This window comes from Miniopterus schreibersii (assembly GCF_964146895.1).
Source record: "Miniopterus schreibersii genome assembly, chromosome: 21".
Taxonomy (NCBI): Eukaryota; Metazoa; Chordata; class Mammalia; order Chiroptera; family Miniopteridae; genus Miniopterus; species Miniopterus schreibersii.
This window is the reverse complement of record NC_138123.1, coordinates 2,438,147-2,579,842: the sequence shown is the minus strand read 5'-3', so window position 1 is coordinate 2,579,842 and position 141,696 is coordinate 2,438,147. Positions and strand designations below refer to the sequence as shown.

General features: G+C 46.0%; 5 protein-coding genes across 9 annotated transcripts; 2 read left to right on the top strand and 3 right to left on the bottom strand.

The window, feature by feature from the left end:
• Positions 1–41,372: 41,372 nt before the first annotated feature.
• Positions 41,373–50,812, bottom strand: UCHL5 (ubiquitin C-terminal hydrolase L5). 4 transcript variants are annotated; one of them, XM_081124301.1, is made up of 11 exons: positions 50,499–50,812; positions 48,118–48,181; positions 46,466–46,571; positions 46,010–46,135; positions 45,866–45,927; positions 45,657–45,787; positions 45,120–45,183; positions 44,677–44,779; positions 43,750–43,857; positions 42,817–42,915; positions 41,373–42,030 (listed from the first exon to the last, which is right to left on the bottom strand). In XM_081124301.1, the coding sequence occupies exons 1-11, from the start codon at positions 50,572–50,574 to the stop codon at positions 41,986–41,988; spliced, it is 984 nt and encodes a 327-aa protein (XP_080980427.1). In that variant the 5' UTR covers positions 50,575–50,812; the 3' UTR covers positions 41,373–41,985. The 4 variants fall into 4 exon arrangements, with proteins under 4 accessions (XP_080980427.1, XP_080980426.1, XP_080980428.1 ...); XM_081124300.1 differs by having other exon boundaries at positions 43,750–43,860; positions 50,499–50,779; XM_081124302.1 differs by having other exon boundaries at positions 43,750–43,860; positions 46,466–46,540; positions 50,499–50,684.
• Positions 50,813–50,867: 55 nt separating this feature from the next.
• RO60 (Ro60, Y RNA binding protein) lies at positions 50,868–60,404 on the top strand. The gene is made up of 9 exons (XM_081124299.1): positions 50,868–51,015; positions 53,379–53,978; positions 55,172–55,392; positions 55,715–55,861; positions 56,092–56,229; positions 56,907–57,023; positions 57,750–57,863; positions 58,142–58,288; positions 59,099–60,404. Exons 2-9 carry the CDS (start codon positions 53,399–53,401, stop codon positions 59,249–59,251), a joined length of 1,617 nt encoding a protein of 538 aa, XP_080980425.1. The 5' UTR covers positions 50,868–51,015; positions 53,379–53,398; the 3' UTR covers positions 59,252–60,404.
• A 5,259-nt stretch (positions 60,405–65,663) lies between these two features.
• GLRX2 (glutaredoxin 2) lies at positions 65,664–69,012 on the bottom strand. Of its 2 annotated transcripts, none has more exons than XM_081124304.1 (4): positions 68,808–69,012; positions 67,396–67,459; positions 66,689–66,865; positions 65,664–65,880 (listed from the first exon to the last, which is right to left on the bottom strand). In XM_081124304.1, exons 1-4 carry the CDS (start codon positions 68,894–68,896, stop codon positions 65,740–65,742), a joined length of 471 nt encoding a protein of 156 aa, XP_080980430.1. In that variant the 5' UTR covers positions 68,897–69,012; the 3' UTR covers positions 65,664–65,739. The 2 variants fall into 2 exon arrangements, with proteins under 2 accessions (XP_080980430.1, XP_080980431.1); XM_081124305.1 differs by having other exon boundaries at positions 66,689–66,826; positions 68,808–68,990.
• Positions 69,013–74,565: 5,553 nt separating this feature from the next.
• CDC73 (cell division cycle 73) lies at positions 74,566–120,505 on the top strand. Its single transcript, XM_081123927.1, has 17 exons — positions 74,566–74,767; positions 77,339–77,444; positions 79,776–79,845; positions 82,191–82,253; positions 82,334–82,386; positions 83,577–83,665; positions 84,765–84,981; positions 87,978–88,076; positions 89,399–89,477; positions 91,023–91,087; positions 106,899–106,956; positions 108,076–108,111; positions 108,383–108,470; positions 111,141–111,302; positions 112,011–112,111; positions 116,385–116,526; positions 117,397–120,505. Exons 1-17 carry the CDS (start codon positions 74,637–74,639, stop codon positions 117,431–117,433), a joined length of 1,596 nt encoding a protein of 531 aa, XP_080980053.1. The 5' UTR covers positions 74,566–74,636; the 3' UTR covers positions 117,434–120,505.
• Positions 94,686–97,266, bottom strand: B3GALT2 (beta-1,3-galactosyltransferase 2). The gene has a single exon (XM_081123928.1). The coding sequence runs from the start codon at positions 97,171–97,173 to the stop codon at positions 95,923–95,925; it is 1,251 nt and encodes a 416-aa protein (XP_080980054.1). The 5' UTR covers positions 97,174–97,266; the 3' UTR covers positions 94,686–95,922.
• Positions 120,506–141,696: the final 21,191 nt, after the last annotated feature.

Genomic DNA, 141,696 nt, shown 5'->3' with positions numbered 1-141,696 from the left:
TGGTCCTTCTGCAGACGCCCCACTCATCCCATCAGGAGCACAGCTGAGATTCCAACGGGGACACCAGGCCGGACTGCACTCGGGCACCAGCTAAACGGGAGATTAAACAAGCTACAGGCTGCCTCCAGGAGGAAAAGCAGCCAAATTGCTATGGGATGACTCACAGGCATGGCTCCTAAGACTCCCACGCCTCCATCCTTAGCTCCTCCCAGTCACCTACTAATTGACTATTTAAAATGGTCCCAAAGAGGAAAATCTTGTTTGAAAGCAGGCCTCCCTGTGATTCATAAGTGATGAAGGTGCCTTTGGGCTTCCTGTCCTCCCCAGAGGCAGCTCGGAGCTGGTTTAAAATAAGGTCTTAAGCCCTAGCCAGTTTGTATCTAGTGGCTAGAGGATCAGCCTAGGGACTGAAGGGTCCCAAGTTCGATTCCTGCCAAGGGCACGCACCCAGTTGCAGGCTCGATCCCCGGCCCCATTGGGGCACATGAGGGAGGCAACCAGTCGATGTCTCTCTCTCTCTTCTTTCCACTCTCCCTGAAAAGCAATGCAAAAAAAAAAAAAAATACATATATATATAGGATTAAAAAAATAAATTTGGTTTCTATAGGAGTCTGGGCTCCATCAAAGAAATTTTGATTGGAATGGGTAAACCTAGGGGATTTGACTGAGCAAACCTAGGGGAAGCGTCAGAGACAGAGTGTAAACAATCCCTTTAAGATTTTAGTTGTAAAAACCAGAAAAAAGGGGGGTGGTGACTGCAGGGAGATGCAGGGACTTAAGGAAGGGGCTACTAAAAGGAGAGGTGCCCCGGCGTGCTTCTTGGCGGGAGTCTAATACAGAGGATGTTGAGATAAGGGATGGACTGCAGGAGCCAGGTCCTTTACAACGTGGGAGGCGTGGGCCGCAGTGGACAATTCAAGATGATGATTGTTTTAGATAAGAGCCCCGGGCGTGGCTCCTCCTCATATGAATTGATCAAACACACGGCCGGGAGCAGGCAGGATCAAGCCTCACTGAGCACTCAGAGTGTACCTGGCTACCTGGCACGGTTTTAATCACTTGCCATATGCTGACTAAACAACCTTTGAAAACTACTTTCAGTTGCTGAGCAGGGTCCCTCCCAAACCTGGAGAGGTATTTTCCCAGAGCAAAAGATGCCCATAACCTGGCTCATCCTCAGAGGGGCATCCTGCCTGCACCTCCCTCCTGACAGGATCGCAGCTCAGATATCTTAGCAAAGGACAGCAAGAAGGTAGCTTTTCTTATTGTAAAAAAAATATGGAGGTGGAAGGGAATCCACCTTCCCCTTAGCCGTTCCATGTGATTCATTCAAATCCTAACTAACAATTCTGGGCTTTCAATTCATACGGGCAACAGCTGCTCCTATCAAGTTTGGAAACTGTTCCAAACAACTCTTTTCCCAAAGGGCCAGTTATTAAAACGCCTTTTGTGCCTCCCTCACCCCCCCTCCATCTCACCCTCTCCTCTCCTTGACTGGTCCTCAGAGGTTTTGCCAAGACAACATCAAAGCTTTTCTCTTTCCCTCCTTTACTAATCAAGAAGTAAATCCCTGCCCGGGCCAGTTTGGCTCAGTGGTTAGAGTGTCAGCCCGAGGACTGAAGGGTCCCGGGTTTGATTCCGGCTAACAGCACGTCCCTCGGTTGCAGGCCTGAAGCCCTGGCGAGAGGCAACCAATGGATGTGTGTGTGTCTCTCTCTCCCTTCCACTCTCTCTGAAAAGCAATGGAAAAAATATCCTCAGCTGAGGATTAAAAAATAAAGAAGCAGCATTCCTCCCGTCACAATTTTCAGGTAAAGTCCTGCGTCCTGCAAGACAATATTTGACATACACTGTGTTCTGTTTTCCAAAATGACTTCTATCCCAGTCACACCAAAAAAAAAAAAAAAAAAAAAAGCCTTAAATTATAAAAAGTCAAACTGCTCAACCTAATTATGAAAATCCATGTAAAAATCCCGAGGATTTCAGGAGCGGCGTTACTGTTATTCTAAATCACACACAGCCCTCACCGTCAGCACTCCAGCTTATTCTAGGCTATTATCTTTCACCTTTCATTCTGCTCAGTCAGTTCCACCCACTCCTCATCACGCTGCTCAGTAATCCTGTCAAAACAAAAAAATCAATTTGCTGCTTACGGGCCGCTAGGAGAGTGGCGGATCCGGCAATTCTTCCCTTTTATGGGAGAGAAATGAGGGTGGAAACAAGCTCTCCTCTGTGCAGCTCTGCATGGGCCGGGTGGATTTCTAATACAGGTGCCGTGTCATTTCAGACAATTTACAGAGATGGCCGAGTTTTACTCAAACCTCATTAAAATGGAAATGTTTGTTACAATTGGAGAGCACTTGCTCGATGGTGCATTAGTTTGCTCACCAAACGCATTTACTTTTCAGGTAATACGACCAAAATAAATGCTACTGAAGAAGAGGACTTACATGTGCCCAGAACTAGACCAGGGACAAAGACAATGGAAATCAAAAAAGATTTTAGGCCCATAGGTAGCTTTTGGTCTTAGATGTTAAAGCAGCTTAACGGAAGGCTAGGGCTGCTGGTACCTGGGCCACGTGGGGGAAGGAAGGGTTAGAGATACTGTCAGGGTTTGGGCATATGGAATATAGTCAATAATATTGGAATAATTATGGATGATGCCAGGTGGGTACTGGAAATATCAGGGGAAACATTTTGTAAAGTATGTGGCTGTCTAACCACCATGCCGTACACCTGAAACTAATCCAAAATAACACTGAATGTAAACTGTAATGGAAAAATGTATACAAAGATTTTGTCAAGACTTGGAAATTATACCCCAAAACTTGGAATTAAGGACTGCCCTCTGAAAAAAGTGGAAACTGTGAAATTAAGAGGTGAATGTCGTTCCTAAAGATAGAGCCTGAATGGACCACCAAGGTTCTTAGTTCTTCCATTCTCGTAACAGTTCTCTCCGTGGTAAATTATTAAGTTGGCATTCTGGTGTCTACCTAAGTCTTGTTTGGATTTTAGTTGTCGCTACACGGTCTCCCCGGACCTGCTTAAACTCGAACACCAAGTGGAATGTGCCTTTGGCCTTCCTAGTAGAGGACAAGCGGCCTAGCAGTCGGTGGAGGCCCTGCCTGGCCTTCTCTGTCCCAGCCAGACATTCATTAGGCCACACTGGCACCACGCCTGTCCCCAGATAAGCAAGGGTAGTTTAAGAAGAGTAAACACAAAGCAAGAGTCAATACAAAGAGGATGTTTACGGAGGGGCAAGGCAGGTAGAAATGTTGACATGAACGAACGCTGATGACTTGCTACCCAAGCAATCAACCCGAGGGGGCAAAAAAGTTAGGGAAGAAAATAATCGAAGTGACCAGAAGGCTCTGACGGAAAGGTGGGGGAAGAGGTAACCTAAGGGAAGGTCGCGATGAATGGCAAACGATCGGAGCAAGTCCGACGCCCCGGCTTCTTCTTGAGATAGGTGATATCTACATGGTTTAGGATTCAATGCTGGTTTTTAGTTGTTTTTCTAACAGTTCAGTTTAGGGTCAAGAGGCCCTGAGCTTAACCGGGATCTCCAATGTCTCAATAGCTTTTTACAGGTCTCTTGTCACTTAGTAGTTAACCTATTTATATTGCGTTTTTGAGAAGTATAAATGAGCACAACTGCAATTAAATCTACAACTTACTATGTAACGTCAAATAAACATGATTTTCTAAAATCATGCAACATGGAGACCTTGGAACTTCATAATCACACGGTCCTTTATTGCTGATGAGATAAAAGAGAGATTATGAATGTATGGAGCTAGGAGCTGGGATATTAAATATTGATTTCATATGTCGTTTGACCTTAAGACCGTATTATGAACGTCTAATTTATAGATTCCTGAATGACTACTCACTCGGGTGTCTATACACATTTTGGAATTATGGTTGCTACAAAAATTCAGAGTTGTCATTTACGGTGTAGAGACAGCCAAAAAAAAAAAGAGAACAATAAAAAATCAAGTTAAAGTAACAAGTTTTGTTGTTTGTAAGAAACGACAAGCGCCTGCGCCCACTAAAATCCCAGCGCGAAGGGACTAACTCGACTCTTCCAGAAAAGCAACAAGGCCTCGCCTGGAAGAAATCGCTTGTTGAGGGTGACAAGGGCCCCAGGGGCACCCCTGGGGGAAACGGGGGACAGTTCCCATCGCCGGCCCTCCCCGGGTCTGCACATCCAATTCCACCCCCCGGGGGTGGGGCGGGGAGGGGCCGTAAAGAAGGGCCGGGCCTGGGCCACCCTCTGGGAGACCTCACCCTGCGCCCTGGGGTGCGCCGGCCTCGGGGCCTTTACAGCCTTAGAGTCACTCACTGTCCTGCGCGGGGCTGCACAGCGACGTCCTGCTCAACCGCAGGCGGCACGGAGCGGGGGCAGGGGGGTCCCGCGACGTTAAAAAGGCGCCCACAAATTCCTGGGGTGCCCTGGCGTCGGCGTGACGTAGTTGCGGACGGCGTGACGTAGTTGCGGCCGACGTTACGTTGACGTCGTCGCAGCCGCCCTGACGTCGTCGCAGCCGCCCCGACGTCGTCGCAGCCGCGCTGACGTCATCGCAGCCGACCTGACGTCGTCGCAGCCGCCCTGACGTCACAGCCGCCCGGCCTGGCCCGACGTCGGCGGCGCAGCTGTGAGGTGAGCCGCCTGGTTTGCGGGGGCGCAGGTGCGCGCGAGCCACAGCTGGGTGCGGACCCTAACTGCTGGTCCTGGCGCCCAGGGGCGGCGCTGCGGGTCGCGTTCGAGGACTGCGGAGCGTGCGCTGGCTGCTGGAGCGCAGGGCAGGGCCGTGGAGAGGCCGCCGAGCTGGGCGGCCCTGCGCCGAGCCTCTTCAGTGCATTTATTGTTCCTCTCGGGCTCGGTCTAGTCGCCTGTCGGTTGGTGAATGTCGCGTCGCCCAGGGTCACAGTTGTGGCCTGTCCTGCGCCTTCTTCACATCCACGACTCGCCCAAAGCTCCTTCCAGCCCAGCAGGCCACGGGCCTGGCCCGTGCCCTAACGGGTGCACCGTTTTTTATCTTTTACGCCGAGGGAGCTGCACCCTTTCTAGGTGTAAATATGTGTAAATACACAGATGCCGCCCCGTCACGGTCCCCGCGTGCTCGGCGCTAGGCTGTACCTGGCGGCCCCGGTGAGCGGGAGGCTGGTTCGTCTCGGTGACGTTCGCGTGACGTCACCTGGCCACGCGTTTCTCAGAGCATCTCCCGGTGGGTGAGAGGTGCGTGACTGAGGAGAGCTTAAGGGTGTGACGGGAATTCAGATTAAACAAGTGGTCAGCTTAGGCTAGTTTATAAAAGAAAGTTGGTCGACAAGATTGTTGAAGGAACTCAACTATGTTGAATAGCCAAAAAAAAAGTCTAAGCACTGAGAAATTTCTGGTTTTAGCTTTTTTTTCCTGAACTGTTTTCTATTTTCCTGCTGTAGACATTAGAAAAATAGATCATTAGTTATTTTCTAAGTCATTTTTTTCTGAATAGCTTGTCAATAAAGAGAGTGAACCAGAATACAACATTTATCGACAGCCCGAGTGACCTTTAAACATGTTCAATGTTGCCTTGCATATCGAGTGATAAAATAACCGAGGGAGCTGTAAACGCTGAACTATGCAATTTTACATCATAATTCCCCCGGGGGCCGATACTAAATGCGTTTAGGCCTCTAAACAATGTAACCCAAATTTGACAAATAGTATCCACTTAATATTTTTTTAATACATCAGTGAATAAAACAAAAATACTTATAAAATCCAAATTGTCACATGAATTTTAAGACAGAATTACAGTATCCATTAAACATGTTCCAAGTCGCTAGTATATCAAATATATGACCCTAGAAATGATAGACAGCTTCCTTATATAAAACACATAGAATACAGAAATGATTAGAGTAAGACAATAACCAAATTATTCCTTGGCTACCAATGGTTAATTATATAATTAACTTTTATCACACGCCTTTGGTAATTAAAAAATGAGACATCCTTCTGGTACATATTGTAACAGACTTTTTTTTTTTTTTTAAGTGCTATCTCTCCGTTGGGTTATTACTGAGGTGGAGAGCAGGGATCAGGAACTGATTAGTAATCCATTAGGTGAGTGGGAGCCATACGTCCAGAGGATGAGGTGCTTGCTAGAAATAAGGAACATCTGCTGTTCTAGACGTGAAGCCGAGAAGCAGGGCTGCTTGTGTAATACGATGGGATTAACAAAGCACTTCCCTTCTGTAGAATTTATGTCGAGTTCCCCAGTCAGCAAGGTGAAACAAGTCACCGATACACCCTATCTGCTGCTGAAAGTAGCCATTGTGCCAAAACAAAGTTTTCTTTTTAATCTTTTCCTTTTACTCATTAATCACATATTTTTGAAGCTCTTCCGTACATATAGGGACAGACTAGATAAAGAACTGTCGGTGAGCACACAGTGCCACGGTCCACTCGGCTCAGAAGCGGGGCTTGGTGTTGAGCTGGGCGTTTAGGATCAAGAATGAGAGATTAGAGGGAAATTATGGGAAAGAAATCATACCACGTACACTAGGCTAAAAATCTATCAAAATAGAGTTTAGTTCACTGTAAGACACACGGCAGTGCTGGTAGTGACCCCTAGCTAAATGCTTTGAGACTTTTCCTCCATAATTCCTCCGAGAATTTCCTTAACGCCCCACTTCCCAATGTGCTCCATCGTCCAAGTTTGGTGTGTTTCGAGTCTCAGCATCGCTGCGAAGCTCCTGGGTGAAAAGGGCCCAAAAAGTCAAGTCTCCGCATTCGTAGAGCCCACCATGCCAGCCAGCTGCTGCCAGAGCCCTTTCTTAACTTCCCTGCAATGATCCCAGATTAGGCAGAGGACCTGGGTGTCCCCACCCTCCAAACCCCCTGCACCCCTCACTTCTCCCGCCCCCCCAGTCCCCAGAAGCATAAAGACAGAAGGTGGAGTTCCCCGTTGCTACTCTGCAGCTGAGGCCCACGAACCAAGAAGCCACATGGGGTAGGAGACAGAACCGCTGGCTTTTAGAAGAACCTTTGACTCTCCTTTGCTCTGCATGTCATCTTCTCTCTGTTTCTCTTCTTCCCTGTCGCCCCAGCCCCCAACCACACACACACACACACAACTGCATCATCCTGCCAAGGTGTTGATGGGATTAAATAAGATAACACAGGTAGGCACTTTACATAGTGCTCAATAAACGGTGGTAGTGAGTTATCTTAACTATTTAAACCTGTGTTAACCTGGGTAAACATGGTGGTGGAGAGAAAAGGGAAAGGACCCTAAACATCCAAAACCCTAAAGATAGGCCTGTCCAAAGAGCTCTGATTTTGATTCATCTCCACTCAAACGAGGGCGACATATGTTTTCTGCCGGCATCCCGGCACATGCCCGACACATAACTGTTGAGTTGGTTCACTTGGAAACCATTGGTCTAATGGAAAAAAATAGTCTAAGGTGAAATCGAGGTCCCGTCATCTGTCTGACTCTGATATTTGGGCAAGTTATTGAACTAGGTCTTGCCTTCATTTACTTGCTAGTCGAGATGTATGATGATTTTGTAATGCTCGCCTCTGCTTAGCCGGGAGAACAGTCGTGGAGGAAAGCAAGATACAGGCGTGCCTCCTGCAGCACAGATGGAAACGAAGACATTCTCATGGCAATACAGTGTGTTTTCGGGCTAATGATACCCACCTCTCCTGGGGTTACTTTGAGAATCAGAAATAATACAGGTACAATCCTTGCACAGTGACTGACATAAACTAAGAGACCGATAAATTACAGCTATTATTTTGATGACGACGATTATTGAGGGACTTTAAAGCAATTCCTGCCTCTTGTGTAAAGGGCTGTGTCAGAACAGCTGTACAAACAGTGGTCGAGTTCCTTGGAATTAATAGAAAATGTTCACGTCTCCGCTTTCGGGAGCCCACACCGTGTCCTCGTTTGCTAAATGAGAACACCATGTGCGATGGAAATGAGTCAGTTCTGCCCAGCCTTCCTTCACATGTCACAGAATGCAGCATAGTATTAATTAGCTGCCACCATGGCTCTTCAAGACGCATGCTTATGTGTTTCCTCAGAATCGCCTTGCAGAATAAACGGGACGTTTATTTTTACCACCACACCTTGAGCGTCATCCATGGTGTATAAAGTCCAACAGCCACTAAGAAACTCCCAAAGAAAACAATATGACCGTCTCTTTACAGGGTTATCACTTGGTCAGTCTGATCGGGGATGGTTTTGTGAAGTTTCTCCAGCTTTGTTTTATGCGTGAAGTATGTTATTCTCAGCTGACATGTTTTCATCATGTTATTAGCTTATTTAATCTTTACACTGCCCCATGAGAGATGTAAGTAGGTGTCATGATCTCTGTTTTACAGCTTGAAAAACTGACGTGCCATTTGGCTAAGTCACTGTGATTAAGACAGAACTATACTCCAAGTCCCTGGGTCTAGCTTCCTTCCATTGCATTCTGTGATTTCTACTTTTCTCTGGTGCTCCAAGAAAATAAAATGTCTAAAAAGTCCACCTTTTTTTTTTAAATGATCACAAATAATACATTCAGATGGATAGAATACACATTACTCTAGGGAGTTGGTCTAGTGTTGCTATTAGTAATATATAAGATGGAGGTAACTCGACATTTCAGAAGAAAAACCTCCGTCATCAGCAAAGATAAGACCTTATGTGTCAGGCAGCTGAAGCTGTTGAGCTTCAGGTCAAAAGTCTGGGTTCCAGGCTAATTCTGACTCTCATTCTTGGTGTGACTGGGATAAACACCTTATCTCTCTGGGATTCCGGTTTTATCACCTGTGGAGTAAGGGGGTGGGCCGAAACATACTGGCAGATGTTGAAGTGACCATAATTACAAGTCAACAGTTGACTACGTGGAGCTAATCACCTCTTTAGCAATAATTTACTAGCATAAAAAATGCTGATAAGCGCCCCGGCCCATGTGGCTCCGTTGGCTGGGCATCCCCTGCACCCGGGGGTTGCTGGTTCAGCTCCTGGTCAGGGCCTGTGTCAGGTCGCAAGCGTGGTCCCAGGTGGGGATGCGCAGGAGGCAGGCTATCGGTGTTTCTTTCTCTCTCTTCCTTTCTCCGTCTCTAAAAAACCCTGATAAACATAAAGATCAGAGAGCTAATAAGTGAAATAAGCCAGTCAGAGAAAGACAGGTACCGTGTGATTTCACTCAGACATGGAATCAAATGAACAAAATAAACTAACAGACAAAATGAAAGCAGACTCATGGGTACAGAGAACAGACTGACAGCCGTCAGAGGGGAGGGGGATTGTGGGGCTGGGTGAAAAAGGTGACGGGATTAAGCAAAAAAAGAAAATGTTATATATATAGACATATATATGTACACATATATGGACACAGACAACTGAATGGTGATTACCCGATTGAAAGGGGGGCTTTGAAGAGGGTATAGGGAGGGTAAGTGGTGGTGGAAGGAGACTTGGCTTGGGGTGGTGAACACGTATTATGATATAGAGATGATGTATTATGGAGTTGTACACCTGAAACCTATATAATTTTACCACCTGTCACCCCAGTAAATTCAGTGAAAAAGAGAAAAAGAGAGCTAAGACTAATAACATGTATAGTAGTTTTCTATACAATAATATACATGGACTGTCCTCGTGAATAAGTTGCACCAAGAGCCTCAGCCTGTCGGAGTCAGCGTTAGAGACGGTACTCGTTCCTAGGGCTGTGACGTGTCCTTGTCTCTGCAGCTTTCTAACTCTGAGAGTCACACATTTCTCCTTCTTTGTCTCAGTTCATCCCGCGGTCGGGGCAGCGAGGAGAAGGAGCCTCGCTCAGACCATCGCCCGCCTCGAGAGATCCCCCCGGACAGGGGAAAGCCAGACACTCCGACCGCTCGCTTTAGGACGAGCGTCCCTGGGACAGAGGTGAGGCTGTTTGTCCGCGCTTCCCACGCAAGTCCTCAAAATTTATTTTTTTTATGATTAGTTTTTACTCTTAAAATCTTTCCTGAAATTTATTCAAGCCTGGTTTTCACCTGTCCCATACACTGTCTCTTTTTTCCATTATTACTGTTGCCATTTAAAGTGATCAGAATTCCTTAGGGACAATATTCCCACTGTCTGTAGCTTTATTAACATGGAGCAAATGTATCTGTTTATCTTGCATTTTGATGAAGGTCCTTCTTAACGTTTTGCTCATCTTGAGAGAAATGAATTACCCTTTTCCTCGGAGGTTCCTTGAGAAAGGTCATTAAATGAATAATAGTAGATCCTTAATGTTTCTCTAGAGAAAGAAAGATGGTTTCAGGTGGCTGGACAGTAACTTCCTGACAGATCTAGAGAAGGGATCGTTTTGGATATAATGTTTCCTAATGTTTCTTTGGATAGAAACTTTGCAATAGTGTAAAAAAAAAAAAATACTATATTTAGCTATATACTTATTTCCTTTACAGAATTCAAGGCTTGATACTTGATTTAGTTTATTAGTCATATCACAGCTATAAAGGAATAAAATTAAGTAAATAACCCTGATTCACACACTTCCTGGCTTTTACACTCAGTAGCTTTGTTTGTTTTCTTGTTTTCAACTTTTCTTAAAGTCATGATTGCTGCAGATGAAATTGCGTCAGACCATTTCCTAAACGACGTTACGTAACGCCTCCCCTTTGATATTTTTAAAAAATTATTATTTCTTTTCAAAGTTGAGTAAGAAAAAATGTAGCGCAGGAAATCGCTCCACATTGGTCCTAGTCTAGCTTCCATCCAGAGATAAAATTTTAAATATCTGTTAGGCCATCTGGTCCTTACTCAAACAAAGTTATTTTTAAGAGGTTGGAGGTATTAACTTCTAAATCTCTGTCCCTTGTTTTATTTAAACAAAGTCTTTGAGACAGAGAATTGCCGTACTCACTCCTGGCGACCCACCTGCAGCAGCCTGTATCCTGTTGCATATCAGACTAATCAAAATGACACCATTTAGGGTCCTAGTAACTGTTGCCACCATCCGATAACTAATCCTTAATGAGATGTTAAAGGTCGTTAATGATTTGATATAATCGACTTTGCTTGGAATTCTCGGACGTTCTCACACTCGCGGTCCCTCACTTGCTGAGTTACCTGACCCCCCATTTCAACAATATTGTTTTCTAAGTACTAGGGATACAGAAACAGTACTTGAGAAAGACCTGGTCAGTGCTTGCAGGTAGTTTGCCAACAGTGGATGAAACATAAAAAGATAATTTCAAGTCCTGGAGGGATGGCTCAGTTGGCTGGAGTGTCGTCCCTTACATCGAAAGGTTGTGGGTTCGATTCCTGGTGAGGGCACACGCCTGGGTCGCGGTTCCTTCCCCGGGCGGGGCGTGTTCGGGAGGCAGCCGATCCATGTTTCTCTCTCACCGCGATGTTTCTCTCTCGCTCGCTCATCAATAAACATATCCTCGGGCCAGGGTGAAAAAAGATAACTTCAGTACAGTGTGTATGTCAGGGCACATTCTGCAGGGAGAGAGTGGAAAGCTAGTTGGCTTTTAGGATTTTTTTTCCCTTTTCTCGAAAACGTTAAGCTTTAGTAAACACCTCTCAGGAAAGACATGTTCCCCTCTCACTGGAACTGGGACATCTTCTTACCTTCTCTCATTAAACCTTATTTGTCCTAGTTTGACGAGAACATGGGGAGCGATTAGAAAGCAAATGCACACTGACAGCCTTAGGGAGTTTGCTGCTGATTTCGGAGAGATGTGCAGGCCCCGTGTTAATATTGGGGGGGGTGAGAAGATCGGCTCCAGCCGTTGAAAACAGGAGGGAGCACCTGGTCCCTCTCTCACATTTACAGGTGAGGAGATGGAGGCGGAGAGGCCACGGGGCTTGTCCAAGGCCGCACAGCCAGCTGGTGGCAGAGAGGCCCTCAAGGCCTGGTCTCCTGTCTCACTCACTCGCTCGTTCGTTCCCATAACGGACACATACAGAGCACCTACTGCATACAGATTGTGCAAAGCCCGGCGGAGGATTCCGGCTCTCTGCTCTGGCTCCTTCAGTTAATGCACCATCCCCTGCATCTTGTGGCAGCTGAAGAGTTAGTTACTCGGGAGAGACCACGTTTCTTGGAAGAGATGAAATGAACAAGATTAAGAGGCCTTGAATTAATGTGAAGTCGACGAGGTGACGTGGGTCCCGGGGGTGATACAGGGAATGAATCATCACATACTGACTGGCAGGAACTAATGAATAATCGGCCTGGGATCAGAAGAGCAGCTCGGTGGAGTGAGGATAAGTGACCAGAACTGTGCCTTTGATCTTAATCTTAGGGACAAAGAGAGAACAGCAGCAGAAGGGAAGCAGCTCTTCCTAAAAAATGAAGGAAGGGGCCAAGATAGAAAAGTTGTTGCTGTCCATTGACCCCAAAAAGGGGGTGCGACATGCATCTTGTGGACCCTCTGTTTCCAAGTCTCACCCCTACAGAACCTGACTGCGGTGGAACTGTGCTGGAATTCCTATCGAAACCCCTTTAGGTTAAAAAAAAATGTGTGTCTGTGTATATATGTGTGTGTGTGTGTATATATATATATATATATATATGTTTCTTTATAAAAAAAGTATATAAAATATATATTTTATATACTTTTTATATAATTTTTTTTTTAAATAAGTCAGGTTGTTGTCAGGCATCCAAGCTGCAACCAAAGTCATCTACAGTTGTAGGGATCTTTTTGGAAAGTCCGTGCCCACAAACAGGCTTTCGGAAGCAGGGTGTCTAGTTCCATGGAGCCTACAGACAGATCAAGTGCTGTCCCAGGAGGTGCACCCAATGCAATGAGCATCTTTGGGCTCTAAATCCTGTTATCCACAGAGGCTATGGCAAAATTTCCATGTTATCTCCACCCCAAAACTGCTGAAAACGAGAACTGGACTAGCGCACATTCTTTGTTTGTTGGGGGGGAGGGTGGAGGATTTTTGTTATTTCCATTTCTGTTTGGACTGGTGGCTCTGGGAACTTCTTAGGAGTTCAGCTCTGTCAAGCTTTGGGCCAGAACACGCTGAATCAGGCCCTTTCCCCCAGTTTGTTTAGTTCCTCAGACGAGGTACACTCTGTGCATGTAAACACCGAGCCGCATGAGAAAAGGGCTCCGGCGGTTGACCACAGCCGATTGGGCAAGTGGCTGTAACGCAAGGCTCCCCGCGGACTGTTCAGAGGCAACTGACGCCTCCTGTCTCCTCCAGACGACCCTCCCGCTACCTTCTGAAAGGGCACTGGGGAGAATTCAGGCTCAGCCCGGCCGGCGTGGCTCAGCGGCTGAGCGTCGATCTAGGATCCGGGAGATCACCGTCTGATTCTGGGTCGGGGCACAGGCCTGGGTTGCGGGCTCGATCCCCAGTCGGGGGCTGCAGGAGGCAGCCGATCGATGACTCTCTCATCATTGATGTTTCTCTCTCTCTCTCTCTCCCTGCCTCTCTCTGAAATCGATTAAAAAAAAACTATTAAAAAAAAAAGTAGCCTACAACAGGCATGGCCAGGCAAACCTCAGTGCCTTCTGTAATGCCCTGAGCAGTTCCAGTGGGTCGGTGCGGCAGGAGCCCCCCTGGCCCCACAGCCCGCCGCGGGTACGCTCCCTGGTTCGACCACCTGCGGGAAGGCTGCGTGAGACGCTCCTGTTAGCTTCATTTTTAAAATTCAGCTCGGAACGTGGGCTTCATATAATGCAGGTCGGCTGGATTCGAACTCTGGATTCGGTCTCTCTCTCTTAGCTGTGTGGCTTCAGGCAAAGTACTTGACCTCTCAGACCTCCATAGTCAGCTGCAGTGCTGTCCAACTCAGTAAATATTTAGGAAACACCACAGACTGTGCCAGGCACAGGGGAGACAGACAGACAATCAACGTTGCACCAGCCCTGGCAGGTCAGGTCGGAGGAGCCTGCAGAGTTCTCATGCACCAGGAACCAAACGAGACCGCCCAGGAGGAACCTCGTTGGGAGCTCTTGCTAAATCTGGAAAAACTGAGACCCGGATTCCTCCCCTGGAAACCACAAGGCTTTCCCTTTTGAGTAGGAGAAAGAAGAAAAGGGACCTGAGAGAGGGGGAACTTGGCAAGTACGCGGGGGATCCGCGGCACGGTCTTCCCTTTTGGGGGCTGAGGCGGGAAGTCCGGGAAGTCCTCCCGGAGAGAGAAGTGGGGAGGACGGCAGGTTCTCCTGGCCGGCGAGGGCCCCGGGGCAGCCTCTGCCCCTGGCCCACTGTGGACGCTGAGTCACCGCCCTCCTGTTGGCGCGGACAGAGGGTTGGGCCAGACACTGCTCACGTTCCAGAAAATCTTGACATGCCCCAAACTGTGCCACGGCCCCGCCTCCATCCACTCGCAGCTAAGGATGGTCCCACCACACGTTCCTCCCCAGAGATACCGAGATGGCCGTGTGTACAGGTCTGCAGGGGAGAAGACCACCGTCAGCAAAATCACCAGTCCTGCCACATGTGACGCCCGCTACACCCCCAAACGAGGAAACCCGGTGCTCTCCGGCTGTGTCTTCGCAAACATGCCTCTCTTTGTGGGTAGACCCGCCCCCAGCAGCTCTAGGAAAGGACCTTGTGGCTGGGTCGGCTCTAGGAGGGTGGACCTGAAGAGCTCATTAAATATTTGTTGGGTCAACAAATAAATGATTGAGCCAGAAATTACCCTGCACCTCCTCAGGCCGGCTCAGGTGGAACAGGCCGTGGCCGGGAGGCAGACAAGGCCTCTGGGAGGAAACAGTATATAAAGTGTGACCTGGAAAATGAGACGTTAGACAAACAAAAAGCACAAAACAAGGGCTGGGGTGAAATGAATTCAGTCAAAAGAGAAGAGACTACCTCAGGCCAAAGGAGCAGGGCAGAGATTGTAAACCTGCAGCCGATGACCTGGATTTCATCAGCAGAGGTGTTTTATTTGGCCACAGAGTTGGCTCACATTTAAAAATGAGCATCTCTATTAAAACCTGTAATTTCAGTGTCTCTTTAAATATTTGAAAGGAGCCTAAATAAGGCGGATGGCTGAGAGGGCCTCAGGCGCATCCGAGACATTGAAAGTGTAGCAGGGACAGTGGAGACGGGAAACGTCCAAAGCTCAAAGGCCTTTGGGTGTCATCTTAAGGAGTTTGAACTCGATCCTGAGAGCAGCAAGGAGCCCCCCAAAGTGCCTCAGGCAAGTGAGCTGAGTCGCCCCTGTTTGTGGTCAAGACCCTCCTGGTGGAAGTTCGAGGAGTTCGCTGGGGTTGTGCAAGACCAGAGGCTAAGTGACCAGTTTCGAGATAATCACCGACATCCAGACAAGACAGGATGCTGGCCTAGATGAGCCAGGCGCGGCCACGGGAAAGGGGGGATTCCAGAGGCATCAGGCCTCCCTGCCTTGTTCCTGGTCACCCACACTCGTCTGGGTGGCAGGGAGCCCAGTGAGACATTTCCCCGGCTTCCTTTTCAGGCCCTTTCAGTTTCCCAGAACCAGTCCTGGACTGTCTTCCTGTACGTGGTTAGGTCAGAAAAATAAGTAGGCGCTCTCCCTCCGGGGAGCACGCCCGTGCCGTTCCCTCCCCCTGTCGTCCCCCCACGGGCAGGCATCTCCTAACCTCTGAGGGGCCCCACAAGACTGGCACCCAGGGGAGCCATGGGCAGTGCAGGCCGTCCCGGGCTCACCCCCTGAACCTGTCTCCAAGGCCCCCTTTTCCCTGACTCCCCCGTGAGCCAAAGCAGCCGGCCTGGGCTCTCCTGGAGCTTCTTCTGTGTCCTTCCTTGTTTCACTGTCCTGAGTGTGTTTTTGCCGCAGTCAGTAAATTCTTGCTTGATTTTCTAAAAGACAAAAATAAAGGGAAATCTATTTCTTCTCCATGTGCATTCAATTCAGTGCATCTACCAGGAGATAGAATTAACAGAATTTAGGTGACGCAGGACAGGCGCTTACCTTGTAGAGTGTTGTACAGCGGATTTAGTATGTAAAATACCTCACACCGTCCAAAGTAGAGGGAGGAGCCAGTGTGACTTGTACACGTTCCTCCCCCCCGTCCCCGATTAGGCGAGGGCATCCTTGCATCAGAAACCTCAAGCTCAGGCCTTCCTTTCACATTTACTTAGAAACTAGCATATGAAAAGCACCTCAGCCTTGGTGCACAGCAGCATCCCCTGCTCGCCGTGGCCGACCCTCGGGAATTTAGATCCGCGTTGAGACGTTACCTGCGCGTCGGGAAAGCAGGCGTCGGCAGATGTGCTCGGGCCCACACAGAAACTCCAAGTGGGGTCAGCCCGGCGGAGCTGGAAGGCCGTCCGGCAGGAGACTTTCCATTCCGCTCTCTTCAGCCCTTCTGGCAGTTTAATCGGCGCGACCCGTAGTCGTGGTGAAAGCAGAAGTAGACTTTATTTTGAAGACTTTGTTCGGATCCGATAATGCTTTGGGTGCTGCCTGACGTCTGAGGAGAGACCACACGTAGAAAGCAAACGTAAGAAAAGCAGCGAGAAAGAGCCAAGCAGTCAACGGCTCCCCTCTCTTCCAAGGTGCTGGTTTTACGTAAAGGGGGGGGGTCAGGGGCCTTCGTTCTGACCCCCGTGGTGTCTGCTGCGAGCCACGTGAAGCTGAAGCGGGAATCGGGTAAAGGGCGGCTGTCGATTCGACCCCCACTCTCTCGGGAAGACGGGGCAGGAGGAGGCCCCACGGGCGGGCACTGCCGCGAGACGGGCTCACTGTCACGTGACTCACTTACCCCGCTGCTCAGTTTCCTGCGGTGGCGAGTGTTTTATAATCAGGGAGAGCAGGTGCTTGTCAGAAAGTTTCTTTATACAGCATCCCTGTGAGTTGACGAGAGAGTTGTTCATGGGGCTCTGACGGGTGCTGGCCAGTTGTCAGGGGGCTCCTGTCATTGCGACATCCGTCTCCTCCTCGCGGGTACAGAGAAGGGGGGACATCGGACGTGGGGGCGGGGGAGCTAATGCAGGCAGGGGGCAGAACAGGCCCACGGACCGGAGGCACCCAGCCGGATTAACTTTGGAAATTCATGTCAATAAACCAACGAGCGCTTTCGGTGGGAGCGTGTACAATTGCCCTGATAAACGGAAACCCCTTGCACGTGGTAGAGCAGCCACACTGCGAGCGGGCGGGCAGGGCCTGCCTGTGTCTCGCCACCCGAAGGCGCGAAACGGCCTTTGAAGCTCTCCCGTGACGGGAGGAACTGGACTCTGACTCCTTTGCAGCTAATTAACTATATTTCCCCGAGAAAGGCATAGTAACTGAAAAAAATAACCTCTAGAAAGAAATGTGATCTTCTAAGTATATCTGGGAAACTGTATTTTACTCTTTTTTTTTTTTTTTGTCATCGGGCACCAAGATTTAACAATTTATCATTCTCTGAAGAGTAAGACTGTCCCTCCAGTGGGAAGAAACTCAATAAATATTAATTGGTGAGCGAACTACCGGGCCAAGGGGGAAGAGCTGAGGCCATTTCATTTCCGCGGGTAATAGAACCGGAATGAGAGAACGGACGTCGGGTTAAGAGCCCTGAGGGGAAAACAAATTAAGTTGGTTGGGTTGGTCTGACATTTCTCAGAAGTTTGCTTTTGACCTCAAAAAAAACCACCCACGGCCGTGCTGGACGAGCGAGCTAAGACAGCGAAGGGCCGTGTGCGCGGCCGCGAGGCCATGTCCTGGCGGAGCTGACAGCCGGGCGCCGGGGCCAGGGCGGCTGTGGGCTGTGGAGGCAGAGGCGGGCCGAGGGAGGAGGGCAGGTGAAAGGAGGCGCAGGGAGGAGCACCGCAAACTGCCCCAGACCCGTCGGGCTTGACCTCCAGGGCGTCAGAGAGAAGGCCCCTGGGGGGCAAATGACAGCTGAAGAGAAACGGGGGCGCGGGGACGCCGCACGTCCTCGGGTGACTCTCGGGGTGGCTCCCGGACGGGCTTTGTCTGCGCGGGCCTGTGCGACCGCTGGGCTCCCCCTCTCCGCTCGGCAGAAGGGGAGGAAGCCTCGTCTCCAGCTCGACCGGGCTTCCTTTTCGGCAACGGTACCGTGGGTTTCTACGTGCAAGAAGGGGGGAGTCTTAAGAGTAAGGACAAACAGGCCGCGTAGGCGAAGGGTCAAGAAAGGTACGTCGGGCCCTGGACGGCGCCGTCCGGCCGGCCGGCGTGTCATCCTGTGCCCGAGGCGTCTCGGGTTCAGTTCCCATCGGGGCACCTCCCTGGGTCGGTCCTGGGTGGGGGCCGCCAGCCGATGTCTCCCTCTCTCTGTCTCTCCCTCTCCCCCTGCTTTTCTCTCTCAAATCAGCATTTATCACACTCTAAACCCTGGCGGGGAAGCCACCCCGGGCACCCTCCGCGTGGTTTCCCAGGCGTCCGTGACCTGCGGCCTGCCCTGTCCCCGGTGTCGCTCACGGTCGCCCCTCCCACCCCTGCTGCTCAGCAGCACTGGGCCGCCTGCGTCCGAGGACCGCACAGCACGTAGGGCCCCGGTGCTCACCCACAATGCCCGTCCCGGAGCGCCCTTTGCGTCCAGCGTTTCACTCGCGCCTTTCAAGGTGCAGTTCAGGCGACACCTCTTTGTAAAACTCTGTTGGGACCTAAGTCCCTGGCTTCACCGGGATGCCTCCCTAGGTACCGAATGTCATGAGGTGCTCGCCGGTTCCCTGTCGGCGCTTCCCAGCAGGCCGCTAGCCCTGGCAGCGGTCATTGTTTCAGCCCCTCTGCCTCCAGCGCCTAACCGTCCACGGCAGTGACCACACGTAGGAAAGGAAAACCCAGGAGTGGGCCCAGGGGGAGGTGGTCCGGGCAGGAAAACCGAGAGGCCGTTCAACTAGAGGTCTCACTTGTTCAGACCGCGCCGTCCGCGTTTTCGTTGGCCACGCAGGTTCCTGACCCCGGGACTGTTTTTGCTGCAGGCGCTCAGGGAATGGCCTCCTTTCAGCTGCGTCTGGCGCGGCACCCAGCCCGGCCGGAGGACCCCGCCCTGCCAGCGCTCGGGCAGGCTTTCCCCTCACCCTCCGCTTACAGGTTGCAGAGCTGGAAGGATTACGCCCAATAAACTGAAACCTGCCGTAACATCTGCTCTGGCCAGAAGAATTCATTATAAAACAAACAAACAGGAAAGGCCCAAAACAAAACTACTGAGCCGCTCTCATTACTTTCTGAAGCATCTTTAAACACAGCTGGTCTAAAAATACATCTTTTTTTCAAGCAAGTGGTTATCGGTTTTAAATAGAACACAGCGTTGACTACTCCATAATCTTGAGCACAAATGAAGGGCCCATTAATCGTACAAACTTTAATTTAGCAAAACCTCACCGTGGCAACCCGCTCAGCATCCTGGATACAAAAAAAACACCCCGTACCTGTCGTAACTGCAGGATGAAAAGCTTCAAAATGGGCTATTTCCACAACCACATAAAAATCTACATGAGCGGAAGGCTTCTTGGGGTTAATGGAAATGCAAAACCAATAAGTGAAATCCTTGAATAAGAAGGTTGAGTGTTAAGAATTAAAAGCGCTGCCCACTCGGCCGGCGTGGCTCAGCGGCTGAGCATCGACCTACGAACCAGGAGGTCGGGGTTCGATTCCCGTCAGGGCACAGGCCCGGGTTGGGGGCTCGATCCCCCCAGCAGGGGGCGAGCAGGAGGCAGCCGATCCATGACTCTCATCATTGATGTTTCTCTCTCTCTCCCTCTCCCTTCCTCTCTCTGAAATCAATAAATAAAAATTTTAAAAAAGAATTAAAAGCGCTTACGGTGTCTGATCTGTTTGGGGGACGTGTTACCAGTCAAGAAATTCTGATACATTTTAGTACTTTGGGGAACTGCTGTTTGGATATTATAGACCCGGCGGTGCCCATGGTGGCACCTGTTCCCACGTGGCGATTTGCGAAGCCGGGCGAGTGCTCTGCCTTTAGACGGGTGGCCTCTCCTTCGCCCGGGTCCCCCCCTCCTCCCCGGTTCTTATTCCAGCTGGCTTCTCTCAGTTCTATTTCTTGCCTGGTCACTGTGACATCTGAGTTTGCAATAGAGTTTCAGAGCTTGAGCTTGACAGTCTTCTTTCCACACTTGAAAAAAACAGAAAAGATTCGAAGGCATTTAACAGATGAAAACGCCTGAAGAAAACTGATGCGAGAGCAGACACATCCCTTGGCCCAGCCTCTCGTCCCCCGCAGAACAAGGGAAGGAAAGATAATGCCCCGTCATCCAGCTTTCCCGTCTCTGGTGGAGAACCACCTCAGAACAGCCTTAACCAGCGTGTCCCTCCTTATAAATGAAGTTAAGCAAATTTGAGTTTATTTCAAAAGTAAGTCATTCCCAAGCCCAGAACAAACGTTAGGAATACAGTCAACTCCGGACGACCTGGGACCGTGGGTGGAGGTGGGCGTTTCTGAGAAGACCGGCGTGTGGGGCGCGGACGAGCGTCTGCCTGTCTCACCCCCCTCCGCACGCCTTGGCCTTCCAGTCCTCCGGGACTCGGTTTCAGGGCCGCCTCCTCAGAGAGGCCTTTCCCGGCCGCCCACCCGGGAGAAATCAGCCAACAGAGACTCCCTCGCGTGCACAGCCCCGTTTTAACGTTTCCTGTATTGCATTTATCACATTCCAACGTTTTTCTTTCCTTTTTTGCTGGCGTATTTCCTGCCTCTCTCCTCTGCTCGACTATGCTATCTGGACACGCAGGGTTCATAGTTTTCCACTTACAGCTTCTAGATTTAATGTAGCACCAGAAAAAAAAAAGAAAAAAAGGAAGTTTGGTTCCACTGTTTATTATCTACTTAAACTGAGGGAACAAGGACATCGTCTGTCTTGGTCACCACGCTGTCCCCAGAAGTGGACGGTCTCTGCCATGCTGTGGGAACGCGGACGGTGGACGTGGAATCGACGCTGAGGCCTCCTGCCGTGCCCGGTCCCCACGGCCACGCGCCCGGGTCCAAACGGAGGAAGCGGGCGATGCCCCAGCCGGTCCCACGGGCCTGCCCTTCCTCTCTGGGATGTCCTAGCACTTTCCCTGCGTTCCGGTGTTCCCCCCCCCCCCCCCCCCCCCGTCTCTACAATCGATAAAAAAAACACATCCTCAGGTGAAGATTAAAGAAAAAAAAAAAAAGAAAAAGCTAGTAGCGATCTCTAGATAGCAGAATAACGCATTCCTTTTATTCTGTTCTTTATACGTTTTTGCAATTTAAAACATCCCCACAGTGAACGTGGACTGTTTGAAGATTAAAAGCCTGTTTTTAAAGCTTTCGAATACTTCAGCGAGGGCTCGCGCGTCCTGTGAGCCTGCCCCCCCCTCCTCGCACAAACGAAAAGCTGCTCGGGCAGGAGAGGCGGTGACTTCACCCAAAGTTTGATGACTCTGCACGGACCCCGTTTGCCAGCCTTTCAGTGAGTCCCCCTGCCAGCCCCACGCGGACACGCCCGAGACGGAAACTCGGGACTGGAAAGGCCGCTGAAGGCGATGGAGGCGTGGGGGGCCCGCGTTTTATTCGTGGCGCTGGCAGATCGTAGCTGGGCGGGTGACGTGGGTGATCCCTGCCCCTCCGGCCCTTGGGGAAGACCAGGCGTGTGAAGCAGGGGCCGTCCTCGGATCAGAACGATCCCTGGAGGCTGGTTTTGGTGATAAAGGCTCCAACCGCGTGTCCTAACGTTAAAAGAGAGCAGAAGGAACCCGCGTCACTGGCCGGGCGCTTACGGACACCAGCGCCGTGATTCACGGTTCCGGCCGGCGCGTGAGAGATGGTGATGTTTTATTTAGGGGTTTTGTACAGCGCAGCAGCCCACAGAGGCCACGTGCCCCAGGGGCACGGCACGTAGGGTTTTGCAGATGTGCCCGAATCAGTAACGAACGAGTTCCTGAATGTAAGCCTGTCTTTTTTTAAAAAAAAAAAACCCTTGCGTTTGGCGGCTCTGTTTCACGTAGGAGCCCTAACTGGAACAAGATGGACCTGAGCATGTTTATGAAGCTGATTCCCCTCTCCCACTAAGTGCAGGGCATTGCTCAACGCAAAGAGCAATTCCTAAAGGAGATTATGAAATCCTTCGCTACTGTATTTCACATGGGTTGGGAGGAATATGCGATAGCTGCTGGCTTTGAAGAAAAAGTCTTTTTCCTTTTTTTCCACGCTCCTTTCTCTTTCTCTGAGAGGAAAAAAAAAAAAGTAGCTCTCCTAAGAATAAACACATAATGACATTGCAGCTTCGATCACCATGAAGTTTGGTAACTATGTTGCCCTGTTCTGACTAGAACTTTCTGTATCACATTTTTATAAGAGTGTGGGGGGTGCGTGTGTGTGTGTGTGTGTGTGTGTGTGTGTGTGTGCAAACTGTGATGTCCATTTGATATGATCTTAATTTTTTCACATTGCTACCATAATACCGAGAAGAAAAAAAGCAAAAAAAAAAAAACATTGGAGCGGGGTGGAGGAAATTTCACCCTCAACAGGGGCGTGGGGTAATCCTACGTGCTCAAGCCCTGGAACAGCCGGGCCCAGGAGCGCCATTGGAAAGGCCGGGTGAGTGATGGGGAAACAAGCGCCGCCCCGGCCTGGGGTCGCACTCCCGGTGAGCTTTCGCGGGACCACGCAGTTTCCAGGTCTCAGCTGGCTGCGTGTTTCCCGCCACCCCACCCCTGCCTTCTAGGCCGTAGGGCTGATTCTAGCCGCTAATAACGCTCAATGCACCCAACAAGGCCCGCATCAGAAAGTCACGGCGGATCCGGGAACACCTTCCCGCCGCCCGCCCACCGGCAGCCTCGGAAGCCCCCGGCCGTCCGCAGGCTCGGACTCGCTGGAAGGCTTAGCCGCAGGCCAGTCGTCCTGCAGAGCGACCTGTTGCAAAACTGAGTTAACGTTCGTCCCCCGGGGCCAGCTGGTGTTTGAAATAATATAAAGTATTTTATTTCAAAATAAGACCGTGTCCGCAGGACTCTCCCTGCTCCTATTTTAAGACCCGAATCTAATAAACAGAACAGGCCGCTGTGCCATCCGTTGGTTGCTTACCCCCTTGTTACCGCTTGTTTGTATCTATTTTCCTGGGTTGCTATTTTTGGCCGTGCTTTTAGCCGCAGGATTGAGTCTCAGAACAGGCTGATAGGGACTCCGGGAAAGACAGATGACGGTTTTAAATTTACTCTCCTAGGATGAACAGTAACACAGCCCTCTCCGGTTCAGAGAGCACTCAACGCTGATGAGCTTAATTGGCAACTATAAGCCACCTAAAAAAAAAATTTAAAAAAATGACATGTTGAAAGGATTCTCGTCATGAGGCTCAGAGAATAAACTCTCAGTCGGATGGTCATAAATCCCTACGTTTCAGAGCAGCGTCGCCGTGGAGCTGGGCGGTCAGCGGGGAGCACGCGGGGCTTGGGTGTTAAAGGGCCTGAGCCGCGGTCCTGCCTCTGCCGCCCCCCTGGGCAGTTTAGCAGATACTTTCCTATGTGAAGAGTGAAGGGCCCGCGTGGGTTCCAGAGAGAACCTTCTAGTACTGAAAGTCTTCGAATGTAAAACCTGTTCGCGTTAGGCCCTCACATCGTAGCTGCACAGAAAGCAAACTCGAAGGAGCCTTTGCTATTTTTATTTTTAAATTTACCTCTATTGTCGGAAGCATTACAGATGTCCCCCAGTTTATCTCCCATGGGCCCCCTCCGCCTTGCCCCCGCCCCTCCCACACACCAGCCTTCTCTTTTGTTTTAAATCGAGTGTGTGTGTGCGCTGAAGAGATCGAAATCCTAGGCATGCACACCCTGTGCCCTGGATCTATGTCTGTGTGAATTTCTGCATCTTTCTGTCCTTAGAATTTCTGTTCCTAGAGCAGAAGGAACCACAGAGACTGCCCAGTGGCACTCTGCTCAGTTTTTACACTAAAACGTATGAGACCCCACCTCCCGCAGGCGCCCGGTGCTGAGGGACATCGCGGGCCCCGGGGCTTCCGGCAGCCTGAGCAGTGCTGAGCTTGTAGCAACTTTCAAACCAGCTGGTGTTTCTCAGATATTCTCAGTAATGAATAACTTACAAAAGAAAAGCTAGTGATTAAATGGCATTTGTTGGTTTGTTTCTAATTAAATATCATTTCTGGGAGCCACTGACAGCTCCGTGGAATGACATTATTGCGGCATTGTTTTAATTTTACTGTGGAAATAAGGGTCATGCCACTTCCTTTGCCTCAAAGCCTCGGAAGGAGGGGAAAATCCCGCTTGTGGGAGTACGTATTTGTTGGATAGTTTTAAAATAAAATTGCACTTTTAAATACCGCTGGTCTTGCATCAAGAACCGTTCGGTAGGCGTGTGGTTCTGAGATGCAGATGCGCTTTGACAGGTTTCGTTCAGCGACAAAAGAAATCCTGTAACGAAACAGTGGGAGTCCAGCCTTCGTGATTACGTTGCTTGGCTCTCTGTATAACTCGTGTCAGAATGTCACTGCCCTGCCTTGGCCTGTGTGGCCTAGTTGGCGGAGTGTCCTCTCCTGCACCCGGGGGTCGCCGGTTCCGCTCCTTTTGGGCTCAGTCCCTAGTAGGGGGTATACAGGAGGCAGCTGATCAGTGTTTCTCTCTCTCTCTCCCCCCCTTCCTCTCTCTAAAAATCAGTAAAAACATTTTATTTTTAATGTCGTTGCCCTGGAAATAAACGTAAAATAGAGTCTTCATAAAACACGTATGGAAGGCTGTCCACGTAAAGATGCGTTTCAGGAAAAATACACTCGTATAAATGAAAACAGTCATGACTAATTAAAAAGCAGGTTACCGAATATTTGCACCCAGTGGTCCTCATTTTGTAAGTCTGTGCCTACAAAAATTCTAAAAATGGGCCACACTGGAAATTTCAAGTCGATTTTGAGCAAAGTGTCCTGTTGAAAAAGAATGTTAACGTGATACTGTTTTATTTTGTTCTGTCATCTGGAAAAACTCATTCCCCTCCCTCTTCCTCCGCATCGCACGCCCACCCCGCTCTGCAAAAGCCGCGCTCCCTTTGTCTTTCTCAGAACCGATGCAGGTTTGAAACCGTCTCATTCCGTTTCCTTCTGCCCCTAACTTGAAAAGCCTCGTGGTTCAGTGACAGTGAGGAAACCTGGGAGCCTCAGCAGATCCGTCATGGTCTGTGTTTCCATTTAATGAAGAAGTTGGCCACCTGATCCTACAAAAGCGATTCAGTATGAATCAATTTTTAAAAAAAAAAAACAAAAAAAAAACACCCCATAAATCGTAGATATTGCCATCTGCGGGCCAACGTTACCTCCTGTGTAAGAGGAGGCCCTTCCACACGCCTGACCCCTGGGGCTGTGTGAGCTGAAGGACCGTAACTGCCTCACTTGGTCTGCCGAGAGGGTGCCAGGACACCCTGCCCTGCCCAGGACAGCCACTGGCCTGTGGCAAGGAAAAGAAACGTCAGAGCTCTGGCCTGTTCCTGCTGGCGATGCCTCCTTCCTGGCTCCGGCGCCGGTGGCCCAGGGCGGTGGGACTGGATGAAAAGCGACCCGAGCTGCATGACTGTGTAAGGCCTGTGCCGGTGCCACAGGAGACGCTGCGGGGCGCTGGCCCGGCTCTGCACAGACCTGGCCCACTGGCGTACGCACCCCTTCGCCGGCCGCTAGGAGCGTTGGCTGCTGGCCGCTCACACCTGCCGTCCTGCAGCTGCTGCTCTGACCAGGGCCGTGCCAAGAGCTTAGTCCCTCCCGTCCTCCCACCAGAACCACAGCCCCCGTCAGACACGGCCTACAAAACCCTGGCCCCCTGACCCCAAGGAAGGACCCCTCAGCAGTGTGATTTCACGTTCCGGGGCCCTGCCCCAGCTCCCCACTGCACCCCCGGGGTGGGGCCAGGGCCAGGCTTCCCCTTAGCTCACATCCTTCCCGGGCCCACCCCCCTTCTACCCCACTGCCCTCAGTCCCTGAGGTTCCTTCTGCAGAGCTGACCCTCAGCAGATCCCAGGAGCCCCAACCCCGGCTCACCCCCTGCCTCGGGGAGTCCGATATTTTGACTCGAGGAAATGATTCTATTTCCTGGGCAAGTGTCTGGGTTGCACTGCGTCTGAGAAGTGATGTCCGTCCTTGGGTCCGTGTGTCTGCGCACCTGTGCCCACGGGGGGCTTTGAGTGTGGCCCGCTGGGTCGCTGCTGATGCTGACGACAGATTGTCCTTGTGTCTTGCACCCTCGAAGGGAAATGCTCAAGGCCGGGCCGGAGGGCCCAGCAGGACCCGGCATCACAGTAGCGGACTGCGTGCGCTGAATGACCCGTCCCTGTGTCCCTGCCGGGCACCTGCAGCAGGAAGCGCTCCCAGGACAAGACTAACCCTGCGGGAGGGGCTGGGCGTTCTTACAGGAAAGGGGACGGAGGGTCTGCGCTGTGGAATATTCCTCAGATGCCACTAGCAATCCCAGCTCCGCCCTTTTGTTCAGCCGCTCTCCCTCCCTGAAGAGCACTTCCTCCTCACGGCCCCTCTAACCCCTACACAACCGTCAGGGCCCTGCTGTGCACGCCCCACGCGCCAGGTCACCCCAGCCCTCCTGGCCGGGGAGCTCTCTCCTCTCTCCGGCTCACGGCTGCCCACACCGGGCTCGCGTATGCGTGTTGTGTCTGCGCCTCTTCGCTCCGGCTCATGTGAAAAGCCCTTGGGGGTAAGAACTGTGCCTCACGCAGAATCTCCCTGAATATCACGCGCATTACGGATACCAAGTAAATATTTATTAGCGATGTTGACGTGTCTGCGCATCGCTGAGCTTGCAGAAGGAGATGTCTTCCTGTAAATAACAGGATTTTGTGAGGTCAGCTAATTAAGATCTTGTCCTGCCCTGGGAGATTACCAGATGATCGCGGGGATTAGAGAAGAGTTGGTGTTTTGTTGACAACCCAGAGATTGAAGTTCAAAGAGAGCTCGGTTCATACAGAGAAGGGCCCTGCTGTGTCCTGGGTGGGAGAGAGAACCATCTGGTTTGACAGGTTTTACCCAAAAGAACTTCAAGAGCCAACTCTGTGCTCCTGAAAACAGGGCGAGGGAGGAGGGATGTTGTGTTTATAAGCCTTTCGGAGACCCTTTCAAATGATTTCTGCACCAAAAAACTGTGGTCTCGGTTCAAGAGAAGAGACTTGCTTTTGAAGTTTTGGGGTAACTCAGAGATGGTGACAATGGCACGGAGTCTCCCAGCTGGCTGTCCTCTAAGCCACCAGAATGGGCGATCCGCCCCGTGACATGGGGGCAGGTGTCCCCGAGAGGTACACCAGGTGCACCTTGCCCGCACCCTCAGGCTCCAGCGTGAGGACCACAGAGAACAGAGTGGGCCGCAGCTGGTCAGCAGGGTCCCATCTGCTTCAGGGGAAACTACCAACTGGAGGTCGGCCAAGGCGATGGGAGACGCCACCATCACCGGGAGAGCTCCTTGGAACTGAGCCCCTTACGGGCATATAAAGCGGCATCCCCCTCCCCCTGCCCAGTCCAAGCAGGCCAGGCTCCTCTGTGCCGGGGTATAAGGAGCGGGGTCGTTTTATAATTTAGCATAATCCTGTGACTTTCCTGAAGCGCAGGTTGCCCGGAGGACCTCATGGACGGTTTCTGCAGCTGTGCAGCCGGCTAAGGCCCAGTCTCATCCCTCTTATATGGGAATATAATGTTTACCCATCCAGGAGGTGTTGGGCTGGGGCCCAGACGTGCTAGTACTGGCCAGAGAAGGGCCTTAAAAGGGCAAGAATGAAGAAGCCCCGGAGTTGGAAGAAATCAAAATTATAACCGATGAAATGTTTTAGTCATGTCCAGGGACACCCAAGGGAAGGCAGGATGGTTCTGTAGATATGTGTGTGATGCACTTTGTAATATGAAAAAAACCTGAGCATAGGACCAAGTGCAGAGCGTCCTTCTATATGTTTTATATCCTATAGGTCAATTGCAAATAAGTACATTTTTCTACCTCTACATTGTAAGAATATGTTGCTACACATATGATAGTAACACAGACGTCCCCCCTCACGAGGTACCTATGACTTAATGTACTTCTGGGCTCCCTACAGCACTGAACACGGCACGTGGCCCATGCAACATGCTTCATACATGTAAGAAATCAGTAAACTGAAGTGAATCTTCTTTCACAGATTTGCTGCTTAAAGGGACGCAAAGGAGCAGCACCGGGCCCTCGGGTTTCCACGCAGGCTGCACCCACCTGCACAGGTGTGATAGAGCCGTGGGAGTCGGGGGACCCCGAACGGCAAGGCCGTCGCCACACTGCCTGTGGGCGGGGGCCTGAAGCGAGAGCACCCGCCTTCCTCGCCTCAAGCACCGTTTATCATTTGGGACTTTTTACTCCAAAGACCGCGACAGGCGTGTCGTCGCTCACCCAGTGCGACCGGGGGGACAGCAGAGAGCAAAGGCACAGAGCAGGGAACGCGGCCGTGGTGAGGAGCGTGGGAAAGCCGCCTGCCCTGGCGTCTCGGCCTTGGATCCCCCCTTACAAAGCATGAGGAGGGGCCCGGGGGAGACAGAGAGCAATAGACCAGGTAACCAGGGACCGCGTCGGCCCAACTGAAGTTAACCGCCAAGTCTGTGGTCACGAATTTAAAGTATGTTTGTGTGTTTTTTCCAGCCGTGCGGATAGACACCGGGGTGGGCAAAAGCAGGTTTATAGTTGTGGGTACGCGGAACGGGGAGTTGGCTCCTGTCCTGCCGTTCCTCACTGCCTCGCCCGGCCACGCCCTGTGCCCGTCAGTCCTCAGGCCTCCTCTCACTGCTTCTCCCGAGTCAGATCCCAGAGCTCCGGGGACACAGGCCTTCTCTGCTGTTGGTAAGCCTTTACCAGCACTGTTCCAGACGTGGAAAATAACTCTGTGGTGCCCTTAGACCTCGTGGAAATCCGCCCATTCCTCAAAATCTAGGCCAGATGCGGTTACCCTCCAACGGCCCACCAGTCAGCATGCGTGTGGTTCAAATCAGTCTTTCTGCAGTTACGTGTCTCTGCTTTATTCCAAGTGAATACATGATCCGTTTCCTCAAATAGATACAAAACTTCTTTACGGCAGAAATGAAGTTACTTCTGTAAAATGATTCCAGGCGCCACATTTTTTCATACGAGTCTCTCTCCTACGGCCCTGGTGCGTCGCCTCTCAGGTAACAGGTGCTCCGTACAGTTTGCAAAATTGGTCATGCAATGAGATGAAAGGCTTGAGGTAAAGGGCCCCCGAGACCCTTTCTGACTCGGAGGGGAGGTGCTGAGGTCCAAAGTGAAGTGAAACCGTGGATCTTGGGGAGACACAGAAGTTTGGGCCTTGAAAAGGCAGGAAAGGAAAACAGGAAAGCCGTTGCGGGTGGGTGGCGGCCAGATAAAATTATCTTGAGCGTTTTTGTTTTCTTTTAGATTATTGTTTTCAAAACTATACTTTTATTTCTGGAAATCTTTACTGGGGATATTTACTTTTCGATGACTCTTTGGGATCGCTCTTTGCAAGTGCAGAAAGTCCCCTCCTCGGGGGGGAATGTGCTGAAAATGGAATCTCGCGTCGGGTGTGGATCGTAAACCTTTCACGGGGCTGCCAATACTTTTGGTTTTTGTGTAGAGATATCCACCCTCGTTTTAGACTTCACACACCCCTGACGTGTTGGGTTTGGCGGGTGATTTATTTGGTTTGCTTAAGGGAAACACTCCAGCGGGCTATTTTTGAACTTGCTCTGACATTTAGACTTGGAAATACCCTATTTCCAAGATACTTACCCATGAGATTGGGAGGCCGACCTAAAAGTGCATCCAGTCAAAATTTACCCATCCGCTCACGTGGTTGTTGGTGGAGGATTTCCCTGTGCGGACCTCTCCCTGTGCGGAGGAAGCGGGGGCACCCTGGTTGCACGGGGTGGGGAAAAGCATGCAGGGCTCCAGGGCTCGGCCTCACCCCCGATTATTTCCCTTACGGGGAAGACACAGGTGCCCAGCTCCCAGGGACCGTGCGTTGTGTTTCAGCGTAACGCCGACCAGATCTCTGCCTGCGTTTCCACCAGGCCCTCAATTAGCCCTGTTGACTCACACGAGAGATGGCGGCGAGTGCACATTAGCTACTTGGGAGGTTCCTTTGAACGTCGGGGATGGAGGTGGGTGTGGAGGAGACGTCAGGAGGAGCAGAGCCAGGGCGGCTGTGGGAGGGCGAATTGCACGAGGGGATTTTTCTCTGCCTTCCTGGCGCTGGCCGGGAAGTCCCGTCGCCTTACCAGCCCGTCTTGGGCATTTGGAAGGTAGGTCCCTCCCGGTTGTATGCCTGTCACCAGGCACCTAATGCTCACTGCACAGATTTAGACAAACTCCCCAATCGATTTATTATTCTCGCGCCTTCCTCCATAACACGATGTCAGAGCTCTCCGTCCCTCGGCCGAGGCAGTGTTTTGGCGAAGGCAACCATTGTGTCCTACGTCAGGGGCCTGTCATCTGGGCGCCGGATGAGCCCCCATAATCACACGTTGCCACGCTGTCTTTCAGTTAGCAGGCGGTGATGATGTTTTGTGAAACCACATCTTTCATTTCTCGGCCGCTGTTTTCTGCTCCGCGCCCGAGAGGACATTAAACACAAAAACAATGAGTCACTGGGCAGCCGCCGCTTCCCTCTGGTTCCCCGGCCCCTTCTCCTCCGGAGGCTGCCGGCCAAGGTCACGGCCGGGCTCCTGAGCGTCTCTGACCGTCAGGCTCAGATAGAAGGCACCTGGGGGATGTTTGTCCTTCGTTCAGCTAATAGGTATTCCAGGCACTGTGCGGAGAATGAAAAGGCCCAGGCGAGACGCAGCTGTGCCGGCCGCCTGCGGGGCCTGACGACCTGAGGGGGCATTTACTGGCATGGGGAGTGTTCCCGGCAAAGGGAAAAGGCGCATCTGTTGGCACAGGACTGGCGGGGAACTTCCCCTCCCCATTCACTTGTCCTTCGCAGGATCCTTCTCAGCGTCGCTCTCGCCTCGGTCCTGTAGTCATCAGCTCTCCTGTGGGCATCTGTCCCGACTTGGCCTCTGGGGTGGTGGCGTTGGAGGTCCTCTGCGTGTGTCCCTGCAGGGCCCCCAGGCCTGCAGGCCCCAGGAAGTGTGTTTACCTACGTTTCTGTCCCACGAAGAGCGATAAAGGACCTTAGGCCCCACCGTCCTGAGCCCCGATTTACAGGCCATGGCGCCCCGTTAGTGGCTTTAATTTCAAGCCCATCAAGCAGGCGTGTTTTGGGAGGATGTCCCTGAGCTAAACATCAAGTTAGGTCTCACGTGAACTTACTGCCATGTGAGTGGAAATATCCTTTGCATAGTTCACTTTCCCCCTGTGCTAGAGCATAATCGAGATCAGGTCCCCCTTCCTCCAGCGCGGGGCAGGGCATGTTCGAGTCGAGACGAGGGGAGTAGAAATTAGAAGGGCCGATGGGGAGGCAGGTCGGAGAGTCAACACAGATCCTCAGCTCAGACGGCACCTTTCAGGGGGCCAGCGCCTGCGCTTTGTAAAACCCAGTATATTTATTTACTTCCTCAGAATAAAAGGAAAAGATAAAGTTCAGCGCTGCGCATGCAGGGTTTAGAAATGTACGTTATTTTTGCCAGGTAAGATATGTTGAGTGCATGCCGCTATTGTATTCTTCTCAGTGATTATTTTTAACACACAAATAACAAAGTTTCACCCTCAATGGTTTTTAAAAGTCCATGAGTATTTTTTAGCAAAACACGTCAGTCTCCCTTTATTTCAGGGCTGCCCACTCCCCCACCGAACGTAACTCCGAGAAGAGCTCTGCGCACCCTTCCTCTCTGGAGGGTCTTGAAGCAGCCAACAATGAAGCCAGTTTCTCAGCAAATTCAGCACGTGTGGCGGAAAGATACATAAGTTAAGCAGCGAGGCCCACGGTGAAAAAATACACCAGTATCACCGCTCCCTAAGTCAGGGTTACTAGTAACTGCCGTTCAGGGAATACTATGTAGCAGGCATTGTGCCAAAAACTTTACATACGTTTATATACATAAATGCAGACCTAGGTAATCTTGTTTATTGTTTATGACTCCGTAAGGTAGGGGCTTTCAGCGTCCCCAGGTTACGGGTAAGGAAAGAGACTCGCTGGAAGACTCCTCAGCTTGACTTTCCAGTTCTTTTATCCGGTTCTTTAATAGGATTTTTAACTTCCAAGAGCTCTCTTTTGTTCTCTGAACGGCCTTGCTCGTGGCATCTTTACCCCTCCTGTGAGGATACTTATTAGAATTTATTAGTGTTTCTCTTTTGTTCCGCGCACTCCGTTTCCTCCGGGACATTCTGTTTGCCTGTTTATTTTCCACTGGCGCTGGAGTGTTACCTCGGGAGCGGCGTGACCCCTGTCCTCTGTTCACTCCTGAGCCCAGGCACCCATACGCCGGCCGGAGGTTTCGTGAGTATGGATGAAGCCTTGCCAGCGGGCGCCGTTCGCTTTAAGGTCATAACTGAGGGAACAGGCCATTGTGCTGGCGTCCCGAAATGACACCATCCCGAGGTCGTTTGTGGGGGTGGCAGGGACGCCGTCCCGTTTATTTAGAGAAGAGATTTCTGATGTCCTAACTCAGGCTTACAGGAGGCTGTGCCACCATCGTGGGCATGGTAGTGTTGTAGGCGGCCGGAAGGGCACCGGGTTAGGCCCGTGGGGCCAGACCAAACGTGGGCTCAGCAACCTCGGGACTTGGGTTCTGGCTGGGAAAGAATGCAGAGCCGAGACCCGAACTGCAAGAGGACATTTATTTGGTAAAATCACAGAGGTGGAAGAAGCAATTCCGAGAAGAAATGAGCTTAGGAAACAGGTTACAGAGGCAATGGGAGGGCCCTTGGAGCTTGGGCGTGAGGCAGCTGATGCTCATGTCTCCACTGATTGATCGGCCGAGCCGGGCCGGGCCAGCATTCAGTGCAGCTGGTCCTGAGGTCAGCTGCACTGACGAGCTCCCGGTCTTCCTGTGGCTCCTGCCTGGTTCCCTCTCGTAAATCGTATGAGTTTATTCTTTGTTATTTTATCTCAGGGTTGAAGGAGAGGTGATAAATGCTGGCTCCAGAGACAGAAGTCTCATTCCCATCCCTGGTTACATTCGGGGGCCCGGCCTGCCTTTCGGGTTTCCCAGTTATACCTGAGCCAATAGGTCCTGCTTTATTTGTCTAGTGGGAGTTGGGTTTCTTCATACTGGGCCTCTTCACACTCACAGTCACCCCCCTGAAGGCTCAATTCCCAGCACCTTTTTTTTTTTTTTTTTTTTCTAAAAACAAAGGCGTGGTCCACACTCCACGAGAGGCTCTCCGACCTTTCCTTCCGTCCCGCTCCGGCCACCTTCCTGACCATCTTAGTCGGCCCTGCACTACGATTTCACAGCGAAGAGTCCCCCACTTTCTGACACACCCCAGCTTCCATTCGAGAGCCGCGAGTCCTGGTTTACTACATTTTCTGTGACTTAACAGCCTGTGCGCTGAAGATGAGCTCCTGGGCCGTGAAGCTGAAGCCAGAGCGCCGTGACTTCCCCGATGGCCATTTCCTCACATCCGGACACGTGGCTGAGAAGACAGCCTCCTCGGTGCCAGATTCGCAAATCTAAATTTGTTCAGGCAGCAGATAGCAGGCGCCTCATTAAAACAGCGAAGGGAAGTCAGTCCTAGGACAATTGACTATGAAAATCTGACATTCAGCTGCCTGGTGAGTGCAGCTTAGAGACTCCGCAGGGCCGGCTTTTATAAGCCTTCCAGGGATCCGGGGACAGGATCAGCTCACGAACAAATTATTTTTGCATTTCTGCAGTAAAATTAGCGTGCAAGGGAAGAGCCCACAACCCTGACGACAGAGCCAGTGGGCGCTGGTGCTCCACCCCCGTTAACAGCTGAGGCTTTCGCAGGTGCGCCCAGGGCGTGGGCGCCGTGGCTGAAGGAGAACCACAGCAGGACAGGCGCAGGGTGTCCCCTCGCAGCCCCCAGGGGAGCTTCGTAGCTGGAAGGAAAGCGTGATCTGAACCCATTTGCATAAGCAGTTCTCGGCTGCAGATCCGCAGGGTGTTAGAACCTGGAAGCACACACAGGTCGCCTATGGCATTCCTTGAAATTGAGGCCCAAACGGTTCACAGACCTCACGGCGGGTGAATGACGCTCCAGGAGGAGATCCCGGGCCCCTGCAGACGGTCAGGAGCCACCGACTGCTGCTCTGCCCTAAACTCCCCGTCACCGTAGCCCGTGGGTTCACTCCCACCTCGAGCTGTGGTCAGCTGTCCAAAGCGCTAGGTCTAGGGTTCGAGGACCTAGACTTAAGTCCTGGCCTCTTTCTAGATTTGGGATCCTGGTCAAATCGCAGAGCCCTTCTGAACTCCCATTTTCCACATCTCCCTCTTCTCCTCTATCTCACGGGGCTGCTGTTAGAATTAAATGAGGCCCTGGACGGGTATCTCAGGTGGTTAGAGCATCGTTCCGATACGCCAAGGTTGCGGGTTCGATCCCTGTCACGGCACATACAAGGATCAGCCAATGAATTCACCAGTAAATGGAGCAACAAATCACAACATCCCTCTCTCTCTCCCTCTCCCTCCCTCCCTTCCACCCTCTGAAAAAGCAACGGAAAAATCCTCCAGTGAGGCTTAAAAAAAATTTAAACCGAATGGGGTTCCCTTGGTTAATGACATTATATAAATTTCACGTGTACAACTGTATAATTCGACACCCATACATTTTACTGCGTGCCCAGCACCCAAAGCCCACACTCCGTGTTCGCTACCCTCTTCGAGGAAGATTCTTAAATGCCCAGGAAATTCAATCGTCGCCATCCTTTCGACTCAAGTGGTATTGGATCGAGGGGGAATTCAATATACTTTTTTTCCATCCAGTGCGTTGAAGACGGCTGCTTTCCATCTCCTCTCTGAACAACTCTGCGCTCAGGCGCCCACGGGACCCGAAGAGCCGGGCGTGCCTGCCCCTGCGTCACCTTGCCCAGGGCTCTGTCTTACGGCTGGTCACCCTGCACCTCAGCTGGGCAGTCCTGTTCCAGCTCACCCGTCCTCACCCCCCACTCGAATGACCCTCAGGGACCAATGATGTCACTTTCCCCGTCACGTCAGGAAACCAGAGAGGTGGCTGCGTAAATGTCAAGACCATTCGGCCTCCATAAATGCATGGACACCGGACAGACGTCCCCGCGCCTATTTTGGGCTGGTGAAAACTCCTAACCGCGTTGGGCGGTGTAAACGGTCACGTGCCGGCAAGCTCCACGCAGACACCAGCAGTAGCTTTGACTCGTTTCTATGGTTTCAAGTGACTGCAGGTGACACCGGGATGCAGCCCGACAGTGACGCCTCCCCCCGCAGCCCCGGCGACGACACCCGGCTTCCCCGGCTCCCTTTGAGAAATCCTATCACAAAACGGGCAGTCCTGGTTTCCAGCTTTGTTTTGTTTTCGTTACTACTTTTTAAAAAACAGAATCTCTTTTCGGCGCTCGATTCTGGCCTGGACAGAAAGAGAATCTGGGCTGGGTGGATGAACCGTCGTCCAGGGGCCAGAGAGGAGAAATGTGAGTTTTGAGTTTCGAGAATAAAGCTGTAGGGCTGGTCTTCCTGACTCGGTACCTGCACGGGGACGGGCCTGCTGCTAACCTCAGCAGACCAGTGAAGGCCAGGGAAGGTCCATCCTAACTCCTGAAGGGTAAGGTGGACCCGCCGACGAGGCAGGTGGCCGAGAGCGCCGAGTGTTGGCGGTGACTCATCCCCGAGGCGAACTAGCTCCGCGGGAAGCCAGCCGCGGCGCGTGGGGGGGCCCCGGGGAACCCGGATGACTGCCTCCTTCAAGTTTTGGTGTCTCCTCACCAGTAAGGGAACGGGTAAGTCAGGAGGAAAGGTGTGAGCTGACCTGGGGCCTCGGTTAAGGCTTTGAGATGACGGAAGAATATGCTTTTTATTTTATTTTTCGATTACAGCTGACACTCAGCGTTCTGTTCCTCTCTGTATTAGTTTCAGGGGTACGGCGCAGTGGGCAGACAGTCACATACTTTACAGAGTGGTCCCCCCTCTGTTTCAGCTACCCACCTGGCACCAAGCACAGTGATTGTCACAATACTATCACAGCATTACTGTCTCTACCCCCTACGCCGTGCTTTACATCCCCAGGACTGTCTTTTCATTACCAATCTGGGCTTCTCAGCCCCTTGGCCTTTTCACCCAGCCAGCCCCCAGCCCCTCCGCTCCGGCAGCCATCCGTCCGTTCTCTGTGCCCGTGAGTCTGTTTCTGTTTTGTTTGCTCATGTATCTTGTTTTTTAGATCCCACATATACGTGGAATCGTATGGCATTTGTCTTTCTCTGTCTGACTCGGAAGAATATTCAGAGGGAGAAGTTCAGGAGGTGGTTGGACAGGACCCCGGGAGAGAAAGGAGCCCTTGGGAGCCCTGTTTACAGGCATCTGCGCGGACCCGGGAGAGTGGAGGAGCCTGACCAAGAAAGCACGACCCCAGGGGAACAGAAGCAGCGTCACTGTCCTCAGCGGCCTTACAGCCTTTTCTGTTCCCTCTCACGCCAACAGAATCGAAGCCTTGCTGCCTGCTTATTAAGTGTGTGGGAGAGAACTGAGCGCAGGTTATAATTCAGGGAAGACGTGACTGGGGGCTGGGGGCTGGGGGCGGGCGTCTCGGGTCCCATCTTCCCGGCAGCTTGTGCAGGAGCCTGGGTCCTTCCTGGACACAAATACGGGCATCCCGCTGGACCCGGACGTTTGCTCTGGGACTGGATGGGAAATGGGTGGACCTGCTCCTGGAAGCGGCTCCCCCGTGCGGGGGCAGATGTGAGAGGGTAACAGGGAGCCGTCCCGAGGACTCCGTGGGAAGAGCGTGTAGCCGGGCGCCGTGACTCAGAAGACAACTAAGCCATAACTCAGCCGTGATAGACACAGGCCACCAAGAAGATACAGATGAAGACACAGAGGCGCAGAGTCACCCCAGCTGGGGACGAGCCCGGGGCGGAGGGAGAACGTCAGGGAAATGCTGCCCCTTTGGCAACAGTGGAAAAGTGGTGAAATCCGTGGAAATGAGGGCTCCAGTACCCGGAGCTCAGTAGATACGCAATAAATAATTATTAAAGATCACTAGCCCTAAGCCATCTACATCAACATTTCTCCTTATTACTGATGGAGTAACCTGATGGTGGAGAAATGACATTTCAGCTTCCCTCAAAAACCAACATTTCTTTTGAATATGTTTTTATTGACTTAGAGAGGAAGGGAGAGGGGGAGAGAGAGAGAAACATCAATGATGAGAGAGTCTTTGATCGGCTGCCTCCTGCACGCCCCCTACTAATGATCGAGCCCACAACCCGGGAATCGAACCAGAGACCTCTTGGTGATGGGTTAACACTCAACCACTGAGCATACTGGCCAGGCAATTTTCTTAAAATAATTAAGAACTACTAATAGAAACCCCCCCCAAAAAAATTTAAAAAAAACCAAAAACACAAGAACTCCTAGCAAACCCTGACAATTTTTACATGCAGGAAAGCCCCGAAGGAGCTTCCGTTGTCTAGTAATGTCATCCTGGTGGTTGACTCAATCTCTTGCCTACAACAATTAAAAAAAAAAAAAGTAACTGGGGGAAATGAACCAAGTACCAGCAAGGTAGGGAGGAAAAATAGCTCGAGAGAGAAGAGCCCTTGAAAGCTGCTTTTTAAAACTTTTTTCTTAAAATCATGTGCTTTTTGTACCAAAAATAAAAAATAGAAGAAGAGAAGCTTATACGCCTGATTCTTACGTTTAGACTCAACCGCGAAGGAGAGCAGGCGCCGGCGGGAAGCGTGCGTGGCTGATACAGTGAAGCTCTAACAGGGCAGTGTTTGTTTTAAGGGTTAGCCGTATAAACAGACGGGAAAGCCATCGGTTTGCTCTGTAAGTGCCACTTGGAACCTACAACAAAGGACAGGCTGCCTTTCAGGAGATAATAGAATACAGTCCGACAGGACTCAGTAGGTAGCAGCCAAGCAGGACGAGACTCCCAGGCCTCCTGCGCCCACGTCCGGCAGCCTGCCCTCCAGCGTTCGGCACGATGGGGTTCCAGTGTGACCAAAAAATAATAGGCAGAAAGTTTTGTGTCTTAACTGTGACGTCGTGTTGACCAAATTGAAGAAAGAAGGCAAGAATGCACCCTTTCTCGTAGATACAGACAGCATTTTGACGGTTGCCGGATGGGAGCGGGGTAGGGAGGCTGGGAAAGAAAGGGGAGGGGGTGCATAAGTACCAGTTGGCAGATACAGAACAGTCCTGGGAAATAAAGCACAGCCTGGGGAGCAGAGTCAGTAACATTGTAATAACCGCGCCCCTGCTGCCAGGCGGATACTAGACTTATCGGAGGGACCACTTCATAAGTTACATAGATGTCTATGCTGCGCACCTGAAACTAATGTGATACTAAATGTCGACTTAATTGAGAAATCAAAAAAAAAAAGTTTTAAATTATGTACAGTTTTTAGAAGAGTGGTAGAGGCTACCAAGTAACCAAGTTACTAGTGGAAGATACAACAAGGCTACTCACATGGACACACCTTTTTTTATTTTATTACAAATGTTAATTCAAGTAAATTTTGGGTTAAAATGTAACGACACTTTAGGAAGTGTAACTAAGGTGTTCCCTGTATTATCGATACAACTACTCCAGTAACGATCACGTGAAAAGAGAAAACGATCCACGTCATAATGAGGAAACAGGGCATCGCGAATGAGTAAATTGGAGACAGACTATGCCAGGCAGTATCCTTGGCATTATTAGAAGAGAGATGGTGATTTCTCATACATAGGTGCCCCTTAGGTTATAGGAAAGACTCCCTTTATCTGGAGACAGTTTAAAAAATTAAGGAGCCTATCTACCCAAACCTCATTGAGAAGACAGATTATACTAAAATCAAAATCCAATAAATGTAAACGTAAGACAGTGTATTTGAAAACATTCGCTGAAATGAGAAAGGGAGTCAGAAAACAACCCAAAAAGTGGTCGTTACGCTGTTTGAAATTTTGTCGTCTCTACTCGTATGTACAGGGAGGCAGTTAACCTTTTGACCAAGGTGTGTCGTGTGCCAGGCAGACTGGGTCAGTGCCTAATATGGCAAAACAGGTCACAGGCTGTCTGTCACAGCCAATATCTCTAAAGAAAACAATTTCCTTTGGACCGGTTCTAGAGTCAACCAACCTTCTGGTCTTAATTAGCTTGCCTTGGTAAGTTAATCTACCAGGGAGAGAACGCACTGATAGGCTGATAGGAATGTCTGGCCTGCTTGGCAGTCGAAATTGTAAAGTAAATTAATAAATTGCCTTTCAGGAGTTCATTAGTCCCCTGCAGGTTTTATTAAGTCGTCTCGGTGATCCAGTGCCCTTATGGCCCTCATTGAGTGGACTCTCAGTGCTTCCCATCATAAGCTGAAAGGTCAGATGTTGGGCCTTGGTAACCTCACTGGGAGACAGCCTGGGAGGCCCAGCCTGAGGGCTTGTTAGCTTCTCATCATGATCCTTATAATGACCAGCCCTGGGAGCTCCTGAGCGCCTGGTTACCAGCTCACCTGTGCATTCCTTAATAACTCAGTGAAGGTCACCCACGTCTCCTACAGAGCTCTAATAACCCCAGAGCTCGTGTTCTCACGCGACCGCCTCCGCCGTAGGATCCTGTCCACGGTGCAGCTTGCACCTCTGAGAACGGGAAGGGGGCGAGGGGCCAGAGAGGAGCAAGGGAGGGAGGGCAGGAGCCAGTTAGCTTGACTTTGAATCCCAGGTCTGCTACTAGCTGTGTGATTTGAGCTAGTTACTTACTTAGTGCTTTACTGTCCTCATCTGGAAAATGGGATAATAGGGTCTACTTCCCACCTTGTGAGGATAGCGTGAGATTTGAAAGTCAAAGGTAGGACAGAGACCATCCGCCTGTTGCTTTAGCTGCTCCGAGCGGCACGCTGAGCCTCAGTTTCAATTCTCCCGCCTTCCAGCGTGGTCTGCAGGTGCCCACGGGGAGCCCCGGCAGGTTCCTGTAGCGTGGCTCCCTTTGGGAGTCATTTTTGGATACTCAGACCTGAGCTCGCTCCGCCAAACCTGCCAGTGCTTTCACGGGAAGTAAGTAGTTTCACAATTCCCAACATTAATCCCATTTCCTCTTAAAAATTGCTAGAGTGGCTTTGTTTCCTGTAAGTCGTCGATGATGCAGAAAATGATAAATTGTGTCATGTCCTCTTGAAATGTGTGCTGCATACATCTATTTCAGAATGGGCGGGGGGCACTCGAGACTGACCCACGTGTGTAAACCCGTGGGGGAGGGCCACTGGGGACACTGAAATGCTGATGTGGCCGGTCTTCCCGGTGGTGCAACGAAGGGCAACTTGCACTTTTTCACTTCTCTTTCTTTAATGTTTTTTATAAAAGGGAAAACCTTAAAAGCCGTTTTTTCCCCCGAACAAAAGAAACAAAACCGTCTCACAGGGGAAAAAAAAGTAACTTCTGGACGTATCTTGATAAGGCAACCAAGAGGATTCACTGCAGGTGTTAGTCTGAGTGTGTTACACCCCACACACACAAGGATGTATCGTGGTCTGAAGTGGGGGGCGCGTCCCCAGAGTTCACGACCCCAGGACGAATATGTCTGTGCTCAAGGCTCTGCCCAGCTGCTCGCTGGGGAAGGGCACCTGTCTGGGGAGCTAAACAGATGAGGGGAGAGGAGCCCGCGCCCTGCTGTTGGCGACTGTTGTTTGTTTATAGTAACGGAGTATATCCCTGGGAATCAGCTCCTTTAAAAGGCACGAAACAGAATGGAACAGCCTTCTTTTCAGGGCACGTGCCCGGTTGTGGGCTCGATCCCCAGGGGGTCATGCAGGAGGCAGCCGATCTGTGACGCTCTCTCATCCATGTTTCTCTCTCTCCCCCTCTCCCTTCCTCTCTAAAATCAGTAAGAACATATTAAAAATTCATGTGTGTAAAGCTAGAAGACAGGCACACACTTTCCCTATATGCGTTTAAACTTTTCCATAATAAAATGTTAGAAAGTCGTGTATCAATTTCAGAAATGTGCCCCAAAAAGTAGATCACAGAAGTTTTATAAAATTCTCTTTTAAGTTTAACTTGGAAAAGATCAGGAGCACGAATACAGTTATTTTTATAAAATGAAAACAAAGCAACTCCCAAACAATGGGGGTAGGGTAATTTTCATTGTGGGCAAACCATACATGGCTCTTGGGAACTACTGGGCTGGACTGGTTTTGTTCAAGTTGGCACATAAGGATCCTTCACCATCACCATCACCCCTTTGTTTAAAACCGCGGATACCCTTCGTTGTCAAACCTCCAGTATTTTACAAAATTACAGCTTAACAGCTTGAAAAAAATGTTGCCCAGCTGAGTGTGCCACCACAAGTCTCTAAAATTTACACTTTGTTCCTCACCTGAAATTTTGCTTTGAAAACAGGACACCTTCCCGAAACAGTTTTACACACACAAATAAAAAACCCCACACACTTAAAGAGAGTTTGCGAAAATAAAATTGGGATGTTTATTACTTTTTTCTACTGGCAGCAATGAAATCACTAGAAACTGTCCTATTGCCCTTTTCAGATAATCTGCATTAAAATCATACTTTTCCAAATAATTGATATAGAAGATAAAATTCAGTTTTAAAATCCTCAAAATATTTAGATATCAAAGACAGAAATACTGATTTTTTTTTTCCATTAATGATGAGAACAAGAGATCCAGTTTAATCAAGGTCTGACATTTATAAATTTTAAGCATTTAACTGAGCTACAACAAAGGATTAGTGACAATTACAGGTACAGGATATCCTCTGTGCGTTTTCTAGGTTCATTACAGTAGCTGTATGTGCAGGAATCACAGGTCTCAGATCCAATGTCAAATAATGGGATATGGGCGAGTGCTCTTGACATCACCTTTATTTAACAGGCACTACATGCACACGATGCAGGTAGGGAGCGTTTATGAATCCATGCAGTAAAGACAAGACAGACGGGGCTCCTGCCCGATGTGCACTGAGGCAGTCAGGGTGCTGCTCCACGCTCCTCGGACTCAGTGGTTTCCATGGAAACAAGCGCAGAAGCAGAAGTGCGCACACCACAGCACCCTCTTCATTTGGTCTCCTGTGCTTTCTTGGCATTCTGTTTTTCTTTTGCCTAGAAATTAAAGATAGTATATTACAAAATCTTAAAAGCTCTGTTTTAGAGCACATTAAAATAAAATGTGCCTAAGAGGGGACTCTTAAGCTAAAAGGCCTGTAATGTATCGTCTGTGAGATTTCTAGAGCATTATCTTTCATAACTGGAGACTTGCAACTACTCCTGGACAATTAGAGTTTGCCTGCTCCGTCCACACGCGTTCACAGACTGCCACCCTGTGTCCACAGGGGGAGCTGCGGAATTGCTGTTCCGGTGCAAGATCTGAAAAGCTATGGTTCTCTAACTATGCTTTTAAAAACAAAACAAAACAACAAACCTCTGGAATTATACTGTCAGTAAAACCAAACCAGACTTGTCGTCTTCCTAATGTGCACAAAAGTATTTATTCACAGAACAATTTAGAATCGAAACACACACATTTAAAATTTTCCTAACATTTGTCTGCTCCTTAATATGTATCTACACAAAAATCTGATGTGGCACATACCCCCTGGTACAGCACGACAGTCTACATTGTTTCAGTTATTTTTAATGGGGAGTGTTCTCAGTTTCATACAGAGGACACACAGCCGGATGCTCTGTTAACTGAGCAACTTTGAGAATCACGAGACCCCAACTGTGAATCTAAAACTTTAAAAATCAGTTTCCTGCCTTGGACTTTCGTAACTTGAAAACACTGAGATACATGAATAGAAAAATGTGTATCACAGAGAGGGTTTAGCATTCGTCTGCGGTAATTTTTACATTTAATGCTCAGTTGAAGCCCAGCAGTAAAAGCCTTACCTTTTCGACCAGCGGTATTAACTGCTGATGTTCTGCTAGCGTCTTCAACAATTCCATAATGAAGGGCAGGTAGTTATGCTTCCTCCTGATATTTTCAATCTGGTAATAAAACAAACATCAAACCTCATGCATTTCCGGTAAGTTTCTGACATTTCAATTTTGCATACAACTTGAAACAGAAATGGGGAAAACCCTCCATTCTCAAAAGAAAAATATCAGAGATAACGAGATTCTGTTCCCGCTGAGAGTGTCTTGGAGCGTTTCACTAAACGTGCTAGCTTCCCGTCAGTGAAGGGAATGCCAGCTTCGGGACAAGAAAACCTACTTCCTAGTCTTGGCTACATCTCCCACCCCACCCCACCCCACCCGTCAATGGCCATTCTAGTTCTAAATTCTGTGATAATTCAAATTTTTGCTGAATTAAATAATAAAAATCATTCTTTCAATGATTTACATTAAAATCTGGGTTTTTAAAGAAAGGAAAATGTTTTACATTTCATTCTAATATAGCACAACCTGAGCTGTGACCCTGTGGACTCTGGAAGGGAGAGGGCAGGAGTAACATCAACATGAGTGTGAAACATAATCGGCTGCCTCCTGCACACCCCACACCGGGATCCACCCGAACACCTGCCTCCTGCACGCCCCACACCGGGATCCACCCGAACACCTGTCCTCCAGGACAGAAGCTACCAGGCTGGGGAGCCAGGTCAGGACTCAGGAGACAGCTTGCAGTGGCTCCTACTGGCCAAAAGGGGGATAACCTGAGCATCAGCACTAACTGCAGGCAAGTGAAACACCAAATAGGTTAAAGATCTGTCCATAATAACACTTAAAAATAAGGGCGGAAAAGGGCCAAGCGTCCCACGTGCCTTCCTGTTGGAACCTACTGCTCTGCCCTGAAACAGTAAAGGAACAAACTCTGAGAAGCACCTTGTATCGTTTTAATTTCTGTACTTCCTCTTCAATGAGCATCTGGTTCTTGGCGACCTCTGACTGAATGGCACTCAGCATACCACCCTGGTCGGTATCCATGGGCTCCTCCTTGGGAAAAGACGACACGTAACACCCTAAAAACTGAGGCTTAGGTCAAGATGTTCTCAAGTGATAAACAGGGTACAATGCCTTTCAAATTTTACCCTTAATACGGGAACAGGACACGAGCCCAATGAAGGCACCCGTAAAGGAGAAAGCCGAGGGGAACCTTCCGTCTCTAGTCTACACTCCTACCAACGTTCACCTAAAAACAGCCTACGCTGTTAACATGTCGCTGCTACCCCCTTCCAGCCAGCTGCCAATTCACCTAAATATACTCTTAAGAAAATGTGCCCAAAGGAATGTGAAAGGTCTTTGTGCCTGTTACTAATGTTCCTGTCCAACCCTACTTACCACAGGATAATCCATCGTAAAGACTAGTGAAGGTTATATGTGAATCTGGATCTACCCAACTGATCCTGGCTCGCAGTCTGACTTCTTAATTAGAGGACAGTAAGCAACTAATTGCTAACACTTATTTAGCACATACTGCTTGTCAGTCACTGTTTAAAGTGGTTTACACATATTATTTCAGTTAATCTTCACAACAACCTTATAAGGTAAATACTATTTTACTTAAGAAACCGAGGCACAAAGAAATGCACTCAAATTCACGCATCCACCAGGCAGGAAAGCCAGGAGCTGGAGCCAGGCAGCCTGAGTCCCGAGCGTGTTCTAACCACCGCTCAGGACACTGGGTTCAGTCTAAGTTTGAAAGAAGAAAGGAAAGGAGAGGAAGGAAAGACAGAAGAGGGAGGGAAAAGTAAACAGTTTCTGAGAAGATAACTAAATTAGAACTTTGTACGTTAAAACACGGCCGCGAACCTCAGCAAGCTGCCTCTGCAACTCTGCTATCTTCTGCTCATATATCATTTTTCTGTCGGACACGATGGCCATTAAGTTAAATCGAATTTCACCTTCACTGTACCTAAAAAAATGAAAGTTTATAATGCAATAAGGAAACTGTAACACTATTACAATTAAGATAATCTGCGATTACCCCATAATTCTCTAGGAAGTCAAAGTTTAATTAAAACACAGATGCTCAAAACAAAACTCTACAAAATACCTCACTTAACAGAAATCTGAGCTTAACTCCTATGTAGACGGCAGAATCTAGAGACTTCCCAGAGTAGATTCCCTGAACACACTCACGTAATCAAAGGTAGACAGATACTCGGTAATTTTGCTAAAATAAAAACGTAATGAAAGTTTTGAAAGCAGCTGAGGCCACCCGACCCCGCGCGCGAGGCGAGCGGAGGGCTTACTTGTGCATCCTCTTCTCGATGACCGGCCTCACGGCGCTCACCCAGTCGTCCTGACCGCACACGCCTAGGGAAACGAAAACGCACTTCCACCAGGGAGAACCAGCACCGGCGCACCTCCAAACTCTGGCCCAAAGCCATCTCTTTTCATAAATAATTTAGGAAATTCAGAATACTGAAAATCCTCTTGGCTTAACCATGTTCAGCTTCAGTTCTTACTTTTTACTTGAATTTATTGGGGCTGCCTTTGGTTAACAAAATTACACAGGTTTCAGGGGTACAATTCTATAACATCATCTGCACAATGTATTGTGTTCACCGCCCCACGTTCCGTTCTTATTTCCCTGGTGACGCAGAGGCGGTCGACGCGTCCTTCCTGTCTGTTAACTGAATGAAGCGCTGAAGGGCTTAGGGCCGTCCCGAGACTGCCCGCGTCGTCCCCTTCCCCTCCAGCCTCTGCAGCACGGAGGCTGAAGCAGAGGTGCCTCCCCGGCGTCTTCCCTGGTCAAGAGTGAAGCAGCAGGAAGGGGCACCAGTTACCTAAGTCAATGGGTCCTTCTCGTAATCCATCCAGTTCGTAGAGTCTCCCGTTCACGGGGACATAACTGACAAAGTGAAACGCATCTTCTTCTTTGGCCGACGTCTTCGCATCAAATTCAAACATCTGCTGTCTGCGGTGAAGGAGACACGGTGAGAGACAAGCAAGCAGAGAAAGCAGCAGGCGGGGTCCCTCAGCACAGGTCCCTCACCTGGCGAAGCTGTTGTGCACCTGTCGGATCACGTCCGAGTTGCTCAGCGCCAGACCTTTCATCTGAAAATATTTTTAGAAGTCACCCATTAAAGTAAGAACTGTCACAGAAAGGGCGTTTTAGGAATAAGAAGACTGTACTCACGGCCGCATCAAAGCTTTGTGAAAATTCTTTAAACTCTGACAACGTCTCTCCTAAGTGGACGTCCTGGTGGGTACAGTTCAACAGCACACTCACGATGGCCTGGGTCGCACACGCATTATTAATCACCTGTAAGACGGGGCGGAGATGTCATCAAGGTGTTAGAGGAAAAAAGCAGCTTTCAACTGGAAACAGTGCCCCCCAAAACACAAAGTTAGTAGTTTCCCAATGTTATTTCCTATAGTCTTAGCATGAACATAATAGAGCATTTAATTGTCATCATAAACGTTTCAGGTACGCTCTGCAGTTCTGGGATTGAAGATTCCAGTAAACCACATTAATTACATGGACTCGTGACATTGCCGACACCCACCCAGTTAGGGTAACCACACAGCGGGAACAGAGTCCTGTTTGTAAGAGAGATGGCTCTCAAGGCTCTTGAGTACCCAGGGGCCATACCTGCTTGGCAAAAAAGATCGTGTCGAGTCTGGAGTCCTGAACCACAGAGCCTGCCGGTTCCTCCCCTGGCTGCCACTTGAAAAGAAAAATCAACCCGTGAACTGGCCTATGGGATAAAATGCAGATCAGTGACAGCGCGCCCTGCCCTTCCTGTACCACGGCCAGCACACTAACTCTACCCGCCCGTGTAACAAACAGTGCAAATAACGTACGTGCAATTTTTTTTTAAATTGTTTATCAATTTCAGAGAGAGGAAGGGAGAGAGATAGAAACATCAATGATGAGAGAGTCATTGATCGGCTGCCTCCTGCACGCCCCCTACTGGGGATCGAGCCCAAAGCCCGGGCAGGTGCCCTGACGGCATCGAACCTCGATCTCCTGGATCCGAGGTCGGTGCTCAACCGCTGAGCCACGCCGGCTGGGCTAGAATTTTCTTTTTAAAGATTGTACTGCTATTCAGTTGCTAGAATGTTACCGAAGACAGGCTAATAAAACTTAAAAATTACATCACTTAAGATAGAATTATGATGAAAGGCTTATTCTCAAATCTGCGGATTACTCATTTCTACCTTACATCACTTCACTTAGAGAAGAAAGAACAAAGCGAAACTAGAAGCTGCTGCTGAGGGAGACTGAATTCCAACACACAGGACCCAGCTCACTGGGGGAGTCTGCAGATGAAGGTTGGCAGCGTGTGCATCACAAAATACAGGGAGTCGCTTTGTACAATCCTCAGATGCGCAAACAGCCTCGCACCACAGTGCGAATGGAAGCTGCCGTCTCCTAGGCGAGGAGGCCGCCACTTTCCCGAAGGAACTGCTGTTGCCCAGGAAACGTCAACTCGACCCCCTACGATCCTCTCCAGTCTCTTCCACAACTGCCTTCCATGAAACAAAAATCTCTCCCATCCTCTAAAGACAGTTCCAAGTCCCATCTTTAATAAACCATCCCTGACCACTCAGCCAAAACAGGTCTCTTATTCCACCTAAAGTGACTGCGGATGGGGGGAGCACACCATCCCCTTCTATGAAAACAGGAGCCATATCCAACGGTCCCCACTGTCCCTGTGAAGAGCCAACCGGCCTCCATCCCAAGAACTCTACCACCAGTGAGAACTCCCCTGGCCCTCCCTTTGCAACACAGGGTCAGCGCTTGGGGACATGGAGGGGGTGGTGGGGAGGGCTCGGGTGGTTCTACTCGGAAGGACAAGGGAAGAGGAAGGTACTTCCTGGCACCTACACTTGGAATCTGGACGCAGCCACCCCAGAAGCAATGGGATGATGTATAGACAAGTCTGAGTTAGTGGTAATATACATTATTAAATATGTTTTTGTGGACAGACCCCTGACTCATGTCTTATATGCTAAAACGTGTCCCATGTTCTAATCCATGATCTAAGACTGAATGATGTAAACAATAAACCAATCAATTACTTTATTGACATGGAATTGCAGGGGCTTACTTTCAAATCCCTTGCAAGCTACTTACCTGGAAGGCTTAGGTTCTTGGTTATAAAATAACAACTCCTCTCTCTCAGGATTGAGAGAAAACTTGGAGACCATGGATTCAGCCCAGAGTTGTCCAAGTAAAATAAATGGATGGGAGTCTGCTTAAATGTAGACAATTTTTAACACAACTAAAACTATACTCACTTTAATTTTTCAAAATTCTCAGGCTCTAAACTCCATATTTCTTCCACTTGGGCTCCTCGGCAACCTGAAATGAGAAATTACTTCTTCAGAAAGCAAAATACACAACTCTTTTTTCTCCTTCACCATTAAATATTAACTAAAAAAGAAAGCACATTTGGGACAATAAGATATGAGAAATTAAAATAGTAAAATTGATCAAGTTCACAGTAAAATCCTATCACATCCTTTCCTGTTTTCTGATTATTAACAATGGGAGTATAATGCCTTTACAACTTAAGTTTCAGGAGTTTACTTTCACTGACATGCGGCTCCACCTCTGCTCTGAATTCCTAGGATAAACCCTACTCAGTCAGGATATGTTGCCCATTTAATATAGTATTGGATTGGGTTTGCTAAATTTTTACAATTTTTGCATCTATACTGATAATGGATATAGGTCTCATAGTTTCCTTATCTCGTAATGTCGTCCGGTTTGGGTGTTAGGATAGTGCTGGCCCTCTCAGAGTAAGTTAGGAAGTATTCCTTGCTCTCCAATTTCTTGGGGAATGTTTGTATAGAACTGGCATGGCTTATTCCTTAAATATTTGATAGAATTTACCAGTGAAACTATTTTGGCTGGAGTTGTCTCTGTGAAAAGATTTAAAATTATCATTTTAATTTCTTTAGTAAATATAAGGTTATACTGATTATTTTTCTTGACTGAGCTTTGGTAACGTGTGTCTTGAAAGGAATTTGTATATTTCATTTGTCAAATTTGTTGATATTGTAAAGATGTTTACAATATCCCCTTACTTCCCCCCTTTTAATATCTGTAGAGTCTGTAGTATCATCTCTTCTTTCTGATCTGGGTCATTCCCCGCAGACGTCTCAACTCAGTGTGTGTCCAACACTGAGCCCATTTCCTGCTCCGTCAAGCCTGTTCTCTTGTACTCCTGCAGCCACCCGGGCTAGAAACCATGGAGTCCATTTCACCTTTCTCCCTACATCCAGTCTGCAGTCCTGTGGCTTCAGATACGGCAAAATTGATTACTGTACCTCCTCCTCTCTAACCCATACTTTACGTCGTGCCGGTCACCTCAGGCTTTGACCATTTTAAAAGATTTCTAGTTTCTCAATCTACCCTGCATACTACACACAGTAAGTAAACTTTTCTTAGTTATAAAAATGTCATTTCAGCATTCAAGGACCTTTGACAGTGAAGTCCCCAGAGACTACAGGGCAATACAAACGACAGAACAGAGCATACAACCTGACCTGTTTACTTTTCAGCTGGGGACGCCAGGACTCCTCCAGCCGTTACATTGTTTCAGTCACTTTGCTCGCTGTTCCCTAAGCCACTCACTGTAACATCACTGCTGTTTCATTTTCCCTCTGCCTGTGTTGCTACATTTTGTCCATACTTTAAGGCAGCAATCAATACACCCCATTATGGTTTGTCAGTTCTTCACACAGCAGTCACGGTTTATGCGCATTAAAAAAAACCCCAACCCTACCAGTGTGCCTGACATATGGTAGGGGACCTATATACACCGGATCAGTGACACTCCAAATGCCCAGCTATGCACAACAGCCAGTATCTGCACCAACGTTTCACGTTTACCCCGAGTACAAGCTTTAACATAACAGCTACAATTAAATGTAAAGGATAACAATAAACTTACTGCCCCTCCACCCCCCCAAAAAAGAGGCTGGGAACAAGAGGGACAGGAAAAGGGTAAGAAGTGAAATGTGTTGGTTATTTAAGGCGGAAGGCGAGGAGCAGAGCCGGGGGGAAACCACGAGGCAACCGGGGGGCCCCCAGCCGCGAGCCCGGCTCGAGGAAACGCGCCTCCCCGGGAGCCGGGCGGGCGGGGCAGCGGCGGCCCGAGGGGCCCGTGCGGCGCCCGCAGAGCTGCCCGCACCCCCGGCGTCCTGCTCAGGGTGACTGGCGCCTCGGGTTCCCCCCGCGCGGCTGCGGCCTCGGGCACCCCACCCCCGGGAAGGCACCCCGGCTTCTCCTGCGGGACGCGCGGCCTGAGACGGGCACCTGGGCGCACCTGCCCGGGGTGGGAGCGCGCGGCGGGGCGGGGAAAGGCTGGGGCTGGGGGCTGGGGGGCGGGGGAGGGGGGCGCCCGCTGCAATCCCGCGGGGAGCGGGGGCCGGACCCCGAGGCGGCGGCGGCGCCGGCGCGCACGGCCCCTGCCCTCGTGCAGCGGCTCAAAGTCGCTGCGGAAACCCGGCTGCACCGGGCGGGGCGCGGCGTCTCCCCTCCCCGGGTCCCTCCGGGTCCCCGCAGCCGCCTGCTTTTCCACGCGGGGCGGCGGTGGCCGCAGGGAACCCCCCGTGCCCAGCTCGGGCCTCCTCCGTGACCTCCCGGGCCCAGGACGGTCCCTGGCTCTCACCGAATCCTTTAATGAGCTCGGTGAAGACCCCGGGGTCGCTCTCCATGAGGCACCACTCCCCGGCATTGCCCGTCATGGCCCCGGCCACGCGCCGCCGCCACCGGCACCCACTGCCGCCGCTGCTGCCGCCGCCACCGACCCCGGCCAACCCGCCGCGGAGCTCGTCCACCCCACGTCACCCCGCCTACTTCCCGACAGCCCCCGGGCGCCGCGCCCGCAGCGCCTCGGAGCGCGGGAGGACGCTCTAGCCACCCAGGAGCCGGCGACGCTCCTCCGGGGCCGCGCCGGAACCGGAAGAGGCGGTGCTTCCGGGCGCCGGAGGAGGCCACATCCGGGACTCTCGCCAATCCGGAGCGAGGGCGGGCAGGCGAGGGGGCGGGGCCACTCTGGGAGCCGGAGCTGGAGGCCCCGGCGGCGGCGTGCAGTCGAGCAGCCTTCGTCCGAGCGGCCGCCGCGTCTCCTCGCTCCCCGCGCCGCGCAGCGCTCTCCCGGTCGGAGCGCCGGCCGCCCAGCCCAGGTGAGGAGCCGGCGGGAGGCTGGCGGGGCCCTTTGTGCGGTCCGAGCGGCCGCGGGGCGAGCGGCTCCGGCCGGCCCTCCAGGGCCCCTCCCGCAGCCGCGGCCCAGGCCGAGCCGTCGTCGTCCGCGCCCCGCCCAGGCCCCGGGCGGACGCGGCCCCGCGGTGGGCCCTCCTCGCTCGGCCGGGCCGGGCCGGGGGCGGGCCTTGCGAGCCTGGCGGCCCCCGCCGAGGGCCCGCCTTCCGCCCCCGCCCCCCGCTCCCCGCGGCCTCTGCCGGGAGGCCTCTTCCGGACCCGGGTTCGGGAAGGAGGGTCTTTGTGGGGAGCGGGGGCCCAGAGGAGGGGCGCCTCCGAGGAAAGCGGGGCGCAGAGACGCGCGGTGCTCGTCTAACAGCACCTGTAACGGCCCCACGGCTCGGCCATCAGTTACCCCCAAGGGGCCATTTTCACGAGGTCGCTCTCGCTCCACGGGCCCCGCGGGGTGTTCGTCTCAAGGGCTTGTTTTATCCGTGCAGCTGTGTGTGGTTCTGGGGGGCCCTGGGTAAAGTGCGTGACTGTATAATACCCGACCGTACAAAAGAACACTGAATGTCGGCTGGGGTTGGAGAAAAGTTTTTAACTATCTTTGTGCATCATTTCTTAAACCTCCTGAGTTCCAAGAAGGGCCTTTAGCTTCCAGGGAAAAGAAAAAACAAACAAAAAAATACGTTTTAGTGCATAAAAGTCCGATCCCTCGCTAATCAAACAGGTGACCTGTGCCCTGGAGTGACAGGGAGCGAAGTAATCGCGGTAAATTTCACCGAGAGAAGCAACAGAACAGCTTTCATATGAAAACAAGCACGGGTATAATGTGGAACAGAAGCCAAAATGTGTATCAAGTGTTAGATTTTTTTTTTAAAAAAAATTTTCGGAACTCTGTTGAGGTTTGTCACTAGGAGCCTGCCCTGCGAATGGGACTCCAGTGGGGAATGTGTAAGGCACAGGGTCCACCGTTACAGCCTTAGGGAGGGATGAGTGTCATCAGAGCCCAAGCTGTGGGCAGTCGTTTGTGGGGTTTTAATTGGTAATACTGCTGTGAACTTGAAAGTGTTTTCTGTGCTAAATAAGTGCATCAAAACTAACATGTATTTGAAACCCAACTTAACATGGTGCCTATTGAGGAAACACCAGACTGGAAAGTTAGACCTTGACGCAACCTAGAAATAACCAGAAAGGGGGGTTAAATTTTCTTTAATTTTGTTGTTAACATTTGATTCTAAGAGTTTGTATAAAAATCCAGGTTCCTGGGTCTTGGAGGAAAAATGAGAGGATCAGTCTGGCAATACTAGGCCTACACCACAGCCCGCCAGTCGGATGGCATGCTCGGCGCAGTCCGCTCATGCCTTTGGCCATCTGAGTGATGCAGTCCTCTGAGTGTGTGGCCCCAGGTTTTGCAGTATTATTTCTGCTAAGCTGTGGTTTTCATGGACGAGAGTCAGCTCTGACCTTATCTGAAAGGGATAAGCTGCAGACTTGTTTGACCTCCGGGGTGAAAGGTGGCGTTTTCAGCTAACAGGTGGTGAGAGATGGGGAAGAATTCATGTTTAAGGGAAACGTAGGCATCGGTAGGAATAACGTGTTACCGGTATTGTTAGAAGATGCCATGACTACGTCTGTGTTGTCCTAGTTCTAGTGGCTGGGGAGCAGAAGTGTGGTTGCATATTGTGTGTTACTCGCATTCACTGCCTGCGCATTCAAAATTAAGCAATTAAGAAAGAGTAGGCAGTGTTAAAATATCCACAACTAGTTTTTAAGTTGTGGCCATGTTTTTAATATTGAGATTTGTTTAATTTCTTCCAAAAATTTTACCTTAGAGAAGTTTTTTACACCTTCAGCTGTGTGAAATTCTTTGGGGTGGCGTGCTTTAAGAGTACTGGAGAGGTCAGCCAACCCACAGAAGAATTAACGTTTTTTTTAATCTGGATTTACAACACTCGATTATTCGGGGGTGAGAGTGGGGGAGGAATGGATGTGGGTTAAGCAACCAAAAATGTCTACCAAGTTATTCAGGGAATAAAGGTCCTAAGATCTCCTTAGGGTCAGCTGATGTAACTGCCCTTCCTGTACCCACCTGATTCTCAGTCTGGGAACTTCAGACCCCATGCTGAGCTGCCTACAAATTCTCTGAGGCAACAAACTATAACTGAAAAAAGTGACTTCTTAGTTGTGGCTTCTGATTATCACAGCATCACTCACTGAGCTTAAAAAATACTTCTATATCAAAAAAGATTTCATGGAAGATTTCAATAAGCATAGATTAGTAAATGTTTACCTTTTTATAATTTTACTGTGTCAATGTGGCAAGTAACATTTTGCTTTTTGATAGGTTTCCTAAAAGATAGAAAAATGGAGGACTCACTAAACCAACTGCAACCCCTGAATGAGAAGCAGGTAGTGAATTCTGAAGATGGATATGTATGGCAAGTCACGGATATGAATCGCCTACACCGGTTCTTGTGTTTTGGTTCTGAGGGTGGGACTTACTATATCAAAGAGCAGAAGTTGGGCCTTGAAAATGCCGAAGCTTTGATTAGATTGATTGAAGATGGCAGAGGATGTGAGGTGATACAGGAAATCAAAGCATTTAGTCAAGAAGGCAGAACCGCCAGGCAGGAGCCTATACTCTTTGCGCTGGCCATTTGTTCCCAGTGCTCCGACATAAGCACAAAGCAAGCGGCATTTAAAGCTGTGGCTGAAGTTTGTCGCATTCCTACACATCTGTTCACTTTTATACAGTTTAAGAAAGATCTGAAGGAAAGCATGAAATGTGGCATATGGGGCCGCGCCCTCCGGAAGGCTATAGCAGACTGGTACAATGGAAAGGGCGGCATGGCCCTTGCTCTGGCAGTTACAAAGTACAAACAAAGGAATGGCTGGTCTCACAAAGATCTGTTAAGATTGTCACATCTCAAACCCTCCAGCGAAGGTAAGCATAACATCTTGGGCGGGTGCACAGATATCCAATAAATAACAAATGTATTTGATAACACAGTTGTGTAATATTTTCTAGAAAGATCCTTCCATTCTCGAAACAATTCAAATACGTTTAATGCCAGCTGGAATTAAACACCTACCATAGGCAATCCAGACATTAATAACCAAGGATCAAATAACAGATTTACAGCTTAAAATGTCACCATGCTAACTGGAATGCTCATCCAAGTGGTTATGGTCTATGAAAAGAAGCCTGGATGTGTTTAAGTTGTAGTGATCCAAACAGCTCCTAGCCAGTAGGTGGCAGCCCAGCTCTGTGGCCCCTTCTCATTTTTTCCCCTCCCTGCCTTCTTAGGACATACATTCCATGGAACCCTAAGGCTACCTGACACAGTCCTCTGAACTTAACAGTTCGAGATAGTCTCCAAGCAGTCAGCCAGGGGACGTAACTTGGGCCAACTTTTCTATGTCGATGCGAAGAGACTTTTGAGAAGTTAGTTGGATCTACAATAATTACTTAGTCCTTAGAAGGAAATAAAAACTTTTGGTCAAGAATAATTTAAAATGCAAACTTCCACAAAAATGGACATGCCCCAAAATTTGACATTTTTTTACACCAGAAGTGAAAGTTGAAGACAGCCACTCAGATGGGTGCAGCTTTCAGTTCTGCCCATTACTTTGTAGTAGGGAACATTATTCCTTATTTTAGTATTTGGCCTCTAATACTTTCTCAGCTATTAAAAAATTATAAAGTACCTACCTGCCTGCCAATTCCACTTATCTGTACTATTCATACACCCATAATCATCAGCTAAAAGGGACAATTGAGTGTGAAATTAATTGAGATAGATCAGTACATTTGAGAAGTGTTCTGAGGTTATGGACCTAAGTCTAGGCCTGTCTGCCGAAGTTTCTAATGCTGGTGTTTCCAGAAATACAGCTCTATAATGAAATGAAAACAGGAGTTTTATCCTCCAAAGTTTCATATTATAGCAACTATGGAATAAGCTAGATTAATTGACTCTTTAAATGTGTGTGACATCACGGAAAACAGCATCGTGATTCAAGCAGTTTGCTCCTGGGTATCTACTTTTTTATGCCTTTCACCTGATGCTTTCACAGAAACACGTGCTGTCTTTTACTTACTAACCCTACCTGCCTTTTCAATTCTTTATTTTGTTAAAGGACTCACTATTGTCACCAAATATATTACAAAGGGCTGGAAAGAGGTCCAGGAATTGTATAAGGAAAAAGCACTTTCTGCGGAGACAGAAAAGTTGTTAAAGTACCTGGAGGCTGTGGAAAAGGTGAAGCGCACAAAGGATGAGCTGGAAGTGACTCACCTGATAGAAGAGCACAGGTTGGTTAGGGAACAGCTTCTGACAAATCACTTAAAGTCTAGAGAGGTAAGTAAAGTGTAATATGTTACAGCATGTGGGTAAACAGTGATTTATGGTATGTATTAAAAAGATAAACTATGGGTCCCTGTACTCATTAATTCTTTGTAAGAAAAACACCTAGCGCGATGCCCCGGTGTTGCATTCAGAATGTGTTAAGAACAAGTTAGTCTATTTGGTAAACCTTTGGCCAGTATGCACAAATTTTTATTTAGAAGGTGCTCTGAACCCCCACAGAAAGCCTTAGAGGATATGTTGTTAATGTTACTGTTGGCCCAAGTGTGTTACACTGATCCACGCCTTCCTGTTTCTGCCCATGTTGTGGCCATAGGTGTGGAAGGCTTTGCTACGGGAAATGCCTCTGGCCGCATTGCTAAGGAACCTGGGGAAGATGACAGCCAACTCAGTGCTTGAACCAGGAAATTCAGAAGTGTCTTTGGTGTGTGAAAAACTACGGAATGACAAACTGTTAAAAAAGGTAAGCATCCCTTTGTTAGCTACTGCTAGTTGAAAAGGCTGGCTCCTAGATTTTGGAAATGCCGTCGTCATGTATTTCAGGGACCTTGAGACTTGTCAGACCAAGTTGCATTTTGACTCTGAATCTAAAATTTACGTGCCATCACTTTCCTCTTTGCTCTGTGAAATACGTTATCAGAGGCACATCGCAGTTTCCATTTGAATTGTAAGCTTACTCTGTCTTGTTTCTAGGCTCGCATACACCCGTTCCATGTTTTGATCGCGTTAGAGACTTACAGAGCAGGTCACGGGCTCCGAGGAAAGCTGAAGTGGCGTCCTGATGAGGAAATTTTGAAAGCTTTGGATGCCGCTTTTTACAAAACATTTAAGGTGATGGTTTGATTTTGTATTAAACAAATGACCCAATTAGGGTAGGACTTGGTATCTTGTGTAAAAACACATTTTAAAGATATTAATAGTTTAACTGGGGCTGGGGATTAAGCCTGCAACTGAGGTACATGCCCTTGACTGGGAATTGAGCCCGTGACCTTTCACTCCTTGGGCCGACGCTCTAGCACTGAGCCACACCAGCCAGGGCTCAATAAAGGTTTCTTGATAGAAATACCTAGTTTACTTCATGAGGAAAACTTGTTAAAAACAGAGAGATGGTAACTTTAAATAAAATTAAATAGGCTATCTTATTTCCTTAGTTTTACTTCTAGTAGAAGCTAAGCATTTTTTAATTAATATTTCAATTATAGTTTTACATTCAATTTTTTTTTTTTAATTCAATATTAGTTTTTGTTAATTCCAGATGTACAGCATAGTGGTTAGAAAATTATATACTTTACAAAGTGTGCCTCCCAATATTTCAAGTATCCACCTGGCACCGTACATAGTTAAATCAAAGCTAAGCGTTTTTAATTAATTTTCAATTGGTAAATCAAAAATGAGGCCTTTTATCTGAGAGAATTTTTCAAATGAAGGGGATAAGTTAGTATGATTTGTTAGAAACTTAATGTACTAAAAATTTCTGTGATTGATTTTAATGATTGTTTTCTCTTTAGACAGTTGAGCCAACCCGAAAGCGTTTTGTGCTGGCTGTGGATGTCAGTGCTTCTATGGACCAACGAGTTTTGGGCAGTGTCCTCAATGCCAGCACAGTCGCCGCAGCAATGTGCATGGTGAGAGCACCTGAGGCAGTTTACCTCTGCCACCCTAAGGAAATGTTTACTGTGGGCAAAACTATAGACTTAGATGGGATCAGGAATTAGGTTTCCACTTGTTTTTGTAAATTTGGCCTATTAAGTATTGTTCCATATCAAAAATAATTAAAAGTAAGCAAAGTTTTAAGTAAATTATATGTATATGTACTCAAGAGTACGTATAATTACATATACTTTATGCTTAGGTATAGACTGTGTTATAGGTGTATTGAAAAAGCACATCTAAAGAACATTCGATAGAAATTTTAATTTTACAACTAAAAGTCAAATGCTTTGAGGACATAGACAATGTTTAGAGAAATTACTGATGAACATGGAAATTCAAAGGTCAGGAACGACAGCAGTAGTCAGGAGACTAGTTTCAGCCTGCCTGTCCTGGGCAGCTGTGAAGTGCCTCGTAGACGAACTGCTTAAGTTCTCCTCTGGCTTTATTCCTATTTAATGAAATGAGAAGAAAACACACTAATTGCTTCACAGGATTGTTGTGAAAAGCAGCTTTTTTGTAAGCGTTTGTGAAAGTACTTGGAAAACTATCCTGCTGCTGCTGTGTGGTTCCAAAACACTAAGTTTAGAAGTAAAATAGGTATCACAGTGTGTTTCTTTTAAAGATGAAGTTTAGTGGACTTCAGGTACTATATTTATTTCTCCCAAATCTGCTGAAAATTACTACCATTGAATTTTCAGGTTGTCGCACGAACAGAAAAAGATTCTCACATAGTTGCGTTTTCTGATGAAATGGTACGATGTCCAGTAACTAGAGATATGACTTTACAACAGGTTTTAATGGCTATGAATCAGGTAAAAAACTATTTTATTAAGTCTATTTAATGTATATTGTGTAAAAATTGTGTTATTTATGTCATGCCTGACATTAATAAATCTCTGAGAACAAGTTGTTTTATCTCAATTTTCTCATGAGCGTAAAATAAAATATCTCTACAGGCTTTGGGAAGGCCTAAGGATTGGCTCTAAACACAATGATAATATAAAAAATAGTACTTTAAACTATTTTATTATTTCAGATGTATCATTATGGAAACTGTCTTTTAGTCTGATTCTTTTTTGTTCTGAGTTAGATCCCAGCAGGTGGAACTGATTGCTCTCTTCCGATGATCTGGGCTCAGAAGACAAACACCGCTGCTGATGTCTTCATTGTGTTCACAGACAACGAGACATTTGCTGGCGGTGTCCACCCTGCCATTGCTCTGAGGCAGTATCGAAAGGTAAAGCAAATTGATACTCTCTCTTGCTCCAAATTAGACTCAGACCTCAAACATTCACTATGTTTTCCCAAAAAGAAGATACTGAAGGTGTACAGCACCAGTAATGAACTCAGCAGTACTTGAAATAAGAACATATGGGCTACACATATATTTCCACCAGTTCCAATTTATAAGTGGTATTTTTTTACAATAATCAGACCATTTATTTTACCTTAACTGTAAATTTTTTAATGATTCAGTGTGTTCCTTGGAAAATTAAAAGTTTCATTTGTGAGTTTTGTTAAAGGGCTACATAAAATTAAAGCAAAGCTGTAAGCTACAGTTTAAGTTACATGGGTGTTTCTCAAAAACAGCTGTTTTGACAAGTCACTGCCATAGAGAACAGGTTCTTACATGTGACGCGTATATTATGTGTAGCAAAGTTAATCTTGGGGGAATATCTTCCTATATTTATTCCACCCCCACACTAAACTGCCCTTGTTTGATATGTTGGTAAAAATATCTAATGCCCCTGAACATCATGACAGGTTTGATAAGTACAGAGTCCCTAGGCTGCTCAGGAATGTATTCTGTGGCCCACAGAGCAAGTAATACAGATCAGAGAAGCAGGAATTTCAGGCAGGTTGTTTACAAAATTTTATTTTGTAGTCTTCTGAAGACCACAGTCTAGCTCTGAAAGATTGACATATTTTATGTAGAGAAAGAAAAAAAGAACTTTGTAATGAAAAGTTGTGATAAAATTCAAAGTGTTTCAATATTTGAAGTTATTTGCTTTTGCTTTCTCTAATGTATTTTTATCTTTTCGTACAGAAAATGAGCGTCCCAGCTAAATTGATTGTCTGTGGAATGACATCGAGTGGCTTCACCATTGCAGACCCAGATGACAGAGGCATGTTGGATGTGTGTGGCTTTGACACTGGAGCTCTGGATGTAATTCGAAATTTCACATTGGATGTGATCTAACCAATCATAAGCACCAGCACGACTCAGGCAATCCATTGCCATTAGTGATCTCACTGAAAACAGTAGCTACTTCCCAGCTAATCTTAATCCAGTGAACGAATGGTGATAAGATGATGGCATAGTGTGTGTATAATGGAAAGTTTACCTTACCAAAAAAAAAAAAAAAGGAAGGGAAAATAAGCCCAAAGTTCTTTGTCCACTAAACTAGCTCCTGGGAAGCAGCTTCGGAATACACTGTAGCTCCCTCTGATAGAGAACCTCCTATCCATAGACTGTAAAGTAGTTACAGGTTTGCTTTGCTAAATAATCACATTGTTATTTAAAAGAAGAGCCAAATTTGTAAGTAGTTCCATATCATGTCACTTGTTGGAGAAGTGCTTCAAGTTTTCTTAAATGTTTTTATTGGGAAAGGACAGCGTTGATAATGTCCATCTATTCTGAAATGCACTGGACCACGTAACTGTGATGGCCTATAAAACTCAGCTGTCAACGTTTATAGCTAGGTGGCAAAGCGAAAACCAAGGCAGTTGATTAAATTGTGAGTTTTACAAATCTCGTGAAGAGTTTTCTAAGATCACATAAATAGCAGCTTTCTTACTCAGTAAAAAAGATGTTTTGTCTCTTATGTTTTATTTACACTTGTGGAATTATTGCCATTAACCGGAAACAACATAGAAAGGAAACCCCTGGGAGGGGACTATAAAGTTTTGTCACCTGAGAAAGTCTGTTTCGGTGAATTTTATTGCTGGGAGTTGAGGGCCTGACAGTTTCCTCTTTCTTTTTTCCATGCCCTTAAATGAAAACCACCTAAAGTGTCTCAAGCATCTGCCTCCCCCACTAGAATCTGAAAGTATGACAGAATCTCAACTACAATCTGACTAGCGTAAAGTCAATATTCTAATTACTTTTAACTGTTTTAGCCAACTGTACATGGGTCCTAGGTGTTTCCAGTTGTAAACACGTCAGTGGCCTATTTCTTTGTTTCATTGCGACAAAACGTTCTTTTTTGATAGAGTGAAAGTAAAATACGGTAAAGCAGGCTGGCTAGGTCTTTCAGGTCTGAAAGGCAACTTCTGAGTAGCATGTACCACTAACTAGTCTGTAAGAGTATTTTTTTCTATTTTGTTTGTGTATATTAAACTTCCTTTCATTACGCTAAAGTGCATTATTTTTTTGAGCAAATAATACCCCTTTGTGGAGAGGTTTAACCTGTTTCAGTGCCAGTAATGTCTCTTACGTCATGGTTACCGACACCTTCAACATAAAACTTCAACTTTTATGCATTCTCTAAATAGTAATGGAGGCTTTATGGGGGTTTTTATAAATCTCACCGCTTATGTAAAAAGGCAGACTAGAAACTGTAAATTGTAGCCTTTCTCATGCTTGGGGTTTAGAGGTTTTCCGTTTCGGGGGTTAGGGTGGCTTCAGTGGCGGAAGAGTTTATGTAAATAATGTCTTCTGTTTCATGGGAAATTTGGGCTCTGGGAGTGACAAGAAAATGTTCCTTTTACACTTATTTGACATAGTAATAATAGCGCTGGGATGTAGACTTTGACGCAACTCATAGCAATGTAGATATGTTGTGATTTATCTTAGATTTTTTAGTCAGCAAAACTAGTAGCACCCCCCCCACACCCAAAAAGTAACATTGCTTCTAATGTCATTTTGTCTTTAATCCCCTGGCAAACTTTGGACTTAACATCTTCACTTTTATGTTGATTAAATTTGAAGTTTAAAGAACCTAACAATTATGTTATAGTTCTGGAATTCTTTAAGTAAAGTCGAGATCTTCTCAACTTAAAAGTCATAATATGATGTAACTTTACTCCTAATTGAAATGAAATACAGTATGAAAGTGTGTTTTCTTCAGTTATGTATACTATCCTACAGTGTTTTCAGACAGGTATATTCATGAGTCGACATTAAACCCGTCAGAGAAGTAGGATCAGATGTGACCTCTTTGAAGTATGTAGGTAAGCTGAATTAAATGGATTAGGGTGCCATTTAACATAGAAGGGGGGGGCACACTAAAAGGAGCCACCACAGACCATAACTTTATTTTCAAATCCTGGAATTTTAGAGCTGGAAAAAACCGTAGAAATATAAAAAGGTGATTTTTTTTAAGTTTAGGTTAGGGAGCCAGGGTCTGAGAAAGGGTGGCTTTGGAGCATTAGATCTAGAAATTTCCTTTTCATATCCCCACGAAATGGGAAAACACTGACTCACAAGAGTAGGGTTGAAAATGGAATTATTCAAGACTTTTAACTTTTAGGTATTAGAAAATAATGTATATACATGGTTGCCATAGGAGTAGAAAAACAAGTTGTGAGCGTATAGTTTTGTAGTTCATAGTAATCCTCATGCACAATGTTTAAGTAACCCACGTTGCTATATAATATGGTTCTGAAACTTACCTCACTGAATAAAATGTACTTGAGTGATAAAGAAGTTTTATTCTCTAAGCTACTTTTGGGTTACTTCTACATGAGTATTTAGGGAAATGTCACTTTTAAAAACTAAGAAAAATTAATAAACTTTATTCCTAGAAAATATGTAAATATTTTCAGGACGTAATAGTGATTAGTAAAACAAAAACTTATGAAATCCTACCCTTGTTAGGTGACATTTCTTGGAAATTCCATTAATTAACATTCATATTTTATTTAGTAACTTTTATAGGTATATTGTTGAGGCAGATGCTAGCGAGTGGAATTCAGTGTCACCCCTCTGGAAACTCCATTTATCTAACTGACTCTAGAGCCCAGTTTAACGTATGTCATTCAGTTTTGCTATTTTTACAAAGTAACATCTGATGCTTAGATCTTAGGAAAATCAATAATGTCTGTATAAAAGTTTAGGAGGGCATACAATACAAATTAGAACTTAATAGGATATGTATTTTGAAAGATACAATATTCTAGGGAAATAGCTTAATAGGCTCGATACTTTTTAAAAACGCTCCTGAGTGGGGAAATGTAGAAGAAAAATTTTCACAGTGAGGGTGAGTATTGACTAAGAAGTCACTATTCTCTGGTCAAGAGAAAGAAGAAATACATTCCAAGTCCGAAAACTAATTGAGTTAATTAAGCATACTGTTTGAATAAAATTGTAATAAATGGCACATTTCCCTAAACACTGAAAATACCAAATTATATTGGAAATTGGTAGAAAGAAGCATAAACTAGAGTAGTTACATTACAAAATTGTTACTAAAATTGTGATAATTTTCAGTGAGAATGAATTTTGTAAATACAATGAAAACACGAAAGCTGTTTCTGAACTTAAAGCGATTTTCCCTCTGCTTCTCTTCAGCACCACCGTGCATCATATTAACATTACGAGTACATGGTAATATTTAACTTAAAAATACATTTCAGTACTTCTAGTTCTTTTAGAAGTTCTCAGAATCGGCTTGCACACAAAAAATAAGCCAGTTATGCTGCTGCTGGTTTCACTTAATGAACACTTGGGTTACTAAGGGTAGTGACAGGCTAAAGGCTTGGTATTTTATATACCATCGCCACACAACTGGTGGATATTGTATCAGTACAAACACTGAATGGGAACTTCTGTTTAAATTACTTGTTAGGCTTCATTTGCAATGTAAACTGTTTAGAATCCATACCAGCCAAGTTAAATTTTAAATGTTATACATTTGATAAATAGCCAAGAAAAAATGTTTTCCACTATTCTAAATACAGACTATTTGGTACAGTGTGACCAGACAACTTCTAAAGTGCATTTGAGTTTTATTTCCATCCTTGCCAGCTTCTTATGAGGAAAACATCGTCCAAAGGGATGAGATACATGAAAGCATTTTTTAATTGGTTGGAGGAGAGGCATTGCCTCGTTCTAAATGTGCTTTAGCTTTATAGAAAGGCTTTGATTTCCATGACTGACCACTGGAGGAATATTTAAATTACACAGACTAATGCCTGCATAGAATAAAATTCGAGTAGGCAAGAGCCTTAAAGTGAAAAACACAATCCATTTGGCTGCCTTACAACATGACGGACTAGCTCTCCAGCACAGCATAGGAGTTCTTCCCAGAGTCTGCTCATTAAGTGATGCCTTAATCGTGTGAGTGCTTCTGAAGTACAGAACTCCAAGTGTCTGATGGAGCTTTCACTCCTATTTAACGAATGGGAATTTATTAAGTTTTAAAACCTGACTCTAGTAGTTGAAGTACCATTAACAGGATAATCTGGGACACTGCAGTGTAACATAAAATGTGACCTAACATCAATACTATTTTGTGGTAGTTTGAGGGTTTTTTATTGTTTTGTATAACAAATTATCCAAGAAGCTGGACTTTATGTAACATCTCTACGGACCAAGTTGCATATTTAAACACAATGAAAAATACAATTTTACTGTTCTAAAAATGGTTCATTTTTTAAGGGAGTTTTTCAAGACAAAAATACTTTGTTTCAAGCCTATAAGCAAATTTCATTCAAAGGAGTGAATGTAGTCATAAAACATTGCGACTGTTGAAATAAAAAGCATCCAGGCCAGTGATTTATTTCATTACAGGCATAACTTTATATTCACTTTGCCTTTCAAAGCAGGAGTCTTATAAAACTGAAAGAAAACTTCAAATTGTCAAGCTGGTGCTTAAAAGTATGTAATTTTGATTCATAACAAGTGTCATTTTAAAGGGCAGGACCCTGAAGGGCCCAGGGTGGGGGTGGTCCTAGGTCTGTTGAGAAACTCACTGATGCTTTGTTGAGTCGTCCGACTCTCCAGTGTAAATAAAATACCTAACAATGTAATTTAGCTGTTTTCCTACAGGAAATGGAAGAAATACTAATGTATTAAATTTATTTCATGATAAAACAGGTTTCACCCATACTGTGAAATCTTGACTTTCTGTCCTTGCAAAATACCATACTGGAAAAATTATTTTAGACATGGAATGCAGGTGGGCACTCTTCGAGCTGTTGCTGGTCAATTGTATTATTGTAGAAGTTGACAGAACTACCAAATAAAGTCTGTGCACTTCAAATGACTGTCTATTTCTATAAAGCAGCAAGAATGTTAAGGTTATAATACACCTTACAAAATCGAAGGCTCTTAGTGATCTGTTATGTTTGAGTAAGATGAAAAGGTTTTGATAAATATTGGTCTTACAGTGCCCCTTTATATACTATTGTATATAACTATTTAAGATATACTTGGTGGGGATTCTTTCCCAGTGGATTTCAATTATAGGATCAAAACTACTGGGTTTAATCAAAACGTACATTCTTAAGACATTTAAAACAGTTTTTGTGTGTGAAAATATCTAAAGTTCCCTTTGGGAAAAATTAACACAAAAGTCAACTATGCAAATAGATATTTGGCCATTTAAGTGTAAATTATTTAGCGAAAAACAAATGGCCTTTCTTTTTTTTAATATTAATGGGCTCCAGTAAACAGTTTATCTTTCAAGTCTTAAAAACAAAAGAGGACTTTTAAAAAAAAGATAACACTTTTCTTAAACTGGCCATTCTCTTCTTTCTAGCCCAGGGTTCTGAAAAAATAAGCAGGCTGCTGAAGCACTCCTAGTTTTTTCTTAGACACTACTTTTATCAAGCTGTAAGGTAAGGTGTTATGGACTGTATGTGTCTCCCTAAATTTTACATTAACCCTCACCCCCAACTTATGGTCTCTGAGGGTAAGGCCTCGGGAGGGAATTAGGCCCTAACCCTAGTGATGGACCGGAGCCTGTGAGATGTGAGAGCTTCCTTTATCCCCTCTGCCCGGTGAGGGGACAGACCACGGCCACCTGCAAAGCAGGAATTAGCTGGCACCTTGACCTGGGACTTCCTGGCCTCCAGAAATGTGAGAAAGAAACGTTTCTTGTCTAAACCATCCCGTTTACGGTAATTTACAGCAGCCGCGCAAGGACCTGGGGAGAAGTAAGGGAAGTCGCCCACAAAGTCATCTTGACAATGAGCCACAGCACCCCCCACCCAGCCCCATCTGCAGTCCCAGTCCCCTGCCCAGAAGAATGAGTGGAAAATCAGAGCGAGCCCAAGCACCCAGGGCCCGGTGTCCAGCTGCTGCTCCCAGGCCCACCTGCCCTGGCCGCATCCCTGGGCAGGTGGCCTGTGGGCATCTCACCCTCAGTCAGCCCCTAGTATCCCCACGAGCAAGAAGCAGGGATGCTGGTGGGTGGCACACACCCCGAGAAGCGGGAAAGTGCAGCTTTTGCGTGAAAAGGTGAGCGGGGCAGGAAGGCCTGCAGGCACTACAGTACAAGGTTATGGCCTGTTAGTCACTGCCGACCGTCCCCGCGCCTGTTCACAAATGAAACGACTGATGTGCACATATAGGGGAAGCAGAGCTTAAATACCATCCAGGGCTCCAGGCTCCATTCCTCCCATTTTAAATATCATCTCTTTTGCTCAAAAATTGGCATTCAGCAAGATGACGTTGCCACAGCCATTTATTGTTCATTATTTTAGCAACTTTTTCACGAGGATTACTCACATATTCAGACACCCTCAAACATGATCACTAAAATGCTTGTTACTTTTTCTTAAATAACACTGATGAACCAGCGGAAGCAACTTCCCTTCTTGGTGAAGCCTATAGGTGTCGGTGGCACCTCCAATAAAAGTTCCATTGACAAATATTCTCGGCACCTGTTGGGTAAACAAAAGACCGTGAGTGACCCCAGTGTCAGCAGTAATAGACCACTGCACAGTAACAACAGATGCTCACAGCCTGGGTACTGTTTTCGGCCAGGCTCTCCCTTATTACCTATTTAAGTCTTTCCACCCCGAGTGAGGTACAGTTTTTAGCCTTGGTTGGAGGGAAACGAGGCACAGGTACTTGCCCAACATCACAATCAGTAAGTGACAGAGCTGGGATTTAAACGCAGGACCATCTGACCCTCCGAGCCCTTCCTCCTAATCACTGTGGCATATAGAAGGTGAAATAATAATGCAGTCTCTAATTTTTAATAATGTTTAAGTTCCTTATAGTTGTTTACCAAAGAGGAAGACTATACTACACATTTCTTCCATGAGCATGTTGTATATTTTTCTGAGGATGCATATTACGGACAAACCCATGAGTTTCCAGAATCTAAGAACATGGTCACTCCTATTGGAATAGTCGCTGAAGACTGACCCCTTGGTCTGTATTGCCCATGTGAAGGGAGGGAGTGCAGGAGGACCTTAAAGATCCACAGACAAGCACTGAGGACAACCCCATGTCCCGTGGTCCAGTCAAACACACACAGTCACAGGACAAGAATAAAAATAAAGTGAACCAACCCTGCTCTTTCCTATTCTATAAACCTGGCTCCCGGATCTGCCATTTCTTTATCTATGCAAGAGACTCAGAGAGTGTCTGGGTCTGGTTTCCTAACATGAGGTGACCCCCTCAGGCCACCACCTACTTGGGACGGGAGGGGAGGGGAGGAAGCCCCACCGAGGGCGGACTCACTGTTCTCTCGCCAGTCATCTTGCAAAGCGCGTCCTGAAACTGGCTCCCGTACTCAAGCGTGTCCAGTTCCACCGCCTTGTAGTTGACGTTCATATCATGGAAAAGCTTCTTGGCCATGGTACAGTAGGAGCAAGATGTCTTTGAGAAAATCACCACACAATGATCAGAAATGGTTTCCTGAAGCCAAAGAAACATCATTTTAATGTGAGACATTACCTTTTGGAAAGGGTGTGAATTTTGGGGAATCTCAGGATTGATTCAGGGCTCAAACTAAGTCTCCACCCCCTATTTTCCCATCGTAGCTCGAGGGTAATATTATGCATTTCAAAGGAACAAAAGGGGTTAGGGGAAAAAAAGGGTGTGACAGGTGGAAAGTGCTGGGACCAAGTAATAACAGTGGCCAGTGTGTACACAGCAGACACTTCAGTGTGCCGCACACAGGGCTCAACCCATTACCCTCAGACCCAGCTACGGGGAGTGAAGACTGCGCTGAGAATAGGTCTCATCCATTTTGACACCAACATCACCTAGAACTTTTCTGTCCCATGGATTATTCTGATAGCCCGTTTTAAAGTATACGCATTAACCTAGCAATTCCTTTGCTGAACGTTGCGTCAGGATACCAAAAAAACATATTCAATGAGTGAGACATGATTCTTTTTTCCACACAGGACAGTTTTTCCCCCCCAGATGCCCACGTCACTCACTTGGATCTGATTTACCGGCGTGGTCACTGGCTCCCCCAAAGTTGAGGATGTGCTGTTCCCCATCCTGCAGGGAATTGTGAAAGGCAGCGGTGTATTACACAGCAAAGGTAACATAGCAGAGGAGATGCCCCGGAAGAAAATCAAACGTGCAGGTATCTATCCAAATTTGTGAAATGGGGGGGAGGGGGGGCGCGCGGAAAAAACAGTTTTATTATCAATACAGAACACCAGTTTGTTTACTAAAACCAAAAGGGCCTGTGTGCTTATCTCAGAGAGGGGTTCGCGGAGAAGGAGCTTAGTTAGGGGTTAGGGAGACTGCAGCCAACTTAGCAAAGAGGGTGCATTTTTAGGGGGGAAAAAAACAAAACAGGCAGAGTTCCTGGAGCCTAACGTGGGAAAGAAAGGAGGTTCATCAGCATTTACCCGGCTTCCCTAAACCATCTGCTGCCACGGGCGGGTAGCAGCCGGGTGGCAGGAGGACCTGCCCGGAGAAGGCCGCCTGGGCAGCGGGAGCAGGTGCCAGGTGCGCCCCGGAGTCCCGCTCCCGCCCCTGCCGACGGGGAGGGAAAGCTTCCGGAAGGCACCTTTCCCCTTAATCCCAGGGGGGCTGGCAAAGGTAGCCCCTGCTAAGGAAAGGGGCCTACGGGGAGCGGTGCCCAGTAAGCGTAGCACCCAGCTAGGCGCCGAGCAGGCAAAATGCTCCCTGCCCTGGGGACCCCCAGGGTGGGAAACACACCTCGGGGGCCCGGCGACCAGGCGGTCGCTTAGCGGCAGCGCGCTCAGCACCTCCCAGCTCAGCGGAGAAAGCTGACGCCGCCTCGGGTCCTGCAAAGGGGTGAACGCTAAGGGGGGGGACCCCGGGCTGCACGGATGCGCCACCTGGAGGGGGTCTCCCAGGCCAGCCGGGTGCCAGCCAGCAGGGGCAGCGGGGCAGCGCAGGGAAGGCAAGGCCCCGGTGTCCCCGTGTCCCCGGGGCGGCCTCCGCGGGGCCGTCCCAGCCGGTCCTCCGAGGCGAGGCCCCCGCGGGCAGCGCCGCCGCCGGCGCCCGCAGCGTTCGCAAGTCCCAGCGCGGGACGCACCTTCACACCGGGACCCAGGCACGCCGCAAGCCGCGGGCCAGGCGCCTGAGGCCGTCCCGGGCGACACCAGGGCGCACGCGGAGGGAAGAGCGACACCCCAGGTCCCAGGGAATCTTGGGGGCCACCTGGCAGCCACGGCGGGCGCGGGCCGCTCCAGGAGCTCCGCCCGAGCCACAGGGCCCTTCAGCCGCTCGGGCACCGCGCTCTCCGCGCCCTTTCGGGGCCCAGCTGGATGGGACTCGGGGTGCGGTGGGGGTGGGGCGGGGGAGGGGAGGCCGGGAGCGCCGCTCCGCGCCGAGCCCGCCCTGCCCGCCGGCCGGCCGCGTCCCCTACCTCGAGGCCGCCCCGCCCAGCCGGCCCGCAGAGCCGCTCCCGCTCCGGGCGAGCCGCGTTCCCGCAAGGGCCGCGCGGCGCCAGGTCATGGTCCGAGCGCGGGGCCGCTGCGAACGGAAGAGACTCGGGAAACCGCGGCCCGGGACAGCCCGCCTCCGCCCGCAGGGCCCTGACCCCGTGCGCGAGGCCCCGCCCCCGCACGCTCGGGCCCGCCCCCGCGCGCAAAGGCCCCGCCCCGCACGCCCGGCCACGCCCCTGCGCGCAGGGCCACGCCCTCGCACGCTTGGTCGGGCCTCCGTCGGCAGGCCCCGCCTCCACATAACCAACCAGCCACGCCCCCGCAAGGAGGCCCCGCCCTCGCACGCTAGGCCACGCCCCCGCGCTCAAGGCCCCGCCCCGCGCACTCGGCTCCACCCCTCATCCCGACCGCGCCCTCTCACGCTAGGTCGGGCCTCCGTCGGCAGGCCCCGCCCCCACATGCACAACCAGCCACGCCCCCCGCAGAGGCCCCGCCCCGCATGCTCGGCCCCGCCTCCGCCGGGAGACCCCTGCTCCGCGCTGGGCCCCGCCCCTCGGGGCTGAAGGCGGCCCCGCAGGTGTTCGCGCCCGGCCGCCCGCACCTGGCAGCCCCGCAGCGCGCCGAGTCCCGGCGAGTCCCTGCCGCCCGGTCGCCGCCAGCTTCTCACCTGCTGGTCTCCAGGTGGTGTCCAAGCCCCGCGCCTGTTCCTTTCACCGCTGCGGACGCTCTGAAAGGCTCACGGGCGCGTGGGGACGGTGCCCGGGAGTGTGGCCACCATGCTGGCGAGGCAGAGAAGAAGAATAACGCCTGCCCCGGGCGCCCAGGGTGGTACCTAAGGGTGGTGACGGCGTCGTCGCCGCCTCCGGTCGGACCGGCCCGCGGCCGGCGCAGTCCGAGCCTAACTAGGTCACCTGGCAGCCGGGCCGCGGTCGCGCCCCACGGGCGTGCTGGGCGTCCCACTCCCGGCTAACAGGAGGAAAGCAGCCGGGTGTGGAACGCCCACCCCGGGAGGCCAACAGAACAGTGGCCTTAGAAAGTAAAGCCCCAGGGAGCGCAGGGGGCGTCCCACGGCCCGGACACAGGCCAGTGCCGCCCGGCCGGCTGTGCTGCGCAGGCCGGGACCACCGCTCCCGGGCATCGCTGCGGAAGACGCGCTGGGCGGCCTTCGTTCCTGGGTGCTGAGCCTCTGAAATCCGTGTCTTAAGGTCCCAGGCCAGGCGGTGTGCCCCAAGTTCCGAGCAATTATTAGAACGATCCAGACGCTTTCTGACCCTCCTGCTCAGCCAGTGAGGTTGAACGTTCACGTCGCCAACTTACAGTCAGAACCTCTGCTTCCGACGAGCCTCTCCTCTCAAGCGCGCTGTGCCATGCTGCGTGACCTCATAAGGGGCGAAGCTGCAAACCCCCGAAAGGCGTGAGGCCATGCTGCCTAAACCCAAAGCTGACTTTAAACATTAAGCGTGTTACTTATAGTGTTGTGGGCTTGGTTTCTGTCAAACGATAGCTACTTAGGAAATTCGTTGTGTTCTTTCGGTTTTGAAGTAGAATTTTTACTTTATTTGCCTCAAATTGCTTAACAAAATAAGGACCATTGTGAAGTAAAACAATCATGTCATAATTTACTTGTAATATAGCAGAGCGGGCCTATGCTGAAGGACAGAATTCATTGGACAGATTTTTATTTTTTCAAGCAATTTATTTATTGATTTGAGAGGGAGGGAGGGAGGGAGGGAGAAACATTGGGTTTGTTGTTCCACTTATATGTACATTCATTGTTTGATTCTTGTATCTTCCCTAACCAGAGACGGAACCCACAACCTTGGCTTATAGGGACGACACTCTAACCAACTGAGCTACCCAGCCAGGGCTGGACGTGTATTTACAAAGGGCTCCTACCATGAAATTACTTCAGATAAGCCCTAGCTGCTGTGGCTCAGTTGTTTGGAGCGTAGTCCTGTATATCAACAAGTTGTGGTTTCAGTTCCTGGGCAGGGCACATACCAAGGCTGCAGGTTCCATCCCTGGTCGGGGCACATACCGACGGCAACCAGTCAGTGTTCTCCCTCCCATCGATATTTCTCTCTCTCTCTCTCTCTCTCTCTCTCTCTGCCTCTCTCTCTCCCCCTCCCTCTCTCTCTTCTTCCCCCACTCTCTAAAAATCAATGTCTTTTTATAGAAACCCAGGGGTTAAAAGCTCTAATGAATGGAAGTGTCAGATGTTATTTCAAGTTCTCATACTCAGAAGACATATAGTTCAGGTTCCTAGTTCAAGAATGAAGTAAATAAGGAAAGACCTTTGTTAGGTAGATTATAATATCCAGCTGCACGGTAAGAATGGGAAGGACTAATGATTAGTGTCAAACTGAAAGATCCTTCAGTGCTTTGAGCTCAGAAAACAAAGGGAAAGAAAAACAAATATTTTTTTTATAACTTATCAAAGAATTGGGATTGATATTTCTGAATCAAGAATGCCCTGGAAATATTTATGAAGGAAATAAAAGGTATGCCATTGATTAGGGGAACTCCTGTTAAAGAATGTGGTAACTTGACCACTTCAGTTCACTGAAGAATTGGCAGCTGGTGTATTCTAACAGAAGCATTTGCTTTTATTTTTTGGCAAGCACTCCTTCATTTCTGTATCATTTCTATATCCATAAAATGTGTGTCCTTAAGTCTCTGGGTCAATAGACTTGGATGACAAGAGCAGAAAATATTATTTTCTTTTGAAGTGAGAGCAAATGATTTTTTTTTAAAGGTCTCAGAAAGTCTCTAAGCTTTGCACCAGAAAAATTAGTAACTCCAGTGCCACCTGGTGCTGAACAAACAGCATCCACTGATGGATATTTCCTAACCTTTGCATTCTGGGGTTTTGTCTTTTCGCTGTATCTAGAGAGTTCAACATTGCTTTGCCTGGTCCATTTTCTCCTGTCAAGAGGAGGCTAACCTTGAATTTTTTATTCTTACTTTCTTTTCTTACGGATTCAAAGAGAATGAATGTTTTCAACTTCACTGGTGAATGTAATCATATTTGAGACTAGAAATTCACTTAATAGTATAGAAAGTTTCAACTCTTGATTCAGAGGAATGGAAGCATGTGTCTGGTAAAATTTAATAGAGGCCCATAGTGAGTACAAGTAAATTCATGTTCATAATTAACATTATCTGGTTCAGACTGAAGATTGAGAGATGTCAGTGGCATTTGGGAAAAAACAAAAGGCTGCAGTGATAGTCTACTCCACTGGCTCTAACTCTTCGTGACGTAATGATGGGTAGGCCTTGCTCCACAGTGTGTTCCAGGTGATCCTTGTTTTGAAGGTCGTTGACAGAAATGAAGCTTTCATCAAGATTCAGCAGAGACCCTCGCTGCCAGCAACTGGGACCCTCGACTCTCTAGTTTGTACACCTGAAACCTCTTGAGTCTCCTTCTGGTTAAGGCCGTCGTCATACCTGGGGTGGGGTTGGGGGGGTAAATTTATACTTAATTGAGCTCTGACATTTTGTTGAAGTTCTTCACATTAGCTATTATTTTATTTTCTTTCCTAGGCAAAAAGTCTCCTGGGGTCCTTTGGGAAGTGTTCCTTCGTGAAGTTGTTTTTTGGCTTTCTGACATTTTTCTCCTGTCGCCTGTTTGCTTCTTAGATTGTCCGTTAAAAGAAAAGTCGCTCAGAAAAGGTCAGGCAAATGCCCTGTAAGTGTGTATCCTTGAGCTGGCCCCGGAGGCCTCCTTGGAACCAGCTTTGCCTCCAGTCTCCATTTTAAAATTATATAAAGACCTCCTCCTTAGTCTTGTTTTTGTGTCCCTGCTCTGTTTAATTTCATCTGCTTAAAAGCGGGAGATTTGCCCCACCCACGTTTGAGGACGATTAGCCTTTGGCCAACTTCCAGAGACAGGAGGTTTCACAAGCACCATCTTTAGGGGGTGCTACAGTTCTCGGAGGGTCTTCCCAATGGAAAACTGCCACTTCCATGCCACAAGCCCGCTTCCCTCACGTTTTTTACACTATGTTAACTTGTACACTCATCTCTCTAACTGGCACAATTGTACCAGGGACAGTTTAGAACTACACTAGCCACTTTGTTTTTGACAAGAGCAAGGTTGCTCATTTAGGAGGTATTTTAGAACAAAATTTAAAGAAACCCTCATGTGGAAATTGTCTTGTTTGTGTACGGGAAAGAGAATTTTTTAAAAACTAAATTTAAGGTAGGGGACACCCCCCTCCTTCATGTCCATACTTTGGAGGCTGACAAGGGCGGGCTTTTTAATTGTATGTCTAGATAACATTGTCGAGGGCCCAAGTTATTCTTTAAATGAGCCATAATAACACTCCGTTGTGTGTGTGTGCATGTTAAAATGGGTATTTCTACACCTAAATGCTCTCTCTGCATAGAAAATATAAGTAGCCTTTTACAGTGGTAATTCATATTTGTCTAAAGCCAGCAGGTTCTCTCTTTGTTGTTTTTCCCTCTGTTGGAAGATCTAAAGATTAACTGACGGATCAAACGAACAAACAAAATTGTTAAAATAATATAAAATGCACATTCATGGAAAGAAATAGCTAAGCAATTATTGGTTTACCGATACCCTCCGATTTTCTCTTTTATTTGGAGGGGGAAAAAATCAAGTCATCCATTTAAAAAAAAAAAAATTCAAGGAATCCGAAAGTGCTCTAATTCGGCCAGTTTGGAATCCTGGAACAGAACCTTTAAATGCAGCCCTTTGGGGTTGGTGGGAAGAAGTGGGGAGAGGGGAGCGCAGGATGGAAAAAGTCATCATGGAAGGAATTGAGGGGCAGGATCCCACATTTGGGACATTATGATGATTCGCTATACGCCTTCACCTAATTCTCACATTAGCTCCATCTTCTCTGATACCCAAGTGTTGCTGTGATAAGGTGCTAACTTGACCAAGGTCAGAGAGCAGCGAACAAAAGTGCCCGTGGCTGGCTCATCTCTGCGGGCCTTGCTCTTTTCCAGTCCATGCGAATCCCCCCCAAACCCCCAAAAACCTCACCCTTCCAAAGGGGCTTAACTCCCTCGCTAGGCCTGGGCCTGGCAATTGTAGGATCTTGCCCCTCAGTTCCTTACGTGATGACTCTTTCCATCCTGCACCCCTCTTCCCGCTTCTCCCCACCAACCCCAAAGGGCTGCATTTCAAGGTTCTGTTGCGAGATTCCAGGTGCGAAGGTGATCCTAGTGCGTGCGAATCTTTTGCCCAAGCAGCGACCCCAGGGCCTTTGGCCGCCCTCCCGCGGCGCGCTCCGGATGGGGGAGGGGGAGGGGAGCGCGGCCCCTCCGAGCAGGTGCGCGCGCACCTGTCGCCCGCCGGGGGCGGGGCAGAGCGGGACTGGGGCAGTGAGGCGCGCGCGTGCGCCCGACGGACGGCGAGGCCGCGTCCGTGCGTCGTACGTGGGCGCCGCGTCCCCAGCGCGGCGAGGTTGGACCCGGGAGTCGGCCCGGTGCGCCGCGGGGGTCTGGGAGGGGCGGGTCCCTGCGCGGCGGGCACGCCCCCTGCCGGCGGCGGCGCGGGGCCACGCAGTCAGGCGTTCTCCGCGGGCAGCCGGCGGCGGGGCCTCGCCCCCAGCGCGGGGTCCTCGGCAGCCTGGGCGGCTCCTGCCCTGTGCTGGCGTCGGCGAGCGCGGCGGCGAGCGCGCCCGCGGTTGGTTCGCGGCGGCGGCGGCGGCTGAGGAGGCGGAGGCGGCGGAGGCGGAGCAGCGGCCGAGCGCGGCGGCAGGCGCGGCCCGAGGCGGGCGCGGCGGCGGCGGCGGGGTTGGCGGCGCGCGGGGCCCGCGGCGGCGGCGAGGGGGCGGAAGATGGCGGACGTGCTCAGCGTCCTGCGACAGTACAACATCCAGAAGAAGGAGATCGTGGTGAAGGGGGACGAAGTCATCTTCGGCGAGTTCTCCTGGCCCAAGAACGTGAAGACCAACTACGTGGTCTGGGGGTACGTGGGGCGGGGCCCCGGGGGTGGGGGGAAGTTCCCTCCCGGGCAGAAGCGGCACTTTTCGGGGCGGGGGGAGCCGCGTCGGGAGCTGAAGTTGAGGGGCTCGGGCGGCGCGCCCCTGCCCGGTCCCCTGAGCTGCCTGCACGGAGCGCGGGCGCGGCGCGGGCCCCGGGACGGCCCCCTTTTTGTTCCGGACTCTGCTCCCCTCGCTCCGCGCCGTCCTGCTGCCCTCGCGGCGCCCGGTCTGGCCCCGGTGCTCCCGCCATCCCCTCGGGAGAGGAGGGACCCGCCCCGGGGTCGGGACGTGGGCCCCCGGGGAGTCCTGCGGGCTGCGCCCCTGCAGGTTGTGCCCCTTCGGGCTGCGCCCCTTTGGGTCGTGCGCCTGCAGGTTGTGCCCCTTCGGGCTGCGCCCCTTTGGGTCGTGCGCCTGCAGGTTGTGCCCCTTCGGGCTGCGCCCCTTTGGGTCGTGCGCCTGCAGGTTGTGCCCCTTCGGGCTGCGCCCCTTTGGGTCGTGCGCCTGCAGGTTGTGCCCCTTCGGGCTGCGCCCCTTTGGGTCGTGCGCCTGCAGGTTGTGCCCCTTCGGGCTGCGCCCCTGCAGGTTGTGCGCCTGCAGGTTGTGCCCCTTCGGGTTGCGCCCCTGCAGGTTGTACCCCTGCAGGTTGTGCCCCTTCGGGCTGTGTCCCTGCGGGTCGTGCCCCTGCAGGTTGTGCCCCTTTGGACTGTGCCCCTGCAGGTTGTGCCGCTTCGGGCTGTGCCCCTGCGGGTGTTGGTAGGAGGAAGGGACAGGTGGCTCCAAGTCGGAAGTGGACGCGGTGCGCGATTCCGGGAAACGTGCTTTTTAAAAGAGGAATGTTTCGCGGCCGTGGGCCCACGTGGGGTGCCGGGAAGAAAGTATCTAGGGGCAGGAGGGGGCGTCTCCCTCCCTCTCTCTCTCTCTCTCTCTCTCTCTCTCTCTCTCTCTGTGTCTCTCTCTGTGTCTCTGTGTCTGTGTCTGTCTCTCTCCTGGAGCCGCGGCCAGAACTTTGCACCCTCGTGCGGTTCGGTCGAACGGGAGTCGTGGGCTTTGGGAACAGTCGCCGAGAAGCCAGGGGAGGTGATGGAGCGAGTCGGTCAGGTTGTTTTTTTTTTTTTTTTTAGTTTTTGCTTTTTCGGTGCCCCAGGGCTTTTGATTTAATTAGCTTATGAGATGTTGATGAAGTGACATTGTTCTGCTTTTCGTGCGCCCGCGCGCGCGCGCGCGTTTTTGTTTTCAAAAGAATCTGCAATGACATTTGCTTGACGTTTTAGCTGATTTTTAAATTTTTTCTTTAAAATATGGTCAAAGAGTACTTGGGTAGTACGGTGGTTCAGTCTCAGAAATAGGGAAATGCTTAGGACCCTGGTTCCCCTGCCTGGAAGGAAGTTGATTTAACCGGTCAGTAGGATCTTGGGGTGTTAGGAGAGGTTTCAGAGACATGTGGTTGGCCTGTAGACACGCTACAGATATTTCTTGGATAAATGAATGAGCAAATGGATACGCTTTAAAGAATGGGTAGCAATTCTGAGGGTGAAACGATGGGTTGGGTCTTTCAGGACCAGGGAACTGAATGCTTAGAAAGCATGAGAGCTGGGGAGGAAATGTTTTGACAGCAACTCAGTGAAGCCAGAAGTGAAAAAGCAGCGTTCAGGGTAGTAGACTGCAAACTTTTACAGCAGTGAAGCACTCCAACAAATGTATTTTCATTTACTGTTAATCTCTCTGTGCACGTGTAAACATGTACACGTTCATAGCATTAAACGGTACCTACCCTCATTGCAGTGTATTCTGTTATTTTGCTTTTCTATATAATAAAAAAGCCCCTGTTGTTACCCATATATTAAATTTCATAGCACAATAATTGACAGTGATGTGTGGTTTGAAATATATCCTCTTAGAAGAAAAGTGTAAATAAAGGCTAGGGGCTGATTATACTGGATGTATTCAGATGAATTAAAATACTCTGAGATTTCTAGATGAGGAGAGTGTTGTACGAACGGACGAGCTTGAAAGCGCTTGCCCCCCCAGGCAACATTGTTTTATCACAGGTCGAAGTCACTTTGCTTTTAAACATAGCTTTGATTTGAGGAATGTCATTGGAATTATACCTCTGAAACTCATTGTTGCGTTTACTGTAGAATATTGCTTAGGAGACATAGAATCAGTTTCTTGTAAGTTCAGCACAGGTACTGGCCCTAGTTCCCCTAATCAGTTTGGTTCTTTTCTCTGTGGATCCCTTCCCGAGTGCTGCTGATTAGGTTCTTCTATTGGCAAAGCCCAGAACCTAATTTGGGCCACATTCTAAAAAGGGTATAGTACCTTGGGGTGTAAATATTGTGTGCCTTCCTTCTTGCTTTTTGTCATTGTCTACTTTTGCCTTTCTTTTGCTCTAATGACAGTTCCACTTACTAGATTTCATGCTTTGTGTGTATTTTTGTTAGCCATGTTAAATCTGTTGGAGAGAGCTAAGTGGGTGTAGGTGAATTAATACATGTAATTAAGCTTAAAGAATTGAGTTAGAATTGTGAGTAAAACTCTTGCTGTAATTATTTCAGGACTGGAAAGGAAGGCCAACCCAGAGAGTACTACACGTTGGATTCTATTTTATTTCTACTTAATAATGTGCACCTTTCTCATCCTGTCTATGTCCGACGGGCAGCCGTAAGTAGAATTCATTTTTAAACTTTTTAATTGAATCGATACTAGATGGTTAACTGCCCCTAATGGGTTTCAGATCAAAAGGATGAAAGTTTCTTGGTGGGCAGTAAGTAGAATATTGTGATTTATGTAGATTTTTTACGTGTAAAGTGTGGGTGATGTTTACAACAGCAGAAGTTTTAAGGTTATTGTAAGGATGTTTTGAAAAATGTATGTGTCTGTGGAAGGACCCATGTATTCTGAACTCTAGTTTAATCTTTAGAAGACTTTTTTGACATCAGAAAGAATTAAGAATCACAGACAACTTTTAAAATTAATTTTTAATCAAACTTCAGACTTCATTGATAAATTAATTTGTTTCCAGTTTTGCCTGATTTCTGCACTTCAGTGTTTTGAACACGACTTTTCTGAACAAGAAATACGTATTTAGTGTCAAATTTGTATTGAGAAAATAATACAGAGAGTGAAACTAGGGATTTGGGGGAAGAGGAGTAAAATAGTGGCACCGCTCTGTAAACCTATGTTAGTTCATACTAGATCTTTAAAAACTGAGTTAGGCAGTAATTAGAATGTTTTGTTGGCTATATCCATTCATTTTGGGTAATAAAGATAATCCATATACTCAGTTTACATTTAGAAATTATGCTCTTGAGACGAGTTGTAGCATATAACTGGTAGCTGTAATTGTAATTAGGGCCCTTGGACACCTAAGATTTAACTCATTTTTCTTAAATACTTGACAGATCAAAAGGGCAGGATTCTAGAATTCTAGGGTTCGACAGTTTTATTCTCCTGACTCCCTCTGTTGTTTGCCCGCTCTTCTGAGCAGACGATTTTGTTTATTGATTTTAGAGAGAGAAAGGGAGAGACAGAAACATCGATTTGTTCTGCTTATCTATGCATTCATTTTTTTTCCCCCCATTGGCTGCTGCTTGTATGTGCCCTGACAGGGAATCGAACTTGCAACTTTGCCATATCAGGACAACTCTCTACCAACCGAGCTACTTGGCCAGGGTCTGAGCAGACTATTTCTGAAATGCTTTCCTGACCCATAGTTCATCCCTATAATCCAGGACTCTGCAGAATGCACGCAGTGAATTTAAATCAGTACTCAGTGTAAGATCATTAGCCAGAGACGCTAAGGGTTCCTGTGATGTCATTGTTGCTTATATAAAGTGACAAAGGAAATTTAACTTCATAATCCTGCAGCGACCAGTTCTTCCTGTACCCTGTTGTTTGTTTATAACAATGATATGGAAACGGTGGTAATTATAGGATTTATTGAATTCATGGCTCAAAGGTGACTTGGTGCCTACAATATACAGTTTTATTTGTTTTGCTCACCTCTTTACAAATTGCTAATATAGGAGGTTAAAGGAAAATTATCCTTTTTACCAGAATAGATACATTTTTCAGATTTAGTTTTTTACTCTTTGCCCCCTGCATACAGAGTTCATGCACATTGAAGAATAAAAAGGAAATCTATAATGTAGGAAGTAAACAGCAGCCATTAACACTTTGCTGTATAATTGTCCAAATTTCCCCCCATGCCTAAACAACACATACCTATTATTATGAAAATTTAGTTTTCGTGGCTGTTAGTTTATTTGAAAGAGTTCATGAAGTTTTGAGGAGATTTGGTTTGTATGTGAAAAAAATAAAGCACTTTGGAAACATTGCATAACATGAGCAAGCAGTGGGACTAAAGCAATATTTGCCTCAAATACACAAACCGTCGTGAATAAAAATGAGTAAGCCAAGGAAACCAAGAAAACTCAAATTGATATTTTAGTTGTAAGACACCACTGCACTCAGACCAGCCTCAAATTTATATTTTAAAAAGAGGGGTTGGGTCGTTGTCTCATTTCTAAGGACTATCTTTTTAATATCATAATTGAATTTCAAGAGTAGAGTTGCCTCCCTGGCCATGTGGCCCAGTTGGTTGAAGTGTCGTTCCCCACACCAGAAGGTATCTACTTTGATCACCTCTCTAGAGGCAGCCTATAGATGTTTCTCTCCCTCACGCTCCCTCGCTCGCTCCCTCCCTCCCTCCCCAACTCCCTGTCCCTCTCCCTTCCTCTCTGAAAACCAGTAAAAAAAACTTAACCTTGTGATTAAAGAAAAAAACAGTAGTTACCAAAAGTTAATATGCTCAAACCTTTATCAAGATTTTTATTAGGTTTGTTTTAGCCTAATCATTTTCTAGAAATATGATTCTAAATAAATGTTGTCAAGATATGTTGGAGTAAAATCCAGATATTACATGATATTTTCTTTACCAAGTTTCTTATAATTGTTATTGATTTGCTATCTAACTTAAAATTGTGATTTCAGACTGAAAATATTCCTGTGGTTAGAAGACCTGACCGAAAAGATCTACTTGGATATCTCAACGGTGAAGCATGTGAGTATTTTAAGTTGCTATCCCTCTTAAGTAGACATTGTCCGTCCGTCCGTCCGTCCCCCCCCCCCCCGTGAAATAAGCAGCAGTGGGAAGAGAATTTGTATTCCTACTAAAAAACTGACCTACCTGCACCTGTGCCCATCTGCTCACCTGTCTTTCCTGTGAAAGCAAACACAGTCTTAGAGGCCCGGCACCCTTCTTGTGATGGGACTGCACCTCCTTTCACATCTCCCAGGCTCTGCCTTGGAAAATTGTCACTTTCCTCTTGTGTCATCAGTTTTCTCTTCTTTATCATTCACTTTAGAATACAGACAGTAAGATCTCATTTTAAAAAAACGAAACATTTTTTGACCCTATGTTCCTACTATTACTGCTCCATTGGTCTGCTCCTTTCTGTTGCAGAATTTTTTGCAAGAGTTGTGGGATATGCCTGCTGCTGCTTTACTTTAACCTCTGCTTCTCCCTGAGTCCCCTCCAGCCTCGCTTCTGTCCTCATGTCCCACTAAAACCCTACTGTGAGGACTACGTGGACTAGGGATGGACAAACCCCCCAGTCTCTCTTACCCACAGCATCAGCTCTCAACAGCACTTGGTACTGTTGCCTGCTCGCTCCTGGAAACAGAACTAAAACAGCAAGTGTATTCGACAAGTTCCCAGCTTGGTACATGGTCAGCTGCTCATGTGGTTGCTCATCCATTCCATCTTGAAAGTCTGATAGCTCCTTACCAGTCTCCTCCCACCTGTTCCACGCTTTCTCTCAGACTACTGCGTGGCCCTCCCCTGGGTCCCCACACTTTGTTTTCTGTGACCTGTTTTTGAAAGAGCATGTAACTCGATTGTGCACTCACCTGCTTGAGGCCATCCTGTGGCTTCCCATCACATCCACCCTGACCTGCATGGCCTCACCTCTGCCTGAGTCTCTAGCCTCACCTTCTGCCAATCGTCCTCTGCTCACAGCACACTGGTCTTATTGGCTCCTTTAGCTATTGTAACCCTTAGAGCCTTTGCAATGGCTGTTCTCTGTATTCACTTGTTTTCTGGTTTGTCGCATGGCTCACTTTCTACCACTTCATTCCGATCTGGTCTCAGATGGTCTGTGAGGGAGAACTTACCCGACTCCTCTAAAGTAAACAACACCACTTTCCCTCACCCCTCGTCTATGTACAGTACCATCCTGATTTATTTTTTAGCAAATCTTTTATGTTGACTAGAGATTATGCACTTATTTGTTTACTTATATATTGTCTGTTTTTACCACTAGAGGGTAAAACTCTAAGGGGGCAGGCGGTTGATAATTACCCAGCATCTAGAACAGTGGTAAATAGTAGGTGCTTACCTGAATAAGTGAGTTGTTAATTTGCATCTTATCTTACACAGTATGAATCAATTGATATAGAACTGTTTGCCTTACCTTTCCTGAGGTGGGGTTTGTTATCTTGAAGTCCTTATTAGGTGTCTTGTCACGTGTTCTGCTCCACAGCTTTAACAGTCCGGTTGCTTTGCACAGCCTCATGTGTGATGGAAGGACCGTCATTGGGAGTGTGGGCCTCCTGTGCTGTCCTCACTGAGCATTCAGCAGGCACTTACCGAGGGCTTGTCTCAAAGGCATAGTACTGGGTGCTGCACAGAAAGGAACTCTACATGCAGTTACCTGAGGTAGTAGGGACTAGATGAATGGGACAGGCACATCCGTGGTTTATCCTTTCATTATTTTCAGCCATTCAAAAATCACATGGTTTAATTTAAAAATATATATTTTTTACCAATTATGAATAAAAATTGCATTACAAACTGAATGCTAACTTAAAACCCTTTCTCTCATATGTGTGTATATATGGATGTGTATTTATTTATGATTAGCTATACTTTCATGTGCACGTATTATGACATTGGAGCGACCAGTTGATTTTAGTCAGATTTTCTCAATAATTTATAAGTTAAATTGTTAAAAATAGTTTGTCCTACGAATAGATTTTCTAGTACACATTAATCTTCTGTAAGAAAATGCATTTACAGCCCTGCCGGTGTGGCTCAGTTGGTTGGAGTGTTGTCCCATACACCAGAGGGCTGTGGGTTCCATTCCCAGTCAGGGCACATACTCAGGTTGTGAGTTCATTCCCTAGTTCAGGCATGTTCTGGAGGCAACCAATCTGTTTCTCTTTTTCCCTCTCTCCCTTCTTGAAGATCAATAAAAATAAAATGTATTTACAAAGCTGCTTTAAAACTTACTTACCTAGGGAAATCACCGTATATAAAGTAATGTAACAAATTTTGAGCTTCTCACTTGTAATATCTAGTATATATGTTTAGCTATTGACCTCACGTAAATCTTTTTTGATCTTCAGCGACATCGGCCAGTATAGACCGAAGTGCCCCTCTAGAAATAGGTCTCCAGCGATCTACGCAAGGTATGTCTTGTCGAGTGTTTATATTGAACTTCCAAGAGCCTGTTCCAAAACTAGACATTTATTCACTTTTTTTCTTATAGTAAAACGAGCTGCAGATGAAGTTTTAGCAGAAGCAAAGAAACCACGAATTGAGGTAATGGAATTTTACTTTAAAGGTGATTCATATTGTTACCGAAATTGGGATTTTGTAGCAGTAAGAATTCTTTGCTCATAGTATCCTAGGAGCTTTTTTCTGGAAAAATGTATTGCATTTCCTGAAGTATTATCCCTGCATTCATGTCAGCGGTATGTCTATTTTAAGAGTTTTACATGATAGATGAGTATTAGTGTGTGAATTGGAGCATAGTAACATTTTTTTAGACCTCACATATATTGATGCTTTTCATACGATTTTCTGTTCCATTCGTCATAGACACTGACTCAGGTCACATTTGTTGAATGTGGAGCCTAAACTAGATCAGAGTTACTTAGTTTTAATTTTATTTTTATTTTACTTTTTTTTTTTTTAAAGGAAACAACATATATATATATATTGATTTCAGAGAGAGGAAGGGGGATAGAGAGAGAGAGAGAGATAGAAAAAAATCAATGATGAGAGAGTTGTCACTGATCAGCTGCTTCCTGCACGCCCCCAACTGGGGATCAAGCCTGCAACCTGGGCATCCGCCCTGACTGGGAATCAAATCGCAATCTCCTGGATCCTAGGTCAATGCTCAACCGCTGCGCCACACCCGGCCAGGCTCAGTTTTATTTTTATTTTTTAAAAATATATCTTTATTGATTTCAGAGAGAGGAAAAGAGAGAGAGAGATAGCAACATCAATGATGATAGAGTCACTGATCAGCTGCCCCCGGCATGCCCCCGACTGGGGATCAAGCCTGCAACCTGGGCATGCGCCCTGACCGGGAATCAAACCCCGATCGCCTGGATCTCAGGTTGATGCTAAACTGCTGAGCCACGCTCTGCCAGGCTTAGTTTTATTTTTAAATAACCAAACATTTTCAGACTAAGTTTTACCTGAAATTCTAATACGCAGATTAGGTAAAAAGCTGCTACCAAGGTTGAATTCAGACAAGTAGCCCAAGGGACACTTTGTTGGCATCTCCTCATGTTTGGACGAACAGGCTTTGAAAACCATTATTTCAGCTTCACTTCTGGTGTTCTGACCTGATCTGATGGATTCAGGACCTATGGCAGCAAATGAAAACAGTCCAGATCCAAAGTGAAATTTTGACTGTGGTGAAGGTTTTCATAAACATGCAGTGTTATTTCATTCTAAAAATTAAAGCTTTAAAATAGTCACTGAGCTGCGCTTGTTTCCAGGATGAAGAGTGTGTGCGCCTTGATAAAGAGAGGTTGGCCGCTCGCCTTGAGGGCCACAAGGAAGGCATTGTGCAGACTGAGCAGATTAGGTAAGATTTCCTTTAGTGGAAAGTGGACAGTTTAGGTGTGTGTAAATGTATGGGGAAAGGAAGTTTAATGCACATTTCATTGTAATTTAGAGAAGTATCTGAATTTGGCTCAAGGTATGCTGGTATGCCTTAGATTGTGAGGGAAAGTTGCACAGCATCATATAAAATGAGTCAAATACTAGATGCATATTCAGCAGCTGTTATAAACCACCTTCATCCTAATACAAATAAACCAGTATACTGTGTAATATTACCTTATTTAAACCTGTAGGAATTCCTGTCCTTTTTCCAGATGTTGTTTAAACGTATCTCAAGATTGTCATCTTGTGATTAGAGTAATAATTTTACCAACTGTTAAGGTACCCAAGCACTTTTTCTCATTGTGAAAATGACACTAAGGTTAAGATTGTTATCTTAAATGTATACTCGCGGTTTCTCTTTTTTTATAGTTCTGAAAGCCTGTTTACTGTTTTGCCTATTACTTGAAAATTAAGTAAAGAAAAGGAAACTTCAAAATATGGTTTCATCTTCCAGACATTAAAAGGAGTATATGTTTATGTGGCCCAGAAAAGCCTCCTATCACCTGTAAAATTGATATGGTGTACATTATGACATACAGGTTTGAAACCTTGAAGTAAATTGCAGGGAAAACCTAAGTTTTGAATTCTTTACAGAATGAAGTTTTCACTACCACCCCTTCCAAGGGTGTGTGTGTGTGTGTGTGTGTGTGTGTGTGTGTATAATTTCCATAAGTAGAGGGACATAAGCAAATAAAAGTCTCAGAAAAAATATAAATTAAAGCTACCCATGTTAATGAGTTCTTCTATTTGGGGGAAGGGGAGACATGAAAAAGGTGAAGATTTCTGATGCATTGACACTTCTAAGAAATTACTAATTTGCTTGTAGAGTAATATTTCTACATGGGCTCTTTATAAAATCTTACATGATCATGAAATATGAGTATGTAACTTTATAGATAAGAAAATCTTAATTATTGCCACTTAAAGTATTTTTACTGTGAGTTTATAAAGGTAACAGTATATTTTGATGTGCTCAAGAGATCCTTGCTGTGAAAATTTGAAAAATAAATTGTTTTCAGGTCTTTGTCTGAAGCTATGTCAGTGGAAAAAATTGCTGCGATCAAAGCCAAAATTATGGCTAAGAAAAGATCGACCATCAAGACTGACTTAGATGATGATATAACTGCCCTTAAACAGAGGAGTTTTGTGGACGCTGAGGTAGATGTGACTCGAGATATTGTCAGCAGAGAGAGAGTGTGGAGGACACGGACAACTATATTACAGAGCACAGGAAAGGTAATCGAAACCTTTGGCGCATTCGTTAACTGTGAGTGTGAGTATTTAACCTGTCATTGGTTACAGAAGTGGTTAGAATTTGCTCTGGGAGATTTCAGGTTTTATCTCTGAAAGGTCAGGAGAGCATAGATTTCTAAGTGGCCATATTTGCATTGTGTCCTGTCGTGTGCTTGGTTGTTGGTCACCAAAGAAGCTGATGAGAAAATTTGACTCCAAGTGCAGCTCTTGGATTTACTTTGTCAATCCAGGGGGGGGCCTACTTTCCCTGTTGATCAGGTTTTTGCTTAAACCCAATGAACAGGAGTAGTCAAGCTCTTTGGTTGTTAATATCATTAATTTTTTCTCCACAAAGCAGAGAACTTAGCAAACATTTATTGCATGTATTTTATACATTATATTCTGGTTTGTGGATGTAGCAGTATTTATTTGTTCTTGTTAATGAGTCATTTTTTTGTTTTGTTTCTTGCTACCGGATTGTGGTATTTTCTTCCTCCTTCCTCTTCTCCCTTTCCCCTTCCTGTTCCCGATTACAAGCAGTGCATCAAAAACATCCCTGTACACAAACCTCTGCATTTATGTCTATACTGCAAAAGATTTAAACTCTAGCAGCAAATGGCTGGTTAAAGGAGATGTGTACTTTAAATTGTGAAAGATACTGGATGTGTCCCTGTCTTAATGGTTTCTCCAGAAAGATTGCATTGTTTCACTTAATTATTTTTATCTGTCTTTTCCTCCCCCACCTCCCAGTTTTCTCCTAAGTGTTAGTAGTTCTCTTACTGATGCCCAGTTTTTAATAGTGATGATGTGGTAAGAAAGTTGTAGAAGTGTGTGAGATAGATTATTGATAAAAGTGAACTTTTACATGGGTTTCATTTGCAGATTTTGGATTCTGGCCTCAGATTTACTGTCCATTTTAGTAGGAATAACGCTGCTAGAAAAGAGTGTGTGAAGGAGAGAATGTTTTTGTGCTTTGACTTGTTGTACAAAGTACTTGAGCTCAGGACTAAGAACCATTCTCCAGAGCTTAGATTATAGAGAAATCTGAGAATGTGAGTAAACTTCTGTTTTTGTCTTTACAGTAAAACTCTGTTTAATACTCATTTTTACTGCCTAATGTGGGGCTCATAGTTAAATAGTGGGATTTACATTGCTTTACCAATGCTTATTATAAATGTTGAAAAATCTGAATTTTATAGTAATGGAATAAACAGAGGTGGAACAACCCACTTTACTCTTGGACCAAACATTAAGTTTTCAAATAACTGAGAGGAACAATTTTTATTGAGCTCTAGGTGGCAGGATTGAACCATCATTTGAAAACTTAGAGTTCTCATTTAATTTTGTGTTGTCGCTACCACTTATAATTTTAAAAATAGGTTAGTTTAAGAATTGTTTGGTAGCTAGGTTTGCTTTTGTATTACCATTTTTAAAAATAAGAACTATTTTGACTGGTATTTTCTCTGTATACTGTTTTTTTCCTGCTAAACTCTAAAAAACCTTGTAGGTACATGTAGCCCTAAATGACCCTAAAATTTTAGACAGACCTTCTTAGTTTCTGAGTTTTTAGAGTAAAAGGTTGAAGATTCCATAAAAAGTATAAGTCTCCTCTTTTAGTTATATTACTGTTGCAGGCACCCCTCACAAAGCAGCTGATTTTATAATGCCATTAAAAACACATTTTTAAACGTGTATAAATTGGTCTGTGTCCATTGCTGAAAAGTTGATAAAGAGGTTATTACAGGAAGATAATCACCTGTAATTCTACCATAGGAAAATAGCTGGTGATATTTGATTGGTTTTGCTAAACATTGTGTCTCTCACACAATACTGTATTTTTACAGTGGTGAGAATTGATTTTCACCACTTAATAGGATATTTTCATAACTTGATAGATAATAGGATTGGATTAAGACGTCATTTGCATCTGTCACTGTGTTGACCTTTGCACTGCTGGTGGGGATGAGTGGCTGGCTCACTGCTGGCTTTTTGGCATGAACAAGGCATTGGCTCCAAACCCTGCTAGCAGCCGGCCATTGTGCTCTCACTACTGATATGTCATTGGTGAGATTTTTATTGTGTTTGGCATGATATCAAAGAATGTCCACAGTCATTTGAAAAGCCATTGTAATGCTCCCCCTCTTCCAGTTGTCCATGTGAGACTGGATTTTCTTTCATATACTTAGACCAAAACAAAACAAGATATCACAACAAATATTAACTGTGATATTTGTTAATAGATATGAAAGTAGATATGAAAATGCAACTATTTTCTGTTAAGCCATACATTGAGATTTGCCAAAATTTAAAATAGTGCCACTCTTTCTTGTCATTACTTTTTGTGCATTTTGGAAAATAGTTTTTAAAACAATGGGTTGCTCCAGAAAGTGTTGAGCTTATACAAAGACTTCAGCCAGGGATCCCCTGAAACGAGTGACTTCAAGCCATGTATTGCAAGAGGGATGCTTACACAGACCCAGGAGTAGGTTTGGAGTGAAAGATGTAAAAATTCCTGGAGAAGCTATGCCGGCCGATGAGGAAGCTGCTGCCACATTTCTGGTAGAGTTGAAGAAATGATTAGGGTTTTACACTATTTGCGGTTTCAGACATCCACTGGGGTCTTGGAACATGTCCCCCTCAGATAAGGGGATTGTTGTTGTAGTTGATTCAGAGTTAAATCTCTCTTGACAACAAATCTGTTTTATTTAAATGTTAACTTGTTTCCTGGTTACATATTTGAATAGATGCAGAATATGAATAAATAAAAGCCATTTGTACAGTTTAAATAAAGTGAAAGTAAAAGAGTAACACTAGGTTTATAATAATTGGTCTTTGGATCAATTTCCATACAGTAGTTGATTTGACATGTATGTAGCAATCACTAATCCCTTGTCATGAAGTAGAAGGGAAGAATTGATAGAAAACCTAGTCTGAGTAAACCTACTCTCTTTGAATGTTAAATTTTAAGTGGGCTTAATTAAAATCCATCTATATTTTAGAACTTTTCCAAGAATATTTTTGCGATTCTTCAGTCTGTGAAAGCCAGAGAAGAAGGACGTGCCCCTGAACAGCGGCCAGCCCCAAATGCAGCACCTGTGGTAAGAGGGATTCACTGCTTTTCCAGTGATTTTATTGAAAAGGACCCCTAGTCTCCAGTAGTGTGATTTTGAAGACATCTAATCTTAAAGTTTTTCAGTGAGTGGGTTCTAAACCTTTTGCTGCTTCAACATACTCGAAGGATATGAAAACCCTTCTCACCATTAAAAGTTACTTCAGCAGTAATTCATACTGGGGTCAGGATCTCAGAGGGGTCAGTTAGGAAAAGCCCTCTGAGTCACTGGGTAAACTGTAGCTGGCCTACTGTTCGTTGCTTAGGAGACTCACCAATCACTGTTAGAAGTATAAGTCCCCATCACTGTTCACTGGGGGCTCCTGTGTAAACCATTGGTAGCCGTGACTTCATGGTGAATGTGTTGTGTTTCTCCTGATCACGGGGCAATTGGTCCTTTCATTGTGCCTTAGTTTTAGCTGGTTAGCTGTTGCCTGCCTCTTTGGTTAAGGTGCCACTTAGGACCCTCCCAAAATAAATTACATATATGACAGAGCCTAAATTTAAACTCCAACATATCCTCCAGTATGTATACCTAGTGACAGTCTTGAATAAGTATCTTTTATTTGGACTAATACTTGGGATAGCATTTTATTGTAACAGAATTAAGACTATTTTAGTTTTCCTGAATGTCATGAATTTCCCAAGAAATTTTGGGAACATTCTTTAAATATGCTTTTTCCGATTATTACAGACTGTGAGTTTTAAGTAAAGTATTAAATTAAGTGGAGAGTCACTGACCACTGTGAATTAAATTACCCATCATTAGGTTGGCAACTTTTTCTAAGTATTAAAAAAGACACCTCTACTAACTAGTCTTACCCTGTACATTTATAATGGGTTTATTGTCATAGTTGTCATTATTTTAATTTAAAGATTAACAATTTGGAGAATAGTTCAGTTAAAAGGCTCTAAAATGTCAGCTCAATAAACTTTGAGTTAAAAGATTTTTTGTATTAGAGAAAAATTCATAATTGGAGGGATCTTATTTCATAAAGAAGTTGAAGTAATTGCGTGAAAACACTGAGCACACCCGTTTTGCTTCTGCAATGTCTGAGCGTTTTGCTTGTTGCCTTAGTGCGAGTTTGCTTGTCCTTTGCCCCTGTCCAACAGGGAAGGTAATTTTCTAATAGTGAACAGTATCTGAAAACAAGCATGACACGGCTCCCCACTTTTGTCTTCTCACTTTTGTCTTATTGGCTACAGCAAGAAAGAAGCTTAGAGAACAATACCCTTATTGTGGTTTTCATGATGAGTATTAAGTAACAACTTACAATATTAACATTTAAGTCATGGTTAATGTTTTTACAGGATCCCACATTGCGTACCAAGCAGCCCATCCCAGCTGCCTACAACAGATATGACCAGGAAAGGTTCAAAGGAAAAGAAGGTAAGTTACTTAATTTTTAGCTTTCTTTTCCTGTGGTTGTAACTCAACTTGAGAGCTTGACGTTTGTTAGAGCAGGGATTGGCAGGCCAAATCTGCGGCAGGGCCATACTCATTTATGTACTTTTCATGGCTCCCGTGGTGCTGTTATCGCCCTACTGAGTTGTGACAGAGTTTTTGTGGTCTGCAAAGCCCAAAGATACCACCTGGGCTTTTACAGAACGCATTTGCCTACCCTGGTTAACTGCCTGGATTCTGGAGCCAGATTGCCTGTGTCACAGTTACTCTGTGAATTTTGATGTTATTTGAACTGCATTCTGTCTGTTTCCTCCTTTGTAACATTACAGTACTAATAGCAGTAGAAGTACAGTACCTATCTTTCAGAGTTATTGTGGGGATCATACTACTTAAATATAAAATCCCGAGGATCAATGGCTGGTGTGTATCAGCTATTATGTATGTTATATTTATATATATCATATTTGCTATTATTAGTGTTTTTACTTCTGCTTCTCAGAAGTTTATCGTAGAGGGAGGCTCTACACATCAGACCATGTCCCCCGATTATAACCGTGTACACTGAGCACTGGGAAGTGTGGATTGGAGTCGCCTTGCACGGCTATGTTTCACGAAAGCCCGTGTAGTGTGCTGGCTACCGCTGTAGGGATCAGTTACCCGTTAGCGAGGTGGTTAGTGAAGTGGGACTGATGTCATGTAAACTACTTTATCTTGACTTGGTTCATGAAAAGATGAGGTAGTAGCATGTGGAAGTTTAACATATGTCATTTTTTTCTGCATAATATGAAATCTCAAGTTTCACTAAAGGATAGATCATCTGGATGCAGTTAATTTTGTGCGTTGACTTCCTTTACTGGACAAAGGCATTCACTAAATACGTGGTGTAGACAGCGGTCCATCCTTTTAGTCACTGCAGCGTTTTTCTTGTGGATGAATTATGTAAACCGGGGCTTCGCAGGTTACAGCCCACAGACAAGCTCTGACCCTCACCGTGCCCACAGGTCTCTCTCACTTGTGGTTGTGACCGAGGCTGTAGGGCTTGCATTGTGTAGAATGGTTAATATGTGACAGTTTACAGAAGGCACTTTGGGACTCTCCTGGAACCCTTATCCCTATGACAGCCTTTTCTACAGTGTATCGTGCCTGTCATTGTAATTCAGGAACATGACTTTTCTACATGTTAAGGATTTCTCACCATAAATAGATGCTTTTAGTAGTGCACTAATTGAGTGTTGGGTGTAAATAATTTGGGGGTTATATTTTAAAGAATTTTGTTCAGTCTGGTTTTTGATACTTCCAGCTAACTGTGTATGAGCTTTGAACACACTTGTAGAGAGAGTCTTAACCAGCTTCTGCACACTGGGCTCATTGGTGTTATTTTTGAGATTAGCACCCTCATAAAGTTTTATCTTCACAAGTGTGTGCTTTATGTTATACTGTTACCATGTTAAGATATATTGTGGTTTATTACTTTAGGTTTGTGATTGATCATGAAATACATAAAATCTAATACAAAACTCTCTTTTGTAGAAACGGAAGGCTTCAAAATCGACACGATGGGCACCTACCACGGCATGACCCTGAAGTCTGTGACGGTAAGTTCCTTCAACCACAGAGCTGCTCTTGTTCAAGCCACTTTATGTGAGTAGCAGATGTTGGAGGAAATCTTCACTCTTCAGTATTTTCTAGTTGAAACATCTGTAATAACCAGTTGTGCAATAGATCTGTGTGGAGATTATTTTTTTCTTAAAACTGAGTTGTGTGTAAAGCTATTGTGATTAACTGTACGTAGGTGGGATGCTACCTGGTTAGAGGATTTAAAGACAGCAAGGGTCACAAGGTCAACTTGGAGAGTTTCTTGCCGTAGTATCTTAGGCTTTTTCAAATGAAATCCCTTACGCTCTTTCAAAAGACATCAAGATTCATTTGTTACTGATGTTTTCTTGGGGAAAGAGCTTGCCTACCCGCCATACCCCAAGGGAGTTACTGTGGAGCTGAAGTTGTTTTCTTTGAGTAGCCATCAGAGTCTTTCGTGGTTTTTGTCGTTTTTACTTTTGTCTCGTCTGAAATGCCGTTCGATTGGTTTCGTTACTGAGCTTCTGTGCAAATAGTGAAAATCTGTGGTAGTTTTTATAGTGATTCTTTTACAGGACAGTTTTTCACAAAGCCAAGGACAGGTCTTGAGCAAGAGTATGAGAATGGTGGGCTCTGCTTCCTCGTCGGAGACTTTGGTCCTGCGTGTACTAGCAAAAGAGGCATGTGGAAGCACATTCACGGTGTGCGATTTACAGAAGTAACCACAACAAAGACTAAAATGGTCAAATTGGGAGTACTTTTAGTATTTTCAGACCCATTTTGAATTTTTGCTGTTTATGACCTGAGTCGTTTTAGCAGCTCTTCTAGAACACTTAGAGAAGTGTGACCTCGAATGCTTTGAAGTTTCTTTGATCACTTACAGTCTCCTGGAGAAGAGACACATCAGTCAGCCACTCACATATAAAATTGGGACTGTCACATCTAAAAGTGTGTAGAGGTATATTGTGCCATGAGAACTTAAAACTGGAGGTTTTTGTAGAAGTCAGACTGGCTTGTTGAGGTAAAATTGAAGGAAAGCCTGATGTTGGAGCAGGAACAAAACGGTGAAGGAAAAGCAGGAGTCGGTGTCCTGGTGGGAAGAGCATGACAAGTAGACGATTGGAAAGGGACTGCTTATGGTGCGGATATTATGGTGCCGAGAGGCAAGTGTCTTCCCAAAGGTCCATGCTTCCTGTCCGTTCACAGGTGCCGGTGCCCGGCATTCGCTGTGCTGATCTTGATGGCCCCAGGTATTACAGTTTTCCTTACTGCTTACTGGAAGCTTGGATCCGTGGCTTTCTTTGTGGAAGGAGTGTCATCTCAACAACCTAATGCTTGTTTTTGCTCCTGGTTGTGTCTGCAGCTCATGTCTCAGTGCCTAGACTCTCAGTAAATGTTTATCAGTGAGTGCACTCTGGGTGTTTCCTTGGTTCTGCTAGCCTGATGTTAGTGTTTGAGAATTGAGCGTGGTAACCTGGTCTACTATCTGTTACCTGGGAATGGTGCCTGGCAGTTTCACCTGCATTGATTTTATGTTGAGGAAGTTAGCACCTCACTTCTTGATCTTGAGCATCGCACTCTCTGCTTAGACATGTGCTGTGCTATGGAGGACCTGAAAACGGGTGGCTCTGGGGAAGTTTGGTCATCACCACTCTGACTGTTGCTTCCCTACTCATGATATAGTTCTAGCAGGTGGTTTGCGAGCCCGTCCTTGTATAGTCCAAGATGGTTGAGAGATTAAAGTCTGTGACCAATTGCAGTTAATATTTCCATAGTACTTGTACTTTTATTGGTCAGTATATAATTGCTTATACGATGCTTTATTTTCAGTGTGGATGAGCCCATATCCAAATCAGTGGTCTTATCACTACCAAGAAACTTTCCTGTTTCCCAGTGTGATTTTTGGTCACGTGAGATCATGCATGTAAAGTGCTTTAACACAGTACCAGGCACACGGTGTATGCTCAGTCAGGAAAGAGATCCTGTTGCGCTGTCACTGTTTTCATGGGGGTTTTGGTAATAGACAGTAGTAATATTCCAGGTGACGTGACATAGGATTATGCTGTGTAGTAAGAGGTGACAAATTATTTACTTGAATTAGAATTTCATTACTTACAATTTTGATCAAAATAAACTAGTTAAGTATCGAAAGTGTGGTATTTTTATCTTCTAGAGTATTAACACTGAGCATAAAAATTATTTTGTAATTTTTTTTGATCAAATGGGTTGTCATTTAAAATTAAATTTTTGTGTATAATAAAAATTACATAATATTAGGTATGAGTAAGTCACAATTAGTACTTGGTGCAATGTTTAAATATTTTAAAATATAATGTAAAAATTCATTTTTTTGCTGAAGAAACCAACTTGCATATTGTTGACAGTGGAAGGTCAAAAATAAATTAATATTAGAATATTTATTTTCTTTTTTTAAAGTAAGCTTTTTTTTTAATATATATGTCTTTATTGATTTCAGAGAGGAAGGGAGAGGGAGAGGGAGAGAGATAAAAACATTAATGATGAGAGAGTCATAGGTCGGCTGCCTCCTGCACTCCCCCTACTGGGGATTGAACCCGCAACTCGGGCATGTGCCCTGACCAGGAATTGAACCTCAATCTCCTGGATCCTACGTCAATGCTCAACCGCGGACCAAGCCCAGCCGGGCAAGTCTTATTTTAAAATAAGGATTTTCAGCAGTACTAAGACCCTTTATTATTTAGTCCAGTGCTCTTTGAGAACTTAAGTGTCATCAATTAACCATCAGTTTTCAAGATAATATCAGGGTTATAGAAATGATTTTAAGTTGATGCTTGTGATATGAAGAACTTAGTTGTCTGTTAAGAATTGTTTTTCATAATCAAGTTTTTAAACTTGAAGTTTTCTGGAAGGAAGATACTGTGTTTTAAAGATTCTGCACTTTGACCATAGAAGACACCAGACAGATGGTGTGGAGGCTCTTTCTGTGCATACTGCACACAAACACGCACACACACACACACACACCTGTGCACACACACCTGCACACGCACACCTGTACATGCGCATATACCTTTTTTAACTTGAGGAATAGAAATGAGAGAATTGCTCTACTCTGAGAGAAGGATTCCTTTTGTCTTCCATCAAGCTTACCTACTTTGGTGGTGGTGTCCTGTTACGTGTGACTTTTAGTACTTCAGTAGCCTTTTTGTAATACATGGAAGTGAAATCAAATGAAAAGCAGACTTAACTAAGAGCTTGGTGTTAGATAGCTTAGCTTTCAGAGTTACTCTGTGTAGAACAGAAAACTTAGACTACTGAATTGAAAATGGGAGATAAATTGAGTATAAATAGAATCCAACATATTAGATACTAAGTACAGTTTCTGAGATTTTGAACTTTACCAAATTTTACAATTTGTTTTGATGCAGTATCTTCAGAATCAAAGATAAAAATGATCGTTACTAGAATTAGGATAAGTAACATCCTGACAAAATTAAGAATAATAGATTTACATACTTGCATGAAATAAAAATACCATTTTAGAGTTAGTAGGTTTAGTACTTCCTGATTTTAAAATTTATAGTGGAACCAAACAAAATTGCTGTGGAAGTATTTGTACCATAACAACTCAGTAAAGATTTTTTGTTGACCTTTTTTATTAAAAACTTGATAAAAGTGCATCGTATACATTGTTCACCCTTGAATCAAGTGTTCATCAAACATTTGTAGCTTCCCCTATTTCCCCCAAAGGTTTTTAACTGGTGATGCAGAATATTTGTCACCTACCGAATTAAAAACTGCAGGCTTGTAAACTTGGCGCTCAGAGAGAAGTGGGTGCCGTGGAGTGATTAAGTGTTGGCGTGTATACACCTGCTGTCGGGAAATAAGCCTCCATATGTTGCAGTTTGGCAGACGTGCATCTTAGAAATGGATTGACTGGAGCTGCTGCTGCACTCTCTACCTTTTATCTGTTTCCAGCAGTGCGTTCTCGTTGTGCCTGAAGTGATCACTTTTGCCTCAGTGACAGGCACGTGATACGTTTTTATAGATGTGCTCGAAGTGAGGTGAAGTGCTGCTCGAGAGTGCAGGAACCGAGCCGGGGGAACAGCTCATTCAGATGCCAGCATGGCCCTCACGCCAACAAGAAACAAATCTATTTCAAAACATTTAACTTTTTGTTTTTATAAAAACTTGAGCCTGAGACACATTGATTTTTCACATTTTATCACATCATGTCAAAATAATTTCCCCCAATATATATGAGCCTTAGTAAAAGAAGTATCTTAGTTGTGTTTTTGAAAATAAGTACTTAGATGAGAACTGCATTGATGAAACATCTGAACTTTATAAATGTGTTTCTGGAGTAACTCGACTGAATCTTACTGCATGGAGTATAGTCCTTACAGCCCAGAGCAGCCAGGTCGGAAGATCTGTCCTTTGCACAGTTGCAGAGATTCCTTAAAATTGACAGATGTTTTATTTACATTTAATTATATATCGAGATGTAAAACTGAATCTAAAATGAAGGGTCTTTTGACTGTCTGCATTTCTTAAATTAAAATTTTTGTGGAAAACGTAGGTAAATGCATCTTATTGGCCCCTGACTTGAGACTCAAACCACTGACATATGCATGCTTGTTATTGCATGTTAATACACAGAATCCCCTACGGATCTGTATAGATCCCCTCGGGATATCTTTTGGTTATATAATGTATTTTTAAGAATTACCCTCTTCAGAAATTAAAAAATATTTTTGGAATTCTTTCATGTGATGAGTGTTGACTGAAACTTGTCCTATGGTAATAATCAGTTTTAACTCTACATGCTTTGAGCAGTATTTTACAGATTGCACGTGTGAAAAACAATTCGTCTTTTCTAGTGTACTCTGCGGTGGCGATACCTGCCTGCTTTGTCCTTTGCTATGTTGCCACAAGCATTGTGCTTATTTTGTTGTAAGTGGTTCCAGTATTTTATCAGTTCACCGGGCAGGAACTGATGAGAGGTAATTAGGTGGCTGTATTTACAGCTCGAATAAGAAACTCGCCAGTGATTGAACACAAACTCATTGGGAGGGGGCACGGGATCAATCCTCAGCTTGGCAAGACAGATCCCTACATAGACATCCTCCAAGTGCAAGCGACGGATACTTAAAGAGACTTTAAATATCTTCTCAGCCAGATCTCCCGAGAAAACGTAGCCAGTCCCAGAGCAGAAAACAGGATAGCGCTCGCTGGGGTAGAGGTCCGGTGGCATGTACCATTTGCTGTCTTTGTTTCGATTGGGCGCGTAGCCTCTCATTAGGTAACCAGTAAAGTAGTTATGTCTGGGAGGCAGGTCTGGCTTCAGTAACTTGTGTATTAAATACTCAGTGTTCACAAACATGTCACTATCAGTTTTCATAACATACGGAATATGTGGACAGTAGGTTGCTACCCAGTTCATGCCCATTAGCGTTTTAATGGTCAAGTTATAGTAGGTATCTAAATATTCCTGTTGAACTATATCATGATATTTTCTGCTTTCTTTTAGTATTTCATGTTGAAAGTAGTTATCAAACTTAATACTTATGCCCAACAAAAAAATCCGTGTGATTTGGATACCAGGGGCTAAACTCTCGTTGCCCCACGTTTGCCGAATAGCTCTTCTAGCATCTATCTGTTCAGGTTCTGCAGCTATTAGTAGGATTAAAAATGGGCTTTTCTTCTGGCACTTATCAGGTTCATTGATAAGGTACTTGAAGTGGTAAGAATTTGGGTGCCTAGTACCTTTTTCATCGTAAAGACTCCCATTGGCACTGAGTGTGTTCTCCAACCCAGTCACTCCTTGTGGTGACAGGTCTGTGTTATTGGAGTTGGTTGCAGTTTGAGGCCTCAGAGTTTGAGGGATGGTTTCTTTCCAAATGTTGCGAAGAGAGCTGTGGTTTGTCTCACTTTTTGCAGAACGAAATCCTCTGAAAGTATAGGTCATAGGGTTCTCTTTGAATCCAGCTCTGCCTGGCAGCCAGTCGTGGTGATTGAAGAACAACAACATGGCAAAAAGAAACAGCAGGGAAAGCGCACCAATGAGGGGGGTCCTGAGCAGAGACCGCTTGGCCCAGCAGCAGTGCCGCCTCCTCCACTGCAGCATGTTGGAAACAACCGAGGTGGGGAGGAGACCCTGGGGCCGAGCGCACTGTTTGCCTCCACTGAGTCAGTCCTCTTTTTTGGTCATCATTTTCCAGTCCGGTCACGCTGTCCCTCTTGCAGTCATTCTATAAAGATAAAGCATATAAGTTTCCAAAATGCTGAGTGTTATAGAACTGCCTAAAATAGAGTTTGGGTGCTAATAAGATTAGGGCAGATAAGAATTTTGAAGCTGTGAAAATATCATGGAGGAACAAAGATTATGACTTGTTTTCCCTTGGCAACATAGCATCACTGAGAGCAGGATTTAACCTCTTTAAAAATATACCTTTGTAACCCAGCGAGCACTTTAAAGAGAGGTGATGGGTAACTAATCTTCCCTTTCGGTATCTCAGTAGCTCTGGCCAGATGAACTGTGGACCTAGGTTAAAGGTTTAAAAGTTGTATGCATGCAGAAGAAAGCATTGTTACTAGATTTCTGAGAGGCCATGAAAGAAGGCCTGAGAGCAGATGGAAACTGTATTGGCATTAATTAAAACTGATTTGACATACTATTGGTGGTTGTGCACAGTCAGCGGCCTTTTGTGTAAAATGGTCGTGTAACAGTCGTGGGACAGACAGTGCAAGGTTGATTATGGCCGAGGTCTGTTAGTCACAGTACACTGCCTGGCATGTTTCCATCGGCCCCCACTGTGCTGAGAAAGTCAATGAGAAGATGCACCTGTCACAATTAATTTTCAGGGTCCAGTAACTTCAGTGCAGGATTTTACGACAGTAATAAATGATGAGCAGTGCCAACACTCTTTCCTAGTTTTAGCCTCACTTCAAATATGAGGCATTCAGGAGACATTATCCCTACTTAGACTTAAGATTGATTTTTTTAAAAATATAGCAACTAGTTATATCTTTAGTTATCTGTGGCCTTGGCAGACACTATCACATGTCCCACTTAGTCTCCATGTTAGAACCAAACAAAGAACTACTCTGAACAGTCTTTTCACAAAATATAGGCACTACAGGGTACTTACTGTCACATCTAGCTGTTTAAAATGTTAAATTTCACAAAATGCATTTTAGAGATTCTCAGGCTACGCTGTGTTCTGAATCTGCATGTTGAGAATTTGTTCTGTTTTTAGGACTCTTGCTAGCATGACATTTAAGCTCTAGATTTTTGACAAGATTATGGTTGTCACTGTGGGAGCTTCATGACACCGCACATGAAGAACCAGCTGTGTTATCTTGGATCAAGGTTTCAGCTTGTCCTTAGTTTTTCTGAATCAGGGCCTGGGGTAGGGGTGGATAGATAAAGGAGCTGTAGCTTGAATTGTAGTAAGAGAAAAAACTTCTTGAGGAGACTAATAAATATGTAATTTTAATTTTTTTTCAAGTTTTTAATTGTGAAAGTTACTTCTTTAAGCAGAATAAAACTAGTCAGTTAAAAATTTAATGTAGGGTCATTTGTTTTATTTGAAATGATAATATAGACATAGATATATGTGTGTTCTGTTATCCTGTGATATTGAGAGATTTATGGTTAATACCAAATCTGCTTAACTCTGACATGAAATTTATTTATTTTGGGGGAAATAAAGTCCTTATATAACTCAATAATCAGAGTAAAATTAACATATATAATGTGAAGTACTTTGAAAATATTGATGGAAAGTGTTAGACATACATATATGAATGAAAGTACACCTAGTCACAACCACTAGGGGGAGCAAAGTAGCTGGGAATTTGAACAAATTTCTAAAGTGTAATATTATAGCGCAGACGCCAGGTTTTGATAATTTCTGTTACCTAAAATTATGTAGTACTTTTAGAGGTTATGGTAGGAAATTAATCATTTTGTGAGATATAAATTGTGGGGTTTTTTTTTTTAAGTTTGGGGTTTTAAAAACAATTTAGTTTGCTATTTATTAGAGTTCATTTACATGAATTTTAATCTTACATTACTATAATGAAGACCAAGGCTATTCATTTTACCAGTAAAACATACTTCTGCAGTGAGCTAACAGAAAATAACAGAGCTGAGTATTCTGATTTAGAAACTCACTTTCCCCCTCCTTGTACTGTAAGTAGTTGGCCAGTCTGTTCAGACTGAGAAATCTTTCTGAGTTTTTATTTTAAAATGAAATATTTGATAAATAGTAAGGATTTTTCTCCATTCCATTAAGCTAGCAGATAGAAGGGGTATAGGTATAAATTTGAAAGAGACAAAATTGGCCTTTAAAATTTATTAGATAATCTATTTTAAATATTCCAAAGTTAGAGTAAACATATCAGTTTTCTGTTGCTATAATAATGCTTGGAATCTGATTGAAGAATCATTGAGATCTTTTAAAGTGTGAATTTGATAGTTTAAGAAGTAATAAATATAAAGCCAGATATTTGAATGAATGTTTGAGTAAAGGACTGAAGAAGGGAGTGAAGATAGAGAAATTGTGTTTTTATGAGTATAATACACCTGAAGTGGTATCTCTGAAGTATTTCATTGTTGCAGAAACCAGCAAATTATTATACATTGTAACCCAGCATAAGTGCATGGTTTATGGTTCTCTGTGGTTTTGTAGCAGTGGGTGATGGAGGTGCATCTGAATGTAAATTCATGGGGTTTGTGTTTGTAAATACCGAGCTGCTCAAGCTTGGAGTCACCCCTCTCTTTGTTATCCTCCCACTGATAAAAGTCGTGTGTCTAGCCTTAGATGTTCTTTATTAGGTTTCTCGAGTTACAATTTTTCTGTTAAAAATAAAGTAAAATTGCACCCTTTTATTACATAGTAAAATTATTCTCGAGTTACTGCCTGTTGTATTTTATTTCTGACAGAGTGGAAACGAGACGAGAAGGTTAAATGGTTTGGCACAGTAAATGGCTTTGCATTTTTAGGTTTCCAGCATAGAAATAGCTTTGATTTATCTCCTATGTGATTTTTATGATAATACTTTCAAGTTATTAATGTACACACACACAGTTTTTATCTTTTGTCTTTTAAAAGTGTTGATGTCTTTAGTCTGTTGAAACAGTCCTAGATTTGAGTAGAGCTTGAGTAGAAAATTCTACACTGTTGAGATATCTAGCTTATAAGAATGTTTAATTGATGACTTAAACATTGAGAGAGAAAGGCACTAAGAGAGACTAGAGATTTTTACAACCATATTTTTTTAATACCATCTGACTTCATTCTTAAGTGGAATAAAAATTCATGGTATGAATGAGAGTCGATGTTGAGATGTAATAATAACAGGGCCCGATAAAACTTGTTTAATCTTAGTTTTAGAGTGGCGTGCTTACATATGTCTTAAAATGTTTGCCTTTTACGATTATGCAATAATAGGTTATTGAGTTTTGCTGCGAAAGTGAGCAAGAATTAAGATCTTTGATGGATCTTTAAAAATTTTAGAAATACCTTTTAGCTCCTGAATCATGAACTGTTACTGTAACTGTGGTGGTTGCTTTTAGATTTATTCCTGCCCTGCAAATGGGCCATGGCATAGCCTGGAAGCACAGTGGCTGGATTTATATTTAATTTTTCACCTTGTAGTGCTGTTTATGGATATTTTTATATCAAAGTGTTTTCATACTATGTTTTGGAATTTCACTTTAAAAATGACCACCGAGAACAACCTTACATTTGATCATTTAGAATCAGTCTGTTACTTAAAATCCAAGCCCACTGTTTTAGATGGGGAATTTGCAGCCACCATTGGTGTTTCTTTGTTTCAAAGTTGTTTTCACGGGCACTGGGACATGCAAATCTGCTGTGGAGCTCTGCTAAGCACACACTCAGTCCTCACGGCTTGGTGACACTTCACATTGCTGACGCCCTCGGGTCATTATCTCCATCTGGGCAGATGGGTTTTGGAGGGAAGACTTTGTTACCACAAGCTGCTATTTATTAAGATTTTGTTTTAAAAGGACTTTGAAGAAAGCTCTTGATGTTTAGCCCGTCTCTGATACTATTTAGTGTAACCTCACTGCATTGTCTGCCGATAGCCATTTTTGAGGGAGCCCTGGAGTTCAGTAGATGAGGACCCGTCTGACCTAATTTGGCAGAGGGTTGCCGTGTTTTCTCAGAGGGCTACAGATTTTTTTTTAAGTTTTAATTTCTCATAGAACCCTTTAATAAAGCACATCCTGTTACTATTTGCCTTTCCTCCCCTGTACGCCTATAATCCAGAATGACTCCAAGCTGCATATTCCCTGGAATAAAGCAGTGGCAGCTTGTCTTCCAAACAATGACACATTGTAAAACCGTATATTCAGAAGCCCATTCAGGTGCCTCCAGGGCTGCACAGTTCAGGTAGCAGACATTTAAGAGACTATCACACAGACATGGACATACCTGCCTCGTCAGGCCGTTTCTATGTGGAGGGTTATGCCCACTGAACACACTTTTGACTCCATCCCTTCAGCAAAAAGGTGCCATCGACCATGCGCACATCCCCCAGTGGTCTGCCTCTTGCAACTGCTTTTCTCGGAATCCAAGGTCCTACCTGTCTCCTGCCTTCCAGGCACCCTCCTCCTTCATATGGATGCTTGTCTTCTGAGGCTTTCCCTTTCTTTCATTTTCTCGGTTTCTGAACAAAAGGGCTGTAGTCGTCTGCTCTGTTGGGGGCAGGCTGACTTTCCCGGCGCTGATGCGTCGAAGCTCTACAGCTGCTGTCTGCCGGGCCGGACAATGCAGGGCTGTCTTCCCTGCTCAGTATCCATGTTTCCAGTGGCGACGCGGAGCTGCAGTGGGAAGCTGCCTCAGCAGAGCAGAGCGCTTGCCTCGTGCAGGGAGGACGGGCCGAGGCTCCTTCGTGGTTGCCTGGCAGCTGCAGGGAGGATTATGAGCCGTTTTGCTGGGGCTCAGCCTGTGGTATGAGACCCACGCTTCCTCAGCTGCCGCCCGGGCAGCGGCAGCTTCGGTGGGGGCTTGACAGATGTCCTCTCTGACGGAGCAGGATTCAGCGTCACTGCCTGGCTCAGCCCCACGTGACTGTTTGCATTAATTTGGACTGAAAACCTAAGGTAGGGGAAGCTCAGGGCTTCTGCTTCTGTGTGCTAGGTGTTCAGTCCAGTGTAGTGACGAGTGAGTAATGTGAAAATGGGGTGCTTACGAAATGGGTGGTTATAGTTTTATTTTTTATCTTATTTCCTTTTTCCTTTTTTTAACTTTATGCTTAAGCACAGGCTTTCTGAATGTTTTCAGTGTTAGATGTTGATTTTGATGGTTTTTTTTACATGGTTTTACAGGGCATAAGAGTGTAAGCTTTTATGTGTAACTGGATCTAATTTAACCCCTTCAGTGCACTCCTTCCCCGGAAGTTTTTTTCCTCAAGTTGCCTTGCTTTTACTAATACCTGGTTAGACTCATGGGCCATTTCCTTTTATCTGGAACTCAGCCCCCCTCCTCAATCTTCTGGGGGTTATATAAATCAGCTGCCCTGGGTTACTTTACTGACACGGGGGGATACAGCTCACCTATTTTTTTTTTTTTTTAATGTGGCTTCTAATGTTCTTGAAGGAAGCAAGACTTTACTTTCAATCACTTTTTAATGTGAGCATTTATTTTTTATTTTCCCCTCTAAAATTACCTGTATGACAGCATTCAACAAAATGACGTGGTAGACACGGCACACTTCTGTAGGGTCTTCTCAGTGGGGGGTTAGCTTTTTCTAATCATACTTACTTGTCCTGGTCTTTCAGGATGCGGTAGTGACTGGCTCTCAAGTAGATTTTTTAGTAAGCACTAGATATTCAAATAGTTCTTTGTATGTTAAGTCTCCTGGGCACCTTCTCTTTTTTCTGCAGAGTATTGAGCATTGTGGTTTTTGTTTTTTAATAGCTTGAATTGTCAGTTTTTCTCAGACTTTAGGGGCATTAACTCCCAGAAATTTAGTTTTGGAGCTTAAGCTATGTTTGTGGTCATATATACCCTTGATCCCACCTGTCATCCCACAGTGATGTCTGTTATTTCAAATATAAATTTACATTCCCTGTACTTTTTTTATTGTCACATGTCAGTTTATGAGGAAATTGAGGTGCTAGAGATTAATTTTAGTCACTTTATTACTTTTCAGTATCAAAGAAGAATCTAAAGTCCACAAGCAATTTAGTTACACAATTACTTTCCCATATTTTGTTCAGAAACATAAAATTCAGATACAAGAAGTGTTCAAATGAATCTGAAAGCCGCTCTTATTAAATTTTATTTCTAAGGGTGGTGATTGAGGATCAGAAAGTACAGTGACATGGAGGAAGGACAACAATAGGGCATGTGAAAGAGTCATGTTTTGTTAGATTTTATTTTATTTTTTAAATCCTCACCCAAGGATGTATTTCTATTGGGTTTTTTTTAGAGAGAGAGGAAGGGAGAAGGGGGAGAGAGAGAAACATCAATGTGAGAGACAAACACTGATTGGTTTGATCATTGATCACACCCACAACCTGGACATGTGCCCTGATGGAACCCAAACAGAGCCTTTTGGTGCTTGGAATGATGCCCAACCAACCGAATCACACTGGCCAGGGCTAAACCCGTGGGGTTTTTTTTGCATTTAGCTCTTCTGTCCACCACACTACATGCTCACACTGCTTGGTTAATTTGGGTAGCAGAGCCATGCTCCAGGGCCTACTTAGAATTACTTTCCCCATACCAGTGTCTGTGGGGAAAGCCTCGGGGTGGGATGGATGTGGGGTGGAGCAGATCAATGGGGATGAAAAGGGAACATCTGTAATATTTTCAACAGTAAAGATAAAGAAACTTAAAAAAAAAAGACCCCAAAGAGCTTCCTAGCCTCTTCTGCCATTTTTGGACACAAGGAGATGGTCATCTATGAACTAGGAAGGAGCTCTATCAGATGCTAAACTTTCTGGTGCCTTGATCTTGGACTTTGCAGCCTTTAGAACTGTGAGAAATACATTTCTGTTGTTTATATATATAAAAAAAGAATAACTCACTTTACAGAAGTAGAAGTTGATTTCAGTAGATCATTTGTATCTGTGTAAGGAATCCCTTACACAGGCTTTGTGTAGCCAGCAGCAGTGACCTACTGAATGTTAACCCAAAGTCAGAGTGGATGCTACCTGAGATGTTATATAAATGGCTTTTTTGCTCATAATAGTTTCATTGTAATACCCATTTGAGGATGAGGAACCGTGTTTAGAATTATAAAATAATTATCCCAAATAATAGTTAAGCAGTGATGAGGAAAACTCTGGCTAGGGGTTAAGACGAGGTTATGTCAGTCCTTAAGCTCCATTCTCAACCTTCATGCCATGCTGCATGGCACTGCTGGAGAGACGGTGGGCCAGCATGCCCAGAAACATTCATAGGTGTACCATTCATCTGTTCAGCAAACACATTTATCAACTACCATGTCAGCATTTGCAGGAGGCACAACTTACTACATTAGGGATACAAAGATGGCTTAGCCACATTCCCTGGCCCGCCTCCAGGAAGGGTAAAACAGGTTTTTTTGCCAGTTTTTTGATTGGACTCTTTTTTGATGTCCCACTGGGATTATTTTGGATCTTGATTATTAAGTCAGCTCCAGAGGTTACCTGCTGGCTAGTTAGGAACCTTCAGTATTGTCCAGAGCCCCTAAATGCCCAGCAGGTGGTCGATCAACTGTGCTTGCTATGGGGCAAGTGTTTATACAGCAGAGAGACTCCTGAAAACTAATAAAAGGGGCCCATGTGCGTGATCAGAATTTACTTTCCTCTTTGGGCACACCTGCCTTCTGTTGTCTAAGTTTAAGTTACTCACGCTGGTACAGAAAACAGAGCAGGCTCGAGATAAAGGTTCCTTTAGTGACTTTTTCTAGCAACCTTCATGTTTCTAGCCAAGAAAATCTGTAAAAATCCTGTGACAGGCAAGCTTGTCAAACGTTTCCTTTTAGTCTAGTTCCCTTTAACATCTGAATTCTATGCTTAAACTTTCTCAGTAAATGTGACAAGTTTTTTGTGAGACTCAGCAAACTGGCAGCTATTTTGTTAAGTTTTATAGTTATGTATAACTGTCTTGTAATTTTTACCTGCATATGTCTACTTTTTAATCTATAACTTGTCCCCTATGGGAAAATGGGACGTCATTTCTACAGCGTAATAGCCAGAGCTGTCCCAGTTGGTTTTAGGATTTTCTGGGGCCTGTCTAGAATAGCCCTCAAGGAGTCAGATTTAAAGACGGGGCATGCAGTGCCTCTGTCACCCTTAACACTAAAACAGCCAGCTATTTTACTAGCAGAAATGAGTTTATTCTGGAATGGCAGAAGAATTGCAGTTTGGGACATGAAAACTATGACAAACCATAGGCACATCCAGAGAACAAGGAGAGGAACTTTACAGGGAAAAGGGGAAGTTGGGAGAGGGTGCTTTCAATGCAAGTCCATTGAAGGAAAGTGGGAGTCCAGGGTGGTGGCAGATAGCTGTGGGTGGCCGTGTGTGAGCCCTCCGCCCCAGGGCCTTCTGACTTCAGTTTTAAGTGAGGTTTCCTTTATTCATGTTCACGCCTTCTAGCTCTCAGTTTCTCCTGGATACAGAATAGTTCATAGTTTTTGAGTGGTCATTACATGATGAATCAGGTATAGATCTGATAGTAAATGCAGGACCAGTGGATACTCATGTGTGGACAAAAGGCCTTCATAATTTAAACAAACTAAAACATAATGGGGATACAGCATCCATTTCATAAAGTTTTGTAGGGATTACTACAGTGTATGTGGAGGGTGGGAGGGAGGAGTGTATCTCACTTTGCTCTGAACTTGGCTGTTTGATCACCCATGTTACCTGTGGGAATGATGCTCATGGTAAAGGAACCACCAGCTCAGAAACCTGTGGGCATTGTGATTGTCAAACTCACTGTGGTTTATGTGCAGGTGCTAGTATCTGATCACTTTACTAGTCTCCTGGTGTAATCAGGTCTGAGATGCACAGATTGAAATACATGTTATCATACATTTTTAAAAATTTCTTTAAGGAAAATGTTTTGATGAAAAATTTAGTGTGAATGTGATTGAAACTAATGCACTTAAAGATAGACAACTTTTTAAGTGCCTTAAATATTTCGGAGTCATCTCCTCCTGAGTAAATAATTGGTAAAATTCAACACTTAGCACATTGTCTTGTATATATCACATGCTTAGTAATTAGTTGAGATTTTTTATTCAGTTCTTAATATATTTTCAATCACTCTTAAATACAACAAATACCATCCTTATAAATGGGATTATTTTATTTTCCCTGAATATTTTAGAGGCATTTAATGTGATGTGTTTGTGGTTTTTAATGCAAAGTAATGTTGTTTACATCTTTCTAATGTGAGGTTATGTATTATTCATTTTGCGACTGTTTAAGGGAAAAAAGATAGACTTGATTTAAAAAATGATAATGACATTTCTGAGATGTTAAAATTGTCAGCAATTACTCAAATCATTGAGTATTTGAGAAATACTACATGCTCATAATAACTACTGTATGGTAACAATTTTAAATTCATTTCCCACTTAAGATTTCTATTTCCATTTCATGACCAGTAGCATAAAACATAAGGAAAGGTGCTTTTTAAAAACAAAAAACAAAAAAAACACAAACTAAACCCTTAGGATCAATTATAACATGTTCATTGGGGTGACTGAGTTAGAGACAAAAAAGATAAATTTATTTGCAGTAATTAAATGAAAGTGTTTATTATGTGAAGAGACTTCGCCATCATATATCCATATGTCATTTCTCATTCTTTAAAGGAGGGTGCATCGGCCCGCAAGACTCAGACTCCTGCGGCACAGCCAGTGCCAAGACCAGGTGAAGACATAAACCTTTCTATTTTTCCTAAATGATCACAAGAGTGAAATTTTTTTTATATTTATAATGCTCTGAAGGAATTGAAATTTTACTTAAAATACTTCTGAAGTAATATCATAAGAACGTTTACTTAACAATGGGTATAGCTGAAGAACTAAAGAAAATTTTTAAGAAAAAGATTTTAAAATTTTAGAAAAATGTTTTAAAAAGTCGTGTATATGTAGTATCCCCTCACCAATTCCTTGTTAGAACTCCCTGATGGGGCATGCGGATGTGATTTTTTTCTCCCCTACTAAAAGCATAAAGCCATAATTTTAATAGACTGGTATGCAGCTTTGAGGCTTAGAATTTCAGATGTCTGTGTTATTTAAAAAACAAGGTTCTATAATCATTTTTTATTAAATGTGTCAAGCAAAGGCAGGGGCTGTAACTAACGGGGTGCACGGTTTCCAGTGGATTAAGAAGCACAGGCCTGCGACTAGTCGTAATCCTTTTTCAGCCAGACGACTGCTCTCGCCCATATCACTCCCCCTCCCACTTTTTCTGGTGCACACACACGTACGCACACACACTCCAGTTCTCTAGCTCTAGTTCCTAACCTCACTGCTTAGATCTTCCGAAATGGGGAAGTCGCGTACGGCTCTAGTTGACCTGCTCACTGCTCATGTGAGGTTGAGAGTTAGCCCTCTGTGTATGTCAATGGGTTTCTTACGCTGTTTAGTCCCCCACTGCATAACCTAGGCGTGGGTGGGAGTGCCCCATTCCATAGCTTTAAATTGATTACGTACAGCGTCAGTCTGTGACTTAGTCTCTGGTCCCCTACAAGATGCACCTGGAGGTGGAGCGCACGGTGCTCACAGCATCCAGGATCACCGCCGTCTTGCAGCAGCTCATCGCACTGCCTTATTCAGCTGACCCTGGATTGGGAACTAAAAAACAAACCCTCATCCTTGACCACTCATACTTTAAGTAGCTCCAGTGCAGACTGTGGTTAATGGCCTTGGCCAAGCTAGTCATCTATAATTACACACAACTTCTAGGCTTTACTTGCCTTTCAAGCTTGAAAATAATGTGATTTTTATAACATTCAAAAGTTTGTTTTTTATTTTTCTCTTACAGTTTCTCAAGCAAGACCTCCCCCTAATCAGAAGAAAGGTGAGATTGTGCATATGACTCTAAACTTATTTAAAGAGTAAGCATGAATAAGCTGGATTGCAGAATCAGCGGATACTGAGCCTGTGCACTTACATGAGTGCTTGTGCCTGGCATCTGTCAGGTTACTCAGTGTATAGGTCATGTCGATTATTAAGTAGTTTGAATATCACTGCTGACAAAGTGTTAAATTTATAAGCTCTTGATTGGGAAAGTAATTATTTTAATTCCTTTTAATAACATATTTGCCACCTTTAAAATTTTATCTTTGCAGGATCCCGAACCCCAATCATCATCATCCCAGCAGCCACCACCTCTCTGATCACCATGCTGAACGCGAAGGACCTTCTGCAGGACCTGAAGTAAGGCCTTTGGTCAGCCTTCTTTTATGGGACTGGAGGTGCTGTTGCAAAATAGTAGTCACCATTCTCTCTTTCTCACTTGGAGGAAACAATTTCCACTTCTGCTTCACAGAAAGCCTGAGATACAATTTTCAAAATAAAGTATATGCTTTTATATCTGGATCCTTACATTCACTGTTAGGATAATGATAATATTTTGTAATTTGAATGGTATGACATTTAAAATGCTTGTTAAATATTTTTAGTGGCAAATAGGAAAATAGATTCACTCAGTAACATAATTAAGATCTATAGGAGGAGTGTGAGCGGGTACTCTCCCTTTCTCAGTGAGGGAGCGATGGCAGTTCTTACAGAAAAAAGGGAGGTCCTACTGTTCTAAATAACTTCTCATTAAAAGTGAGATGCAAAATAAGCTGCGGTACTTGCTGATTTTAGGTTTTACCAACTGCAGAGTTGAATGTTATGTGCCTGTGACTTAAATAGCCGTACAAAAGTCTCTGTAAGCTGGCTCATAGAATTATATCCATTTATTAAGTATTTTTTCTTCAGTACCTTTAAATGAAATTTTCAACAAACTTTTCCCCCATGAACAGTATGGAAAGAAGGAGTTTTTTAAATTGAATTTATTGGGGCGACATTGGTTAATAAAATTACAGGTTTCAAGGGTACAGAAGGAATTTTTATGTTTTGCATTTTTATATTTTATTAGGCTTTGTAGTGAAGTTCGCTGTTCTGACCGTGTTGTGGATTACTCAGGCAATCCCCCTGGTAACCTACAGTTCCTCACGTAATCTACAGTAGGGTGGATCAGAAACAGAATCATTTTTGTCTACCTCTTGAAATAGATTGATAATATAAGACTGTCAGATGCGTGTAAAAATGGTTTTCAGTAATTGCTTTTTAAAATGTTTTTATTTGAGTATTTATGTATCTGTTTTTCACCGTCTAATCAGCACACAGGAGTAGGTTGTTCATTGTTCATAGTCTGTGAAATACGAGAGGCTTGCAGGCTCAGTTTCTTATAGTCTGGCACCCAATCTTTCCAGCTGTGTTGTGAATTCTTATTTGTATCTCCATTATTTAAAACAGTTTTTGCCTAATGGTATTGAGTAAATGTTTAGGAAAAAGAAAAGGGGGGGGCACGCTGAGAAAATTAGAGAATGGTAGACTGAATTTGTGTGTCGTGTGTTCCAGCCATGAATTTATTGTGTTTATCTCTAGTTTTAAGTCCCTGTTGTAATATATGGCAGTCACACCTGCACCTGTGACTTGATTTTAGTTCCCAGGAAGTGTCACTATACTTGGTGTTGGATTTTTTACACTTACTGTATTTGGATCTTTATGGTCTTTCCTAGCCCTTGGGTTTTTATGATTTATGAATTTGGTATTTACAGTTCTCATAATTTTTAGTGATTGACAACTGAATTCTTTTATAAATGTGTCTGAATGGTTACAGAAAATCCACAGTAAGTTTTTGAAATGTTATTAAAGCAATTCTGTCTTTAATTTTTCATTCTCTGAACCTTTGTGGTTTTCCTCTGAATATATTACAGATCTAATACTTAGGTATTATTTTCTAATAGAAGGTAGCAATAGTGTAAAAACCACAGAGTGCATTTAGCATCTTTCTCTTTCCCCACACTGCCGAGAAGCAGCAGTTGAGCAGATCGCATTCTTGGGACCGACCCTGCCTAGTTCTTCTGAATTTGAAACACTCCATTGTTCAACACCTCATTGCAACTGACATGTCCCCTACAGTTTGAGTCAGTGGGAGGCTCTGCTGTGTAATTAATGCATAATTGGAGCCTCCTCCACACAGTCACAGTGCTGGCCATGACCCATGGCTCGAGTTGGCATGAGTTCTACTTGGATTCATGTAAACCTGAGGATTCTTCAGTTGTCTAGCCCTACAGTAAGTAAAGTAAGCAAAACAAAATAAAACCCACCATAACCTTTAACATCCCAAATAACAAAGTTAAGGTAACAGGTGGAAGTAATTTAAAAGCACATTTTACATGTATCAACATGATTTTGAGAGACCTTTTAGTGGGTCTGTAACTTTATTCAGAATAAACTGGTTGGATGGCAGTTGTCATTCAGGCTGTGATGTAGCCTCACAGGGCAGGTTCCTGAGAGGAGAGATGCTCAGGGAAGGGGGCCCCAGTGGCATGCAGGGGTCTCCCCTTGCTTAAGCACGTGCCTAGGGAAGAAGCAGGGGGACGGGTGCTGGAGTTGACATTGGACCAGGGCGGTTCCTGTCCCAGCAGCCCTGCAGTGTGACTCAGCCACGTTGGGGACAGTGCAGGAGACTCTTATCACATTGAGGACTTTCCACTCTCTTCCAGCTCCCACTGTTGATGAGGACAGGTCTGCTGTTAGTGTGGTAGTGGAAAGAAATCAGCTTTATCGCTAAGGGCTGGGTGAATATAAATTGTGTGTCTGTGAGAGAGAGACACATACTGACATCGCTGGTGTGAGCTTGTATTCTGCTCGATGTGCAAGGGAAAAACCCATGCTCATCAGGCATCATACTCTGTACAGAACAGGTGTACTTTAAAAATAAATGTTTTTGGTTTAAAACTCAGTGTTTAAAAAATAACTTCAAAGCATGATTTATTTTTTCATTTATATCACATTGAATCATTTGACCTTTCCTCTTTGTTTTCAAAGATTTGTCCCATCAGATGAAAAGAAGAAACAAGGCTGCCAACGAGAAAATGAAACGCTGATACAGAGGAGAAAAGACCAGATGCAGCCAGGGGGCACTGCTCTCAGTGTCACGGTTCCCTACAGAGTCGTAGACCAGCCCCTGAAACTCATGCCTCAGGACTGGTGAGATGTCTGTATTTCCTACATAGCCAGGAATTCTGGTATAATGAACAAGCATTAAGTTTTACTGTGAGTTATAAGTAGAGCCTATATTTGAAACCAGTGTTAATGCCTAACTTGGTCAGCAGTCATACAGTCCAGTGATAGCTAATCAATTCTGTATTTCGGGTGGCTAAACTTAATTCTACTTATAAGAAGAAACATTAACTTTTGGAAAGCTTAGTGGAAATTCTTCCCACTCGCTCACTGGTTCTGGATCAGCTTTTAGAGCAGAACTTCAGGCAGACTGATGTTTTGAGGGCCTGCATTTTAGGTTTTCACTTTGGAAATTAGCTTTGAATTTTAAATGAGTTCCTTTTAAAACCTACTTTTTTGATTAGATCGGCTACTGTTCCCTGTTGTGTTGTAAGAGTGGACTCTTATGTAGTCACTAGAGGGGCAGAGGTAAAAGGCTAAAAAGATCACATAAGATTGTGTGTGTAAGTAATGATACTTAGAAGACTTGTGTGCAGAACAGGTGCATGGAAGCATAGTGATCTAGTGGCAGCATTACAGTGAAAAGTCGTGGTCGTGTGCCTGTGTGCCTCATAGACTGTTAATGGGCTGTATCACATGAGTAATCACGATACTCCTTCCTCAGGGACTCACAGTGACTGAAGCTCACATTTGCCCATTCACTCTGCACCCTTCCCGCCCCTTTTCTGTTTACAGGGACCGGGTGGTGGCTGTTTTCGTGCAGGGTCCTGCATGGCAGTTCAAAGGTTGGCCGTGGCTTCTGCCTGATGGATCACCCGTTGACATATTTGCTAAAAGTAAGATTCTCTTTTTTTACTACTGACCCAATGTGGGGATGCTCTTGCTTTATTTGAGAGAAAGAGCCATCGTGTGTTTGCGTGTGAGACATCAAATGGTTCCTCTCCATTCACACAGGTAATGCTAACTTTTAAGCACCTGTGAAATATCTTTAAAGCCTTTTTTTGAACATCACATATTCCGCAACATTAATAATTACTTTTTAGGCCACTTTACAATCATTAGTATTGCTGCTCGTCCATATGTCTGAACTAAAATCAGTGCCAGTTTCTATCTTGATTGAAAGTCTCCGTGTCTACAGTGCAGTTCCCTGGCGGGAGAATCCTCACCTGCCTTATGCATATAGTCAGCACACAGTGTGCTCGGGGAAGGGGTCAGTGGATGTGTTACATGTTGACTGCATGTGGCTACAGCCTCTGGTGACCATACATTGGTCAATAAAAAGTAGATGAACTTAGCCTGGCCTTTTTTTTTTTTTTTTTTTTTTTTTGCTGGTAGGGATATTTCAATGATTACTTAAATTCAAGTACCCAGTTAAGTTAGTGGCATAGTAGGACTATTTTATAAAGAGCATCCTCATGAAACAAATGTTTATTAAACACGGCAACTTTATTATGAGTTAGATTATGCTGCGGTGAAATCCCACCTGTTTTTAGCATTTTTGTTAGTGGTTCCACCCTTCTTCCAGGCTAGAAGCTGCCCACAGTGGAAAGATTTACTCATGTAATGAAGTCTAATAACATTATGGTTGCTTTTTCTGTTATTTCTGAAACTTGAGTGATGCATAGAGTTGATAAATAGGAAGCTGAAAGATGTACAGAGAGTGAGAACTTTGGTGAAAGTAAAATGCGAGTGAACAGGAAGGCTGTGCTTAACCTGCTCGCATGTTTGCTGACGAGTATTGTAAAAATGATTACAATATCTGCGTTTCATTAAATGCTCTGTTTCATTAAAGAATATAACTGTTTTCATTGTCGTTTTGTTCAGATTGTTAGGTTCTGACCTTTAAGTAAGAGCTTGGAGACTTTTAAAAAACAGTTATAGTAATGATTTTCTTCCATGAATTAATCTCTTTCTTTTCAACCTTCTCTACTGACTCCTTTCGGTTAGCATTTAAAGTGAAAGCACTCTTGCCCCTTCTGTCTTAAAACCAACAAAATGAAAAAAACCCTTCCCCTTGGCCTGACCTTTCCTTCCAGCTTCTTCTCTTTCTGTCTTTACAGCCAGGCTTTCGGAAGAGATGTCTCTACTAACTCGCTTCCCTCTGTTCAGTTCTCAGTCCACTGTAGTCTCACTCTCTTGCCTCCTACTAAACTATTCCCATCAGACTCACCAGGGACCCAAGTATTGGATACTTTCAACCCCCTTATCCGAATGTGAGTCTCTCGACCACATTTGCTCCTTTATAAAATGTTATTTTTGCCCTGGCTGGGTAACTCTGTCAGTTGCAGTGCTATCCCAATACGCCAAGGTTGCAGGTTCAGTCCCTGGTCAGGACACACAAGAATCAACCAGTGAACACATCAATAAGTGGAGCAACAAATCTGTTTTCTCTCTCTCTGTCTCTCATCAAATAAATAAAGTTTGTTTTTTTAAAGTTACTTTCCTGTGACTGGTCACTCTTTCTCAGACTCTAGCTACTTTTCCTCTGGCCTCAGCCACATATCTATGTTCCCGAGTCTCTCCTTTAATTGTAAAGATTCTCGAGACCCGATCGCTTTCCCTTAATCTGTGTCCTCAGTTCTAAAAGCATGTCTGCAGCATGGTGCTCTGGCCTCCGCATCTCACTAGTGACCAGGTGACTCCCGTGAGGTCCTGTTGGGACATCAGGCTCAAACTATTCTGAGTGGAGCTGATTGTCCTATATGCTCCCTCAGCTCCAAACTGCCCTTTCCTCAGTTTGTTTTTTAAGTAGTTTACCTGGGCCAGAAACTTAGGAATATATTCCCTCTTAGTTTTTAGTTGGTCTCCTTGCTGATTCTGCTCTTCTTCCGGCTTCCCCGCTTCTTCCGACAACACATTGGGGACGGTAATACCTGTCAGCATGGGGGAGAAAATGAGAGCATTGGAGCATCTCTGTGGCCCTTGGTGAAAAATTATGTTTTCTTTATATTGCATGGTAATAAAGTACAAAGGTTTAGAGAAGATACTAAATATTGCATTGTATAAAATTGCCAAATAAAACCTTTTCAGTATTATGAGAAATTTGAGCTTAGAACTGGACATCACTTTTCTAAACTATTACTTTTTATGGTTGAGGTGGCTGCATACATTTGTGATCATGATTTTTAAGTGATGATTTCTCCAAATTTTTGTTATTTAGAAAAAATTTCACTTAATTGTGTATTATGTTGGTCCTTTTGCCATTTGACATTGTGTCATTCTGTCGACTAAGTATTACTCAGGAGCACCGTTTCAATTATTTTTGCTTCTTTGTTCCGGCAAAAAACTGTTGACCAGATGCGTGCCGTTGGCAGAGAAAGCACTTCTGAGCCGTGCAAAGTGTTTTGCTTGGTCATCCTTGTGCCACCAGATGACCAGCTTCTGACAAAAGAACTTTGTTTCCTCCACTTTTTGCTGAGGCCTAAAACCTTTAAGTCTTTTTTCTGAATAAGAACGATGTTTTGTGTTAATGACTTGGTGTGAGTTTTCTTTCCATGATGGCTTCATGCTAGTAAAATATTTTATATGAAGAGAGAGAAGCCTTATGTTTCTTTATCATGGCTTAAACTTTTTGGACCCTGATATTTCATCTTTAATTTACAAAGTTGTCTCTTCTGTTGGAAAATAAATATTGTGTAAACAAAATCCATTGGAATTATTAAAGGGACTGTATACTTACTGTGTGTCTTTGTGGCTTTAGGTAAATCATTTAAAAAATATAACTAGTATGTATTTTTAAGAATGATTTAAAGCAGTCATGTTGAGAAAATTAGAAGAGTAAGGTGTGTAAGCAGAATAGGAAGTACTGAGATGTTGATCTATTTTTCAAATTTAATAAAGTATTTTTTACCCATAAAAACATTTTGAAAATGGGTTTCCTGAAACCATAGCATAAAGCCTCTATAGTGAATTGGTTTTAAATTCATTAAATTGAGTTCAATTCAAAATGAGTAATGTGTCCAATGAGAGATCCTTGATTTATAAAAGCAAATAATTTAGAAGTAATGTTTATGCGTTTTTTTGTGAGCACAAATGATTCATTTGGGATTTCCATCAAGAATTAGACCTTTATTGGTTTTTAACATCAAAAGCCATTAGCCAGCAAGCAGTGGAACAAGCAGTGGAGCAAACAGTCCGTAAAGTAGCTCAGAGAGTCAGCCATTCTCTAGAAAACCCTGATACTAGATGATGGGGAGAGAAAGTCAGACGTGTTAGAAAAATTGAAAGAAAAGCTAAACGTCTTCCATGTCACATGCATATGTAAAAGGACAGTTCCACTGAGCGTCCACCATCTAATTACCTACTTCTGGGTAACTCTCGAGAGGCCTTCTGTTTTTGTTTGTTTTTCCTCCTTTCCTCATTTCTTACCAATTCCCATTAGTTCTCACTCCCTGATTATCTCTTAGATGTTTTTCTTGCTATGCACGTGCCTTCTCCCCAGTTGATTCCTATGTTGTGTCCTTACTCTCTGCTAAACACTTGGTCATGATTCCTTGTGTCCAATAGACAAAAGCCCAGACTCCTTCATGTGGCCTGCAAGCCAGAATCGCTCCACTCCTCTGTGGTCCTGCCTCTTACTCATTCCCGCCATCAATTCCTTTGCATGTGTGGTTCCATTAAATTTCTTGAGCTTCTAGAGTAAACTGTTTTCCTTGTGAGCATGCTCTCACTGCTAACTAACTGGGTCACTTTGTTCTGTTAGCCTAATTCCTACCCCACCTTTAGGCCTTAGGTTAGACTTCGCTGCCTGTGCCAGCCCTCTCTGAACTCTTCTGTCCTGTGGCGCCGACGGGATCTCGCTGTATCTAGTAGTCTTCCTCATTTTCCACTGGACCACATGCAGCTTATTGTACTCATTTCAGTCCCAGTTGGCTGGCATGTGTAAACCCTCAGTAAATGTTCGTTGAATGGAATGTTTTTTGAGGATACCACACTTTTTAGCACCTTTTTAAAAGATCACTTTGGTTGGTGGAAGAAAAATTGTTTTTAGTTTAGGTATTTTGGGGGGGTTTTGCCTAATGTCTGTGTTGGGCATTTTTATTTTTTTATAAAATACTTTAATAATTTTGATTGTATTTTGAATAAAAAATTTTATCTCCCCCAATATAGTTAAAGCCTTCCATCTCAAATATGATGAAGTTCGTCTAGATCCAAACGTTCAGAAATGGGACGTGACTGTGTTAGAACTCAGCTACCACAAACGTCATTTGGACAGACCGGTTTTCTTGCGGTTCTGGGAAACCTTGGACAGGTAATTCTGGTCCTAAAATGTGCTTGCTTCTGCTTTATCGTAGTAATTTTCCTGCCTCTTCAGTTAGATTTTAAGTTCCTTAAAGTTGCAAACCGTGCCTCCCAATGCCCTTTCTTCGAACAGTGTCTAACTCTGCAGAAGATAATTTACAACTGTCTTTGTTATGCTGACTTTGGAAACAGCTGGAGAAAGGGCTTCTAAGGGTAGAGAGCGCATCAGCCCTGAGGCAGGAGGCCTGGCCAGCCTGGGTCCTGCGGGCTGGCTGCGGGCTGGCAGCGGGAGCCCGGCGCTCTGCCCGAGCGGGGGGCGGGGCTCTGAGCCCGTGCTCCCTGCGAGCGCCGGCGGGCTTCTGACCGGGCCTGAGTACAGGCAGTAGCCCGTGAGGAGCCTAGTTTCTGGATTTATTTTCGTCACGAGCGTGGAGCTGGCTTTGTTAAGGTCCTTTCAACAATTACGAGTTTTGTAACTGAAAAGTTTAAGACCAGCATACAATCCAGTTAATACCTCTGAACCTGTTATTTTCTTCGATGTGCCCTGTGAAGTCTTTCTTTGCCTGAGTCCCCAACTGATTGCTTTGGGTTTCCTCAGGGCCAGAGGGCACTGAGGGAACCTGTGATTATAACGGCTGCTGTTTAGAGAAGTGTTTAGGATTCTAGCCAGATGCTCTCATAGACTTTACTGAGCGGAAGGTTCCCTCTCGTTCCTTCGGAAGCCCTCATGCTCCCCGAAATAGTCACACAAGTCTCCAGAGAACACAGTGGCCGGGCTCACTGTCCATTTTAAGTTTTTAAAAATTCAGCCTATTTTTATATGTAATATTCTAAAAGTTCTAAAACTCTTGTCATCATAACGTGTTCTACTATTTTCCAGGTACATGGTAAAGCATAAATCCCATTTGAGATTCTGAGTGACGTGGTCCCCTTCTGGAAGTCTGGATTAGGAGGTGGATCTGCCTTGATCTAAAGACTGACCGAGAGTCCAGCTTTATGAATTTATCAAAAACTCACAAAGAAAGAAGGTCACGGATAGAGCCACGACCTCACTCGATCCGCTTGTATGTCAGAGGGATGATGCCTGCCATTCACACATGCAAACTTTTTGGCCTACAACTATTTTTTTAATATTAGCCTTCTAGTCTGTAATGGAAATTGTATATTTTGATAGAAGTTTTTTCTTCATTGGTTAAAATAGCATTACTTAAAATGTGTTTCTTTAGAAAATAAATACAGGTTATTAATGTGTGTATAGTTAGAGGTTATAAGGTTCTCTAAGCCATCTGGTTTCTGATTTTTCATTGCTCTTTAATTCCTCTTACTGTGTTCTGAATGGTATTAAATTTTAGTTTCTGGAACTTGCAAAACCAAGCAAAGAGATGTGACTCTTTGAGTGAATCAGAGTGGCAGCCTGTGTGATACAGCTCCAGTCCTCCTCTGTACTTAAAAGGGAAAGGGAAAACCAAGAACCGTCCTCCAGCTTTCGGAGACATAACTTATGTGGAATCCATTTAATGAATGTACCTTCTCACTGACTTTGGTGATTTTAAACTTAGAAGGATATATTTTTATCTGTGACATCTTTCCACTCGGAAAAGCTCAGAACACAGACTGAGATCCCAGTAGGCTATAGTCCTTTGTATTTGGGGGGCCAGAGTGTGAGTTGGGGGAAGGAAGTGTGTGAGTCCTACTGCAGTGTGATTTCACCTTCCTATCTTTGCTCGTGTGTCCACCTCTGATTCTTAACTTGCAGGGTGTGGGATTTTGAGTCTTCTATTTCTAGGCACGTTGACCTTGGAGTCCTTATCTTCCATTGTCCCTAAATATCAGTAAATTCTTGTGGGCACCAAAGAACACATTTGCTTACGTAAGTGTCTGAACAGAAACAAGATAAAAACACTGGTATTTTTATGTGTGTAGTCAATAGTGTATGAGATATAAAACCTATATTTTAACTTAGTAAAATATTTTACTACTTCTCTACTTTAGACAGAGTGTTGCATCCACAGTCCAGTGAGTGAGCATTTTTCTTGAGTCTTAACCCCACCTTTTACTACTTAAAAGCAACTTGGACCTTTATTCCCCAGAAGAGTTGTTACTGTTAGAATCCTTGCTGATCACTTGTATCATTACCCGCACCCTCCATTTCCCCCCAGTGATCTCTATAGGTTGACATATTTTTTGGTAAACATTAGCTCCTCTGTTAGCCTCGTTTTGAAATTTAATGCTGTCATAAAAATGAGAAGCACTTACTTACCCTTTAAGTAACCATGAAAGTCGTACCAATAGGGAATAGAGGAAGTACTCATGGAAGTCACTGGGTTTTTTCAGAGGAGAAGTAGTCAGCATCTGAAATTATTATATCTTAGGGCATTTATAAGGTTTGAACAGGTTCCCCTCCCCTTTTTCTTCTCTGTCCTCTCTTCTTGAAAACAAGAGAAAACTTAAATTTGTTCACCTTAAAATATCTCGGCATATAAGTCTGTTTCCAGAGTAAATTATGTATTGTGTAAACTTTCTCCATGGTGAAATAGTCACAGTCTAGAATCTGTAATATTTTAATGTAAGATTACTTGTTAAGACTACTACCAGTGGACACGAGCTACCTTTCTATAAAGATTTTTAGTATTTATACTTATGTATGAAATTTACTTGATACAGAGTATGGTTAAAATGGGGAACATCTACTTTAAACGGGATTTATTTTTCTATCTTGAATTTGCCTTATATGTATTCAGAGGCTCCTGGAAATACTGTAAGGGACGTTAGGAAAAGTACAGATGTGCTCTGCCTTGTATTTTAAATTCAGACCCTTAGTATGTACTTTCTTTTTTCAGCAGCTCAATCCCTTATTTAGGCCCATGTAATTAACTTATAGCCAGTAATTCTTAAAAAAACCCCTAAAAGCCCAACTCACAGCCAATCACTATTCATGCTCTCACGACTCCGAGTCCTACAGCAGCACCTACCACAGTGCCTTGCACATAGTAGGCATTCAGTAGACATTTCCATACATGAATCAGTGATGTATTTTCAATGTAACTGATGTATCCAAAAAAGCACTTTGTACTTGGTCTTGGAGTTTGAAAATACAGAATCACAGGGAAAGAAGAGGCACAGGAGATATTTTAATGGACATGAAATGCCCATCAATACACTTGACTTACCGTAAGTGACCGTTGGCAGGGGACCCCCTTGTCTCGTCCTGCCAGTAAAAGAAAGCTCCAGTTCGTTCTTCACCGGACACTCCTGAGCCAGGCAACAGTGAGGAGCATGGAGGTTTCCGTGAGGAGCACTCCGCTCAACCCTGACCTCAGCTGGGCGTCCTCTGGGGACCTTTTACAGACACCGCTGTCTGAATTCTGATTCTGATTTAGTTTGTCTGGGCTGAGACCTGGTCATCAGTATTTTTCTAAAGTGCTTCAGGTTCAGAAAGGATTGAGAATCACTGGTCTAATTTGTTACTGAAAACAATACCAGTATTAAATGTGTTTTCTGTTTTTTCATCTATTTTTTTTTTTTTTTTAATCACCCTTTGCACTAGACCATCCCCGTTATTGGTGGTATCGGCCTATGATTCCACATGACAAATTTGTTTTATTTATTTAATATAGGAGTATCTTGCTGTTTAATATTTAAACAATGTTTAATATATTTCACGATGAACTAGTATTATAGTTTATGATTTGTTTCCCATGTGTCCATATATCCTTCGCTGACTTTTTTTTAACAGCAGCATGACAACGGTCCACACAGAGATAACTGATTCATAATGAGGAAGACTTGGTAATTTTTAAGGTAGAAAGAAGTAGAGTGTTGATTTCTTATCTGCCATGCAGAATCAGAGCTTGCTTATGGAAGGAAAGGCATACTTTTTCATTGGTCTGCTCAGAGAAGTAAAAGTAAATTATTTAAATAAAATTCATTATCTGATGAACATTGAAGGAAATATTTTTCCTAAATAAAAATTTTTGTGACTCCTAACCAAATGAAAGTGATGACGTTCTTTCTTGGAGGGCGGGGAGGGGTCTTCAGTTGGCGTATTTCTTACTCTGACAATTGCATTTCATCGGTGTCAACTGTGGGTACACGGTGGCAGGATATAGGTCTGTGGCCCGAGATAAAGTGCCCCTTCGTCAGACACCTGTGATCTGAGGCTCACTGGTTAAGCCAGTTAGCTTATAAAATTCTTTGTGACCAGTGGTATATTTTATAATATTGCAAATACAACAATTACAAAAGCTGGTGAAAATGAAAGGAAACGTGAGAAATAAGTTACATTAGCCTTACTGTTACTTGACCAAATGTTCAACTTGTTACTCTAACAATAGTATGTTCACTTTAGAAGTAAAAAGGAGGAGAAATGACTGGATTTGAGTCAAGATTTGGATTACGGATTTTGAAATGCCGTGGCCTGTATGTCCTGGCCCGGTCATTGACGCCTTTGGGTGCACATTGACCCCAGCATGGTATTTATATCCATAAGCTGGGGTAACTAAGGAAAAATTGAAACTGTATAGTGGGTGTGTAAAGAATTCTATTCAATAAATGCATGATAGGGAATTGTACTTTGAGGGTTTTGATCTGTTTGGGTTTCTGTGTATTATTTTAGGTAGTGTTCTTAGCAGTATCCTGGGAGTTACAGATGTCGGCCACTTAAATGAGCAAAGTTAATGAAATAAACTGATTTTATTACCAAAATTTTAAAATGGGGTGATTGCCTGGCTGGGCGTGGCTCAGCGGTTGAGCATTGACCTGGGATCCAGGCGATCAGGGTTTGATTCCCGGTCAGGGCACATGCCCGGGTTGCGGGCTCCATCCCCAGTTGAGGGCCTGCAGGAGGCAGCCAATCAATGACTCTCATCACTGATGTTTCTCTCTCTCTCTCTCCTTTGCTCTCTCTGAAATCAATAAAGATATACTTTTTAAAAATGGGGTGATTGTCAAATTTGAGTAAATGATCTGAGGTTTTGGGGTTTTTTTGCCATTGAATTACATTTTCATTCACTTTAAATTCACTGAAAGCTACTTAACGTCCAAGTTTGATCATGGTGCTGAACCGGTACGTGGTGTGGGCACCGCACGTGCTTGTGTATCCACCAGTTTCCGCTCGAGAAAAGCAGCCCTGCGTGGAGGCGAGGTTTGGGCCGTGCGGCCTGATAAACGCTGGTTCCGTTTTAGTGCCTTTTACACGCCAGCCCTAATCGTAGGTGAAACACTCCGCCGTTCATGAGATACGAGCAGCGGTCTAAGCCCCACGTCCACCCGAGGCCGGGCAGTGCCATGGGGCACGACGTGTGTGATGGGGTCTGCACAGGGGGGGCCCTGGGGTGCTCCAGGAGCAGAAGGGCTGTTTCGGAAACACATTCATCCTTGGACAATGTGGGGGGTGCGGGGGGTGTCGCTCCTAAGGCTCCACACAGGTCACCGGTTCTGTCGCGCCTGCCGGCCGGGGAGGACAGGTCCCCACGGAGCTGGGAAAGGGGGTGCGGGCCCAGGCTGTGGCGGGGCGCCGCCAGTGCCATGGACGGTTTCACCCTGAAAACGAGCGAGTTCGGTACACTGGGTCCCCTTCTTGCGAGAGCGCCATGGGCAGGCGGCTACCTGATGCGTACAGGTGAGCGTCTGATTCCAACACGTCTAACTTGGGTTTCACTTTTCAGCCCCGGCTGACGTTTAGTAGTATCTTACGGTAGTTTCAGGTGCACGGGACAGTGGTCGGACAATCCTACTTTACAGAGCGGTCCCCCCGATATTTCCAGTACCCACCGGGGACCATGCATGGTCCCCGCAGTATTGGTGACCGTGTGCCCTGTGCTGTGCCACCAAACCGTCTGTGTCTTATGAGTCTGCTTCTGTTCTGCTTATTTTCTTTAGATTCCACATATAAGTAAAACCACATGGCATTTGTCTTCCTCTGACTTACTTCACTGAGCATAAAACCCTCTAGGCCCATCCATGTCGCAAATGGGGAAGATTTCATTCTTTCTCGTGGGGTGGGGAATCTATGAAGACTTCTTGGAGGAAGCGTCAGCTTTAGTCCGAAAGGCTAAGTAAGGATCAACCTTGGAACTACAAAAGGCCGTTCTAGGGAGAACCACCCTCTGAATCGTTCCATTCTAGATTCAGGAGAAGAGAGATGCCGAGCGAGCGCCGGGCACACGCAGAGAAGTAACGTGTGACTTCCGTCAGGGCTGGAACGTGGATTTGTACCACCCTAGGAAACGCAGCCAGAGTCACCGCTCGGGGGTTGTAGGCTCTGAGATATTTCTTATATTAATAAGCAACACATAATATAAATATATATTTTTATATGTAAATTAAATATATAATTAATATATTTATGCTTTATATGCAGAACTGCCCTTTCTAGGCACCTCCAGATACATTTTGATCATCATAACCAGCATTTATTGAGTGACCGCTGCACACAGGCTCAGTTCTGAGTACTCTAAGCCGTAGCTGACGTGGTCCTCACGCCCAGCCTGTGGGCTGCCTGGGGCACCCACACGCAGTTTAGTGTGTGTTCAGGGTCATCTATTCAGTAGAAAATCCAGAATTGGAACCAAGGTGAGAGCCTCTGAGTTTTTTTAAAAAAATACATATTTTTTTATTGATTTCAGAGAGAGGAAGGGAGAGGGAGAGAGAGAGATAGAAACATCAATGATGCGATGCTCCCTGCAGGCCCCCGACTGGGGTCTGTGCCCTGACCCGGAACTGAACTGTGACCTCCTGGGTCGCAGGTCAACCCTCAGCCTCGGAGCCACGCCCAGTCCGGCTCTGCATGATTCTCACACCGCGTTCGACCCACGTCCAAAGGCTCCGGTTCCGTGAGGAAAAAGCACGTGGCCAGGAAGGTTCGCTGTGGCTTCCCTGCGGCTCCGCGCTTAGAAGCCCCCGAAAAGTGCGAGTGTTTCACTAAGTCTGGCACCGGCCTGCGTCTGGGTATGAAGCCCTGACCCGAGCTGGCCTGAGGTCGGGCGGGTTTTTTATCTATCACGGTTGGTGTGAATATTTCTATGTTTTGCTGCAGAAACCTTAACGAGTTCCATTCTGCGGTGTTTTCCTAGGCCCCGCTCTGGGTGTTACCTCAGGAATAGTGTAGGCACCGTATTCTCTCAAATCCAGAACAAAATAACCTGAACTCCCGAACGCACCCGGGCCTCCGCGGCCTTGCAGGGAGCGACTGTGGGCACGAACCGGCAAGCCGAGTGGCCTGTGCCCTCCCTGCAGTATTCCAGGTGATCCCCCTGGTTGCTCTGGGAAGAAACATAATCAAGACTTAAGACTATGGAGCAGCAGCCAGTCTGCAATCGTCAAGAATCACGCCTATCAGCGAAGCCACTGGAAAGTGCCGGGAACGTCGTTCCAAAGAAAAGTCGCCTTCCTCTGTCCTGAAGAAGGGAGTTAAAACAGAGGTAGGTCTTGAAATCTTTGGTGGGAGAGAGAACGGAAGAGCGGGCCCTTGTGGAAACAGATTTCCCAAGCGCACAGATTCGTCCCTGCAGCCCCCGTTTAACTTTCCCCCGGGCTGATTGCGAAATAATTGACACACTTCCCTGCGGAAGGTTAATCATGACGGCGTGATCTACATACGTTGAGAAATGTTGACCGCCGTGGGTCCAGCTAACATCCGTCTTCTCAGATTAATACAGTAAAAAGGAAGAAAACCGAAAAAAAAAAAAAAAAATTCTCCTTGTCCCGAGAAGCCCGAGGTTCTGCTCTCAACAGCTCTCCCCTCCGCGCACAGCAGTGTCCGCTCTCGTCCCGCGTGCTTTACCTCCCCAGGGCTCATTTGTCTTCTAACCGGAAGCTGGCACCTTTTCACCCCCGGCCTCCAAATTCCCCTCCTCCTCTGCTAACCACGGTCTGACCTCTTTTCTGTAAGTTTGCGGGTGGTTTTTTTTTAAGATTCCACATAAGTGAGACCATACAGTACTCGCCTTTCTCTGTTGAACTTACTTCACTTAGCATAATGCCCCCAGTGTTCATTCACGTCGTAGCAAATGGCAGGATTTCACTTTTCTATGCCTGAATGATATATATGTATATATATATATATATATGTATGTTTAAATATTCCAAAATTCCTCTGTGCACTCCTACGTTGGTGGGCGCAGGTTGCTTCCATAGCTTGGCTATTGTGAATCTTTGCTGTTGTGAGCATGGGGGCGCAGGCGTGTTTTTGGAGTCAGTGTTTTTGTTTTCTTTGGATCGGTACCCAGGGCTGGACGTGCTGATTTGTGTGGTAGTTCTGTTTTTAATTTTTCGAGGACTCCCCATGCTGCTTCCCACGGTGGCTGCACCCGTCTACATTGCCACCCGCAGCGCACGGGGTCCCCTTTCCTCCACACCCTCGCCAGCACTCGCCTCTTGTCTTTTTGATGACGGCCATTCTGGCAAGTGCCAGGTGTGTTTTTTATTTGCATATCCAGTATTTTCATTTCTTAGTCATTTCCAGACCTCCCCACCCCTTCTTTTAAGTTGGTGTGACAATTTCCCACAATAAACAGCTCAAAGAGAAGCTTTGGTCAAGAATGGAATGAAATAGCAAAATAGGAAAAACAGGAACACACAGACCAACAACAAAAAAGCACACACACCCAGAAAACCTCAGACAAAACCCTATCACTGCTGCTTTTACAAAAAACCAACACTTTCACCAATTATATTCCAACACAACCACCCAAACAGTATTTGCGCGAAGCGTGTCCCCGGCGCGTCCTTGCGGCCCCGCCCCTCCCGGCGTGTGCGGGACAGAGCTGCGGTGGGTGGGGCAGTTGGTGGTCGTCAGTTGTCAGTTGGTGGCTGTGTCAGTTGGCCGAGCTGCACCTGGCAGGCTGCCCGGCTTCACCTCCCTGGACGTTCCGTTTCGGAATGCCCGGCGTGGAGACCAAGGCCAGGCGGCCGCAGGTACCCTAGCTCGAGACCGCCGGGCCGCGGCCAGGGCCCGCGGGCACAACGCTGGCTCTTACAGGTGTGGGCCTCGAGGTCACTGGGGCTCCGGGCGCCCTGGGTACGGTCCCTGTCCCAGGCGTGGCAGGTGATTGGCTCGGGTGAAAACGGATGCAGGGGCTTCATTCCCGCAGGCTGGAAAGCTGGGGCCGGTCGTCATCCGGATGGGGGCCGAGGATTCGTGGACCTGCTCCTTCGAGGCCAGTGGGTTGCAAAGGCATGGCCGGGCATCTCACTGTGGTTTCGGTCGCGGTGTTGCGAGCTGGAAGGTAAAGTCATCTCTCCCATGTGTGGCTGTGCCTTGTATGTCATTAGGAGGTCGCACGATGCCGAAATGAGCAGAACTTGGTTCAAACGGGAGAAAATAAGTCCTGTTGGGCTTTATTTTTCGCCTGTAAGTCCGGGGTCTGCCAGCTGTAGCCCGTAGGCCGAGTCCAGGCTGTTGCCTGGGCCAATGTTTGTAAATAAAGTTTTAATGAAACAGCCACGCCCATGTGTTGACAATGGTGCCCGTGGCTGCTGTGCAGTCTCCGTGGCAGAGGTGAGTGGTTGGGACAGTGACCTGCGGGGAAATGTATTTGCTGCCTGGCCCTTCACGGGGGGGAGCCCTGAGGCCCCCGGGACCAGGGGCTCAAGTGATGAAAAGGGACTTTTGAGAAGCGTCAGACCCAGCACACAAAGTAGTTACCCAAGGTCAGCTGCCTAAGTGTTGCCTTTTTCGCTCATCTAGAAAATTGCTATTATTGCTTTTCTATCATTTCATTCCTGTGTCTACCTTTTTTCTTTCTTTACTTGAAAATTCATCTCCTAGGCTAACGTAATGGGATTCAGTGCCGTGCCCGCGGTTCCTCTTAAATTTCCACTGACGATAAAATGCCTCCTGTGTTATGACATTTCTCACAAGCGCTAAGTGTCAGAAGAGCAGATAAAAGATGGGAACACATCTAACACCCGGCTTTATCGAGCAGGATCCTGAGCCGTTCCCCCAGCTCAGGAGGCGAACGGATATTCTAGGTAATGGAGCAACATTTCAGACAGTTGTGGTTTTTTCTCCCTCCTTCCTTTTTTTTTTTTTTTTTGAGAGAGAGGAAGGGAGAGGGAGAGAGAGAGAAACATCAATGATGAGAGAGCCATGGACCGGCTGCCTCCTGCGTGCCCCCGACTGGGCATCGAGCCCAAAACCCGGGCCTCTGCCCTGACCGGGAATCGAACCTTGACCTCTCGGTTCATGGGAAGCCGCTCAACCAACTGCGCCACGCCCGCCAGGGCTCTTTGTCCTTTTGAAATAAGCACTCCCTTCATGAGTTTAAATACCCGGGGAGGTTATCTTGAAAGGAGCATTTTACTTTAAAATCTGGAAGCGTTCGGCAATTTCAGATTAATTTTATTGTTGTCATTTAATACAATGCCTGGCAATTTAAAATTAAGAACGTTCATACGACGATATCCGAGGAAATAATTGAGTTGTAATTCAACAGCCTTTTTAACAAATTCAATTTTCTATCAAACAAGGAGTCAGTCAGAACAACCAAATGCTTGATTCATCCTGAGTAATGATATTTAAGGAACCCGATGAGTAAGTTCACGTATGTGTGCGTTACGAAAACACAACGTGAAGCCAGCCTCTGATTTGCAGTAGACTCGAGGAAGAGCATTTCTGTGCCTCTGCGTTCACCTTATAACAGAAAGCTAGCTTTCCAATCAAATGAGAAACGCAGGTTATTAGAATAATGGGATAAAATTTAAATCCACTGATTATTTTGCATACCCACCAAATCTAATTTAATTATAATTTTCATATATTTCAATACATTATTATGAGCACACATCAGATAGGTGTTCGGTTATCTTAGTGCAGGAAATTCTGGGCACTGTAGAAATTAATTAGACACGGCTTCTGCCTTGAAGGAATAGACGAAAAATAACCGCTTATTCATTCAACAAACCTTCAGCCTGTACTTGCTGTGAGCTTGGCATTGCCTGTGACCTAAACCTGAGGGTGCAGCCGTGTAACCTTGTGCACGTTGTAATCTTGCCTTCCTAGGATGTAATACAGAAAACGCTGAGTGGAAAAGGCCCTGGGAGAAGTAAAGGGCCAGGTAGTAAGTATAATTGGCGTGGAGTATCACAGTCTCTTTCTAATCCACTCGGCTCTGCCCTTGTAGCAGGAAGGTGGCTATAACCAGTACCCAAAGGGTGCAACTGTGTCCCCGCCGGACAGACCACAGGCCAGAGGCTGTCGGTCATTGTCCCAGACACTGGAACTTTCTACCTATCTCCCGTTTGCCGTTTACTCACCTCAGAGTGATTACCTCTCCTGGTGTTATTGTACAAATAAGGATATTTATAGTTTCGGGCAGTTTTTCCAACATGGGATTTCTTGAATGATCCTGGAAATGTTCCCAATCTTTTCCCCCTCGATTTATTGAGGTGTAATTGACAAATAAGATTGTAAGGTATTTAAACCACACGATGTTTAAATGGTCAGACATTTCCAGGCTTCTAAATAGAAGCCTTCAAGGGGCCAGCCTTGGACAACCAGAGGAAGATGGGCTGTTTTATTTATATTTCACTGGGATTTTTATTGTTGTTTTGTTAATCGTCACCCAAGGATCTCTTTTTCCATTGATTTTTATTTTTTCACCCCCACCCGAGGAGTGAGGACATTTCCCCACTGATTTTTAGAGAGAGTGGAAGGGTGAGGGGGAGAGAGAGAGAGAGAAACATCGATGTGGGGACACACTGACTGGCTGCCTCGGGCACACGCCCTGACCTGGGCCAGATGGGACCTGCAACGTGCCCTTGACGGGGAATCCACCCTGCGAGCCACTGGTGCCCTAGCGGACGCTCTAACCACTGGGCCACACCGGCCAGGGCTTCACTGCTATTTTTCTAAGGCCCGCTGTGTGGTCACTATGGCTCACAGCCTGGTTTGAATCGTCTGTTTCCCTTGTTTTTCCTTCCCGGCCTTTAGCAAGGCCTTGGCGCGTCATGTTGGTGGCACTTTGGGGAGTGTAAAGACTGGGGTGGTGTAGTGTGCGAAAACAAGGCCCCATGCTGTGCGGCGAGGTCCCCGAGTGGGACGAATGGAGGGAGTAGGGGAAGCTGGGGCCAGGTGTGGCTCGGAGAAAAGCAAGCCTTTCCCCAGAGAGACGTGGGGCCGCCGGCCTCCCCGCGGCAAGAGAAAGGGGTGCTCTGGGGTCTTCCAGTCTATTCCTTCGAACTCAAGGGCCGGGTGGCCTTGGCTGGCACCTGGGCTTTTTGGTTCTACTCCTTGACGCATTGCATCTTTTGTTGTTCAGTTCACAAGATAATCCAAGTGCTGCTCAATCTTTACTCTGACGCAAAGGCCTGTGGGCTACAGGATTCACGGGCACGGGGTGGGGCAGTTGCTAGGGAGGCCAGCGGAGCGTAAACCTGGGTGTGCCTGGTGCAGGGGAACCAGTGGTCTGGTGGCTGCGACTCCCTGCTCAGAAAGCAGTCGGTCAAAGCTAATCCGGGAACAGATCCTCGAGGGGCAGGGAGGGGCGGGGAGGGGCAGGGAGGGGAGGGGAATGTCAGGGTGCCCTCGAACAGGGCCGTTGCCCTGGTCCATCTGGTCTCCAGGCAGAGAGGGACCTGTGAGGAACACACCACACGTTCTGAAAGGTATCAGGCAGCAGTGCCGGCTGCTGGGCGGACTCAGGTAACAATGTCACGTGTACAGCTTGGATGGACCGAGAGGGCCTGATACCGCGTGAAGGTCAGCCAGAAAAAGACAAATACCCCCTGCAGGGTCTCACACCATTTTATTATTTTATTTTATTTTATTTTTAAAAAATATATTTTTATTGACTTCAGAGAGAGGAAAAGAGAAGGGAGAGAGAGAGAGAGAGATAGAAACATCAATGATGAGAGAGTCATTGATCGAGCCCGCAACCCGGGCATGTGCCCTGACCAGGAATCGAACCCCGATCGCCTGGATTCCAGGTCGACGCTCAACCGCTGAGCCACTCCGGGCCTGGCTCACACCTTTTAAAAAAAGTTATCTTTATTGTTATTGTTGAAAGTATTACAGATGTCCCCTTTTTTCCCCCCATTGACCCCCTCCAGCCCCCCACCTGTGCCCTCCCAGGCCTTCACCACACTATTGCCTGTGTCCCCGGGTTGTGCTTATAAACATATAAGTTCTTAGGTTAATCTCTCCCCACCCCCGCCTTCCCTCTGAGATCCCTTAGTCTGCTCCATGCTTCTGCGTCTCTGGATCTATTTTGTTCATCAGTTTATTTTGTTCATTAGATTCCACAGGTGAGTGAGATCCTGGGACACTCGTCTTTCTCTGCCTGGCTTATTTCGCTCAGCAGCATCCTCTCCAGGCCCCTCCGCGCTGTCCCACCTTTTCAACAAAAGGAAAGGAGGCACGGAAACCTGACGGTTTTCTAATCTACTCAGTGTTGGTTGACTTTGGACATCTTGGTTTCTAAGTGTGTTGATATTATGAAGCAGCAGATTAATGGTCTTTCAGAATTATTGTCACCTCTCTTTACTTTGTGGTCAATCAGGTGCGTATTGTGTTTCATGTCCCTACAGCCACTGGGGACGTGACTAATGGGGTGTCGTCTACAAGCCCAGCCTCAGTGTTGTTTTAAGGCGGGTCTGCTTAGCCTGGAAGCAAGTAAAGGAACATTACCATGTTGGTAAATGAAACTGAGAACATTCAGAGAGAGGGGTTTGCCTAAGGACAGGTGTTTAGCGGCAAGAAAAGTTTTATTATTTCCTGGTTTTATCTGGGAAGATTAATAAAATGAGGAAATTTGCAAAATATCTTGAGAGTGTACCCTGTTGACTTTTAAGTACATTTAAACTTTAAAGTGGAAATATGGATACGCCTCCTCAGGTGTAGATATTACTTTACCAGGATACGTGATTGTGGTTCAGGGGGAGTTGCTTAGCTCCCCCATATGATCATTTTACCTTCCTGCCTCTGACCCTCTCATGGATGGCGGCCTCTGACTATCCTCACGTAGGTTGGGTTCCCGTATGTACGTATGTAATGAAATTTGGTTATTTTATTACTCTGTCTCATGTAGATTTAATTATTAGGTTAGTCAAACGAACCTAGGACGGTCAAGGGGGGTTTCCTGCTCCCCACCAATGTCTAACAAGAATCTCATATTTAACACGCCCCCAGCACACCTCCGGTTTCTCCAACCAACTCCGCTCTGAGTCAGATCTGTGTCTGGTCCTCTCAGGTCAGTGGTTACTCGGTCCCTGTTATCTTTCTTTTCTTCACTCCTTGCATGCAATCCGTCATCGGTCCAGACAGCTCTGCCTCTAAGAAAATTCTTCAATCGGCCGACTTTTTGCACCTTTCCATCTCCCAGCTGACCCAGGGAGAAGAAAGCAAGCAGGAGGCCGATAGCTTCGCGAGCCCCAGGCTGGCTGGGGGACAGGCCGAGGGAGGCAGGGAAACGTCCGTTTCCAGTGACCAGGGAAGAAGGCAGGCGCCAGCGTGAGTGGTTTTGTTATTTCTATGGACGTGCGAGTCTCCGCGTCCCTGGCCCTCCCTGCCAGCTGCGGTCCCTCCCAGACATCAGGGTGTCAACTTGAAAGGGCTGCTTTCTATAAATCTTAACCTAAGTGGCAACCAGTGCTTTTTCTTTAAAAAAAAAAAAAAAAAAGTGGTAGTTTCAAATAAGTTTTAAAAAGTAAGGTGATCTTCGAGATGTAAATAATACCTCAACGTCGCCCTCCACTCTGAAAGGCCAAGTGCATTACCTTGGAATGTGCTGAGCTCCCTGTAAACCGACACCCAGCCCGCAGTTGCCAGAGGAGGATTTCTGCCCCGTCTTTGCGCAGAACAGAAAACTGCAAGGGAGTCTGGGTCCGTTAATTGCCTGCCCGGGTGCTGCCCCATCTATTTCAGGCAGAGAAAACTGGGGGGGGGGGGTATGTGTATGGGGGGGCTGACTGGTTTACTGTGTAAGTAGCTTCTTGCCCTGGGAGCTCAGTTTCAAAATCCTAGAAACCCTACGTGTTGGTTTAATCAGAGTTTGGCCCGGGGGAGAATTGGAGTGAAAGGAAATTCCACAATTAGAAGGTGTGGAAATGGAGAGGCCGGGTGGGTCGGGGAGATTACATTCTCGGGGCCTGTACCAGGCCAGGGTTTTAATTTCCTGATTCTTTCACTGAAAGGCTTCGGTGTCTGAATTCTAGTGGGATGGAGGCCCTTCTCAGGCTTTCTTCCCTCCATTATAAGGGCCTCACCTTTGTAGTTCTTGCCTTCAACTGGAAAAGGGGAGGGAGAGCCCCACGCTTGCCAGAGGTCTGAGTTGGGGGCTGTAGCCAAGGCCCCGGCGGGGAGCCTAGCGGTGGGACAGGCTCCCTTCTCCTTCCTTTCCAGAACTTATTTCCAGTTCTCTGAGGTTGGTTTGTGACGCAGACATCAGAAGAAGGGAGCGAAGGAAGTCACGGAGGGTGACAGGAGTTGTAGAGCAGTCATAATAATGTAGTAAATACTGTAGTTATTTGGGATCTGTCAAAAGAAACCCAGCACCAACAGCCTTAATGTGGGAGGAGCACATCACATAAATATAAAAACAGCCCCAAGACAGCAGCCGACCGATAAACCGCCAGTAGATGGCCTGGACATTATTTTTATTACTCGCTCAGGCCTGGGCACTTCTGCCTTCTTCGGGGTCTTCGAGGGCTCGCTTCCTTCCCCAGTCCTTCCTTCCCCACCCTCCAGAAGAAAGACTAGCTCTTCAACTCACAGGCGGCTCCGAGGGTGCCACTTGCTGTGTACTGTGTACCTCTAGGTGTTTAATCGAGGTAGATACTATACGTGTAAGCAAATTTAATTTCATACAGTATCCAAGCGTAATGATTGAAGTATGTTGAAGGGGCAGAGATGGCACTGATGCAAAAAAACTGCTTAAACCCCTGCGAGATGTTGAAAGGCGATGCTGAAATGCACTTAGGAGGGGGACTGCGGAGGCGCTAGACCGACCGGTTGCTTCTATTTTTGGCGCGGCTTTCTTTGTTTGTCAGAGGGTAGAAAGCCAGCTTTCGTCTAGCTCTGCCCTGTTCATTTCTCGGGCACAGGCCTGTTAGGGAAAATTCTAGACCGATGATAAGACTGTCGTATCTATGGGATTCCAGTGTAGCTTTCAAGTGAGAATGTCGGTGCCATAAAGGGGGTTCTCTCTGACAGAATAAACAGAAATGATGAGAGTCCATTGTTTTCTGCGGGGCTTTTTGGGTGGTTTGGCCGCTTTCATTCTTGTCTGTACTTAAGCCTTCCCTTTTGATCTCGAATCAGAACGTGCCCTAGAAAGAAAACGCACCGACGTCTGATACAACTCATTTCATAGATGGACTTGCACCGGGTCTTGGCTCGGATTAGCTTGTCCACACCAAGCTCCTTTGAACTCCAACTTCTATGAAGCCCTTTGGCCGCGTACTCGGCGGTTTATCTGGGACCCGTGCAGTGAACCAAAATGGAGATTAGATTAGTTTAAATCAGAACTATGTGGTAATTCACGTTGAAATGAGAAGAACTCAGAGGGAGTTCTTTTTCCCTTTATTCCGTAATGACTTTGGTCTAAATTATGCTTTTCAAAGGCTACTGGAGCTTCATAAATTATTCATTTGCAAAGATCTAGCCATGTCAAGCCACATCCCTGAAACAGAATGGGGTTAAGTAGAATGGTTTCCTTCTGCCGAAGGATTCATACAAATCCCTGTGCCTCATGCCTGCGATCAGGTGGCCTCCTCCGGTAGTCCCCCTTTCTAGAACAATCTGGGACAACTGGGAATGGACTTTGCCTCACTCTGTGTATCGCACCGACTGCAAAACTGAGAGGCAGATTAACTGCATCTCTGGGAATTTCAGCAACGCTCGCACCTTCCCCTGCAGCCAGCCTCTTCCTAAACATTTGTGACCTTACGTCTTGCAGGAGAAGCCGTGGCTGTTTTCTTGCCTTCCCACTTACATCGGTTTCAGCTGTGATAGGCTTTTACCCTGAGATACTCTCGTTCATGTGTTTTTGTCACAGTTGGGACGACTCCACATTAATTAGGAGTATCTCTAAGCCAGGCGTCTTCTGGCTAGATTTTCCCGAGCACGAAGCAGCCCTCTGCGTTTCAGGACACGGATGCACAGCCCGTGGTTAATCCTCTGTGGTTGTGCTTTGCAAAAGCCTCATAGGCGAAGACGCTCAATGTCTCGTAACTACAATTTGTAAATAATTCTATAAAGCTTATATTCTGCAATCTCTTTGAAAGATTAACCCGGTGACCGAAAGATGGCCTCTCTCCCCGAAAAGTATCATTTGGCACGAATGGCACTGTTCGGTGCAATATTATCAAGCTTCGTTGGGTTTCAAGTTCTGAGTCGTTTACCTCTTTCCCGATCTTTCCTGCGGGAAGTCCCTCAATCGCAGGTTCTACTGCCCTTGAGCGACCTTGGGGTAAATGAGACTTGGACCCAGGTGGGGGGTGTAGAATCAGACCACAGGACAGATTGTCTGTAAGAACGGCTTGGAGGCACCCCAACAGGAAGAGGGAGCAGGTTCGAAAGGTCGTGGAAAACCAGAGAGCAAAGTGAGGTGGTGGGAAGCAAATGGGTGGGAAGTAAAAGCAATAAATGCAGAATCGGCTGGAGTGATACATGGACTCTGTCAAGTGAGAACTGCATCAGATTTTTTAAAAAGTTAAGTAACTAAAAGAAAATGAAGTTGGTGTCAGGGGAGTTTTATAGATGCTACAAAATCCTGAAATCTTGCCCAGAAATGTAACTAAGCAAAATGCTTGGAAATAGGAAAGGTTGTTTTTCATGTTTTAAATCTGATCTAAAACTACTGCAAAAGTGGCTAATTTGTTTCTTGTGTCTGTCAAAAAAAGAACTAACCTTCATCCGATCCTGACTTAATTAAAAAAAAAAAAAAAATCTCTTGGGAATCGGGGTTGAATCGGAGACTGCCTCTTATTTCTACGGCCAACCGTTTCTTAGATTCAGCTTGAAAATAGGTAAATGAAAACACAGGAGTTAAAAAAACATGGGACGGAACCCAGCATCCGACGTAGCGTGGAGGGAGGCCTACCCCAAGGGCCTGCAGGTGCTTCTAGCAACGAGGGGGGACCCCCACCCTCTTTTTCACACGCCTCAGGAGCAGCTAATACCACCCATGAGGCCAAACTCTGGTTTCCTCTATTTAAATTTTGTATTCTTAATGCTTATGGTCACCTTCTCTTGTTCCCTTTGTGAACTTTTAAGCACAAATACCATGCAGGCTATTTAATAAATATGTAATTAAACCTGTTTCGGGATCAGTTGAACAAGCCAATGGGGTGGGGGAAGGAAGTGACCAAAAACAGAGCAAGAAAGCCCCCCAAATTTGTTCTTTATGTAAGGAAAGACCAAGCAAGTTGGGTGATTTCATGTCTCTCACAAATAAGAATCAGGTGCCGATGGTGGGCAGATCCCGGAGGCCCTGGAGGCCCTGGAATGCCTGGGGCCGAGGCCACAGAGCTCGTGGAGGCAACGCCTAGGACATGAGTGGGTCCCTGTCACCCAAATGGGCCACCCGGTCAAGGACATGAAGATCGAGTCCTTGGAGGAGACCCATCTCTTTTCTCGGCCCATCAAGGAATCTGAGATCACTGACTTTTTCCTGGAGGCAAGGTTTTGAAGATTATGCCCTTGCAAAAGCATGCCGGCCAGCTGACCAGGATCAAGGCATTTGTCACAGTCGGGGGTGACAGCGGACACGTTGACCTGGGTGTTAAGTGCTCCAAGGAGGTTGTCAACATCTTGGCCAAGCTATCCATTCGCCCTGTGCGGTAAGGCCACCGGGGAAACAAGATAAGAAAGCCCCACACTGTCCCTTGCAAGGTGACGGGCCACCGTGGCTCTGTGCTGGTGGGTGCCTCTGCCTCCTGGGGCACTGGCATCCTTCAGGCCCAAGAAGCTTCTACTCCACTTCGGACAGGGCACTGCCCCATCACCCCGGGCAACTTTGCCAAGGCCGCCACCTTTGATGCCATCTCCAAGACCTACATCTTTCTCATGCCCCATCTGGAAGGTGACCGTGTGCACCAGGCCTCCCTACCTGGCAGGAATCCACGGACTGTCTTACAAAGACCCCAACCTGAGTCTCCGTGCAGAGGGCCCAGGCTGCACCCGGGGCCGCCGCGGGGTGTTCCCAGGCCCTGGGGCTCCAGCTGCCTCCATATTGTACCCCGTCTTCCCCTGTAGATTCTGGGAAAAGAAAGGCCTGGCGTCTGGGGACTGGGCCGCAAACACCCGTGAGGTTTGGGTGAACAAATTAGAAAGAGGGCTAATGAGCACTTAGGTGAACTTCAGGCCCAGGGATTTTTGAAGAGACTATTCTTAGAATTTCCTGAAACCTCCAATTTTCCAATTACGCCTTCAGTAAAGAAAGTCAGTAAGTGTAATCCCTTTAATGCGAGGCCTTCTTGTTTATGGAACAGGTAATTGCCTTTCATTCGCGAGGCTGCACGGAACAAGAAGAATCACAGCCCAGCTCTGGCTTCACCTGGCAAAATTAAGATAAAGGACCGAGTGTCGTTTGAAGTGCAAATAGAATATTTATTTTTGTTTCATGTCCTTTGCAAAAAGCATTGTGTTTTGCAAGGTTTTCACATCAATTGGACGAAGCACAGTTGAAGTCCGATCCTGTATCGGTCTCTTTTTCTTTTGTTTCAAACAGTTGATGGTAGTGTGTGTCGTTTTGAATTTCACTTAAAAAAACAAGAAAAAACTCCATTCAGATCCGACCTAGAAAGCCGGCCTGTGGGAAAGTCACTGTTCTGAGTCACCCGCTGTCGTTGCTCGTGGGACGACTTGGACGATGGATATTCTGGCCTCGGAGGCCTGCGTGTAACAGGCCTCGCGGCGCCAGGAGGACAGTGGCGGGTACTGAGGTGACGGACACGCCGGGGGCTGGCCGGGTTTGATGGCTAGAAAATGTTTTCAAACGTCGTCCTCGCTGCCTTTGTGAAAAACGGTCTAAGTATTCGTTGCTCGGTGGTGATCGAATATAAATCTGTAACTAGCATCTATTGACTTTAAAATACGTGCAAGACTCCATTCCCAGGAGGCAGTAAGACAGGAGCCCTAATGTCTGCGACCGTGTCTGCGCGGACGGCTCCGCCCGTCACCCGTTCGGCCACTGATAGCGAGGCAGACAGTTGTACACCACTCAACACGCAGAGGCCCTTGGAATGGACCACGTAGGGACAAAATCTGGCAAAACTCACTGATTATAATAACAAGAAAATGCTACTTGAGCTCGAAAGACATTGTTTTTATTTTTTTTTTCCTTCGGAAAGCACATAAGCATTAAAAATATTCTTTATGGCTTGAATTTCTCGTGTCGGTCGTAGCCAGTGGTCGGCCTCGAAACAGCCCCCTACTGGGGGAAGACCATCTCCTGCACGGCTCCTGGGAGACGGGACAGGGTCCCGCGGTCTCGTACGTTTGGGCAACACTGGGCTGTTTTTCACAGTTAAAAAAGCAGCTCCAGTGTCTTGAGACCGTCTAAGGCTAAGGAATAGTGTGCAGCATTTTCCAAATATATCTGCACGTGCAATTCCTGTTTCACGGAATACGCGTTAGTACCCAAGGAATGCCAAACGGGGCAAAACACATCTCCCCAAACTAACAACCCCCCCAAAACCCATCTCGGAGCAGCCCCTAGCCAAAGGCAGACAACACCCCGATGTTCTCACGCAGAAGGGGGTTGACTTCTATTTTCCAAGTGGTTCTTAATACTTTGGCTATTTTATTACCCGCTTACTGGTTTTTGAAAGACCAACTATGGAGAATAGATGTAGCGTGAAATCATGATAAAAAGCGAGAACGTCCGCAGGACCTGACAAGAGCCGCGTGCTGAACAAGGGAGCAGAGACACAAGCAGTGGACGCAGGACTTTATTTTTTTGCACGAAATATAACAACAGATGCTCATAGTGGGACTGCGGCATTCAGGAGAAGTTAAATTACATTCACGGTCGTGCAACAAGAACACGTTTTTGGGAAAGGAACCTGTAAAAAAAAAAATTTTTTTTTTTAAATCCCTTGTTTAAAATTTTTATTTTGCTGGAAAACTTCTGTTCTCTGGGAAATAAATTTCTACCAAGCACCCCATCCCCTGCCAGGCTCCGGAGGGGGATGTGTCCAGGAGGCGGAGGTACAAGCACCACGATGGGGATGCGGGGCCCCCCATCAGCTTTGCCGCATCGGATTTGGCTTTTTGATTTCTCCGCATCTGACCCTTCTCAGGTGTAAAATCAGATGGCAGTGTCTGCCTCCCAGGGTTACTGTGAAACGCAAATGGGAGCGAACAGGTGAAATCACCTAGCCCTCGCTTGGAAAACAGAAGACGATGCTAACCGCCCTCGGAAAATAATTTACCAGGGTTATTCAAAGCCTGAAACGTCTCCGGATCCTGTCATTTTCCTAAGCCTTTGTCTGCTGAAGATCCAGCAGGTCTGGGTTTTTAGAAAAAGCGAACTGTAGTTAACAGGGCCAAGCACAGAAGGATGGTGGGAGGCTGCGGGCTTAGCAATTATTGGTGATTTCTGAGACAGTTTGACGAGTGGTGAGGGTGGGGGCCGGACTGCAGGGGTGCGTCTAGCAACAGGAATGCCTTCCAGAGCCCGGGCGGAGGGGGAGACGACAGCCTTACATGTCTTGAAGGCGAGCGACAATAAAGGGGAAGCCAGTCACATCTGTCTCCAGTTCAGGCCCCAGCACCAATTTAAAACACGACGCCGGGCGTGACGGTCAGCCTGTCCCAGTCCCCGTGAAATGGAGCCACTCATACCCCCGTGTCTTCCTCATGACTGTGGGGTGAAGCTCAAGCTCATCCGAAATAAAACCAGCAAAATCAGCTGGAAATCCTAGAAGATAAGAGTCAAGCCATCTTTTCAGAAAGCGGCCTGGTCCGTCTTGGGTCCGAAATGCTTCTCTTTACGGCTGGAGCTGTGACAATGTTCTCCGCCTGTTCATGGGGGGTGACTCAGGCCCTTGAAGTGCTTATTGAACCGCGGTGACCCGACAGAGGGCAGATCTCCGCTCCCCACTCACCCCCGAGAGCCCTGACCGCTCCCAGGCCCGTCCTTGGCGCTTGTTTTCGCTGCTGACCACCTGCCGTGTGGCCTGTCGGCTCGGCGCCCTCACCTCACGCAGCTGAACAGTATCTCTCAGCAATTTTCTGTCTGCAAAACAAATCGCCCGCCCTTTGTTTTCATCAAGGGAGAATGGCAGCCACTTACGGCCTATTTACACAAGGAGGGGGGGTGGAAAGACTGTTTAGAAACCCTCTGTCAAGTACGGCTTTTCCAAACCATGCTGTGCTTTGAACTCTGTGGTATCAAGAGTCCAAAGTTATTTTTTATTTTATTTTAGTTTGAGTAGAAGGACTATGGAAAAATCTTGAGTCTGAGCTTTAGCTATAACCCCTTAAGTTCCAATTTAGTTTGTTCTTCAGCTCTTGAGTTGTTTCTTTGGCATAGTTTGCAAGGAAAAAAAAAAAAGGAAAAGACATTTCCCAAGAGCTGCAAACTCCCCAACAGGAACGTAATAAGCCCCTTAGAAGGGAAAACGCCCCCACGACTCTTAAAGAGTTTATTCTCTGCTTTCGAGATTTCATTTCTCAAGCAGGCTCCGTGCTAGACCTGGGGCTAAAGACGGAAGAGGCGTAGTCTTGTGCTCTGCAAGCGTTGGCCTATGGGGAAGTAACTGCGACTGGGGACAGCGAATGCTTGGCAGGGGCTGTGCGTAAAACCTGGGGGGGCATACGGGGTGTCGGGAACCTTCCGTCCCCTAGGAACCGGTCTGGGCCTGGTGAGCAGAGAAGACCAAGAGCTGCTGGACGGGATGGGGCGGGACGTGCGTGAATGCTCACAGCAGCACTGTGCAGCTGGCGTGATCACTGTCCCGACTCGGCACACGAGGACGTGGAAGTGCAGAGCGCCTCAGAGAATGGCACAGAAATAAATAAATGTCGGTCAGCCCAAGCCCCGAGCCCTGGACTCTAGAGCGTGGCCTGTTCGTGTTAATAATAAAGGCGCGAGTGCACGTGGTGGGCGGCTCCCGACGCGACTCCCGACAGGCCCCAATTCCCGATATTCATGTTCTCGTGACCCCCTCGCTGCTCCCCTTGAGTCTGAGCTGGACTTGATGGTTTGCTTCTGAACAGAAAAAGGCAGAAATGACATCCCATCCCTTCTGGGTTTGGGTGGCCAGCAGTCTCTCCCGCTGTCCTGCTGATGGCCCTGTCGTGAGGTCCTCTGTGGAGAGGCCCCTCGGGCACGGGATGGAGGGGTCCTCCAGCCAGCAGCTCATGAGGAGCGGAGGCCTGAGTCCTGCCAACAGCCACGTAGACGAGCTTGGCCGTGAATCCTTCCCAGCTGGACCTCCAGGCGACTGAGGCCATGAGTGACGCCCACAGAGGCAGCACCTGGCTAAGCTGCGAGATAATGAAATCATCTTAAGCCACTAACATTGTGGGGTAATTTGTTACACAGCAACAGATAATTAAAACAGCGGATGAATGGAAGATCTGAGTATTTATTGATGAATTTGGGTCACAGAGACGTGCAATTTGGCTGGTTTGACTCCAACTGTCTGAGATATTATATAAAATGTCTTTGAGGGGTTAGAAAGCATTTTACAACATTTTTGAACATACACTATTTTTCAAATAATTCTCTCTCCCTCCACTCCACACCCATGCCCTACTTATTTTGCACAGTTATATAACTGTGACGGGAGAATATTTTTATAGAATTACTCACTAGCCAAATGGCAAAAATAAAATAATTGGACAAAGAAGGTTTGCAGGCCGTGGCTCCAGGCTGTGTCATGCGGACGAACATGAACTGTAGCTTATGTTTTCAACACACTCATCACCCATGAAGAAAGTGACCTCCCACGGGGCGTTGTTGGCAGCGTGCTCCCCGGAGATGATCCTCCTGGATCACACCAGTCAGGACGCGTTACATCAGACGAGGCAGTGGGGACGGCCACTGTCGGAGGCCCTGTGCCAGAGGGAAATCGTCACAGAACATCTTCTCGGAACTGACGTGACAGGAATGTTTCACCGCGGAATTAAAAAAGCATGTTGTGCCCGGCCAGCGTGGCTCAGCGGTGGAGCATCGACCCATGAACCCAGAGGTCACAGGTTCGATTCCCGGTCAGGGCACATGCCCGGGTTGCAGGCTCGACCCCCAGTAGGGGACGTGCAGGAGGCAGCCGATCAATGACTCTCTCATCATTGATGTTTTTATCTCTCGCTCTCCCTCTCCCTTCTTCTCTCGCTAAAAGAATCAATAAAACATATTTTAAAAGAATAAAAACAACCATGTTGTGGGCCGGTGTAATTCTGCAGAACGTGTGTCAGTGCTGTGTGTACTCTTAAAGTTTGACTTGGGGGTAACACATGCAGGTGAGGAAATGTGTGAGGAAAGTAAGGCCGAAGTTTATGGAGTTAAAACTCACTCCGCCACGAAAACCAAGTGAAATTTAGTGGTTTTTCTGGTTTCACTTTATTCTGGACCTAGCTCAGTGGTTTTCTGCAAGTTTGATAGTTATTCTGTTAAAGTGGTGTGGTTTTCATACTCTGACGAATGTAGCTGATTTTCAATAATTTAGCTGTTAGCTTAAGGGCACTCTTTGGATGGTGCAGATTCCTTTTCTTCTGCTTCTGTATTTAGGGCGCCCTAATTAAGCATCTCAACCAGAAAGCAGGGGGGTAGCTCAGGTTGTCTTGTGGTTTGGCTTATTGGCTTTTCTGATAAAAAGGTTTAGTGGAGGAGGAATTTGAATTTAAGACAAAACATCCGCTCACTTCAGTGACCCACATTATTGTGGGTCCCCGAACAAAGGAATCAGGCGTTGATTGGTTTTAAATTTCAGCTCTTGTTCAATACGACTTGGTCGAGATAAAATAGAGAATTATTCACCAGGGCCAGAACTGACTCTAATGATAACTGGTCTGTACTTTTGTAGTTGAGTGTTATAAATATTTTTTTAACCTTATCGCTATGGACAGTTGGATAAACACAGCCTATTAAACCATGAGTCAAATTTACTTACTTTCTGGGTATTGGCCGGTCTAGTTAGAGAGAAATTGATCCCAATTATCTGTTATTTGTTCAGATTAGTTGTAATCAGTCAGGTGTAGCAAGTTTTTTTTTGCACCCAGACATGTGTA

Bases quoted from the DNA above. Each gene is read 5' to 3' on its own strand.
- RO60 (XM_081124299.1), top strand. From the start codon at position 53,399: ATGGAGGACTCACTAAACCAACTGCAACCCCTGAATGAGAAGCAGGTA. The intron at 56,230-56,906 runs GTGATGGTTTGA...TTTTCTCTTTAG, and splicing joins CTTTTTACAAAACATTTAAG to ACAGTTGAGCCAACCCGAAA. The intron at 57,864-58,141 runs GTAAAAAACTAT...GTTCTGAGTTAG, and splicing joins TTTTAATGGCTATGAATCAG to ATCCCAGCAGGTGGAACTGA.
- GLRX2 (XM_081124304.1), bottom strand. From the start codon at position 68,896: ATGACCTGGCGCCGCGCGGCCCTTGCGGGAACGCGGCTCGCCCGGAGC. The intron at 67,460-68,807 runs GTAGGGGACGCG...AATTCCCTGCAG, and splicing joins CTGGGCGGGGCGGCCTCGAG to GATGGGGAACAGCACATCCT. The intron at 66,866-67,395 runs GTGAGTGACGTG...CTTTGGCTTCAG, and splicing joins CGCCGGTAAATCAGATCCAA to GAAACCATTTCTGATCATTG.
- CDC73 (XM_081123927.1), top strand. From the start codon at position 74,637: ATGGCGGACGTGCTCAGCGTCCTGCGACAGTACAACATCCAGAAGAAG. The intron at 77,445-79,775 runs GTAAGTAGAATT...TTGTGATTTCAG, and splicing joins TCTATGTCCGACGGGCAGCC to ACTGAAAATATTCCTGTGGT. The intron at 79,846-82,190 runs GTGAGTATTTTA...TTTGATCTTCAG, and splicing joins ATATCTCAACGGTGAAGCAT to CGACATCGGCCAGTATAGAC.
- UCHL5 (XM_081124300.1), bottom strand. From the start codon at position 50,574: ATGACGGGCAATGCCGGGGAGTGGTGCCTCATGGAGAGCGACCCCGGG. The intron at 45,788-45,865 runs GTGAGGGACCTG...CCTTCACCGCAG, and splicing joins GTGCACAACAGCTTCGCCAG to ACAGCAGATGTTTGAATTTG. The intron at 42,031-42,816 runs GTAAGGCTTTTA...TTTAATTTCTAG, and splicing joins TAATACCGCTGGTCGAAAAG to GCAAAAGAAAAACAGAATGC.
- B3GALT2 (XM_081123928.1), bottom strand. From the start codon at position 97,173: ATGCTGCAGTGGAGGAGGCGGCACTGCTGCTGGGCCAAGCGGTCTCTG.